The 141,545-nt window shown below is 33.5% G+C and overlaps 17 protein-coding genes across 21 annotated transcripts; 6 read left to right on the plus strand and 11 right to left on the minus strand.

Annotated features, from left to right (window-relative positions):
* Nucleotides 1-8,755: 8,755 nt before the first annotated feature.
* LOC126654895 (uncharacterized) lies at nt 8,756-11,565 on the minus strand. Its single transcript, XM_050348892.2, has 3 exons — nt 11,242-11,565; nt 10,415-10,537; nt 8,756-10,324 (listed from the first exon to the last, which is right to left on the minus strand). The coding sequence occupies exons 2-3, from the start codon at nt 10,467-10,469 to the stop codon at nt 8,892-8,894; spliced, it is 1,488 nt and encodes a 495-aa protein (XP_050204849.1). The 5' UTR covers nt 10,470-10,537; nt 11,242-11,565; the 3' UTR covers nt 8,756-8,891.
* A 1,948-nt stretch (nt 11,566-13,513) lies between these two features.
* On the plus strand, nt 13,514-20,549 carry LOC126657786 (sulfate transporter 2.1-like). 2 transcript variants are annotated; one of them, XM_050352556.2, is made up of 12 exons: nt 13,514-14,053; nt 14,477-14,525; nt 14,612-14,819; nt 15,280-15,454; nt 15,531-15,596; nt 16,338-16,568; nt 16,899-17,025; nt 17,210-17,496; nt 19,276-19,469; nt 19,586-19,674; nt 20,132-20,208; nt 20,298-20,549. In XM_050352556.2, exons 1-12 carry the CDS (start codon nt 13,718-13,720, stop codon nt 20,436-20,438), a joined length of 1,980 nt encoding a protein of 659 aa, XP_050208513.1. In that variant the 5' UTR covers nt 13,514-13,717; the 3' UTR covers nt 20,439-20,549. The 2 variants fall into 2 exon arrangements, with proteins under 2 accessions (XP_050208513.1, XP_055959816.1); XM_056103841.1 differs by lacking the exon at nt 15,531-15,596.
* Nucleotides 20,550-26,179: 5,630 nt separating this feature from the next.
* LOC126655003 (protein NEN4) lies at nt 26,180-29,993 on the minus strand. Its single transcript, XM_050349010.2, has 5 exons — nt 29,368-29,993; nt 28,336-28,382; nt 28,170-28,233; nt 27,450-27,632; nt 26,180-26,424 (listed from the first exon to the last, which is right to left on the minus strand). The coding sequence occupies exons 1-5, from the start codon at nt 29,815-29,817 to the stop codon at nt 26,329-26,331; spliced, it is 840 nt and encodes a 279-aa protein (XP_050204967.1). The 5' UTR covers nt 29,818-29,993; the 3' UTR covers nt 26,180-26,328.
* Nucleotides 29,994-31,386: 1,393 nt separating this feature from the next.
* On the minus strand, nt 31,387-35,792 carry LOC126656522 (bifunctional aspartate aminotransferase and glutamate/aspartate-prephenate aminotransferase). The gene is made up of 10 exons (XM_050351105.1): nt 35,471-35,792; nt 34,938-35,175; nt 34,714-34,807; nt 34,517-34,620; nt 33,821-34,069; nt 33,637-33,750; nt 33,445-33,528; nt 32,095-32,265; nt 31,890-32,003; nt 31,387-31,753 (listed from the first exon to the last, which is right to left on the minus strand). Exons 1-10 carry the CDS (start codon nt 35,608-35,610, stop codon nt 31,613-31,615), a joined length of 1,449 nt encoding a protein of 482 aa, XP_050207062.1. The 5' UTR covers nt 35,611-35,792; the 3' UTR covers nt 31,387-31,612.
* Nucleotides 35,793-47,022: 11,230 nt separating this feature from the next.
* LOC126655822 (uncharacterized) lies at nt 47,023-48,522 on the minus strand. Its single transcript, XM_050350132.2, has one exon. The coding sequence runs from the start codon at nt 48,450-48,452 to the stop codon at nt 47,322-47,324; it is 1,131 nt and encodes a 376-aa protein (XP_050206089.1). The 5' UTR covers nt 48,453-48,522; the 3' UTR covers nt 47,023-47,321.
* Nucleotides 48,523-53,440: 4,918 nt separating this feature from the next.
* LOC126655821 (L-ascorbate oxidase) lies at nt 53,441-55,882 on the plus strand. The gene is made up of 5 exons (XM_050350130.2): nt 53,441-53,857; nt 53,958-54,050; nt 54,168-54,380; nt 54,462-54,641; nt 54,729-55,882. The coding sequence occupies exons 1-5, from the start codon at nt 53,567-53,569 to the stop codon at nt 55,689-55,691; spliced, it is 1,740 nt and encodes a 579-aa protein (XP_050206087.1). The 5' UTR covers nt 53,441-53,566; the 3' UTR covers nt 55,692-55,882.
* Nucleotides 55,883-56,094: 212 nt separating this feature from the next.
* Nucleotides 56,095-59,642, plus strand: LOC126656753 (protein FAR1-RELATED SEQUENCE 5-like). Its single transcript, XM_050351355.2, has 8 exons — nt 56,095-56,137; nt 56,342-56,469; nt 56,523-56,590; nt 56,754-58,930; nt 59,100-59,173; nt 59,276-59,341; nt 59,428-59,523; nt 59,613-59,642. The coding sequence occupies exons 1-8, from the start codon at nt 56,095-56,097 to the stop codon at nt 59,640-59,642; spliced, it is 2,682 nt and encodes an 893-aa protein (XP_050207312.2).
* A 1,626-nt stretch (nt 59,643-61,268) lies between these two features.
* On the minus strand, nt 61,269-63,031 carry LOC126654549 (fasciclin-like arabinogalactan protein 21). Its single transcript, XM_050348453.2, has one exon. It carries the CDS (start codon nt 62,975-62,977, stop codon nt 61,565-61,567), a length of 1,413 nt encoding a protein of 470 aa, XP_050204410.1. The 5' UTR covers nt 62,978-63,031; the 3' UTR covers nt 61,269-61,564.
* A 1,020-nt stretch (nt 63,032-64,051) lies between these two features.
* On the minus strand, nt 64,052-68,801 carry LOC126655102 (agamous-like MADS-box protein AGL104). Of its 2 annotated transcripts, none has more exons than XM_050349100.2 (11): nt 68,272-68,801; nt 68,136-68,189; nt 68,034-68,052; nt 67,878-67,939; nt 67,633-67,663; nt 67,475-67,536; nt 67,005-67,104; nt 66,861-66,911; nt 66,617-66,741; nt 65,760-65,928; nt 64,052-64,323 (listed from the first exon to the last, which is right to left on the minus strand). In XM_050349100.2, exons 1-11 carry the CDS (start codon nt 68,454-68,456, stop codon nt 64,153-64,155), a joined length of 1,029 nt encoding a protein of 342 aa, XP_050205057.1. In that variant the 5' UTR covers nt 68,457-68,801; the 3' UTR covers nt 64,052-64,152. The 2 variants fall into 2 exon arrangements, with proteins under 2 accessions (XP_050205057.1, XP_050205058.1); XM_050349101.2 differs by having other exon boundaries at nt 67,633-67,660; nt 68,272-68,799.
* A 1,365-nt stretch (nt 68,802-70,166) lies between these two features.
* Nucleotides 70,167-74,260, plus strand: LOC126657693 (photosynthetic NDH subunit of lumenal location 4, chloroplastic). Of its 2 annotated transcripts, none has more exons than XM_050352431.2 (6): nt 70,167-70,622; nt 70,869-70,961; nt 72,557-72,617; nt 72,718-72,786; nt 73,001-73,123; nt 73,281-73,454. In XM_050352431.2, exons 1-5 carry the CDS (start codon nt 70,245-70,247, stop codon nt 73,084-73,086), a joined length of 687 nt encoding a protein of 228 aa, XP_050208388.1. In that variant the 5' UTR covers nt 70,167-70,244; the 3' UTR covers nt 73,087-73,123; nt 73,281-73,454. The 2 variants fall into 2 exon arrangements, with proteins under 2 accessions (XP_050208388.1, XP_050208387.1); XM_050352430.2 differs by lacking the exon at nt 73,281-73,454 and adding an exon at nt 74,022-74,260 and having other exon boundaries at nt 70,168-70,622.
* Nucleotides 74,261-76,494: 2,234 nt separating this feature from the next.
* On the minus strand, nt 76,495-77,590 carry LOC126654767 (heavy metal-associated isoprenylated plant protein 23). The gene is made up of 2 exons (XM_050348740.2): nt 77,072-77,590; nt 76,495-76,975 (listed from the first exon to the last, which is right to left on the minus strand). Exons 1-2 carry the CDS (start codon nt 77,232-77,234, stop codon nt 76,671-76,673), a joined length of 468 nt encoding a protein of 155 aa, XP_050204697.1. The 5' UTR covers nt 77,235-77,590; the 3' UTR covers nt 76,495-76,670.
* A 6,384-nt stretch (nt 77,591-83,974) lies between these two features.
* On the minus strand, nt 83,975-85,230 carry LOC126654423 (uncharacterized). 2 transcript variants are annotated; one of them, XM_050348261.2, is made up of 3 exons: nt 84,879-85,216; nt 84,492-84,679; nt 83,975-84,268 (listed from the first exon to the last, which is right to left on the minus strand). In XM_050348261.2, exons 2-3 carry the CDS (start codon nt 84,609-84,611, stop codon nt 84,068-84,070), a joined length of 321 nt encoding a protein of 106 aa, XP_050204218.1. In that variant the 5' UTR covers nt 84,612-84,679; nt 84,879-85,216; the 3' UTR covers nt 83,975-84,067. The 2 variants fall into 2 exon arrangements, with proteins under 2 accessions (XP_050204218.1, XP_055959851.1); XM_056103876.1 differs by lacking the exon at nt 84,492-84,679 and having other exon boundaries at nt 84,879-85,230.
* A 905-nt stretch (nt 85,231-86,135) lies between these two features.
* LOC126656110 (aspartic proteinase-like protein 1) lies at nt 86,136-91,469 on the minus strand. Its single transcript, XM_050350595.2, has 10 exons — nt 91,057-91,469; nt 89,741-89,879; nt 88,462-88,703; nt 88,088-88,315; nt 87,839-87,977; nt 87,692-87,762; nt 87,482-87,581; nt 86,893-86,953; nt 86,699-86,770; nt 86,136-86,605 (listed from the first exon to the last, which is right to left on the minus strand). The coding sequence occupies exons 1-10, from the start codon at nt 91,365-91,367 to the stop codon at nt 86,361-86,363; spliced, it is 1,608 nt and encodes a 535-aa protein (XP_050206552.1). The 5' UTR covers nt 91,368-91,469; the 3' UTR covers nt 86,136-86,360.
* An 893-nt stretch (nt 91,470-92,362) lies between these two features.
* Nucleotides 92,363-94,696, plus strand: LOC126656111 (uncharacterized). The gene is made up of 4 exons (XM_050350596.2): nt 92,363-93,467; nt 93,546-93,983; nt 94,075-94,415; nt 94,508-94,696. The coding sequence occupies exons 1-4, from the start codon at nt 92,363-92,365 to the stop codon at nt 94,694-94,696; spliced, it is 2,073 nt and encodes a 690-aa protein (XP_050206553.2).
* LOC126656109 (serine/threonine-protein phosphatase 7 long form homolog) lies at nt 93,670-97,457 on the plus strand. Its single transcript, XM_050350594.2, has 6 exons — nt 93,670-95,370; nt 95,451-95,538; nt 95,620-96,015; nt 96,096-96,356; nt 96,427-96,567; nt 96,643-97,457. Exons 1-6 carry the CDS (start codon nt 94,736-94,738, stop codon nt 97,351-97,353), a joined length of 2,232 nt encoding a protein of 743 aa, XP_050206551.1. The 5' UTR covers nt 93,670-94,735; the 3' UTR covers nt 97,354-97,457.
* Nucleotides 97,458-101,330: 3,873 nt separating this feature from the next.
* Nucleotides 101,331-111,352, minus strand: LOC126656005 (protein CELLULOSE SYNTHASE INTERACTIVE 1). The gene is made up of 8 exons (XM_050350437.2): nt 111,242-111,352; nt 110,838-111,034; nt 110,247-110,320; nt 106,580-109,637; nt 103,804-106,348; nt 102,737-103,191; nt 101,864-101,980; nt 101,331-101,765 (listed from the first exon to the last, which is right to left on the minus strand). Exons 2-8 carry the CDS (start codon nt 110,901-110,903, stop codon nt 101,628-101,630), a joined length of 6,453 nt encoding a protein of 2,150 aa, XP_050206394.1. The 5' UTR covers nt 110,904-111,034; nt 111,242-111,352; the 3' UTR covers nt 101,331-101,627.
* Nucleotides 111,353-130,592: 19,240 nt separating this feature from the next.
* On the minus strand, nt 130,593-134,078 carry LOC126656756 (uncharacterized). The gene is made up of 2 exons (XM_050351358.1): nt 133,150-134,078; nt 130,593-132,933 (listed from the first exon to the last, which is right to left on the minus strand). The coding sequence occupies exons 1-2, from the start codon at nt 134,076-134,078 to the stop codon at nt 130,593-130,595; spliced, it is 3,270 nt and encodes a 1,089-aa protein (XP_050207315.1).
* Between the last annotated feature and the right edge of the window lie 7,467 nt (nt 134,079-141,545).

Here is a 141,545-nt window from a genome sequence, read left to right on the forward strand (position 1 = left end):
TTAAAGCAATTGATTTAATTGAGGAGATATCTTCGGATATTGATTTTGTTTTTAACCGTGGGACTCAACTAAATTTGGAACTCTTCTGGTTGACTATAAACTTCAAAATGAATTTTGATACGTACTTTTGAAAGATGATATATTTTATAGATTGATTTTGTTACGGAGATTCGAAATCTTGTTGTAACATGTCTTGATTTTATCTTTTAAGCATGTTAGGATTATTTTGCTTAATGACATGCTTGGTTGGTTTATGGTTGTATAATTTGTAATCTTTTGGTTTTGATTTGCGTTGTATACCTCGCATGTTGGGTTGGACTATGTTGATTTTTTTTGTTTTACCTCGTCGTGCGGAGTAGCACGTGGGGTAATTTCTTTCAAGCATTCTTTTGGCCTAACCTTGATGTTTACTTTTGATTTGTGAGTCGAACCTTCGTTTAGACCCTGTATTGCTTTAGTTTCGGTTTCAGATTACGCTGGATTTGGTATGTTGTTTTGTGGATCGAGGTCTTGAGGTTTCGATATTAGTAAGATGAACAAAGTGTTTCTTTGGTGGTTTTTGATTATCCAGGACAAGGATGTTGAAAATTCTTATTGGAAGAGATAGTTCAATATATTAATAATACACTAGTGTTTTTCATCAAGATTGGATGATGCGATGCGGGAATTAGTGGTTTGTTTTGTAGAAATATATGTGATGTATTGTTTTTCTTTGAGTTAAGTTTAAGCTTAGTTGGAGTTTATTGTCACATAAGAGATTTTATAGTAGTTATCGGTTTAAATTGTTATGTTAGTATCATATGATTTGGTAGATTGCAAGTAAGGAGTTTGAGAAATGGTTTTGAGGGTATCGAGTGCACATATCACAGAGTGTAATGTCTAGCAAATGTGTTATTGAGAAATTGATTTCAAATGAAAATTTGTGAAAGTATTTGAAATGTTTTTATCACGTAATTGTGCCCAGACATATCATGAACATGCATTTTTGTATGTCACGAATAGGAAATTGCATTGAGCACTGAGTATGTTCAAAAAAAAAAAAAATTATTGGTACTTGCATAGTAGTACATGCATCACGTGCATTGAAATGGTTAGAGTTGGATGCAACTCTTTGGGGATGAGAGGTGTCATCACCCTGGCGCACAATTATGTAAAGTGGATTTTGCAATAAAGTGTTTTTGAGAAAAATATTTTGAAACGAACTCGCGAGTCACCTTGGGATAAATGTATTTATGAAGTGGATGAATTTCAATTGGTTTGAAATTTTACCGAAAGGTAGTTAGACAAATACTCTGTGATGATGGTGCTGAATTGAGGACGAATACGTTATGATTGATCGGTTCGTAGTATCATAATTTTGGGTTTCGTAGGAAGTAGTAAATTGCACTCGAATTATTGTTGTAATAAGTATGATAGGATTTGGAGGTCAGATTGGAAGGCTTACGTGCTAACTTCCGAGTTGTGATTTGAGAGTTGTTGGATTAGGGGATTTGGTTATGCTCCACGTGCGTGTATATATTGTGATTTTAAAAGAAGTTTGGTTTTTACATGTTCGATTTTGTTTAAACATTTTGGTATACTCAAATAGAATATTGTGCGAGCGAGGATATTTTCAATATAAATTTATTTTCCCATTTTGACAAAGGATAAAATTTTATCAAGTTCGAATTAAAGAGGAAAAAAAAATTGTTAGTTGAACGGTTTTATGGATTTGAAAAATTATTTGAAAGTAAGGTGTAACTGTAAATTCAAATACGAATGTTTTGAAAATTTTAATGTGTTCTCAAAACTGGAGTTTTCCCAACAGTAATAGTATTTTGTTTTTAAATAAAAAAAAAGGAGTTATAAGATATTAAATTCTTTTAAAGAGAAGTGGGAAGTTGTAACGTTTTGTGATCTGAATTATTTACCTATAAGTTTGGTTTTGAGCATAACAAATGATCCGATTACTGGTGAATGTGATTTAGGTGAACTCTTGTTAGCAAGGTTACTGTAATATTTGGTGAAACAATTTTGAGAATTTCAGTTTGGCTCGGATTTATGAGTTAGCTAAATCGAGAATCATGATGAGTAGGTTTCGACAATAAAGGTTGGTTGATCGATACTGTTGGTTGTGAATTTTTTGTTGTTGAAAATTTGATATCGTTTTGTTTGGTTGTTTAACCTTTTGTGTGCGGTAGTTTGTGAAACAAAATTGGTATGTATGTTGTATTTAATTAATTTAGGTAACTTCGGACTGTATGCTTTCTTGGTATGAGTGGAAGAATCTTTCTAAATGGGTCGGTTTGTATGTAACTTGGAGATTTCGTCATCATAGATTAAAGTGATATATTTTTGGATTGTCGGTAGGTGTGTACGTGTTTATTGATTCGTTAAGATTGATGGTCTTGTCGAGCTTAGTCCTTGTCGTGTGTACAACTCAATTTTCATGATGCGTTAAAGTTGGCTGATTTATATTGGCGAGAACCTTATCTAGTTAATTTTGGACTAGACTGTTCGTTTGATATAACGAGTTTATTTATATCTTTGATATGGGATAATAGGTGTAGAGATGTTAAGTAGGTGACGAGTATTGCATGATGTTATTAATGGGGATTTTGAGGTTTTCATTTAAAGTGTTAGATTTTGATATTGTAAGAATTGCGATTTGAGTTTCGGGCTTCTCCTTGCACCTTGTCAAGGTTGTCTAGATAGCTGTTTGAAATCGAATGAGTTTAGTAACCTTCCTTGTGAGAATGTTAATGTTTATAGTTGAATAATCTTGGAGGTTTATATTTTGTTTAATCAAGTAATAGTTGGAGTACTGAACTGTCGAAATTTTAATTTTGCTTATACGTGGTGTGAAAATTTGGGTTGTTGTTTTATGTAAGTGGTGATTTGAGTTATCATTCGAGGTACAACGTGTCGAGTTGTGGTTATGCAAGTGCGTAGGTTGATGAGTGGAGGAATGCCTATGGTTTGAGTTTTATTCGGTTATATAGTTGGGGAGTATACGTAGGGGACGAAGTCCATTATGTGCAATCGTTATCTTTCATTCCTTGAGGTACGTGGGGTTTAGCGCTGCTTCGAATGTTCGATGCTATTTTAGTACTTTGGATTTGTGTTATATGTTCTACTTTGGTTGCTTTGTGCGCGTATATTGTGTTTTGTGCTTTGTATTAAAATCGAGGACGATTTTGTTTTTAAGTTGGAGAGAATGTAACACCCCGTATTTTTTCGGCTTGTTACGATGAGTTTTTCAATGTGTTTTGGGTTAATGTTTGGTGGTTTAGTTCCTTGGAACTTTGGTTTAGGTTGCACAATAGTTATTTCGATGTTTGGGCTTGTTTTGAGTGTGGTTCGGGCCGTGTGAATCGACCTTGGGCTTAAGGCCCAGAAAATCAATAATTTTGGAAGCAGGGGGTGTATCACGGGCGTGACAGGAGCATCACGGTCGTGATACACCATCACGGGCGCGATTTAGACATCTTGGGCGCGACGCGGCACTGTAGGGTTCGCTGTTTTGCTATAAATAGCTCCTTAACTCGATTCTTTCAGCCCTTTTTCACCCTATCAGACCTAATGCGACCCTACACTCAGATAAACCCTATTTCTATCATTGCTTTATGATCCTTGGTGGTTTTTAACAATTGATTGGTGATTATATATTCGTTTTGCGATTTCTACGCGATTTGCTTGTGGTATTCTTCGTTGGTGTGATTGTGACTCTTTTTGCTTCTTGTCCAGACCCTTCCCTAGGGTTTAATACTTATTTAATCTTGTTATTCTTCATTCTAAGGTAATGATTTCAATCTCTTATGTATTGGTGAATCGTTGTCATGTGTTTTGCGTAGAATGGCATGATTTAGGGTGTTTTGGAGTTTGGAACTTATTGTTCAATGGTCTGAGATTTATGATTTGAATAATATGTTTTAAATGGATTTTAATATGATTATAATATGATGTATTATGATTGGAATTGGATTTGCATGATTTAAACAACGAATTGGCTAATTCTAGGTTTGTATGAAATTGATTCGTTTAACGATTTGTTAGTGTTGAATCTGAGTTATTTGGGATATTATGTGTTTGTGCTACAATGGCTAATGATCTAATGAATTAATATCTAGAAGTGAGAATTGGGTTTGATCTATTTTGTAAAAATCTCTACGATTTGCGAAATTGACAATTTTATGAAAGTTAAACGCTATAATTGCAAAATGGTTTTCAAATGCTATACCTACTGATATAATATATTCTAAGTGATGTTTTAAAGGTTTTAAATCAGTAATAACATACTTTGGTTTGTCGATTGTTGGTTTTGAATCGTTTGGCTAGTTTAGGCAATTTTCGGCAAAATTGCCATGTTTGATTATTTGAGTGCTTTGGCTTAATTTTGGTTTTATCAAATTGTTAATGGCTGGAAACTTTGTTTATAAAACGGTTTTGAACACATATAAAGATATTAGTTTCATCTTAGGTTGTTGGGTTAAACAATTTGGTTAAAGGCATGTAAGATGTTATATTGTGTGTATTGTTTTGGCTAAACTATTTTAGGTTCAAGATGAAACTTGAAAGGCGTTAAATCTTTTGATTCCATTATGTACTTTGGGTGTTACTTGCCAAGTGTTGGCAAGTTATTTGGCTTATTTGCTTATCATGATTTTGGCATTATTAAGTTAGGGAATGAGTTCTTATTTTAAACTTAGTTTTATTTAAGGATCAGATTTACTATGGTTTTACTTTGGCTTATGGTTGGGTCGGGTTAGACTTGTGTCGCCCGACATGTTGTGTTGAGCTATACTGCAGTTAAGGCTAACACACTACTTTGGAAAACTCTTTGGTTAAAAGAACTATTTAAGTCATGGAAAGGACTTCTGTTTTGCTTTTAAGGATAAGAACTCATCTAAGCTAACTTGCCTAAATTGTTTAAAGTGAATGATATGAATTCTTTGGTTTGTTTGGTACATGGATGTTTACCTTACTTGGGTTGTACTTTAGTTGTGTTCAAGATGCTAGTCCTATGTGGAGTTTAGTATTCTTAGAGTTAGGGATTGTTCGGATTTTGACTTATATATGTTTTAGACCCGTCCACTGCTCGTGCTTCGGAGTCTACGCAGGGTTAGCTGTTTGCCAAGTTTCACGTGGACAAGCAAGCAGTGAGTTTGTGCTTACTATTTACCGCTTTATTAAGTAAATTGTTATTTTAATATTAAATATATATATTGTACGTATATTTCGAACTGTTTTTATATTATGACTTCTAGTTGGAACATGCTACCTAATGGGCATCATTAGGACTGCGTGCGCACCGGTAATGATCTGGGAAAGGTAATTATGGTAATGTGGTAACTCGGTGTGAGCATAGCTCTCGGGACCAAGTAGAGTAACTCGGTGTAGCTCAGCTCTCGGGACTCTGGTATAAGTGTGGTCAGTGGTAACTCGGTGTAGCTCAGCTCTCGGGACCAGACCTGTTGGATTATGTTTATTATTTAGAATTGTGGATTAGGGTTCCAACTATTATTCGTAATATCGTATTTAAACGTTTTAAACGGTTTCAAAGGTTTTCCACTTAATAAATGTAGATAGTGGTATAAACTCATCTCAGTATATCTGACCCCGTTGTTTTCCCAATTTTCCCCAGGGTTATGATCTGAGAGAGTCTGGTGATCTCCGCATTTACTTTTCCTCGGAGGTTTCTTTTATTTTTAATAAAACTATAAACTGTTTTATTCTTAGACCGCAGTAGTAACTAGACGTCTTTATTATTATTATTATATTTTTGTCGTATTGGTTCGACTGATTTTATTGCTTTGGCATGTTATATTATTTACATTGGTTGATGATAAACCTATTTTAGGCTCGGAATTGAATAAGCATGTTATATTAACTGTTGAATATTATAACTGTTAGTTTTAGGCTGAAGTCTCGGTTGCCCCCGAATATTGGTTTTCTGCAGGTTTATGTGATAAATGGAAGGCTAGCTACGGGTTTCGGTACTACATTACCCATACCCTAGCGCCGGTCGCGATTCATAAAAATGGGTCGTGACAATAATGGAACGTGTATGTTAATGTCTGCCTCCATATACTTGTAGAACAAGCTTCCTATGCTTCTAGCATTTTCCTCCGTGATTTCATCTGGCGGTAATCCTAAAGCTTGGACCCAGAAGGGAGTTGAATCAAAGCCGATTCGATTCAGGGGCATGTTCCCTGGCCATTCCTTGATAATGATGAGTTGATTTTGGATGCTCCATGGTCTTTCGTCCAGGATGTAGCTGTAATCCTCTTTGTTGGTTAATTTGAGGGTAAAAACATTCTCTGGGTATTTAGCAATAGTTATCTCTCCTTTGAGCCTCCAGCTGGTCTCTATCATATTCTGGATTGCATAAGCGTTATATTTTTTGTTGCTGTTAGCCAGCACCTTTGCTGCCAGCATCAGTCTAGTTTCCCCAGCTTCCTCCTGGCTTTTCTTTTTAAGCGTTAGACAGGGTTCTGAAATCTGGATTTGCTGAGTCCTACTGATGAGATCATTTAGTGGCTCTTGAGTATCTGTATTCCCCATCAACCTCATCGTTCCCCCACCTACTTGAATTTCAGAGCGGATCCTTGTCGAGTTTGAGTAGTTTGGCAGATTTGCGATGATTTTGTGTGCTGGCGTGACACCATGATCTGCTCTGTGAGAACTCTCTCCTCTGAAGACAGGAGGTCTTCTGACCACATCTGCAAAAGATGTTTTGATCTCTTTGGCTGGCAGTTTTCCCATTGCATACATCTCTTCCGGGATGGTTGATGCGTTCATGTCTGGAATGATAGGATCTTTCTGTGTTGCTGTCATTTTTGGTTTTGGTGGGGCTCGTCCTCTAGCAGACGTGGTGGGGGGTTTTGCTGTTGTTTTCCTCGGTTGTCTTCCTTTCTTTATCTGAGGAGTAGATGTAGTAGTTGTTCCTGGGATGAATACTGGTGTTTGGGTTGGAATATTTTCCAGACATCTGTAAGGGTTGGTTGTTTCTGGGATTGGATTTGTAGTAAATAGTCCATGGTTTGTTTGATTGATCTGATTGTTGTTGTTGTTTCCTTCTGCCTGAGACACTTGATTAGCTGGATTTGTGTTTTGTGGATTTGGCTGCTGAGTGGTGTTTTTTGGAGGGGGAAAAGGTGGAGCCATGTTCTTGTTGTGTCTTGCTATAATCTGAAAGTGATTTAAAGGTAATTTGGTATACTGGTGATTTATAAGCAGGAGGGTGATGAAGAAAAGTCTATAGGCGAACTGTCTTTGTGATTTGAGTAGATTTTTTAGGATAGACTGATTTTTCCATAATTGAAGTTCTTGTTCATGCGCAAGGGTAGCCGTTTTTTGTTTAATCGATGCACCAGTCATTTTGATTTAGCTACTGCAATATTGGCTATTTCTGAGATCGATGCTGCTGATGATGATTATTCTTCTAGGAAATTGATTTGGGATACAAATCGACTAAAGCAAAAGGGATGAAGAGTCGAAACGGTTGAGATCTATGGATTACCTTGCAAGAAACCTTCACTGTCTGAGATGATTATCCTCTTTAACCTACCGCCGACCTGGTTTTGTACTGCTTTTAATTTTGGAACTTTAAACTGTAATAAATGCACGAGTTAATCTATAAAGCTGTCTGAGCTTTTAATAGATCCTTCGATGGCTATGAAGATATCAATGATCAACACTTGTTAGAGAAAATCCCTCTCCAAGTGTACCATATCTTGGATCCTGAATTGATTTCTTTCCGATCTACAAACCCTAATTTTTAGGGAGAAACTCAACTCTTTCCGGCCCAAGTGAAAATTAAATATTTGATCGCATGTATAATCTCTCAATGGAAATCTACCAAATGGCACTATAGTAAATATTTTAACATAATTTTTGTGTTGTCATTATGAGTAATTTTATCTTTGTTTTAATACTTGAGTAGGTCTTTTTCTAAGGGTAGTTTAAGTTGAGATATTTTTGTTTATAAATAGACTAATTTATGGGTTGAAATTGAATAGAAGAATGTTGTGGCAAAGTTGGGATCATTTAAAGCTTAAAAGTTTAAAACAGGTCAAAAATATCATCAATGAATGTATCCAAAACAAAATGCATCCAGACTATCCTGTATATTAAGGTGCATATGATATACAAGCTCCTTTTTTAAATTTTTTTTATTCACTTTGTACGTTAAAGCATATCAATTTTATTTTTTTATTTGACTTTACTTTTTATAGATTCTAATAATGAATAAAAACTTGAAAAGGATTCAGCATTAAAAAATGAGATTTGAAGCAGATTTCTTTAGAAGTTCAATAAGTATGACATAATAGTTCAACACATTCAACAAATCATGAAATTTAATAGTTAGAGCATACTTATGGTTAATTACTCGCTTTTAATCTTTATTTGTTATTGGTTTTCTTTTTTGCCACATAATAATAAATGTATTTTATCCTGAAATTAAGTGCAATTATATCATTTACATCACCCATTTCCAACGCGGATTATTAATATTTCCGAATAATTATAATATTACATAATATATATACATATATATGTTGATGTTATGTTGATCTTTTGTTGCCATTATATTAATTTTCCAACATTTATTTAACGTATAGTGCTTCTTTGCCAATTCTAAAATCACCAAAAACTATCTCAATACAAATTAACAAGCTCAGTCATATGTCAACCAATGATCAACAGAAAATTAATCAAAAATAAACAAAAATTCAGCCAAAAATATAATAAAGTGAGTAATTTAAATTTTAAAATCTATTTTACATCAGTTTCCAACATTTATTTCATGTACAGTGCCTCTTTCCTAGTGCTCTGATTTATATAAAATTGAATAATAGTTTTAAAGTTAAATTGAAAAGCATAAAAATTAAGAAGCATGAAATCAGGGTTCATACCTTTTGTCTGTCACTCATGAATGCCCAATTAGTGCTCTGATTTATCTCCAAGTCTTGACCCAGCAATTCAAGAAACCAGAGCCAATTTTCTTTAGTTTCTCCGTCCACAACAGCCCATGCAATTGGATAGATGCAATCATTTGCATCTATCCCAACAGCCGTAAGCAGTTGGCCCCCATATAGCCCCTTGGGCCAACAACCATCCACGGAAATGACTCTTCTACACCCATCCTTAAAGCCATCTCTTAAAGGAGCAAGACAAACATACATCCCTTTAAACACACAATTATCTTGCTTGAACATGACTGTTGAGGTAGGATGTGTTCGCAGAAGCTCCAGTCTATAGTCATAAAGCATATTAAATTGCTCAGTCTCATCACCATTTATAATGAGCATTGCTGCCTTTTTTGCTCTGTAAGCTATCATTTTTGAGATATCAGCCTTCTGGTTTTCCCTCACTGCTTGCATAATGCCTTCCAATTTCCATGTAGGGTCTGCCCTAAATTGCTCGAGGTAATGCAAAGATATCCACTTAGTATTGACATGCCTAATATTATGGTCTCTAGAGCAAGAATGAGACAAAATTCCATTTTTAATCTGAATTGTGGGGTTGTCTTTGCTAATTAAGGAACTCCAAAGATAAAAAGGACAACCTTTCTTGCATATAGCTTTGCATCTTTGCTTGTTATTAGGCTTGAAGTTTATAACATACCTATTCTTTATGCCATAGTTTCTAACCGCCTCTTTAAACTGCTTGAAACTCTTAAATATCATACCAATTTCAAACCTAGGATCACCCATATTTTCTTCCCAAAAATCTGGAAATCTAGACTTACTTGAGCCTTCATTGTCAGAGTCAGAGCACGAATGTAACTCCTCTGAACCAGCATACTCAGATGAAGGGCAATCTACTTGACCTTCATGTTCAACAGCCTCATATTCATTATCAGCTCCAGGTGGAACAACAGGCTCAGGTGGAGCAGCAGGTTCAAAATTTTCTTCATTTTCCATATCTTGTTCATTATCATGATCCTCGTCCTCATTAAAATCATAATCTGAATCATTTATATCACTATCTTCCCCAAGATAATCTGCATCTGCAACATCTGTATTGACAACACGGTCATTCAAAGCCAACCTAGCCTCAACATTGACTATTCTAGTCGGACCCACGGCTCGACTCATTGTAATTACATCCAAATCAATTTCAATCCTCCTTAAATGGCCCTCTGTGTTCTCAGGTATCCAGCAATAGAAAAAATCATCATCTTCTAACCCTAACGCTTTACCCATACTCACAATCTCAATCTTTGAAATCCTGTCTTCACAACACCAGTCAATGTACCCTAAAATCCTACGGTCATAACCATCATGACGATCTATCACATTCCTGAACATTCGAATTGAAAAAAACTCGGCATGACCCGCTGCAATGAAACACAACATCCCATTCTTAAACCTAATTTAAAAAACTAAAATAGAAATAAACAAAGCATTTGTAAATATTAGTAACTTACAGTAGTCAGGTCCTCCACTAAGCTCAAATCGTTCAATCCAATTGGGCAATGCCATGGTCAGAAATTGCTGATTGAATTTGTATGTTTTGGCTTTGTGTATAGTGTATAAAAAATAGCAAAAAACTGCACCAAAACAGCTCTTATTATTTCCCGACTGAACTTTTAAAATGGCATCCTCCAGACCACACAATATCAAAATCAAAATGAATTGGGACTAAAATTTGATACAAAAGCATCAACAGATGACATATAGATGCATGCACATATCCTACAAATTATGCAAAGACTAATAATTAAATCAGAACTTTTGGCTATCACTTAAAATGCTAAATGCATTTTCTTTTAACTATTATAAATTGATTAGAGCTTCTAAAAAAATGATTAATTTTGAATGTAATTTGTACATACTGTTGTCTTACAAAAAACAAGTGAGATTTTAGTAAATTTTCACCTGCTTAGTAACAAATTAACCAAAGGATTAAGTGGAGACTAATACATTTGCCTTTAGTGATATTTACGTATATAAGGTCATTCACAGTATCAATGTTTCTTCCTTTCCTCTATAATGCCACGCATATGATAAATTCAGAGTTATTTTCAAAATGTCTAAAGTAAAGTCAAAATTTATCATGATAACAATTAAAGAGCAGTCTGATTAAAACGTCCACACGGGTAAAAAAACAATACAATTGTATTGCAAAATAAACAACCTATGATCATGGGATGGAGGAGTATTATCATTATTTTTTTCCTCAACATCAGCACAAGAATTGAAGAATAAATCTTTTATAAAGAAAAATAGAAGAGTAAAGGAAAATAAAAAGTACCTGAAATTGGTCGCCGAAAAACTTATGCTTTGTGTTTGCTTCAATTTCAACTATTAATGAGAGAAAGAGGGATGTAATATTTTGAAATTAGGGTTCATAATAGAAATAGGGATGTTCATGAGGGAAAGAATCTAGCGCATTTTTTAAAATTAGGGTTCAATCAAAAACCCAATTTGTGAGAGATGAAACAGAACACAAAACATGTAATTTGATAACTATTTGAAACGCTGTATTTCATTAAGGAAGCTGACATGGCAAGAAATATGACATGGCACCTATGGTTGGTATCTAGGTGGAGGAGAGAGGGATAGTTAGGAGATTTTGGTGTCCATCTAAGCAAAAAATTGCCGGAATTCATTTACAGATCTGCCGGTGTAAGTTTTTAATGAGTACAGTGACTATTTTGTTACGTTTTAAAGTTCGGTAACTATTTTGTAGTGTTCTGCAAAGTACAGTGACCCCGAAAATCAATAACCCACATAACATAATATAAAGTAACAAAACAAATATTATTTCTTTCATAAAATTCAATTCCAGTTATACTGCATATAATGAGTTGAATGTTGATTTTAGGTTGATTTTAAATTGATATTAAGTTGATATCAGCTTTAATTATTCTACATAAAATAAAATTTAATACTATTTTAAAATTAAGTTTATACTCTTTAGTAGAGCTGAGAAAAAAAATCGACGACCAAATTAACTAACCGAGCTGATGAATTTCGGTATGTTCAATTTGGTCAGTCAATTTGGTTTTATTTAAAAAAAATTCGGTTATTCAGTTATTGATTTGGTTTGAATTTTAAATTATTCAAATTAACCGTGCCGACAGTAACCGAAATTTTAATTTTTTTTTAATTGTTTTGGACTTTTTTTGAATGTTTCTTCATAATTTTATTTGTTTTAACCGAACCGACCAAATTAACCGATCTATTTGGTCGGTTCAATTCTATTTTATTCGGTCGGTTTGGTTATGTGTTAAAATTTCTTATTCACCCGATTCGATTTTGGCTATTCGGCCAAGTGATTAAACAGTTAAGGGGGTGTTGGTTCGGTTTTGACCGAAACGACCGAATGGTCACCCCTAAAAAAACACATAAGAAAAAAAGACATACAAGAATTAGAATCTATATCATAAAAAGTTGTATTATTATGAAATTTGCTTCATAAAAAGGAAGCTAACTCTAGATTAATAAAAAGGAAATCAAATTTTTAATATGTATGGTAAAAAGTTGTATTATTATGAAATTTAATAGTTTAGTGACTTCAATTAAATTTTTCAATATTTAATAATTTTTTAATTTTGTGAAAAAAGACAAAAAAAATTAGTTTTTAGTTTCGAAAAGTAAATGAAATTAAGAAAAATTGTAAGAAAAGTAAAATAAATTACATTGGATATATAAGCCACTTATCTCATAAAATTACATTTATATTTACATTTGTGTGAAAAATAAGTTTGACTATTATATTGAAATTTATATTTTCAGTTAAGTTTTTTAATTAGTTTACTAACACTAAATCTAAATGAAAATAGTAAAATATAAACAAAAATAATAATAAAAAGTTATATCATTTGATTTTTAAATAAAAAAATAAATATTATTTATAATACTTTAGAGTTCCTCATAGTAATATTTACTAAATTGTATTATGAAAATGGGTATTGGAGCGTTGTGTTATTTTTTTTTAAGGTTAATTGGAAATTAAATTATGAATTTTACTCTAATTTGCAATTATAACATGAAATTTAAAACTTGGCAATATCAGTAACCAACTTTCATTTTTTGGCAAATTGGTACACCGATCTAAAAAATATTGACATGGACATTGTAATGTGCCGCCACGTATCATTGCACTTGGTCGGTGTATCAATTTACCAAAAAATAAAAATTGGTTGTCGACATTGCCAAATTTTACAGTTCGTGTTGTAATTATAAATTTAGGTAAAGTTCGTGATTTAATTTGCAATTAACCTTTTTTTATTTGCAATTGAATTATCTTGTCTTAATAGGAGAGTGATAAAAAAATTTATATCAATAATCACTTCCCTTTTCTAAAATGATTTATTTACAAAGATGGATAAATTTTTTGACCAAAAATACCAACTACCACCAAGGACCTTATTGCTAAATATAATAACATATATTAGCTTTCTTAAAATCCAAAAAAAAAAAATTACATATAACATGAAAATATGACAACTATTTCCTAGGAAGGAACATATAATATATTTTTATCATATAGTATTATAGTTCAATAATTTGTCAAGAACCAAAAAAAAAAAACCTCAGCCACTGAATTTGCTTTCTTCAGTGTATATAAAGTTTCCATTATGTTTCATTCTCTTTAGCATCAATCAATTCTCTTGCTGCTCACTGAACCATTCTTTACCCTTAATTGTTCTCTTCTTCAACCACAGAATCAGACACAGGAGAACTATTTCTAGTTCCCCCAAACACTTCAATTACAAGTTAACATGGCAGCTCCTTTAGCCACTGAGACCACTAGTGTTCCCCAAGAAATGGTTGACCTTGAGCAAAATGGTCAGGCCGAAAGGGCTCGGTGGGTTCTCAATCCTCCCGAGCCACCGAGCTTCTGGTTCGAGCTCGTCGGTTCAGTGAGGGATGCTCTATTGCCTGATGGGAGTGAGTTGCTCCGTTCTTTCAAGAATGGAGAACATGTGTTCAAACCTTTTGTTTCAGTGTTGCAGGCAATTTTTCCTATTCTTGTTTGGTCTAGAAATTATAAGGCTACTAAGTTCAAGAATGATGTTTTGGCTGGCTTAACTCTTGCTAGCCTCTGCATTCCTCAGGTGATCATCATAGATTTTTAAATCTATCTTAAAGTCACTAAACTTTTATATAAACTCAGTTTTTCCACCTAAACTTTAATTTGTTTCTTTCTTGTAATTGAACTACAATTTTTGGAAATTAAGTCACTCTTTTTTTATATAATTTGAGGGTATGGGATTTTTGGCGCTTGTACGAAAAATTGATTCTCCAATTCTAGCAGAATGCTGCCCCGCGCACATACTATTTGAACTATACTTCATTGGTTGTAAAGTCACCTTCGTACAATAGCCACTCTGGATTAGTACATAAGCAAAATTCCGTCCAAATTAACGGAGTAACTTTCCATTACGAGAAAATTTAAAATTGGGTCGCTAAAAGAATAAAATTAAAGTTTAATAACTAATACATGAAAGTTTGTAACTTCAGGAATTTCATTCATGCAGGGAATTGGATATGCAACTTTGGCAAAGCTTGATCCTCAATATGGCCTATGTAAGTGACATTAATAATTAATTCTACTTCAGGAATTTGCTGGTAAAAGTAGTTGTGGTGAATGTTTTTTGCTCCAATCCGGTCAGATACCAGTGTAATTCCGCCTCTAATTTATGCTATGATGGGAACTTCAAGGGAGATCGCAATCGGACCCGTCGCAGTTGTTTCACTACTTTTATCCTCAATGATTCAGAAAATAGAAGATCCTGTTAGCAATCCAATTGCCTACAGAAATCTAGTTCTTACCGCAACATTTTTCGCCGGAATTTTTCAGGCTACCTTTGGGATATTCAGGTAGGGTAGTCATGAGTTAAATACATTGGGGTTTACTAACATTTAATTTGTTTCAAAAAGAATCAATCTATTTTTTAATATCATCCAACTTCAATTTCTTTTTTAAAAAGGTAATTTTAGTCTAATTTTGATGATGTAGCCATCCGAATTAGAATATTTAAAAATTATTTTGCCCCATCAACCATATGTCATGAAAGTTATTATTTATTTTTAAATGAACTATATAATTCTATAATGTTTGCTGCCGTGACAGATATTCTTAAATTAGATGGCTAGCAACATAAGTAAAATGAAATTGACAAAAAAAAATATGAAAGAAAAATTGAAATTTGGCGACAATACAAAAAAAAGTTAAAATTCGGTAATTCTTTTTAAAATAATTTAAAATTTTAGTTACGCGGAAAGTATTCATCCCGGGCTGATGATGATTCCTCTTATTCTTTGTTTGGAATTTAAACAGGCTGGGATTTCTTGTGGATTTCCTATCCCATTCTGCAATTGTTGGATTCATGGCAGGAGCAGCCATTGTTATTGGTCTTCAGCAACTAAAAGGACTACTTGGCATTTCTCATTTCACAAATAAGACTGATATTATCTCTGTCCTGAAGGCTACTTGCATCTCAGCTAACCATTCTGTAATTTCACTTTCTTTAACCTTTTCCAAATGTTTTTATATCTAATTTAAATATTATTATTTTACCAATTTTACAGTGGAATCCTCTTACTTTCATACTTGGATGCTCATTTCTCACTTTTATCCTTACAGCCAGATATTTGGTAAGTCAGATTTTTTTCTGGCCCTCGATGTTTTTAAACGTTGTAAAATAGTTTTTAAAATTTTTTGAGAAGGGCATTTAAGCCCTTTTGGTTTATTTTTTGACACTGAGCCCCTCACTTTTTAGTTAATTATATGAGGATGCTTTCAAGTTCGGGGGTAATTGATTTTGGAGGTTACTGTACTTTTCAAAAATTGCAAAATGGTGACCGAACTTCAAAACGTAACATTTTAGTTACTATACTATTTGATTATTTTAAGATAGAAGAATTTTTGGTCACCGAAGAAAAATATTTCGAGTCGATTTTTTGTTGATTGTATGTATATATGAAATTTAAGGTATTATTTGTCATAAATAATCAAAATTTGATTACTACATACGTATAATTTGACCGTAAAACACTTAAAAACCTTCCAAAATCACATATTTGAAAGTTTAGTAACCATTTTATTACGTTTTGAAGTTCGATCACCATTTTGCAATTTTTGAAAAGTACAGTGACCCCTAGAATCAATTACCCCAAGTTCGGAGATTTGTTTGCATCATTTAAGAACATTAGTCAAGAAAAAATTTAAAAAGCTTATATGCTTCTTTTGAATAATTTGAAGGATTCTTTCATACCTTCTGCCCGTAAAACAATATTAATTCATTTTACTTTCTTTTAAATATTTTAATTATTTCATTAGAATTAAAAAAAAAATTATAATATCATATTAAATGACTAATTCACTCGCTTTTACAGGGCAGAAAAAACAAGAAACTCTTCTGGTTGCCAGCAATTGCTCCACTAGTTTCTGTAATTCTATCGACTCTGATAGTATACCTGACCAGAGCTGATAAACATGGTGTAAACATTATCAAACACATCAAAGGAGGATTAAATCCAAGCTCAATCCATCACTTGCAGTTCACCCATCCCCACATTGGACAAATTGCTAAAATTGCACTTATAGTTGCTGCTGTTGCACTCACGGTTCGTATTAAAATACTCATAAACTTCAGAATCCAATTATACGTGACAGGGGCTGGTATTTTTTTTTAAAAATAAAACATATAATTTGGTAACGTTTTTTTAATGTGACAAATATTCTTAAACTAAATGTCACATAAGTAAAATAAGATTGAATTTTTTTTTTATGAAGTAAAATTTAAAATTTGGTGACTTCAACAAAATAAATTGAAATTTGGTATTCTTTTTAAAATAATTTAAAAATTTACTAGTTACCTAGAAAGTATTTGATCCAATACTGAATATCATTTCTTACTATTTTTTTTTGGGGTTTAATGTCAAAAAAAAATGTAGGAGGCAATTGCAGTAGGCAGGTCTTTTGCAGCAGTAAAAGGATACCAATTAGATGGTAACAAAGAAATGGTAGCTATGGGAGTCATGAATATTTTCGGATCCATCTCTTCTTGCTATGTTGCAACTGGTGAGTTCCTAAATTGGCTCTAACCAGGGTTGTGCAAAAACCGAACTGTATCGAAAAACCGAAATTTTTTATATTATTTAAAAATAACAACATTACCAGGTTTATTAGTTTGATTTGGTTTGGTTTTTACATAGCGCTATTGATACGAGAGTTCCCATACCATATTTAACCCGATCATATGCAGGTTCATTTTCGCGGAGCGCTGTGAATATCAGCGCTGGATGTGAGACGGCAGTGTCGAATATTGTGATGGCGATTACTGTGATGATATGTTTAGAATTTATGACGAGGCTCTTATACTTCACCCCGGTTGCGATTCTTGCTTCAATTATTCTTTCTGCGCTGCCTGGACTAATTGATGTTCATGAAATCTGCAATATTTGGAAGGTTGATAAGCTTGATTTTCTTGCTTGCGTTGGAGCTTTTCTTGGTGTTTTATTTGCGTCAGTGGAGATTGGTCTGCTAGCTGCGGTAATCAACTTTAATCTTACATACATAAACTCAAAGTTCAAGTTAAAAGTCTTAAAGTTACGGAACTTTTATATTTTATTTTTGTTTGGTACTAAGACTTCAATTCCTATCAAAGTGGTACTAAAAAGTTAATTTTCATTTTAATGTCAAAATAATTCAAAATATTCAGATTAAAATAATTGACATGCCAATCGTTGGTCACGTACTTTCAAAGGGTTTAATAGTTTTAGAAAGCTAAATATTTTCGCCTATGAATCTATTTCTATCTAATAATTTTAATTTTACTTTAAATTTCTATATTTTTTTAATTAATTTAACTGTCCAGCTCTTAAGTTTCAGTTTCATTTAAACCATTTTAAAAACTACTTAATCTAACTCCTTATACAAAAGATTTGATATTTTTTGAACCGTTAGATCTTTTTAAAATATATTTCTTAAGACACCATTTCAGATGGCAACTGGGGTGATAATACTACTATCACTTCGAATACGAACTAAAATATATGAAAAAACATTGGCGAGTCTCGGGTTTTTATTTTGTAGTTCTAATTATTTTATAGTGTAAAATGAAAGCTAACAAAATTGGATTGAGACTCTCTAATTCAAATGGATTTGAGGGGTCATTTTCACGATATACATTGTTTATTATAAAATGAACGGTGTAGATTAATTTAATTACAATTGTACTTTTTTATCAGCATTGTTCATTGTAAAATGAACGGTATATATTGTAAATATGACCCACTCAAATTTATTTTGAACTTGAGGAAATCTCAATCCAAAAAAATTAATGTTAAGAAAAAACAATGGCTGATTCTGTTGCTTTATAGCTGGTAAGAAGTTGACTGAACAGTGTCACCAATAACGGCAGTTCAGCAAGCACAGCTTGAACTCCAAATAAAATCAAAGGAGTATATTCAACTCCTTAATTGTGGATAATTGACAAGTCATTATAAAGAGAAAAAAAACGTTTGAAACTGCTAATGATTTGAGATAGTCAATAATTATGAAAAACATTTTTAGCATTATAAAATTCAGTCTAGACTATGAAAAACATTCTTTTATAGATATTTTACTTTGGCTGATGAGAACTATAGTCCTGAAAATTAAAAAATAAATACTCCATATGTTCCATTTTAAATATTATATTTAACAAAATTCACATACTACAAAATTATTGAACATTTATTTAAATAATAAAAATAATCTTATATAAATATTTTAAAAATTATTATTAATAAATATCTTCTCTACTCACTAATACAACTCAAGAGCAACAACAAATTTTTTAAAAAAAAATATCATTAAAATTTGAAATGAGTAACTATTTTAAATTAAAAAATGGACTTCTAAAGATCAAGAGAGAAAATAAAAACAAATTGACTACAATTAATTAAATTGATTATTTCTTATTTCGACCTGACTTTTAAAAAGTAACATAAACGTTAAATAAGCATAGAAAAATTAATCAATGAGCTATACCTCAAATGGTATAAGCGCTAAGCAGTAACCGATGATTTAGATTTTCCAGCAAGCAATCTTCCCTTGTAATTATAAAAAAAAAAACATAGAAAAATTATGCGAGAAAAACAACCAATTAAGTTAAAATATTATGAAATGATGAATTTTTTTTATTAATCTTGTCATATTATTTATAAACATTTTTATCAGCTTTATATGTGTTAGTTAAACTATAAACATTGTGGACAAAATTTATATAAAAATTTCGTCGGAAAAATAAAAGATTGGTTAAGTGACTGGTATTACAATCTCTTACAGGTGGCAATATCATTTATGAAGATCATTATAATATCAGTTGGAGCTGGGACTGAAATAGTGGGAAGAATACCAGGAACTGAAGTGTTTGGAGATGTTGATCAATATCCTATGGCCATTAAAACTCCACCTGTCCTTATAATTCGCGTTAAATCTGGTTTTCTATGTTTTGCCAATGCTAATTTTGTTAAACAAAAGTAAACTTTCTAACACCTTTCATTTTATCCCCACTTTGTCTATACAAATATATATATATGATTATGAACCCTAATTAATAATATTCTTATTTTGTAATTTTTAATGAAATAATTAGGATTATGAAATGGGCAACTATGGAAGAAGAAGATGACACCAAAGGGAACAGGAAAAGGACTTTTCAGCTTGTAATACTTGACATGTCTAGTAAGTATCATACAAGAAAATTAAGTAAAATGTCCAGGCATTTGTTGGGACATTTTGATTTTATTTTTAAAAATTCTTCCGAAACTTTAAAATTTTACATTTATAACTTATTTTTCAAAAAGTAATTATTTTACAGTTTTCCATTTTAATTTTTTTAAATTTATTTTTTTGTTTATGTTTTCCGTTTGTTGGAACTTTAATTAATACTCTTAATTTATATAATATATAGCTCCATAGTATTTTCAACATTTTGAAAAAGTTTCCTCTAAAAAAAACATTTTGAAAAGGTAATATAGATATTTTTTTTGAAATTACGAATCAATTCCAGTTTAACTTCCGGTTGAATTTTTAACCATTAACATTTTCATCGGTTTTATGTCCGGGTCGGATTAGACGGCCACGGCTTTTCCTGATGTAATCTTCTCTCAGTTTTCATTTTTGTAATCTTTTATGGCAGATTTGACAAATATAGACATAGCAGGAATTGCTTCACTTAAAGAACTTCATAAGAATCTCATTTCAAATGGAATAGAGGTAATTACTCAAGGATGATATATATTTTATCAACTTTAATTATTGCGCAAAATGATGTTTAATTTATTTTTTTGGTTTAAAATTTTCAGCTGGCTATCATTAATCCAAAGTGGCAAGTGATTCAGAAGCTAATATTAAGCAACTTTGTGAGCAAAATTGGAGGAAAAATCTTCTTAACAGTTGGAGAAGCTGTGGATGCTTGTCTTCATCCTAAAATAACTGCAATTTAATTGATACTCCAGTCCGAATTAGTCAATGTTAATGTGGTGATCAAATATCAGATACTATTAAATTAGAGATAAATAAATTAAAAGCAGCATGGTGTATTTTGATTTCATTAATTTGTGGTCTAGAGTCCTTTGAGTGTACATTAAATAATTTGTGCTTTTGATCACCTTTTCAACCGAAAATTATGAAACATCTAACTACTAACACCTTAAACTATAGTCGCTTGCTTTCTACTCCACATATTGGACAAATTAAACTTTAAATTAAACATCAAACTTTAAATTAAACATCAAACTTTAGCATATTGATAAATGGATTTGCCACAATTGTCAAGAGGCAATTCTTTCATTTTAAATTGATTTATTATTTTATTAAATATATTTTTATTAATTAATATTAATATTTAGAAGCTATAATATTAATAATTTAATTAATATTAAATTATGGAATTTTATATATATATATATATATATATATATATATATATTAATTTTTCTATTCGATCTAATTATTGGTGCATATTATTTTAAAAATATTAATAAATGATACACCTTCCATCTTAAACTGATATACACTATTTTTTACTTTTTTCTTTCAAATTATAGACTATCATTAATTATTTGATTAATTGTCATATGTATCCTCATTAAATATAGTAAAATGTATTAAAAAATAAAAATACTAAAAGGGAAAATGTAATTATTATATTAAATAAGAATAAATATTATATTGTTTTATGTAAATAATTAAACTGTTAATATGTGTATTTATCCTGAACTGTCTATCAATTTAGGACTAATAGAATATATAATTGTATAATTATACTCTTATATAACATTAAATACATTACATCTTCTTTAAAACTTTTTTAATAATATATATTAATTAAAAAACATAATACATAAATATAAAATATATTGTTTTTAGTAATATACAATAATTTTGATACATTTATACTCATCATATTGTTTGGTTTTAAAATTAAATAGACACTTCATTCATTCGAAAAAGAAAAGAAGATAAAATAAGATTTGCATAAGGATTAATAAAATGAAATTATGTTAGTTGTATTTTGTTTACTTCTCATTATATTTTATATCAAATAAAAATAAAAATAAATCATTAAAATAATATAATTAAAAGAGATGAAATTAATAATAATATATTGATATTGTAGATAGATTATTTATATTAAAATAATTATTATTTTTTACAATGTGAATTATCCAAAATCAAAATATGCCTATTTTTATAGATGGAGCGGTAATTATTTTGTGATAAAACTACTTTAAAACTCATTATATATGTCATAATTCACAGTTTAATTTTTCTGTTTAAAAATTAAATAATATGGCCTTTTATTTTATTTCCATCAACTATTTAGTTGCTCTGTACATTTTTGGTGTTAGTCAATCAAGTCAAAAAACTTAACTAAATAACTTAAATCTCAATCTAATTTGTAAGTTTAATTTTGACACAAATATAAATATAAATCATAAATTTATAAAATTTGATGTTTAATGAATTTAATTTATTTATTGTTTACTTCGCTTACTTTTAAATTTTTCTAGTTTTAATTTTTTTAATTTTTTTACTCCATTTAGTTTTTAAAATTACAAAAATAGATTATCAAAAAATTAAAATATGAATAAATATCATAAATCGAATTGAAGTCGTTAGTTCATCAAATTTCACAATAATATACTTTTGATTTATGCATATTAAAAATATAAATTTAAGGATTATATTGAATATTTTTTTTAATTTATTTTTTTAATTCAGTTGATTAATACAAAAATAAACGAATGGTTAAACAGTTGACGGAAATAAATATAAAAGATTTATATTGTTTGATTTTTAAACAGAAAAAAATGAAACTGTGAATTATTAGATATGAGAAGGTCCCGGTCAATTTACTCTTATTTTATTGATCTCATGCCAAATACATTGTGTCTACGTTCATAGGAATAGTCTTCTAGGTAGTGCTTCTTTTTACTCAACTTTTGTTGTCTCATAATATTAAGAAATTTTTAGATAAACTCAGTTTAGCATGTCATTTGTAGACTAAATCTGTCATATTATAACACGTTATTAAAATAATGATATTATTGTAATATTGCTATATCTAAAGGTGTAGAAAAGTAATAAATAAAATTACAATAATACCATTATTTTAATGACGTATAAAAAAATGATAGATTAATCACGGATGACGTGGTGAACTGAATCAACCTAATAATCTCTCCGTAATATAGCTATCACTAAACAAGAATTTTGATTCTCAAATATAGTCGTCTGTTGTCTAATAATACTCCACTACTTTTTTTCATCTAAAACTGTCTATATTCATTGAATCTCTCAAAGGTTTGTTTGTACGTATTATGCCTTCGAGGCATTGTTTGCTTTTCGACGACTAATGGAATTAATTGATGTTGCTTTTCGACGAGTCAGTTTTCTAAATAGAGCAGCCATCCACCATTTTGGATGTAATTGTTTTTAATATTAATTAATTATTTATTATGGTATTAGATCTTTTAATAATCAAAAGATATAGTGAAATATAATTTTGTGTAATACTTATTTAATTGATTAAACATACAAGTAGAATCACAATAAAATCATTTTTATTTATACTTTAAGGCAAAATAAATAAAAAATTTGGCTTATTTTTGTATTTGTAAGACAATGTAATTTTTTTTCAGTTTTTCATTCTTCATCTCTTATTCGGGTAATGACGTTTTTTAGATGTTTGCATAATATTGTAATTACCCTTTGATTTTTTTGGGGTCTTTATCTTCTACTCTTTGTGGTTGTGCTTTATAAATCACCATTTATCCAAAAATAAAAAAAAAAGGCAAAATAAAATTTGTTGAGTTGTATGTCATTTTTAATCAATGAATGAGTGATACATCAGTATCGTGTATGAATTTGGGTAAAAATGAAAGTTAGCGTGTATTCTTATGTGAAGTTTTAAAAAGCGTAATTAAATTGAGAAAACGTGTAAAGTTGATGAATTTTTATGACATTAACTCTTTATTATTTTATTTTTGTTTAATTATGTAGTATTAATTTCCACAACAACTAGTACTAAAATTTATGTTTTCTCGACACGTATTCAATGTTAATTGAAGAAGTCACTTCACATATTAAATATTGAAAATTAAATGATTTGAATAAGAATGGAAATATAAATTTAGTAACTTTAGTGTATGAAGACGGATTTTGCCCGTGCTTCTTTAGCACAGTGGTAATAGGCACAGGCATTACGGTAAGAGATCTCGTGCTCGAGCCTCACTCCTTCCTTCCTAATCATCAATAAAAAAACAGATTTATTTTATATTTATATACTAAAAGAGGCTGTCTTCCGTTGTACGATCCATCTTTAAAGAAAATAATGCATAAAAAGTATACTTAATCTTTATAAGAAAATAGTGTATAAAAAGTATGCTTAATTCTTCTTATGTTTCTCATAGCATAGGTGTATTTTGTTACTTTACCTTCTATCAAAAACAAAATGTTGCTACTTACTTAATTATGTCTAGATACATTGTATCTCAAAGACTTATGCTTTCTCGAGCCTACTTGGAAAAAGGCAAGATTAAACATAATAATCACAAATGATATAGAAGCTTAGTGGACAAAACTCATGCACAATTGTCAACTGCTTTATATTTACAAGCACTAAGGAAACTTATGTGTAATCTTTTATTTGGTTCTTATCATAGTGCTACGTTACCAGTCTAATAAATAAAAATGCAAAACTTTACATGTTTTCGTCGATCTATATTTACTGCATAAAGAGTTAATTTTATTATTTAGATTAAAAATAATATTAAAACCGGCGCGCAATCACTTGCTCATTTAGATTTTTGACAATTTAATTGATTGGTTCTAAAATTATAGTCGTTATGTGTTAAGATAGTTTTTTTATACCGACTGACATATCTTACTCTTTATCTTTTATGCATAACAAAAAGGGAAATTATAGAACAATTGATCAAAAATCATAGCCCCTTCACTCAAGAAACTCTTGTAAACCCTAATTAGTTTCTATCACTTGTGTTCATCCGGAAAGTGACTTTTGGCTATCTTTAGCAAAAAAATCACCTTCCCATTTCCTCGAATTTAATTTTTTTTAATTATTTTTTAATTGTTTTACTTTTAGTTTGAATAAAATTCTCTTTCGATCAATTTTGATCTAGATTGAAAAATAATTCCTAGCAAGATGTCTTAGTTAGATTAAATCGGGTCTTATATAATTTGAAATAGTTTGTTTTTTCATTTTAAAAAGTGAAGATGTCGAGTTTTGCGATTCTAGCGAGATAGATCTCTACAAAAACAAAAGAACGTATATATCACAGAATAGTAATTAGGGACTAGACCGATTAACTTAGAGCTGCTAGTTGTAGCAGTTGCGCGATTAAAGATGGATCCACTCAAAAAGTCATATGTGTCGCATATGTTAGTGTGTCAGCGTCTGGAAACGCGTCAAGCGTGCCGGAAACGTATTAGGCGTCAGACGCGCCGGTGTGCTTGACGCATTCTAGACGCATCAGATCTCTAGACACGTCAATTGAGTCAGCACGCCATCTTGTCAGCGGTATTATCTCAATGCCATCGAGATGCACCTCCGATACATATCTGATACATTTTAAATACATATTAGAAACAACTCAAATATATTCATTTTAAAATATATATTAATTTAGGGTTAATGTCATAAAACTTCATCAACTTTACACGTTTTTTCAATTTAATTACGCCTTTTAAAACTTGTCATAAAGATACACCAACTTTCATTTTTTTTAAATCTATACACGGGTTGACGTGGCATTTATTTATTGGTTAAAAATGACCTCCATTTCAGCAAATTACACCAATGAATGATTGCCACCTCAGCATCGTGTATAAATTTAGAAAAATTTAAACTTGGTATATCTTTATAACAAATTTTAAAATACGTGATTAAATTGAGAAAACGTGTAAAGTTGGTAAATTTTTATGATATTACTCCATTAATTAATTAGACGTGTTTAACATGTTTCTTAGTTGTATTTGCTAGATAAATCTTTAATATATAATTTGTACATGATAAATATATCATTAATACGTATCATAGGTATATAATTTAGGCCCCCCTTTTGGAAAAATTCCAATTGTCAATTAGAATTCATTTATAAATGAATTTTATATGAAAATCATTTACAAATGAATTACACCGATTGGAATGAAAGAATATTTAGAATTGATTTGAATTTTATATATTTATTTTTGAAATGAATTCTAAAATTTGTTTCTTTATATAAATTTGTTCCCATAACCTTATAAACATTTTATTAAAAATATCTTAAAAATACAAATGGTCATTATAATTTTTTTATAATATAAACTTATTGTATACAAATATTTAAAATTCATAATATCAAAATCACTAATATTATGGTTAATATAAAAAAAATTATATTGATTTTTAAAAGTTAAAAATAAAAATATATATGAATAAAAGATGGAAATGGAAATTTAATAAAAAAAAAGAAAAAAATTAGTAATAAAAATAAAAAGTGAAAGAAAATAAAAAATTATTGTCTAACCCCAACTCAAGACAAACAGACCTGAACGGGCCGCTCGGATATCCAAGCCCACAAACACGACTAGTTGGAAGAAGGAGGAAGCAGTTATAAATCTGAATTGACAATTAACTTACCTAGCTCTGCTATTAATTCTCAGCAGATATATAGTCCCATTTCGCATATGAAGAATACATATATAACTCTGATATGTTACATTATTTTTCTGTATATAAGAATTTATTAAAGAATAAAGAATAATGAATTAGAAATCATAACGATACATCAAAGTCTCTAATAAATCAAAAGGAGTTGATGATGCATCTCATCTTAGCAGTGAATGAGAATGCTTCAGTATCTTGTTTAGGGTTTTCGTCTCTTGAGCCTTGCACAACAAACTTCTCACTCCTAATTCTGTTACCTGTTCCATTAATTATTGGTTATTCATAATCATATTATATTATATATTGGATTTAATGTTTTAAAAATACTAATTTTTTTGAAAGTTAGGTCAATTTTTAACAAACCGTTCTAAATCATTTCATTTAACTCGTTTTAAGATATGATGTTTCTTTTATAGCTATTTTAATAGCCGGTTTATTGCGTCAATGACCGTCAATAATATTTACAAAAAACCGGTTTATTTTCAAAGATGACTATGAAAAAAACATGATATCTCAAAACGAGTTAAGTTAGATGAATTTAAAAGGTTTGATTAGAATTAAGTTGACCCGTAGAAATTTGATATTTTTAAGATGGTAAGCCTATATTTTATGGGCATAATGTAAATATTATGACTAATAGATATAAAAATAAATCAAATTTTTAAATTTTCTTGTAGATCTCTCTCTAATATAAAAAAATTAAGTTTGAAAACTTAGTCCAATTTAATACATTGTTTAACCGGCATGCTATATTAAAAAGTTGTTTTTGTTTCAGTTACGTGTAAAACTAAAAAATAATTAAAAACATGTTTATATAGAAAATAGTTTAAAATTTATAAATTATTTTGTATTATGTTTTTTCTACATAAAAATTGTAAGATACATATCAAATACCTTGAAGATACATCGCTAATATATTTCCGATACATCTTTGATAACGAACAAAAATAAATATAGATGATGACTGATGAGTAAAACAATATTGAAACAAAATTTATTTTTAAAACTTGTCGATTTTTGGCTCTTTTATTATATCCCTTTAAAAAAAATTAGTCCATCACTAAATAAAAAATACTAAAAATGCATGTCCAATTGAATAGTTAATGAGATCATTAGAGTGAATTATCATTGATCTCTTAAACTGAATTAAAATTGCAAGAAATTAATATTTATTGGTTGGATTAATAAAAAGTTGAAAAGAACTAGAATTTTTTTATACGATTAGAATTAAATATTATTTAGAATGAAAAATAATTAAATGGATAGAAAATAAAAGAAGAACCTTTCCAAAACTTGGTCTTGCATAAGGAAGGGGTCTTTGGTATGCAAGGGGAGTTGCTGGAGGAGATTTGCGATTGCATGTTTCTTCTCTGCTTATCACTTTGGCGTTGCTTCTACTTCGTGTTGTAATTGTTGAACAAGAGTTTTTCCAATTTTCATTCGACAAACTTGGAATATTTGATTCCTTAATTCACCGTATAATTAAGAGTTAATATCATAAAAATTCACCGACTTTATATATTTTTTTATTTTAATCACACCGTATTGTATATTTTTATTTTATAATTTAACAATGAATTGATATGTAATTTTGATAATGTATGAGTAAAAGGCCATTTTAGTGATTCGGAGTCAAATAACATTTTTAATTAGTTAAGTACAATATTTTCTATTTTTGAGTTTAAACCAATCAAAGACAAAATTGAGTAATTATATTCTCTAAACTTGTTCAAATTAACCAATGAGCAATAGCTCAAATTGTATAAGCGCTAAGCAGTAAACGGCTAGATCGTGGGTTCAATTCCTCCCACAAGCGCTCCCCCATTCTCAAATTATCAAAAAAAATTGTTCAAATTATATAATTCTATTCTTATTTGATTTAAAATAATAATAACAGCTTTAATTGATCAAAATAGATGAGAATGAGTTAATTGATTCCAATTGCAAATTTAAAAACCGAATTGACCTTTGCTTAATTATATTTAGGCTTGAGAATTTTTACCAAAAACAAAACTGTGGCGCAGTGCTTCAAAACCTCCAAATTCATACGGACATCTTCAAGACTCCTGTTTTATGCAAGTTAAAATCCATCAAATTACTTAAACTAATGATTTTTAGCTTAGATGTACAATATATATCACATGTCTTTCATATATATGTGTGTATACCTGTGCTTTTGCTGCCCAAGTCCAAAGTAATCAGCCAAAGTTGCCATCTAAATATAAAAATACTTTCATTCATAATTAATATATTGGAATTGAAAATCATCAATAGGTAAAAAAAATTAATAATATCTAAAGTCATGGTAGAATTCACAAGTACATATTATGAACCAAAAGTTATGTATGCTTGGTCCATTATTTTGTAATTTGTGTATACTATTTTCAAGTATCATTAAAAAGATGGAAAGTCTAATTAATAAAAATAAAATATAGTTTAGTCTCCATGTTAATTTTTTATGAAAATATTAGTCCACAATTAGATAAAAATTCCAAAAAAATTGAAAAAATATCTATTCAATTATATATATATATATATATATATATATATATATATATATATATATAAAGAAACATTAATTAGTTTATCATAAAAAAAAAAAACTTAAAATACTGAAAGTTAATCCATCTTTATCAATAAAACATTGATCTTTTAATTTGTTGTTTGGATATAATTTACACAAAAGTATATTATTACTCCTACAAATTGTCATGATTATTTATTCATGGTATATTTATCAATTTGATCACACTTATTCTTGTGGACTGGATATGTTTATTCATTTTCCCAAATCATTAATAAGACATCATATAATTATGAATATGTTATTTCTAAAAAGAGAATATGAAATGCCTATCCTAAATCCTAATTTGAATTCAAAAAATTGTCTAGGCCGAGTGTTTATGCAAATATTTTCACGTACACAAATAAATTTATAACCAGAAATCCAAACGATTCAATTTTATCAAAGCCAAACTCATTCTAGGTTAATTAAATTTTATTTTTCTTACTCCTTTACAAATATTATGCATTTAGATAGTTTCTTAACTACTAATTTTATATAGATATCCTTCTTTTAAGACGCCGTCGTTTCATGCCAATTAAAACGACGGGATTTTCTGTAATTTCGTTTATAAAAGGATCATTTGATCAATGTCTCATGCATGCGTGACATAGAAACATAAATATGTATTGCATACCTTGAGATTACCAGCTCTTCGACCAAACTTCTGACCCAAAACCCCTAACGAATCGATCATACCAACAGGCACCGGTGGATCCCTACCGATCTCTGCAAATGCTTCCTTAATACGAACACAATCAAATCTTCGGATATTATGTCCTGCCCATATTCTTCCATTCAAAATCCCAAAGATTTTGTCAGCAACTTGCTCGAATTCGGGGGCATCAGCAACAGCTTTTCGAGTTATCCCGTCTGTTCGACCAGATCGTAATGCGACCACAGACAAGTCTTTAGGTCTTATAAGAGTTGTGTAGCTTTCTAGCTCGACAAGTTTTCTCGGACAAACGATGATTGCACCGAATTCTAATACCCGAAACCTTCCTCCTGAAGATTTATTGTTCGGTACTGTCGTTTCCAAGTCGAAGAATACGATCTCTGTCGAAGGAAAAAACTCAGAATTTTCCATTTTTTAGGTATTTTTTGTTGGGTTTCGGTTTGAATTTCGGATTCTGAGTTTGTTTTTTTGATTCTGCTCATCGTTGCAATGATATAAATGGCGAGGAAGGGTGAAGGGAAGGGTTAATGGAGAGAATTCTTGTGACAAGAGTTTGATTGTCTTGTAGTTCAAGTCAAGAGATTTATTAGGTTTTTGTTTAGGGCATTACTTTATAGGTTAGCTTCTTGGGATGTCTTATCAAAAGCATATCCAGCAGACAAGAATATGTTGCTGAAACAATTAATGATAAAAATAGTTAGTGTTTTAAAAACCGAACCAGTAGCCAAAGCGATCTGTGGCCACCCGTTCAAGGTTCAATAAGTTAACTAAAAATATATTTATACAATATATGTATTTAGTATTGTACATTTAAGAATAATTCTACATATTTTAAATTTAAAGGTAAATGTAATTCTAACAAGCAAATAGATTGAAAAACTAGCAAATAGAACACATTTAAATACTAAAAAGAATGTACTGTTTAACCAGTTCAATAGTTTTCGATTTTTGCGATAATTTCTAGTTCAAAGAGGTTGATCTGAAAATCTAATTGAAAACGAAATTTTACCCAAGACAAACGATGTGTGACATCAACACATCTCTCACATTTATCAATATGTGCGTCATGTTTTAGATATATGTTAATTGTTTAATTATAAAAAAAAGTAAAATTTATCAACACATGAGAGGTATATCGTAAAATGATTGCGCATGTGTCGTGTGTGATAATTACTCATTGAACGGACCGGACCGGTCGTCTCAGTTTTTAAAACACTGGCTGTTTTAAAAATCTGAAACCTGCCCAAAAAGTTTTCAACTTTCTTGGCAGATACATTATTACAAAGTAATGCATATTGAAAATGTTGGGTATTTTGAGGTCAAGCCTGCCTGGCTTCTTTCCTTTTCTTGGAAAGGAATTGATGCTCCCATTCCTCACTGTTCCTTAATCACAAACTAGGCCAATACAATTACAAGTTTTTTTCTTTTCTTTTTTCCTCATTTTCCCCATTCCAAGTTGAAGCTCATCCAACTTCTTTCTTCAACTATGTATTAAGGGATGGCAGTTGTAAAAATATTAAAAACTTAAAAACTTGAAGAGTGAATCGAGGTTATTCAATGCGGACGTATAGGCTCGTATTAATTCTATTCTCGACAATTTTAATCGCTCACGAAACTCATTCCAGGGATCCTTTTTTAGTTGAACATTTTCTAATTTGCCTCTTTATTTAGCAGGTAAATTCACACCCAAAAAGGGGTGTCACAAGCCCTTTGCCCCAGGCAATTAACCAATTCGATGGTTCATGGTCGCCCGCCCCCTCCTCTGATTTAACTCTAACAATACTAACTCTCTTTATCTGCAACAACTTTAAAATTAATAAAATTTCCATAGTTAGATAGCAATTAGTTAGAAAACACTTTTACATGAATGTTCTGAAGATGACATTTTTTGATTCTGCTGAACAAGCTTCATTCAAGTAATATGACACTGTCACTTGACGAAAGTCCTTTCCATGACTAAGAATGTGCACGACATGAAAATATTCTCAAAACAAGATCATGTTTATTTGATGATAAAATACATATTCTTAAAAGTACAAACAGAGATAACATTCTAGCTTATGATTGTTTATTTGATCTTAAAATACAGATTCTCGAAAAATTGTAGTACAAACGGAAATTACATTCTAGCTTAAGATTGTTTATTTGATGATAAAATACATTTCAAAATCACAAACGGATTACGACAATCACAGGGTGTGTTACCTTAAACAGGGACAGCAGACTTAAGTGGGGCAAGTGCTTTCTTAATTCTCTCTACAGCTGCTTGTAGGGTGCTCTGAGATGCTGCATAAGAAATCCTTATGCAGCTGTCATCTCCGAATGCACCCCCGGGGACTAGTGCTACCTGAAAATCCATTCCCATAACTCTATTATCAACACCTTTAATCAATAAAATGTAGTCTCGTCCAAATGAATAGGGCGACGTAGTTTTAAATATCACATCATTTATAAAAGGGAAAATTTCCAGAAAAAGTAGGTACCTGTGCGTTATCTAGTAAGTATCGGCACAAGGAATCCGAATCATCAATTCTACCAAAACCTTCAACCTCTACTCCATAGTAAGGGCTGACATCAATGAAGAGATAAAATGCTCCCTGAAAGAAAAAACTACCAGAATTAGAAGATGTAAATATTGAAATGGTAAACATGACATGCGCTCTCAAGTACAAGAAGAAAAGCCGGCACCTGAGGTTTTGACATCTTGATACCTTCCATTTCTCCAAAACTTTGGATCAAGAAATCTCTGCGTTCCTGGAATGCTTTCACCATCATGGCTACTGGTTCTCCACCAGCATAGCCAAGTCCTAATGCAGCAACTGCTGCTTTTTGAGCTATGCTGCTGGCACCTGAAGTGAACTGCAAAATTTATTACTTAGATCAATCACAGCTTGTCCCAAGGACATTGTTTCAATTAAAAGCATAACACAAGTTGGACTTATTGACTTGTTGATACGAACTTGATCTACTCTTATATAAAAAAAGCACTGTGGCGAAAAGGAGCACTTTGTAACTGCTTACATGGTTCTCTTCAACCCTAATGTTGGACCTGATATGTACCTATAACCTACCTCTAGAAACACATTTCAAACTATATAGTTGGGCTGGCTACTAACTCACCACTATTCAAACCCTTATAGTTCTCATCATTGCCCACTGAACCCAACCACAAGAATGCACTAAGCTTGTGTAGAGCAACAAAGTTGGTTTTGCTTTTACAACAGCCTAGCAGCACAAATGCTGTCAAATTAGAACTCCCCTTCATCAAATAGAGAAGTTAACTGTTTAAATACCCAGCTATATCCAATGCAAGTATCCCTAATCTTCGTAACAAGGATGAGCATAACATGACCATATGTGTGAGGAGGATTAATAGAAAATTATCATAAAGCTCTTTCAGAGACCTGCCGTTGATCCCAAGAAGTCCCCACATATAAGTATCTAAAATGCAAATAAAGATTTAGGAAGTACTACTCAACAAAACCGAATACTCCCTCCGTCCCAGTTATGAAGTCCCTTGGTTGTTTTTCACACATATTACCCTTATTTATTGTGCTTTGGAACTATACATATAATTAATGATCTTGTAATTGTGCTTTATTCTTAAGATAAAACAAAGCGTAAAAATGAGAAATTAAGCTAAAAAGGATAATGAGACTTCTTAAGTGGGACATAGAAAAAATGACAAAGGGGCTTCCTAAACGGGACGGAGGGAGTATGTAAACTCCGAAGTCTGAAAATCTATGTAGCTAACATTCAAATTGCTTTCTTCCTCCTTGGAGAAGGCTACTAGCTTTTCAACCAATGTATAAATACTCATTTATCCATCCTATTATTGGGGAGGTTAAAACATATATGTGAACAGAGTGAACGTCTTTGAAAACTAAATGATATAACAAGATACTGGGAAAAAAAAAGAGAGATTAAATTCTGGAACATCATCTATCCAATGTGAAATAAAAAATTAAACAAATGAATGGCGGATTATGGACAAATTTATTAGCAGAATGGAAGATGCATATATGCATGATGTGGTACCTGACTCTGTATTTTGTTGCAAGCTGCAAGAAAGTGCCTAGGGGCGGCAAGGTATCCAAGTCTCCAGCCGGTCATTGCAAAAGCCTACAAAGTTTCCATATTTGAAATATCAATCCTCAACGTACGGAAATATATCTTTAGTGATCACAAGCCATACTGTTATGTTTGGAAAATGTATTCATTTGAAGTTACCTTCGAAAAACCGTTCACAGTTAAAGTCCTTTCCCACATGCCTGGAAGTGACGCAAAACTTGTATGGGTAGCCGGTGCATAAATTATGTGCTCGTATATTTCATCAGATAAAACCTAGATGCAAACCAGAGAATTTCAGCACCACACAATACAAAGGGCTAGCATTCAGATTTAGGAAACATACCAGGAGCCTAGGATGTTTTGCCACAATCCGTGCGATCTCTTCAAGCGTTTCTTTTGGATAAACAGAGCCTGTCGGATTAGATGGGGAACAAAGAATAAGCAGTCTTGATTTGTCACTGAGTTTGGATTCAAGTAGCTTTGGATCCATGATAAAATTTTCGGATATAGATGTCGGAAGAATCACAGGTGTTGCATCAGCCAACCTTGCAATTTCTGGGTAACTAACCCAGAAGGGTGCTGGAATTATAACCTATAAGAAATTTTTGGACAACAGAGAACTTCAATTAGAGACCCAGCACTCAAACATGATGTCGAGGGAAATGTGCATAATTATAATTTTGGAAATAAAATCATTGGAGACCCGAATCAATCTCACAACTTGAAAATACGGTGAACTATGCTTGTTAATCTGCTACATTCATATTATTTTGCAGCCCAAATATCAACAAAAATGCAAATAAATGAGATATACTGTCAATTTTTGACTATAAAGACAATGATGAATTTCCATAGAATCACAAAATCAGAGTTCTAGAAACGATTAACCCGATAAAAATACAAGAGTTTACAACTAGCAAATAAATTAACTGCAAAACAATCAAATGACCAGTGAGGCAGCGACAATATTCAAGTAACACTCCACTAGGAGCAGAATAGTAAAAATGACAACGACACTACACTGATTCCAATTTCTTACCTCATCGCCTGGGGCACAAACTGCAAGCACTGCCTGAACAATACTCTGTTTGGCTCCATTACTGACTAGTATCTCATTAGGTTCATAAGAGAGACCATTCTCCTCTGCCACAAGTATACGAAATTATATAAGAACTGAAGCGCCCAAATTACTCCAAGTAATTTGCCACAAAAAATATGTTCCATAAACATACTAACCCTTCAGTTTATGACAAATTGCTGTTCGAACTTCTAGCGTACCAGCATTGGGAGTGTACCTTGTATAGCCTTCGCGGATTGCATTTATGCCAGCCTAACTTTTCCACGATCAAAAAACGTCAACTGCCCATATTAGTACTAACGTCCACTTTTAAGGTGCAGAATACAAACAGCGGAAATACGTATGAGAATTACGAAATAAAATAAGCAAATAAGTGATTCACCTCTGCAATTGGAGCTGGCGTATCGAAATCAGGTTCTCCAGCAGCCAATCGAATGACAGGAACTCCAGCTTCTAAAAGAGAAGTGGCATGGTCCATTATAGCCACAGTCTTCGAAGGTTTTAACGAATTCACTCTTGGACTCAAAGAAATGTCAAACTCCATTTCCTCAGAGGAACTTTCAGGCTTCACCACCGCACTTATTCTAAACGAGTTTACTTGCCCAGTAACCTCTAGTGGTCTACAAGTAAACTAAGATCACTCAACCAAACATGTAATCTCAAGTTCAACAATATGAAACAAACAGTAACACAATGTATCAAACATCTGTTGCACTACTAAATTATACTTAATCATTTAAAGTTCTAACTGAACCTTGAGGTCTTCTCTTAAAAATCAAACAAATGTCTTGAACAAAAATATACGAACTTTTTATGCAATTCTATAAGAACAAACAATCCCCAATACCCCACTTAAATTTAAACAAAAACCAACCAAAATAAGCATAAAATGAATTGAAAAGTAAGAGTCTTTACTTGAGAAAATTCTTGCAAGGAGTTGAAGAGAATGATAAGGAACGAGAAGGGTGAGAACCCACATCAAATCCATGATGGCCAATGGAACCCAGATGAGAAATGCTAGGATTTGGATTGTGGATACAAGAAGCAAAATCCATTAGAGAGGAACTTGTGTTGTTTGGGTATTAGGTGGATCAATTCTATATTAAATTTGCTTGTTTGGTGATAAGAACTTTACCTAAATTGTCCACTGCAACCAACAATTTTAAATTGGAAAGCTATACTATTTTTGTTGGGTTTAGGGAGTTGGTGGGAAAGTGAAGAGGAGGGTTGTTGGGACTTGGGATGTTTATCAGTTGTACACAAATTTATTCCCAGTAATTAACACATTAATTAAATTTGATGGTAAATCAATTTCGAACTTATGAGTAATTAATTTTATCTATACTATATATAAAAGCACGGATGGGGGGACAGGCACTTTTACGTTAATACCCTTAATATTATTTTAACTATTATTATAAATAATCAATAAAATTATAATTCTAATACAACTCATAAGATATTTTCTATTCCTACAAAATCTCTAATTAATCTCTTCTATTCCTACAAAATCTCTAATTAATCTCTTAATAATTTATTTTAATGTCTTTTTATTAGCTTAATTTAATTTTTTTATTAAGTTAATAATTATCTTTAATCCTAATTCTAAGCAATATAAACAGTGCACACTTTTATTAAAACCCGAATACTAACTTAGGCTTAAGTTATAATTGTACCTTATAATCCTACTTCTAATGCAATTCCTACACTTCTACCCAATTCCTATACTAACTTAGGGTTTACCTCTAGACTTAATTATAATTATAAATTCCATTATAGCATCTAATCCTATTTCTACAAAATCTAAATACTCTCATCAATTGTGTTGAAAATCTACTGTTAAAAAAATATTTAGTTCTATTTAATTAATTATTAATTTAATAAATAAATTTATTTCAATTATATCATACAATCGTATTTTGATAATTAGTATTAGATAATCATACAAAAACGAATTGAATATCACATGAAACACAATTATTAATTGGATTAATTAACATCGTCTCTTGGAATAACAAAAGACTGTTGAATTTTTTTTGTTTTTTTGCTGCTAAGGAGAAGCCAAGACCAAAAGATTAACAAGTTCTACACAATTTAGGAATAGAAACACCATCCATGATGATCCAAGAGCACTAGAGCATTATATATTAGTTATCATTAAACTAAAGATAAATTCGTGAAATTTTTTCTTGAAAAATAGCAAGCAAATCAATTTTAACCAAAAATGGCACTCCACACCTACATTATTATGTACAAATTATTAATAAATGATTAAATAAACTAATTTAATATATAAATAAAATATATTGATATAATTAATGATAAATTAAATTAATGCATACATTGACGAGTTAAATTACGAGCCACGTGCATAGCACGTAATGCGAAACTAGTTTTAGTAAATTAGCTTATAAGTTAAAAGATTAAAGGCCTAATCACTCAAAAACCCCTCACCTTTAAACTTTTTTTCAATTCCACCCCGACGTTGAAAATTTGTCAATTTTACCCACTTTTGAATTTTTCGTTTTCAATTGTACCCCAATTTTTTAATTTTTGTTAATTTTTTAACTTAAATGATGAAATCATTCAATTAATTAAGTCTAAACATGAAATTAAATTCTTTTTTATTCAAAAAAGTACAAATAAGTCCTTTATTTTTAAAAACTAACTAAAAACCATAATCAAATTAACACTAATTTAAATTCTTAATTAATTTAACTAAATTTAAATAAATTTTAAAATTATACAATTAATATATGCGAGACATGGAGAATGTTTTAAACAAATTTTCAAACGCAAAAGACGTTAATTTAATTTTTCAGGGTACAATTGAAACACAAAAATGCAAAATAGGGTAAAATTGACAAATTTTCAACGTCAGGGTATGATTGAAAAGGGGCTAAAAGGTCGGGGTTTTTTAAGACATTAGGCCAAGATTAAATTATTAATTTAGAGAACAATTAGTTTGTAAGTTGAGGGGACAAATTGCTAATTTAAAGGACAATTAATTTATAAATTGAAACGGTAAATGGTCAAAATAAAGTTAATTGTTCATAATTATTAAGTTTGAGATTGATTTACCTGCAAAATTAATTTATATGTTAATTGTTCATTGCTTATAAGGAGATAAATTATTATTTAACTTAAAACATTAAATGGTTAAATTTTAATTTTAATTTTTTAATCTAGTTTGCTAACATTTTCAAAAACAGGAAGAACAAAAATATTAATAAAAATAACATTGTTTGTTTTTCCAACAAAGAAGACAAAAGCCTAAATTGTGTTAACATGAAGGCTTGAAAAAAAATTGACCTCAAAACTAGAATAAAGGAGGCGAAAGGAAGATGAAGAATTTTAGCAAAGGAGCTCAAACCTACTACTTCTGTTAGAGTGTATTTGATTTAATTTGATAATGGTTTCAAATGAATAAGCTTAATTTTTTTTTATCAAAAGTAGAACTACTCTAAAGTTAGCTGTTAGCGGAAATTAACAAAAATTAACAAAAATTAATAACCACTTTTTAAATTATTTTAAAGCAAGCGAAACAATTTAAATTATTTTAAAATTTATCAAAATATAAGAATAATTATTCTTTTGTGAAGTGTTTGGATAGGGTGGAATTTGAGTCAAATCTTTTGTTTGAATCGTAGAATTTGTTCGATTTGGATTTCAGTCAAATCCAAATCATTTTTCACACATTTAAAATTTACAGAATTTGAAATAACTTCTATAACTTAGGAATTTCAAATTCGAACTTATCTTTTATAATTCTAAAAATTAAGCGATTCAAGTAGACCCGAATCGAAAGGGAAAAATTAAAAAATTTAATAATAACAATTTTGACCGATCCTACCAAAATTTAAACCTATAAAATTATTATTTTTGTTGAAATTTCCTCTTGATTCATAGACCTCGTGACTGGGGGGTGTTCACCGGACCAGAAGTGACGAAGTGGCATCTCTAATGGATATTAAATAACATCGGATTCAAGGCACCACCCGAGCTTTGAAGATGGAAACGTAGGAGATCGGCCAAACAAGAATCGCAAAGACGAGCTCCGAGATCCCAATGATCCACACTCACGTGTAACTGATTCTGAGACCACAGAAGATCCTCTGACAGAAGCGTAAGGACTGTTCCCTACGTCTGATACACCTAACAAATTGCGCCCAATACAGGAGATTATGCCACGTAGGCATAACTGAACACAGAGACCATAAGAAGGAGAGTCTGCCAGCTAGGCAAGGTTTGCACCAAAACCCTAACTATAAAAGAGGGTTTAAGGTACAAACCCTAGGTAATTTCTTTTTCTCTCTCCATCTGAATACTCCTTTCTTTCTCTTCTTCTTCTTTCTCCCATTGAAACTTATTAGAGCGTCGGAGCGAACGTCCGGTGACCCCCACCGGAACTTCAATCTGACCTCCATTTTTGGTATGTGCGAGTTTAGCGTATCAGATCCCATTTTTTTTTTCAGGTACAATCACCTCAAAATTTGTGGGCCATGAACATGGTATCCTTAGATTTTTGTTTCAATGTCGCACAATAGATAGCATGTTTCATCGGATCTACATCGGTATTTGAAAATCAATACACATGCCCTTTGCCACTTTGATTCTAAGATTCTAAACTCGTCGGATCTATTCGTAATTCATACATAAATTTTTTGATGCATAAAAGTAATAACATAACTCTAAATTTGACTTTATAATCATATTAGTTTTCTCGTATTCATTTTATAAATATTTTAAAACTCTTTTTACAATTTCGTCGTTCGAACCCGACGTTTCAAACTCTTTTTCCTAAACACATTACTCTAAACACGAATTTTTTATGTACCAGAATTTCAACACTCAACATTAGTGTCAGTCTTTATTACAGCCATTTCTTTAATTTTATAAACATTTGTTCGTATTCAAACGTTAACTCACATGTCGTCGATATTGTCGATTAACAAAACTTTGTGATTTTTGCGACTGATAATCCAAATAAATAATTGTTACATCAACGGTGTGTTGTCCTTTTTATACGACTGGTTCAGAAAATCTTCGAAAACGCCAAGCTCCTGAACGTTCGATTGGCTAATTTGACGGTTTCAAAAATTGTTTGTCAATTCGTCTTCTATATTGGTGTATTATATGTGTAGTTTATAAAAGTATACTTTAGCGAATCAAAAAAATAATTATGTAGAAATCTCTCCATCGATTTTTAAACTTTATATATATACCTCCTTATAATTTCAGTACCATTTTGCCCCTTTTTATTTTATTCCCTTTGTCACGCACTACACCTTATTTTTTCTTCTTGTATCTTTATTATGCGCCATCCGTCGCTTCTGATAGTCTTTTATGCTCTTTCGACTGCCGTTCGTGCTTCAAAAGTTCGACTTCTGGCCATGTGCTTCCAAGGAACTGGTTTAATTGGAAACCTTTCAAATGGGTTTTGTTAGGTTTTGGTGCAGCGGCGGTGTTTTTATTAATTGTCAATTTTTTTAAGGTGGGGAAATTTTTAGATCTTCCAAAAAGAATCTACTTCTACTATATATATATAAAGCAGGATATTTTTTCCCATGGTTTGACAAATTGACATTTGTCACATTCCCATTTGTTTGAAAAATATTACTTTAATTGCTTTAGTCATGATTCTCACAATTTAATAATACTACATTAATTGATTTGTTAACCTTTTCTCTAAATTGCTAGCTTATAAATATAAGAATAATTGTTAACATTTAATTTTTTATATTAATAATAATAAACTAATCATTTATTTGATAACCTTCATTTGTAATTATTATCATAAAAAAATCCACCAATTATTATAAGACTTTTATTTTTTATTTTTTATTTTTATATTATATAATAATATTTATCAAACATTTTCCTAAAAAAGCATACTTACTTAAAATTTAACTTTTCTATCTACTTTTACTATATATAAAAAATCTATCTAGCTATTTACTATATTCATTCTCAATAACATTAATAAATAATATAAAAAATATCTATCTATTTACTATATTTATTTTCACTTATACAGAACGTCTTTTTCCTTTGATTCATACTTTTCACACCTACATTCCTTCTCAATAGCCATTCATTCTCAGTAGTCTTTATTACATGTTAACCTAATATGGAAAGAATAAAAAAAGCATATTATAGAAACTATTAATTACTACCAATGAATTTGTTTATATGAATAACTAAATATATATAATTATTTGTTTGGCAGTATATAGTTAGATTTTGTGTATTGAAAAATTGTAAAATTTAATACTTTATTATCAATCACAATATTTATATGTTTTCAAATATTTATTAATAAAGTAAACTAATAATAGACAACTATAATAGTATTATTTAGCAAACAAAATAAGTTTAGTTAGAAAAAATCTCTAATTTTTTTATTCTTTTCAAGAATAAAAACTCTCTGGATTTATTTATATAAATAATTGTCTATAGATGTTAATTCATAAATTATTAAATTTATATAAATAATTATTTACATGTATTTCTTTGAATACAAAAGACCAAAAATGCATTTACATTATTTTAAAACTAAATAATATGTATCATTCTTAAAATCTTCTTCTTCTTTTATGTTAACATTACAATATATATTAATTATTTATAAATTTCCACCTATAAAATAAGATGTTATGATATTTTATTTTTTTGGCAAGGTTGCATTGATTGGGTTAATAATAGTAATTGATAATTTAAATCTCCAAAATATAACCTTCACATTTATTTGTATTTCATAAATAAAATTAACTTCTATAGTTATTGAGACAATTAAATTAAAATTATTGTTACAACAATGACTAATCATCTACTTCACCAAATTAGTATAAATAGGCTGGCAGCAAATAGTTTTACTCTATCATTTCTTTTTTCATTTATAAAAAATATATGGGCAACAAGTGTAAAGTGCCAACAATATTTTATTTTTTCAAGTGGATCTAAATCTTCTGATAGAAGAACATTGTATTAAAGTTAAATCATATGAGTGCAGGAAAAAAAGATGAACTTTTATTTGTAGAGATCTTCCACTCGGATTTCTTTTAGTATCAAAATTTCTTCAAATGTAATCTTTTCATTTAAGTGTATGTTTGGATAAGTTTTCAAATGTATTTTTCTATTTGTTATTGATATAACTACTTTCTCACTGTATTTTTTTTTTATTATTCTTCTCTTTATATTTTATATTTGCTTAGTGATAATTATATTCTTAAATTAAAAATAAATTTTTGCTTTCAGTGTATGTTGATTAGTATTTATTTTGAGAGGACACTAAAAAGATTAATTGTTAAAGATTGTCTAAAGCCAATTATGACAATTATAAGAGATAAAGGATTAAATGATGATTTGCAAATATGATTATGAATTTCGGAATATGTTAATAATTTGAATTTATTGGTATCGTTTGAAAATTAATTATTAATTTAAGAATCAATTATTCTACGCTTCTTATATTTATCATAATTCACAGTTTGATATCTTTTATTTGTAGATCAAACTATTTGATATCTCCTTTTCAATTCCGTCAATGATTAGGGGTTTCTGTTAGTTCTGTTACCTCACTTATGTTAACGATTTGGTACCCGGTATTTAAACAATTTGATACTTGAATTCTGTTAACGATTTAATACCTATATTTAACAAAAAGTTAGTGTTTAGAAAATTAAAATTGATGTAAATTATGACATATATAGAGTTTTTAAAGTAATTTTTTCTTAATTTGAAGATGAGATTAACTCTCCTAATGTATGCTTCTCCTTTGGCAAAAGGCTCACTTTAGCCCTTAAGATCAAAGCAAAAGAATTAATAAGACCCTAAGGTCGAAGGTTGCTCATTTTACCCCCTAACGTTGTCCAAATTGGCTCAGATCGCACCACCGTTAGTTTTTTCCGTCTAACTGATGACATGGCTGTTAGGGAAAAATTTCAAAAACATCCTTAATGTTTAAAATATTTGCCAATTTTATATTCATGATTTTTTTTAACTATTTTCACCCTCTTTTTCATTTAAATATATATAATTAAATAATATTAAAATTAAAACATTTATCAAAACAATCGAAACTCAATTAAACACTTCGAAACGTAATTAAACGCTACAAAATTCAATTCAAATCTAATTCACCCACACGCCGGATACTACCTCTATAACTTTTAGCAAAAAATATTCCGATCAAAAATCAAATAAAAAAAAAATTAATTAACAAAAAAAACGACATTTTATATTTTTTAATTCCGAAAACACAACATTCCGTCGGCCCACCGTCGGTGGTGAGCAGACCCACCGTGGTGGGTGTGCTCTTTGTGAGCAGAAGCACCACGGTGGGTCTGCTCTTTTTTTAGAGCAGACCTACGGTGGTGAGTCTGCTCAAAAAGAGCAGATCCACCACCGATGGTGGTTCTGCTCTTAAAAGAGAGCAGACCGACCACACTGTGGGTCTGCTCTCTTTTAAGAGCAGACCCACCACACCGTGGGTCTGCTCTCTTTTAAGAGCAGAACCACGGTGGTGGGTCTGCTCTTTTTAAGAGAAGACCCACAACCGATGGTGGGTCTACTCAGATGAGCAGATCCACCACCGGTAGGTTTCCGGAATTTGAAAAAAAAAATTAATTTTAAACGGTTTTTTGACGATGGATTGGTGGTCGTATCTCGGATTAAAATAATTTTGTATTCGTAAAAAATAAATTATTATTTATTTAATTTTTGGATAAATTTTCCGGCGATGGATTTGTTTAATTGGATTTTGATTTGTTTAATTAGGTTTCGACGTGTTTAATTGAGTTTCCATTTTTTAATAAACATTTTATTTTTAAATATTATTTAATTATTGATATTTAATGAAAAAGAGGGTGATAATGACTAAAAAAAGTTATAAGTATGAAATTGGTATATATTTTAAACATCAAGGATGTTTTTGAACTTTTTCTATACATGCCACATCATCATTTAACATAAAAACAGACGGAGTTAAAATTTTAGTGTGATTTGAGCCAATTTGAACAACGTCAGGGGGCAAAGTGAGCAACCTTCGACTTTAGGGTCTTATTAATTCTTTCGCTCTGACCTTAGGGGCTAAAGTGAGCCTTTTGCCTTCTCCTTTTTTTGCACATTTCAATACCACAATTATTCTTACAATGGATTTCTTTCTAATTATAGCAATATTACATTAATTATTTTGATTACTTTATTTGTAGATTAAAAATTACGCAAAGACCTTTGATTTCAACAATATTTGTTTGAATTTGGTAAAAATGGACAGTTTAAACATATGAAAATAACTTTAGTTGTCAATTATATAGTGTACAAGCATTTTTTAATAGCTAACTAAATAAATTTTTATAATAAATTTTGATGACAATTTTAAAAAATTAATAAAAATAAACAAATTAAAAAGTAATTGTGCAACGCACGGGACTAACGCTAGTTGATTATTTAAGCCGAGGGGATGATGACGAATGGAGGAGATCATGACAAATATTTGCTGTGAAAATTCATATAGGAGTTGCTTCAATGCAATTAAAATTCAGATTGATGTGTTGATATTATTGCATATATGCTTTTAAAAAAATAAGATTCATATGTAAGTTTTTTTTTTTGAGAGACATATGTAAGTTTCTTAAATGGGTGTTTTGCATGCTCAAATTCTTTTAGACTTAATGCTAATTAATAGATGTAGCACTATTACAATTTATCTATAAAACTGGAATAAGCATGGTATCGGAATAGATTTTGAATTAGTCTTTACTATGATGCGTAGGATTGATGGATAATCTTGATCTTAATTACCATGTAAAATTTTGTAAATAAAAAGTTCGTGTTTTATCAGATTTGTTTTAAAATCAACAAAACGTCAACTAATTAAATTTTCTTTTTTTTAGACAAAACAGTTCAAAATTATTATTAGCAACAAATATTAAAATAAAGTAGGAAATTCTAACAATTCGCACAATAAATGCTAAAAAATATCAAAACAACTTATGTCAATTTTAGATTTTAAAATACATTCGGTTCACATAAGGTTTATTTTCAGTTTATAAAACGTTATATTCTGAAACTAGATTAAAACAAAAAAAAAACATTCAAACTTTTTTGTACTTTTCCATTTTCTTCTTATACCCTTCCATGGCTTCAGCATCCACATTTTCCTCACCAAGTTCATATATAAATTTTCAATTTCCGCCAGAGTGGCTCTTGTTTATGGTTCAAAGGAGCAGTACACAAATTATTATACAAATTCTTTATGGATTACAGACCTAAAACAAGTGCAAATTAATTTAAACACTTCCATGTGCCCCAAAAATAAAGGAATAGATCACAGATTCACAATTTATATTTTTACATGACAACATACAGGTCACTGCCATTGCTCAGGTCTTTCATGAAATTAATTGCAGCCATAGAGTGAAAACGACACTTTTTCTTCAAATCTTACCGATTGACAAAAGTGAAGACATCATTGAAAGACCTAACTATTTGAGTAAAACAGTTCACAGCTCTTTGATTCGGAAAGTTGCCGTCATGATGTGGACAATTGCACCGGCGACGAATTTATTCGATAGTTGTCGACGATGAACGTGGAAGAGATAAGATTATTGTGCTGTTACGTTTGTAATATAGAAAGGGCAGAATTGTCCTATTATTAAACCAAATCAGCTTATATTTGAAATTGAGATATTTCTGAAAATTTCTATTTTTTTTTTGAGAGATTTCTGCATATATGTAATATGTGAGTATTAATAAAAACTAATTGACTTTTTGAAAAATTTGTGTGCTTAGCCCTTAATCAGACTTTGAAGGTCACACATATATGACCCAGCCTACTGCAATACAAAAAATCGGTAATCCTTGGCCCTCAATAACAAAACTAGCAATCACTAATCTGTAGCAGAAATTTTAAGGTACACTGAAACCGAAGATACTACTAAAATAAAGTGTAATGAAATATTCAAATTATCAATCAAACCACTTTCAATCTCAGACCAAAACTTTGCTCATCTAAAAGTTGCATGTTACAACGACAAGTTAAAGTTGCATCAATTATGTTTTTGTCAAAAATTAAATTTAGAACAAAAATTAGCCTTTTGGGTGTTTACTTTGGTCTGGGTTTAATTTGATTTTACTTTGTGCCGGTGGTATATCTCTGCAACACCATGAACAGTGTCTCTCTCTTGTGCAACTATGAAGGACACGGGCGATAGTTGAGGAAATCAGTGTTGAGGAAATCGATTGTGAGGACTGTTGGCGCGAAGGAAGTTGGTAGCATTAAGGAGGTTGCCAATGGTGAGGAGAAAGTGGTGGGAATTAAGAAGCTTGTCGGCGGTGAGGAGAAGCGACGGTCGCTGGTTAACTGTTTTAGCCCTTCAACAGTATCCAACGTGGCTTTCTTTTGTCTTTTTGCAGAGAATGTGGCTTATTAATGGAATTTTCCGTTAGTTTGACAGTGAAATCACGTGATCTAGTTCCGTTAAAAAGGGGCTTTTTAAACAAAATATAGTAAGTTTAAGGGTGGTGAAAAATAAGTACAAGGACCAGATAATTAAAAAGTGGATAGTGCAGGAGCTCCCCAGATGGGTTTGGCCATTTTTATATTAGCCATCATCAACAACTATTCACAAAAGAATAAGCTTGATTCAGTTTACTTTTAACAGACCAACATGCATAGTAACAATCTAGAATGTACAATTGAAATTCCAAACAACTCAAGTATTGAATAAATTCATTAAGGCTTAGCAACAAATTTCCTGCATCCCATTTCCAGGTCCTTTAAATTGTATTTAAAGTAAGAGCTATGACTATTTCACATTTCCGCCTCAAAAAGAACTTCAGGTACATAACTTTACTCAGCTAGACATAAGCATAACATATAACAACATATAGGATAATTAGCAAGTAAATTCCGCAATTATATTAAATACATTATATAGTGAAAATGTTCAATAACGCAAGCCCAAAGGAAAAACCAAAATATACAGAAAATGCATGTGTCAATTGTAATACTTATAACATGGAAAAAACATTTCAAAGTCAGAAATCCACAATACATTCCGGGGGGGTTCGACCTATATGACCTGACCTACTGGCTGTATAAAGAATCAGTAATCCATGTCCCCCAATAATAAACATGGTAATCAGTAATCTGTAGCAGAAATTTTAAGGTGGCCTGAAACAGAAGACCATAAGCACCTAGTACTACTTTGGTATGTAATTCATACTACTTTGGTATGCATATTCATACCTAATGTAATGAAATATTCAGATTAGCAATCAATCAAACAACGTTCGATCATAGACTCGAGACAACTGCTTGTCTAAAAGTTGCATGACACAATGGCATATATTCCAGTTGAAATAGCAGCATTTTTTTATTAGCAATTATATACATGCCATCATCAGCAACTTTTCACAAATGAATAAGCTTGATTCAGTAATAAGTAACAGACAAACATGCATTAAAATAAATCCAGAATGTATTATTGAAATCCCAATCAACTAAAATAACCTAATAAGTATTGAATATCAAGGCTGAGCAACAAAATTTCCTACATAAGAGCTGGGATTGTTTTACATTTCAGCTTCAAAAAGAACTTCAACTACAACAACTCACCTACAAGACACGAGCTTAACATATAACACCATCTAGGATAACTAATAAGTAAAATCGGCAATAATATTAAATGCATTATAGTCAATTTACAGTGAAAACAATCAACAACACAATCTCAAAGACAAAATCGAAACTGAAAATACCTCAAATCCTGGTACAAGATGAATCAAAATCATCAGGAGCAACGCGAGAAATCCAGTTACTGAGCGTCCGCTTAATATCAGAGTGATTAACATAAGCCAATTCATACATACTACACAAATTCACAACAAGCGTCTCGTTCAAAGCTACAGTCGGCACTCTTTCGAGAGAATTCTCCAAAACCTTAATTGAATCCGACAAATCCCTCAAATGCATCAAACACAACGCCTTATTATTAATCGCAACAACATCCATCCCATCCCTCTCGATACACTCCTCGTATTCTCTAACCGCGGAAACATAATCTTTCCCAACTAAATACACCAATGCCTTATTCCTGCTAATCAAATTCCTAAACTCAGTCTCACTCAACAGTTCATTCGGTTCCTTAAATAGTTTCTCGACTTTATCAAACGACGATTTTGCCCCTTCTAAATCACCAATTTGCATCTGAATATGACCTAATTTTGATAACAAAACAGGATCTAAAAGTTCTGATGATTTAATTAAATCATTAATTAAATCTAAACAAACACTAAATTCTTTACTCTTTAAATGCTCAGTAATAATCCCATTCATAACAAAAATTTCTCTATTACGCCAAATTTTAACCGCGGTTAAATTTTCATTTACATTTCCCTGATCTTTCTTAACTTTTAATTTTTCACGAACAAATTCAAGTAATAAATAAAACCGATCCAGACCTTCTTGACGGTTGCCTAAATTCAACGGAAGAAGCGCGTGGAGCCAACGCAGAGAGAATGGAACCATGGAACCGAACCGGTTCGGGTAAATTTTGGGGTAAGTTTCGTAGCGGTAATGGTGAGAATCGAAATCGTCGAGGGAATCGAGTTCGGTTAAAGCGTCTTTGAAACGGCGTAGTTTGGAGAGAGCGAGGACGTTGTACGCGAGGTACGTGAGGTGGTTGTGAGGCGTGGTGAGGAGAGCGTGAGAGCGAGCGCGTGCGGCTTTGTCGAGGATTGATAACCAGCTGCCGCGGTTGGCTAGGTCTTGAAGAGATGCGAGCTCGTGAGCTAGGTCGTTGAGCGTGGTGTACTGGTTTGATAAGGGATCGGCGGCGAGTGGGACGGGTTCGGGTTGGGGTTGTGGGTCATCGGGTGTAGTTGGATCCATTGATGGATGGATTGGTTTGGTGGTGGAGAAGATGGTGAATGAATTGTTTTTGTTTTGAGAATTAATTAAAAGTGGTGGTGATTTGGAACTGGAAGTGTTTGTGTTGCAGGGCTGTTCGGTAGTGGGCCGGACCGTAGCTGTACCAGCTTGGGATTTTTGGAAAATATTAAGAAAAGAATGACTTTACCCCTGAATCTGGCAAAAAGTATCAAAAATGTCCAAATTAAAAAAAATGAATCACTTTTATCCTGAAATCGGCAAAATTGGTACAAAAACCACCTCCTCACTCTCATTCAAAAGAGTGAGATGCACTCTCCAGTTTTAAGTTTAAATTTTATATAATAAATTAATCTTAAAAAAATTATATACATAACAAATTAACCTCCAAAAAATAAATTGTTTTACACAACAATAAAAAAATTTCGGTCACCATTTTTTCCGGATCTGAAAAACCGACCGTCTGTTCTTCACAGATCCGTGAAGAGCAGATATGTTCTTCACGGATCGTGAAGAACTAGACCTGTTCTTCATCAAGAACAGGTTCTTGACGAAGAACAGTTTTTCGTCAAGAACATAGAGAAAAGTTGCTCAAAGGAGCCGCTGCTCCTTGCCTCAGAGAAGAAGCATCTCCTCTTTTCTAGCAAGAAGCTCCTCGCCGGAAAATTTTAACAAAATTGATTTTTTTTTGAAAAAAGTTAAAAAAGGCCTCTGATTAATTAAAGTATAATTGTGATTAATTAGTGTTTAATTAATTAGAGTAAATTATGAATAATTAGAAATTTACTCTCCAATTAAGGTGCCATGTTAGCATAGGGGTGTTTTTGAGCCGATTTTTCCAAGTTCAGGGTAAAAGTGATTCGATTTTACTAATGTGGACGTTTTTGATATTTTATGCCAACTTCAGGGGATAAAGTGATCCTTCGTTCAAAAACATCTAAAAAATTTCTATTCATTGATTAGAATTATCGCTAAATATGGTTTCACTAAAAATTTCACAAAATTTATTTTCTATTTATAAAAATACAGTTTAAGTTTACTAACAGTTAACAATCGGTTGACTAAATATCTATTTTACTGTAAGTTTACTATACTAGTGGTTTACCATTAGTTTATTTAAGGGTTAATTGCAAATGCATATACGAATTTTACACTAATTTGCGATTACAACATAAACTTTGAAATTTGGCAATGTCAATAACTAACTTTTATTTTCTGGCAAATTGATACACCGACCAATCACGCAACGACACATGACGGTATATTACAATGTCCACGTTAGTGTTTTTCGTGTTTGGTGTATCGATTTGCCAAAAGTGTAAATTTAGTTACTAACATTGCCAAATTTCAAAGTTTATGTTGTAATTTCAAATTTGGGTAAAGTTCGTGTATGAATTTGCAATTAATCCTTTATTTAAAAGATCAATTTTCATCGGTGATTCTTTATTTGTTTCGTACTCTTGATTGTTTGTATTATAAATTAAAGTATTAGATTAATTATAAGAATATTAAATAAAATATGCTAAGAAATGCCATAAAATGGAATAAAGAAAAGAAAAGAAAATAGCAGAGAGAAAAGAAGAAGAAAGAAAGAAAGAGAATAAGGTATACAATTGTTTACAAAAATAAAAATAAAAAGGGCTAATCTCATATAAAATCACCATATTTATACCTTTTTTTTATTTCAATCTCGTTCTTTAAAAATGTCAAATAAAATCAGCACTTTTCATTTTTTTGCAAATCTATCACGAATGTGAAAATTCGATGTATTTTTGTTGATTCGACAACCAGAATCAACAAGAAAAATGTAAGAGAAAAGCATTTTTTGTGTTAATTAGAATAATAGTTAAATTAGGACATGTATTTAGGAGGAAAAAGACACCAAATTTTCTCATCGGCGATAAATTTGCAAAAAAATGAAAAATGGTGATTTTATTTGACAGTTTTTAAAGGACGCGATTAAAATGAAAAACAAGTGAAGGTGGTGATTTTATAATAAAATTAATCCAAATAAAAATGCTAATAAGCTAAATTTAATTGACAGTACAATTAAAAACACTAGAAAAATAAATTTTAAAAAGTGAAGTATCCAACACTAATAGGTTAGAAAATGAAATCTTTTTGCAAATTCCTTTTAAAAAAATTAGACGACGGTTAGAAAGTTAAGTCAAAAGGCTAAACAATTTTATGCAGAAACAATTCAACGGTAACGGTTTTCTGTATTTTTAGACGGTTCAACACTATTTCCGGTTTTAAGAAATAATTGGACTAGATTGATCTCCGATTTTCAGTTAAACCAGCTGGTTCGGTCGGATTTTTAGAACCAAAGTATTAAGTAAGTCATCAGCAATATTTACCAAGAAATTGCTAGTTGGAAAAATATATCCAAATCAATTTTTGGTTATTTGTTAAGTTTATGGATTTTAAAATGTCAACTCATTTAAACTTTATATAAACATAAACGTCAAAGACAACAAAACAAAAACACTTCTATCATTGTTACCGTCAGAAACAAATTACTTGTAATACCGGTCATATAATATAATAAATTTATAGTAATAATTTTTGACATTTCATGGATTATTATGTTTCCTTCATAAAATATTATGTATCCTCCGTAAGATCTAATCTTAAAGATGTTTTTCCTTGCAATTGCACAAATTTGAAAGTTCAACACGGTTTTAGTCTATTCAAACTTATGCTTTGTCTTCTTATTGTCATGTAATTTACTTTTTGTCTATTCAAATGTTCTTAGAATAATTATACAATATAACGGTTGCGCCACATCATTCGTGCAACAAACCAATGACGCGTTAACTATGTGTAAATGTTTAATGATAAAAAAATGAATAAAAAATAAATAAAAAATAAAAAATTTATATTGCAAATGATTATTAGGTTGTTGTAAAAATGACGTGACATATCCGTTGTGTGGGATAAACACTCATGTAATTAACATACATATTCAAAAGCTCTTGTTGATATGTTGTAATTATCTTCTGTTAATAGTGCTACTCAGATGCTATTGTATGGTTTAATTTTGACTAAAATCCATTTATTAAAGTGTTGATTATTTATATTTTTTACGGATATAAATTAAAATTATATACTTATATGTTTAAAATCATTAGATGATCAACCAAAGTTGATGTTTAGAAACTGCCTTTAAAATTAAAAAGATAGCAACAAGTGTTCTATATTAAAAAGTGCATAATGAGACTTAGGTGTATTTCATACAAAAATAAATTAAGGGGCAAATCAGAATTTAGGAGTAAACATTCGGGACATAAACAAACATGAAGTTTAGGTGTACCGGTCATGTTATTAATGAGTCATTCACGTAGAAAAGAGATGAGAAAATATTTAAATTATTTAACTCCGTCAAAATAATGGCACATGTAGGACAATCAACGTTAGGGGTGTATTTCAGCGAAGAACAAATTTAGAGGCAAATTCGGAAATAAGTTTTGCTCAGAAATAAGTTTAGGGCCGAGTTCCCATGCGGTATGAACAACGACCTTTTCATGAGAATATGAGCTAATAATTTGTTGAAAGTTAACAGCTAACTTCCTTTTCACAACTATTTACCTAATTATACACTCTTACATAGTCCATGTTTAGTTTTTTTGGGCAATAGTGTCAAAATTTTGAATTTTAGCATCAAACTTCTAAATTATCTCGATTTTATGTTTTCATTTGCAATTTTATTCAACTTTCCAAAATTAATTTTATTTTATCCATATGATAATATATATCGTTCTGAAATTTAATATAAAATAATAATTTTATCCTATTACGTGGCATCCAAGTCAACAGTTTAATAATGCGAAAAATTCAAACGTTTTATAAATTTATTAAAACTTTTAAAATTTACAAATCTATTTCAATTTTATTGTATTCAATTTGTTTCAATCAAATTTCAAATTTTATTATGTCAATGTTCCACCTCATTACAATACATATTTGTCTTATTTGGCTTTTCTGATTATTTTTAGATTCAAACTTTTTTTTTTGCTTCAAACATTAAAAATTAGAAAATTAAAAATTAAATTTTAATAATGTTTTTGATTTTTTTATATCAGAAGTTAAATTTTAAATTCTGAAAAATAAATTTTGCTAATTATAAAGTTAGTATATAAATTCAACTGAATTTTGAGACAATAAATTTAATTAATTTTTTTAGAGTTGCAACAAAATTAGTAGGTAGAGTTAAATTTATAAAATATCAAAAATGTTTGACTATTTGGCACCATTAAGTCACACAATTAGATAAAATCATCATTTTATTAAATTCCATCGTGGTATGCTATGTGGGTACAATTAAAACGATTTTTCCTAAATTCCTTTTAATTTTTTTCAGTTTCAACACGAGTTCGGACTGAACCATATCCTACCCATAAATTAGTTGGTCGTCTATGACCCTAGAAAATGACGTAATGGATGTTTGGTCCAGTTTTTTGGTGCAGATTTTACTTTTTATTTTTTCAAAAAAACTCAAATTTTTCTAAAAATTATTTTTAGAGTTTTTTGAATCTCTGATAGTTGTTGTTGAAAAAAAACTCTATTTTGTATATTTTTACCAACAATTAAAAACTGTTTTAATATTCTTAATTATTTAAACAAAACTATCTTTATTAAACTATCCTGTTTTCATAATATTATAAATAATTAAAGGTTATTTTACATATATACAAAAACAGCCAGCTAATAAAATTTCACTAAACGCATATATTTTATCAGCTATTAACTAACAGTTAACAGTTAACGAACATTATCAGCTATAAGAAACAATTAGAACAAATAAGCTCTTTTTTTTTTAATAAAGAGTAGTTTTTCGAGGTTGATGTAATAAAAGTCAATCACAAAAAAAAAAGGAAAAAGATATTTTCTGTGAATCTTCTTGATAATTAGGATTGGGTCAAATTGTTGACCTAGACTTCAATGAACAACTGTAATATATATATGTCAATAACAACTCTCTATGCAAACAAACCATCACTGAAGTGTTAGTCAAGTTACCTAAAACTGCTACCAAGTTTTTTTCTTCTTCATATTTTTTCTTAACACAGCAATTCTCTCAATAGCTGTGAGACTTGGAGCTGAAGTTTCAAGCTGCCATGGCGTTTTCATACAGCAGAGGAACTGCTATAACGTTCTTGGTTCTCATCTTCACTTCGATTTCTTGTATAATTAACATACCAACTGCAGAAGCTCGAATTCGCCGCTATAAATGGGAAGCGAAATATGAATATAAATCTCCGGATTGCTATAAGAAGTTGGTTATAACTATTAATGGCAGAACTCCAGGACCAACAATCTTGGCTCAGCAGAATGATACAGTTATAGTTGAAGTTAAAAATAGTTTGATGACTGAAAATCTTGCAATTCATTGGCATGGGATTAGACAGGTTTTTCATTTTTCAAGTCAAAATTATTTAATTTTGGTTTAGTTTATTTTCATGGTCTTCTTCTAATTCTTATAAGTGTATGTGGATTTGATATTTACAGATTGGAAGTCCTTGGTTTGATGGGACCGAAGGAGTTACTCAATGCCCTATTGTTCCTGGAGATACCTTCATATATCAGTTTGTTGTTGACAGGGTAATTCTTTACCTCTAAGTTGCACGGAAACTTTTCGTTTCTGTTTCCGAAGACGCTTCTGAAATCACGAAAATCTACATTTATAACAAGTCTCATGTTTCCGTATTTTGATTGCAGCCCGGAACATATTTGTATCATGCCCACTACGGAATGCAAAGAGAAGCAGGGCTATACGGATCCATCCGAGTATCTTTACCAGACGGACAATCGGAGCCATTCGCCTACGATTATGATAGGAGCATCATCCTGAATGACTGGTATCACAAAAGTGTATATGAACAAGCCACTGGATTGGCTTCTGTTCCCTTTTCTTGGGTTAATGAACCTCAGGTACTAAACATCATTTGTTCTGTTCTGTGTTGCAACCCATAATTATAATCTAATGTCTCTTTAATACGAATTGTTTTTCAGTCACTTCTGATACAAGGAAAAGGTCTATTCAACTGCTCTACACCAGGAATTCAAGCTGGACTTTGCAATTCTACAACTCCTGAATGCTTTCCTTATGTTATGACTGTAGTGCCTGCAAAAACGTACCGCCTCAGGATTTCTAGCTTGACTGCCTTATCAGCTCTCAGTTTCCAAATTCAGGTAATTTTCAAAATTATTTTTAGAATTGTAATCTCAGAGAAGTTTTTTTGCAAGATTTATTGCTAATATACTTATTCTTCTATACAGGGACACAATATGACTGTTGTAGAAGCAGATGGGCACTATGTTAAACCATTTGTAGTCAAAAATCTGTTCATCTACTCTGGAGAAACATACTCAGTTCTAATAAAAACAGACCAAAATCCATCAACAAATTACTGGATGACTACAGATGTTGTCAGCAGAAAACCCGGAACTTCACAAGGTCTAGCCATTCTCAACTACTACCCAAACCATCCTCGACGACCACCACCAACACCCCCACCATCAGGCCCACTATGGAACCTCACCGAGCCACGGCTCGCTCAAAGTCTAGCCATTAAGGCTCACCCTGATCACATCCATCCACCTCCTTTGACTGCTCACCGAACCATCATAATGCTCAATACACAGAATAGAGTCAATGATCATGTAAGATGGTCAATCAACAATGTCTCATTCAATCTGCCACACACGCCTTATCTCATATCATTGAAGCATAATTTATCAGGTGTGCATACCCGAATTCCGCCTCCTACGGGTTATAACTTGAAGAACTATGATATTTACAGTGTTCAAGACAACAAGAATGCTACTATTAGTGATCATTCTGTTTATAAGCTGGAGTTTAATACAACAGTCGATGTGATTCTACAAAACGCGAACTCTATGAGTAATAATACGAGTGAAACGCATCCGTGGCATCTTCACGGGCATGATTTTTGGGTTCTTGGATATGGTAAAGGTAAATTTGAGATGGAAAATGATACGAGAACGTATAATTTGGTGGATCCTATAATGAAGAACACGGTACCGGTGCATCCTTATGGATGGACAGCATTGAGATTTAAGAGTGATAATCCAGGAGTTTGGCTATTTCATTGTCATATTGAGTCTCATTTCTTTATGGGAATGGGAGTTGTGTTTGAAGAAGGGATTGATAGGATTGGGAAATTGCCTTCTTCTATTATGGGTTGTGGTGAAACTAAAGATATTATTCACAAGCCTTAGTTTTTATCAAATTATGCCATATTTAGTGTCTGTTTGTTTATAATATAGATAATTCTTTTGTAGAATGTTCAATTGGGGCAATTCTTTTCAGCTGTACTAAATTTATTGTGGATGAAATTCATAATTTAAGAATGTAAGAATGTTTGTAACAGTGGAAATTCTCATTTGTGCAAAAACAATTATCATTTGTATATTCCATCTCTCTATTATGTTGGTCTTGGTCTCCAAAATTTAATACTCACTAACATTAAATTCTAGTAGTGAAGTAGTATTATTTTTCTTTCATCAACTAGAATTGTGGAAAGTCAAAGTTAATGTAGTTTTTGGCCCCTGCAATTAAAATACGCAGACTATACTTTTCCAAGTCAATGAACTGGTCCTATTTGTAACGTTGTGAAATTAAATGGAAAATCACCCATGTTGGGAGAAATTCTTGGGTGAACTGGGTTCGCCACGTCATTTTATGGACTTTCCATTAAAATACTAACATGTGTCAAAGTCATTTAAAAGTAATTACTTTTACTTTAAGAGAGAGAATACACCTAACTATAGTTAACTCTCTACATTTAATGATTAAGAGAATTTTCAAAAGTAAAAAAATTATTAACACTGCAAATAAATAAATATTTTATTTAATCAAAGAATTTAAGGAACACCAAAAGACTTTAATGATAAAATTCAATCACCTGCAAATTCTCTAATTCTTTATCATTGCACTTCACTACGGCAAAATTCACTCTCATATAAAGGTATTGACAATTTCTTGCATTATCTATTAGTAATTTGCTACAATTTAATATTAAATTATACTTACTATTTGATGAATTGTAGGTAATTAGAAGATTACAATTCAAGAACAAATTTTGTCCCAGCACTACAACTTCAATTATTATGCTCAGGTAATAACATTTTATCTCCACTTCTTTAACAATTTGTTTAATTCACCTCAAATTTATTCAAATTAAAAAAAAATGTAAGTCATGATACTGTAATTGTTTAATTGTCTTTCCTAGTTAATTCTATGATATAAATGTAGATATGGATTTTTTTTGAATTTGACAGTGATGAAGTTACATGTTCAGAAAATGGTGAAGATATTTTTAATGATGGGAATGTTCCTAATGTGATAGAAATCGATAAAAATTATGAAACTCTAAAAGATGATACATTATTGGGTCAAATTGTGAGCAGCGAAACAGAGGCCTACGAGTTGTATTGTGATTATGGGTTTTGTAAAGGATTTAGCATTAGAAAGGGAAAACAAGCATATTATGCGGGCACTAAAAAAATTAGAACAAAAGAGTATTATTGTTCAAAGCATGGATACAAGAATGATGAGGTATCAGGTGAGGTATCTTTCAATAGGTTAGATGGTAGAACGGGATGCAAAGCGATGATTCGTTTTGTTGTTGATGAACAAGAACAATGGAAGGTAATATGTTTTGTTGATGAACATAATCATTCTTTTGCAACACCAGAAGAAAGACATTTACTCCGAAGTGTGCGAACAGTTACTGGTTCAAAAGGCAAGGTTCTTAAGTCTATGATGAATGTGGGAATTAGAGCAATTGATGCATTCTCGTATATGGCTGAAGAAAGTGGTGGTCCTGAAAATTTAGGATTCACAAAGAAAGATTGTTATAATTTTGTTAATGCGGAAAGATTGAAGTTAATAGAGGTTGGAGATTCTCAGAGTTTGGTTAATCTTTTTAAGACTAGAAGTCATGAAGAAGGAGGTATGTATTACTGGGATGTGCAACTTGATACTAATGGAAGGATGACTAATTTCTTTTGGAGGGATGGCAGATCAAAAATTGACTATGATTGCTTTGGAGATGTGGTTATTTTTGATACTACTTATCGCACGAATAGATATAATCTAATATGTGCACCATTTGTGGGGGTAAATCATCATTGGCAAAATATCATGTTTGGATGTGCATTTCTTTCAGATGAAACTACCAAGTCCTTTGAATGGCTCTTTAGTACGTTTTTAGAGTCAATGGGAGGCCAACAACCAAAAACTATAATCACTGATCAAGATAAAGCGATGGGAAATGCAATTGCATCTATTTTTCCCGACTCGCGTCATCGTTTATGTATGTGGCACATTTGTAAGAATGCAACCTCATATTTAGGCAGTTTGAATTCTAACAAAGTGTTTCAAAATTTGTTTCATAAATGTATGCATGAGTGTGATTCAGAAGTAGAATTTGAAGAAGTTTGGGCTAAAATGGTTTCAGATTATACTAATGGTGAGCACAGCTGGCTCAATAATTTGTATAAAATTCGGAAAAAGTGGTCCACGGCTCTTAACAAGGATGTATTTGATGGTGGAATTAAGGCTTCTCAAAGGAGTGAGAGTACCAATAATGTGTTGAATGGAATGACTAAGAAAACTACTTCTCTCACAGAGTTCGTGGTTGAATTTCAAAAGTTGGTTATAAGGTGGCGTAAAAATGAAGCTGTGGAGGATTACAACTGCCATCAAAAAACACCAACTTGTGTGGTCAAGCATAGTAAGCTTTTGAAGCACGCTGCTGAAGTTTACACTCATAAGATATATAAACTATTTGAGAAGGAATATCTAGATGGATGTGGTTCCTCTAATTTTGAAGAATTTACTTGTGGTGGGGATTTATTTAGATTTGACTTAATGATGCAAGGAAGAGAATCAAAGATAATACAAGTTCAACTTGATGTCTCAACAATGGAGGTTCAATGTTCTTGTAATAAATTTAACACTCTTGGAATCTTATGTGCTCATGCATTGGTGGTTCTCAATTTTAAAAATGTATCTAAAATTCCGGATCGATATATTTTGACAAGATGGTCCAAAGATGCAAAAAAGAGAATTCATACATTTAATCAAAATGTCACTTCATTGGGAGTTTCCAGTGAGCCTAATAGTTCTTACCGTAGTCGAACCATGCAATATGCATATGATCTCATAATAATGAGTCAAGGACATCAAGAGGGGAGACAAATTCTTTGGCAACATTTGGATAATGCATATAATGCACTTAGGGAATTTTCGAAGAATTCAAGTACATGTGAGGGTGGAAGCGGACGGAACGATAATGACACAATTAATAAGGATGTTATAGAGGAAAATAATGATTATATTTTGGATCCTCCTCAAATTAAGCCTAAAGGAGTTTCTAATTCTAGGCTCAAAGGGCATCTAGAAAATACACAAAGAAGAAAATCAAATGAAAAAAGAAAAGAGACTGCAAAAAGTAAGTAACAATTTTAAATTATTTTTATTTGGAATCAGGTGCATATTTCCATTGCCATGCACAATTTATATTTATATCTACAATATATGTACATGTTAACAGTATGTATATGTGTGTGTTTATTTATTAGTGAAGTGTTCAATTAAGTTTTTATTTTTATTATATACAGGACAAAAACAACAACTATCTAGTCAAATTACAAGCCAAACTCCTGCACACATTTCAAATTCTTCTGGAGTATTTGTAAGTTATACATGGCTATGGTTTGTATAATTCAATACAACAGTGATTTTTCATAGAATAAATTTTTTTAGTTGATGTTGATGAATATATATTGATGTATAGGCCAATTCGGGTCTAGAATGCAGACCATCGTTTCATCCGATATATACCTCTTCGGCACCATTTCAGGTATTTCTTAATACTTTGTTTTAAATTTAATTTTTTTTACTAAATTTAAAATTATTTATAGAGAATAATTCTTTTAATTATTACAGATTTCAACGTCAACGTCCTACTGTAATATTGATTTTTCAAATGTACCATTTACCGCTATGTTGCAAGATTTTGATATGATGAAAGATCAACATGAGGTATTTATTAATCTACTTAATTGAATTTTTTTTAATTTAATTAATTGTGATTTTGATAGCTAATCAACATGAAATTGTATTTTTGGCAGGGTTCAAACAATTCAAGACATCAGCCATAAATAGTTTTTGAATGAATAATTTATGATTTTTATTTGATAGAAAAAGAATTATTAAACATTTGATTTATACAATTTTATTTAGATATCTGATACTATATCTTATTTTTGTTGGAATGCTATTTAATTGAGCATTATTTAATTTTTGCTAGAGTTACATTTTTAGACTTCATGTTTGTAGATTATTCTTTAAAAGACACAATTATTCTTGACTTAGATTATTATTTTTCACCTCTATGCCATTTTGTTTTATTCAACTGCATAAAAATAATCTATTTAATTTATTGTCACTTTTTTGTTCTTAAAAAAATTGATTCTAACCTAAAAACAATTATTTAATATATTTGTGTATATAATTTAACATTTATTTATAATATAGGAATTTAAAAATGGCAATTTATAAAAGTAAGTATTCTGTCCCAAAACATTACATAAATTTTATATTAATGTTTAAGTAATATAATATATGTCAAAAGAAAAAAATAATTACTTTTAATTTTATACGTGGTTACAATTGTTATTTTATAAAGAATTCAAAAAATTGCAGGTGATTGAGTTACATCATTAAAGTCTTTTTCTTAATCATTAAATGTAGAGAGTTAACTATAGTTAGGTGTATTCTCTCTCTTAAAGTAAAAGTAATTACTTTTAAATAACTTTGACACATGTTAGTATTTTAATGGAAAGTCCATAAAATGATGTGGCGAACCCAGTTCACCCAAGAATTTCTCCCATGTTGGCCTATAAATGATAGTATTGGAAGCGTTGGTTGGTTTTGACTTGAGAATTGGACGAAGGGTAAACAAGACATTGGCAACATAATTTGTGATTTTTAAAATCTATCACTAGCTTGAGGTGTGGTTTTGCAAGAAAGGTGTTGATCAATTTGTGGCACTACATTAATAAGCACTAATTGAAGATGATTTTAAATTTTATGATCTCTCAATAAACTAACTGAACAAACTGCGCTATTGACAATCAAATTGATAGTTTAACTATGTTGCAAGTGAGATGAACTCTGATATACATTTACATGACAATATTTGAATTTGAGGCCTAAAACCTCAGTTAGTTAGCAATTTATGCTAGTGTTTCACCTGCTGAATAGTGAATACATATATAGCTAAACATTTAATAGCATTAACCAACACCAGCTAAATGAGTGGGACTAGAACAATTGGAAACACTTTCCTTCATCTATGATAATGAATTGAAATGGACAGACAGGCCCATCAAGCTCCCTAGAATTTCGTTCAGGCCAGCTTTATCACTTGGCCCTGGAAATGCAATCTAAAAGGGCCTCTTGAGTTTGCCAGTATGGATTACGAATTCATCCTTTTTCTCTTTACTATTCCAAAGTTTTTAGATAATTAATTCAGGTTAATCACGGGCTAGCATCGTATTAGATGAAAATGTTGATTCAGTCCAGTAAACTTTAAAAGAAAACTGGTTTAAACATGATAAAACAACCAAAATGAGAAATATACACCCAATACCAAAGGATATTTCATTTTGCTAAAGAACCTATGCAGATGATAGTATCGTTAAACTGCATGCCATATTAGTGAATTATAAAGCAGGAAATTAAGCAATCATAACAGTACCAAGTAAATATACTTAAGAACAGAATTAAGAAACAAGTTCCACTGCAATTTTTGAATCAAAAAACAACAGCACTGCTCGCTACCAAAATTCATAACAGATTGCAAAAGAACCTAACACAGCATTGCATTACTGAATCATATTTACAACAGTACTAGCAACCAACTACTCAACTTTGACTCAAATCAAACTAATTAACCAACATTTTGATCTCACAACAGAAATCAAAACTTAAGAAAATGCAAAAACAAAATCAAAGGACACGTCATCATCACTCAATCATCAGCAAAAAAGGAAGTTAGTGAACCGTCAGTATACCTAGCTCAGAGGCCATGATATTCATCAAGATCCACAGTAGTCTTAAACTGCTGATCAAAAGAAGGAATAGGAGCACCAGTAGTGCAGTTTCCATTCTCATCCATGTTAACAGCAGCACAAGATCCCGATCCCACAGGCACAGCTGTCGCCGCTGCTTGATCAACTGTTCCTCCACCGTCAGATTGCATCCCCAGCATTCCATCAAAAGCAGCAGCCACAGGATCAATCCTCGGAAAAGGCAAGTAAACACTGTGCACAACAATCTTCAAATTCCGAATCAAATCAGGCACCTTAACTCTCACATAGTTAATCCTCATCGGAAAAGCAACCACCGCCGGAGTAAAACTTCCGATACCGGAGCTAGTAACCACAAGAGACTGTCCTCGTTCAAGTGTATGCAAGGTAGTCCCTATAGGAAGCTTCTCCAGCTCAGCAAAAGTCAAATACATGTTAGGCACAATATGGAAGCGTATACTGCTGATATACGAGTGAGATCCAGAAAATATCGACGCATCGTCAAGAGCAAACATCGTCATGTTAGTTAACGTCACCAGCTCAGCGTATTTCACGCGCATAGCGAGTGATAAAACGCTGAATCCATTGTTACGGAGCCTTAGCATAGCGTCGCGTATCATCAAGCGCATTATAGCCGGCTGAGGTAACAGCGGCTGGTTAAGGTTACGAGGGAAATGATCTGTCTGCATTTGCTGCGGCGGCGGCTGGTTGTTGTTGTTGTTGTTGCTGTGAAACGGAAATGTTAACGAGTTTAACCGTTCAACGTCGCAAGAGAACGGCGAGAGTGGAGCAACATAGCCTTGGATGCCGTGAATAACGATCAAGCCGTTGTTGAAGAGATCTGGATGAGTGATCTCTACGCCGCCGATGAAGACTTTAACGACGGAGGATGTGTTACTGCTGTTACCGGTTTGGAACGAAGTTGAGGTGACGGTGAGGCAACGGCCGGGGCTTAGCGTTTCGATTTTAGTACCGAAAACGAGTTTGCGGAGGTAGTTGATGGTGTAGAGGCCGGGAACGATGTGTTCACGGAGGAGATTTTGAACGGAGCAAGACGCGCAGGTGTGGAGAGATGAATCGGAGGCGGCGAAGAGTGTGGAAGGACCTGACCAGGAGGAAGTGGAGGAAATGTCGACGGAGAGCGACGGCGCTGCGGTAGCCAGCTCGTTGTAACCGAGATGAGAGAGGATCGGACCGAGAAGCGCTGCGTGTGAGAAGAACGCGTTCTCGTGAAGGTCTTGTGAGGTTGATGAGAGTGGGGATTGCGATGAGGTGAGCGGTGGTTGTGAGAGCGGTGAGAGTGTTGATGCGGTGGCGGTTACGGTTGTTTTGAGAGCGGCGGTTGCGTGAAAAAGAGAGAAGATAGCTATGAGAGCTGAGAAACAGAGAAATGAAGTCGCCATTGGAGCGAGAATCAGAGGAATGAAATAAACTGTGTACAGAGTGAAATGGGGATTTGAGGTACGGAGAGATATTTATAAGCTGACTGTAGTCAGTGACAGCTGGCTTTGCGGTGTAGCGAGTGCAAAATAACGCGCGTGAGCATGGGGAAATGGGAAATTGACGGTTACACGAGTATGTTATGTGAAGGGAGAGGAGAATGTTGTTTCTGTTTCTGTTATTGGCTTTGGCGGGAAAATGAATTAGTTGAGCTATCGTTTACTTTCAAGGGCTACGATTTAATCAGGGGAGAGTGATCTGAATGGTTTTTCTGGATATATCAGATCAACGGTGATTGTGATTTAGTGCACTTTGATGAACATTGCTGCACCTTATATTATTCTAGCTCTTCATTTTATGCAATATCCACTATTAGAATATGTTTTTAGTAGTTTCTAATTAGTATAATAATGTCAGGCACTATTCTTAAAAATAAGTACAATTACATTCATTTATTATAATTATATGTCAAATTTATTCTTAGCAGACTTGTAAATTTCATAATTTTATATAATTTATTTGTACATTCAATTACTTACTTTATTTTTAATTTTATAAAATTAGTATGGTTTAAAAAATTTGATGGACCATATGTCTTTTTAACCCTAATTTTGATATATACACTATTAATTTGCATTTTTATTGTTTAACCTTTCTTGATTTAACGTGTGAAAAATAATTGTTTTGGAAAAATTGTACAATGAACAATTGATTGTAATCGTGAACAATCTCGTTCATTTTATTCCTCAAGGTCAAGTCAAAATAAAGTCAAAGTACAATAAAAACAAGAGTGAACGATCACATAGACAATTGTTTAGGCGCAATATCACACCATTATGTTTTTAAGACAATCTACTGAGCGAACAAGTGAACGATTGTTCAAGGCAAAATAAACGGCCGTTCACTTTTCTAAATGATCATTTGTTTGTCAATATTTTATATTCAAGTCAGTTTTATTTAATGAATTTATTTCCTTTAGAAAAATATCAACACAAAGTAACACGGAAGTTTCGTACTAATTATTAAATAAATTTAATAGAAAAAATCATAAGCTTATAAAATTCAGGAAATGACACATATTGTATTTGGGTAGAAAAAGTAATAAAATATATTAGAGTAGTAGACTATATATTAAGTTTCAACAATCATTATGGAAGTGTGATTCAACATTAAACTGTGAGAGCTTATTTCCTTCATAACTCTCATAGTTTGAATCTTCACCGCTAGAAATCATTTGTTGTGGGCATTCTGTTTGCTGCTGCTGCTGTTGCTGCAACATTGATGTAAAACTTGGACCTTCAATATCATTCTGCCAACACAGAAATATTTAATTACATACAAAATTTCTAATTATTGTAAAATCTTTTGCATCCATGGAAAATATTTCTGACCAAACAGTAAAAAACAATATTATTAATTTTATAATAATTCATGTATTTGTTTTTAATTTAAATTTATATGCTTACGTATTCTTGAATACAACGTATATGTACAAAAATTAACTCTAAAAGTATTAGATTTTCTAAATTTGGATAATTATTTTAGGACATCTATAAATAAAATAGCGAATGAGTTTTTTCAAGATGGAACGTATCAATACAAATATATAGTCTAAAAAGAGAATAAAAAAATATCGTATATTGAATAATAATTTTTTATTTTAAAAATTAGTTCTTGAGAAACTTTATATTGAAAAAAAATTATAGAAAACAAATTTATAAATTTTAAATAGATAAATTTTATAAATATTTTGAAAAAAAATTGTTGAAAATGCATAGATAAATAGCTCAAATGATATAAATGATAAGTTGTTAGATTGTGAGTTTAATTTTTTCTACAAACGTTCTTCATTTTTAGTGATTAATAAAAAAAAGAGTAACATAAATCTTTTAGAAATTTTTTTTTTCATATTTAATTTTTGTTTTATTTCCAAGTAAGATTGGGATTGGAGAAAGCAAAAAAATCATCATCTATATTTTTTAAGATTGTAAATTGATGCGACTTGGTTGAAATTTAAGGAAAAAAATTAATTTTTAGCATGATATTCGAGCATTATGAATATTATTTTCATTTTTCTCTTCATAATTTTCTTTTATTCAAGAAAATGTTAAAAAGATAGTTTCACTTTTAATTGACAAGTGAATTCGAGGAAAAAAATTATCAAATCAAAGTAAATCAAATTTGCTGGTTTGTTATCTATTTGGTTTGATTTTAATAAAATTTGTTAAACCATCTTGGACTGAAATATTAGAGTTAAATCAGTTAAACTAACACATGCACATACCTTAATAATTAATTCATCAACGTATTTATTTCCACTAGTTTCACATTACGTGATGCACATGTGATTCATAACATGATTCGCAATTGCTTTAAAAATCATGATGTTTAGCATGTTTTGCAATTTTAACACAATTTTTTATTTAAATGAACTATTTTATTTTTGCAATTTGAAACACCGAACAATTTTCTATTACAAAAATGATGATGCGGATACTAGAATATACATTGTTCCGGCATCTAAATCAGCAATTTTTTAACAGAAAATTACTTTGTATTTTTAATTGCAAAAATTCAAAAGTTAATGTCCAACTTTGTCAAAATTAAAAGTTCGTGTTAAAATTACGAAACACGCTAAATTTTGCAATTTTCACGACGCATTTATTTCTATTATTCTGACTGCGTATTTGTTATAATTGCTTTAATAAGTTAAGGATTATGCATATATAAGGAATTAGAAAGAACCTTCATTAGAGGAAATGAATTGGGAGGCATGAAGGCAGCAAGAAGTTCAGTTGAAGAGAATGAAGAGAAAGCTTGATTCCAAGATGCTATGTTTTCATTATTTTGGTTGTTGCTGCAACCTTCCACATTTACATTTCCCCCGTTATACATTGTTGTTGATGATTGATTACTGTTTCAATTTACCCATACAATAATTAAATTCATAACACATCGCAAATCCGGCTGCCACGTAGGACAATTCGGGTGAATTTCTAATTTAAATATATTACAATGTTAGTAGTAAAAAATAAAAAACATTTAGTCGTCAAAGTGTATCGAAATACTTTTACTAACTTCAGGCGTGGTGGTGAGAAAAAATGCTGATATTGTTGATATTCAGTTATCAATTTGGTTTGAATTTGGCTTCAAATTAACTACACCGACCAAATAAGCTGAAAATTATAATTTTTTTTATTTCTCTTTGAATTTTTATCGGTTTTAACCGAACAGACCGAATACCGACCTTTTGGGCATCCTTTCGGCCGGTTCAGTTTGACTCTTCGATCGATTGCTTAATTCGGTTTATAGATTGTCAGTTCAATTTTGACTATTCAATCGATCAGTTAATTTAATTCGGTTCGGTTTGATTTTCACCAAACCGGCCGAATACTCACCTCCACCCTATATTCATTACTTGCACATATTTTCAGCTCAAAAACTACATTATGCTCAATCCATCTAAAGTAATTCATATCCGAATAAAAGTTTTCCATTTAAATTATGCGCGCGCAACTTGATATATCTAAATAAATATAATTCAAGTGTTATTTTTTATATTTTAGATTTATCTATAAATACGTTTATATTTGCATTTGTACCTTATAGGAATACAAGAAGATTCAGATTTTAGGCCTACAGAATTTGAATTTTGTCCATTTTCTGGCAACCAATTTGCCATCTCATTTTGGAAATTGGGCATCCCTTCTTGTGTATCCAAGTATATCTGCAATGTATGATAATTTCAATTTAAGTACTTCCTTTTTTTACTTTTTTCAAATTAAGAATTTTCTGATTTTTATTCTTCAAGAGAAGAAATAGTAGATTAAATTGTTAATTAATGACCTGTACAGTTGATGGATCATAGGTAGATGCATGATTAGTCAAAAGATATTTCTGCAATAAATTTAACAAATTAAATAAATTAGCGTTAAAAAAAATAAAATAATTGAAAATGCAGTATTAATAACTTTAGTTTTTATTTAATACCTTTCTATCTTCTAAACGTGCCATTACATCCAAAAGGTTCTTCTCACATGACTCAAGTTCTCCCATTGATGTCAAACCTAGAGGGTCAGGCTCATATATCCTTCAATTTTATTATCAAATTTAAATAAGAGGAAAAAAAATAATGTATTAGAGGAATTGGCTATAATCCAAATTAAAAGACGTCATATATACGTTAAGCCGTTTCCGGTCACCGATGTGCTAAAAGACAAAATATATAACTCCCCTTTTACTTAAATATATACGTAAAGAAAAAAGATAATTGTATGCGCAGTGATACACTTATTGTATATCAAACCATTTAAGAAAATTTAGATATTGATTTTGACCTTATTAGGGTTCCGGTGATCAGAAGCGGCTAAAAATGCTTCTTTATTTTTTAAAGTTGACATACTAATATGAATGAAATAAAATTGCTTTGAGAAATAGTATTAAAATATGATTGTTCTAACCTTAATTGATCCTCAGCCATCTGAACCTGATGTTGTAAATTACAAACTTCTTGCTGAAGTTCCTACATAAACATGCATAATATAGTAACAAAATATTTCAAGAAAAATTCCCAGAATCAAAAATTTATAATTTAGAAAATACCAAATTATGTCTCTACCTCCACATTTGATTTTGCAGCATCAGGACTGCTAATAACAAGAGAAAAAAAAACAATTAATTTCTTAACACATAAAGGAAATTTTTTAAATAATAACCAATGAGTTATGACTCAAATGATATAAACGCTGGACAGTAAATTGTCAAAATTACAGGTTCGAATTCTCCCACAAGCTCTTCCCCTCCCCAATTATCAAAAAAAAAAAACAAATTTAAAGAAATATGGAATGATGGATATGTATATACTTGGCAGCTTGAAGGGCCATGTCAGTTTCAGTCTTGAGTTTCTTAAGGGTGTTGAACAAATACTGCAATTATTCATATGGAAACAAATTAAAACATCAAATTGTTTAATTAATCTATTAAAATAGAAATATATAATTAAACACAATTAAGATGTACCTCTCGATTTTGAACATCGCTGCAAAAACATTCACAAGTAATTCTTTAGATAAACATCATTAAAATGCATAATTTGGTTAAGCAAAAATAAATAAGACATACCATCCTCGATCATGTTCTGCCAAATTTATGTATCTGGCAATTACATCTTCGATCCTATATATAATGAAAATACTTAAATTAGATTCAAAGATCATAATTATTTAAGAAAAATAAATACAAGGAGAATTATATTGACCTTCTCTTGCCGGAAAAATGACTGAGACGACCAGAAGGAGAGAACATGATAAGGGCAATATCAATATCACAAAGAACAGCGAGCTCATACGCCTTTTTAATGAGTCCATTTCTTCGTTTTGAAAATGTAACTTGTCGATTTGTGTTATTTTCTATTCTTTTTATTGGAAGTTTTACACGACCCATTTATCTATTTATTTTTGAAGAACTTTTTGAAATATACAAAATGAACCTTTAATCTTTACAAGCAATGGAAAAAAGAAACAATAGAAAACTCAACACAATGTAGTAAATTAGAGAGAATTAGAGATTTGCACAAGTAGAGAAAAGAAGTAATATGAATAACATAATTTTTTTATTTAATTCGACATCATTGTAAATATTTTTTTTCCGATAAATCTACGATAGATCGGAATTAGATAAGAATTGTTCATGAATTACTTGTTCTAAATGAGTGATAATCATATTGACTGGAATAATTTACTGGTAGGGAAGAAGAAAAGGTCATATATTTAGGCTTGAGGAGTGGAATAGTTTGTTTTGGAAATGGTATAAATTAATGGATCATATTCACTCTCTTCTTCCACCTTACAACTCTTCATTTTGACTCCCCCACAAATTAAACTTATTGAGTTAATATAGTTGTAATAATAAATTACATTTAATTTTTTTATTATTTTATCTTTTACTGTAATTATTATTTAAAGTATCTAATTTTACTAATTGTATTGACGCACATTATTATATTAATGACCTTATTTGATTATTGTATAGTATTAAATAGAAATTTAATTATTTAATGATATGTTTTAGAAAGAAACTAGACTATAAGTTGAGACATATAAAAACAAAAGTGAGTCTAATTTATGGAAGGGAACTACCTTGATCTTAAAATTGATTAGAAAAAATTAAATAGAATTACAACAAAAAATGAAAATAGAAACAGTGTTATAAAAATTTAAAAAATTGGTTTAAATTATAAATAAATATGTTGGTCTGCAAAATGTTTAGTAAGATTTCTCTGTAGTAAAATAGGAAAATGCTTTATAACCCAACACTTTATACCAACTCTTTTAACCCACCTTACATGGCAAAGTTTCATTCGTTTAATCCCTACCCAAAATTGTATATCTCAAAAAACAGAATTTAATAAATTCACTATTTAATTGCCACGTCAGGCGGTACAAAAAGATGGGTTAAAAGTGTTGGGTTATATAGCATTACTCAGTAAAATATATTGAGTAACAGACACTAAAAATATTCAAACTATTTTATTTTGGTGACTCAACTTTAATTTTTTCCATATTGATTATTAAATTTGAAAATAATTTCAACAAAAGTTTTTATATTAAAATGATGACGTGACATCATGATTCTAACACTCGGCAATCATTTTTTTTTTTTTGTATTTTCATAAAACTTTATCACTTTTGCATAATATCAATTTAATAAGGAATTATTTTGATTAAATTATGCAAAAAAAAAAAAAAGTAAAACTCGGATGCAATTAAAGTTTGGTAACCCAAGTGAACATATAATAAAAGCTTGATAACCAAATTAAAAAGAAATTAACATTTATTAACCAAAATTAATTAAGAAAACAAAATTTAATCTCCAAAATGATAGTACTATATTTTAATAGTTTGGATAATCTGAGTCTGAGCGTCTATTACCCAAAATATTCACAAACATGTAAGGGTTTAAATGTGCTAAAATTGTCAAGTTGCGGGCTTGGTTTATAAAAAATCATTGAGTTTGATGTTTTTGATATTCTGGGGTAAGTAGAGGGGGTAAACTGATACTTCATCCAATAATTTATAATCTAAAATTGTCTGCTATCCAAATCCAACGACCCAAAATTCACAGCATGAGAGTCCTTCCATTTCATGAATTTCAATCCCATCATCATCATCATCATCATCATCTTCCTCATAATTTAACCACTTTTCAAAACCACCCACTCTCTACACTTCAATGGCGCCCTCTGTTTTATCCATTACACCTTCACCTAAAACTCTCTTCACCATTAACAAACCAGTTCTCCCATCAAAACCCACTGCTTCTTCATCACCATTTTCTTGTTTTTCTTGTTTATCGCACCACAATAAAGATGCAAAGCTCTCGTCCGAACCAGTTTCCACTGCAAAGAAACGGTTATTCGACGTGGGTATTGGTCTTTTAGCTGCTTCAGTCCTTGCTTTTACACCCATGGATGCTAATGCTACTCGAATTGAGTATTATGCTACCGTTGGAGACCCTTTATGTGACTTCAATTTTGTTCGCTCTGGACTTGGGTTTTGTGATATTTCTGTTGGTTCTGGTGTGGACGCTCCTTATGGTGAGCTTATTAATGTGAGTTCATCATTTTAGCAATTGCATTTCATTAATTTTGATTATATTGAGCTTACTAATTATTCTATATATAATGGTTAATGCGGCTTTTAAACTTGTGTTTTGGCATCAAATAAGTGAATTTTAACTTTTTAAATTGATTAGACTTAAAATTTGTATTTTCAGAGTCAAATAAGGATGGCATCGATTTAATTAAATTTTATTAACTTAACATTGAGTTTTTATTTCCTTTTCTTTCCTGTATAGGTTCATTATACTGCAAGGTTTGAAGATGGGATAGTCTTTGACAGCAGCTATAAACGCGGCAGACCTCTCACCATGCGCATTGGCGTCGGCAAGGTACATAACTTCTTTATTTACACTTGTGCATTTCTATTATTTCCTGAATCATATTTATGTACTAATTTAGCCACTAAAACCGCTTGCTAGAGATCTCTGATATCTCTAATGCTTTGATATCAATAGAGTTGTGTGCACGGAAATCTCATTCTCCACCGGTCTTATTTTGTAGTTTGCTTGACATGATATTGTTCCGGTGCATACCAAATTGCACATGTTGCTATATCAAATGTCAAATGAAGCCTATGTTAGTTCGAAGAAATGCTTAGCTTATCGTATCTTCAATGTTAGAATAGATACAATTGATAGAATTAGCCTTTGTTAAAATGAGAAACAAAACACCGGTAGCAACCAACATATATCTAAAAAATTAATTTGAGTGATGACTCCATCTCTACGTTGTGTTACGATTTTGGAATTTGAGGATATGAAGAAAAGTTGACCTCTTCCTTGTTTTCATTTCCCCATCCTGTTATTAGCTAATGAATTCCTCAAGTATGCAACTCTCTAGCAATCTTCTTGCGCCTTGGGGAAAATTGGTTCTAGATTCAATAAATTAGGATTGCTAATTTATTTTCATTATTGATTTTGATGAAAGATACGGGGTCAAGTTTTGACCAGAACTATCACTTCTACTTCCAAAATGCAATATGAGCCAATAAGAGTCCTGAGTGCAAAAGGCCAGGCACATACATAGGAATGTGGAGACTCAACTTTTAGGCGTCATGATCAAGTTTCCTTCTCAGTGGTAGTTGGCTAGTTGGCTTCTTGGTGAGTTGCAATTAATATGAGAGCTGATTTCAACAATGGTTGCTGGGGTTAGAAGTAATAAATTGTGCATACACAATCAATTATAGGGTAAAATTCTAGTTAGCCGTCCAGGTTCTTTTACCAAGAACCTAGAACTTAAGTTTTTTGAATATGGTTAGGCTAACTTCATTTTTGTAGCTTGTAGACCATGTGGGCTCTCTCTTATCCAGATTATTGCGCCTAGAGTCCTAGAGCCTGAATGCATCGAGTATGGCTCTTACATTTACAGTGGCGCTCGCTTAATTGTGCTGTTGCTGCTCCTCAATGACAATTAAATTCAATCTTTGATAGAGAAACTAATACATGTGGAACCCAATTGCCAACCTAGGTAGCATGAAAACAGAAATGTTGAAACAAAAATTGATGATACAGGAAACTAATTTTTTTATAAAATATCCCAATTGCCAACCTAGGTAGCATGAAAACAGAAATGTTGAAACAAAAATTGATTATACAGGAAACTAAATTTTTTATAAAAAAATTATGAATATAGAGTTTTAGAAGTGTTCTCGGAAATATAAATGAAATTCCGGAACGTAAAAGTGTAGAAGTTTCGGTACAAGATAGTTTAACTCAAAATGATGGTACTGGTGATGTTATTATGACAAAACGGGATTGAAGGTGAGAAGAGTTCAGCATATAAAGAACAGTGAATGAAATTACAGTGAAAATATAACTTTTATTCTTCAAGCAGAACAAACATGGAGAATTAATACTGTGTATTCTGTTCTTTCACTCTAACTTATATTGATGAAACATCTTTTACATAATTGATATTGATTTAGGTCCTTCCTGGATTAGACCAAGGAATTTTTGGGGGTGAAGGAGTGCCACCAATGCAAGTAGGTATGTTTCTGAAGACACCAGATGTAGTGTTGTTTCTCGCAATCTAGTACTGTGCAACGATATGTGAAGGCAAGGTCACCCTGCTGGTTTTCTTTTATAGGTGGAAAGCGTAAGCTTAAGATTCCTCCACATTTAGCCTATGGACCAGAACCTGCAGGATGCTTTTCAGGTGAGATTCTAAATTGATTTCTATTCTAAACTATGATTTTCAAAAATATAAGATTGAAATCTTGGTCTATCAAATATTTGCAATATGCACATAATCAAATCCCATACATAGTAATAGAATTACTTAACAATTTAAATTTATAAAGTGAGTAGTTGCCTACGATACTTTCTGTATAGGTCCGTCGATGCTGACACCCATGCTATTTATAATTTAGGTGATTGCAATATTCCTGGAAATGCAACTCTTGTGTATGATATCAACTTCGTTGGCATCTACTCCGGAAATAGGAAGTTAAACTAACGCTCATATGATGACAGATATAAAAATGTCCAATGTGGTAAGTCTCCTGATGCTTGAAATTGATATTTATTTTGTCTGATAAATTTTTCTTGTTAACTAGGAATTCAGAAGGCAGATATAAAACCATCTAAAAAATACCTTCTTCTATTTTGTTAACTTGGTCACTGTGAATTTTATGGTTTTCCCATTCCCAGTTGCTGTCACTATTAGTAGGAGCTTATGTTAGCTAAACACACTCATTATGCCTGTGTGATGCTCTTACTTTAATTTAACAACTAGAGAGCAAGGCAATTATTGATAGGGTTGTATAAATCGGTTTTTTCGGTCGGTTCAGAAGCTAATATATTAACTTGCATCCTTTTTTTGTTCTTTTTTTGTCGAAGACAATATAAATTGAATTAAATTAGAAAAGTAAAGTTTGGTTTGGTTTTATTAAAATACAAGAGCAATTCATCTATTTTTAAAGAAAATTAAAAAAAGCTAAGAGACAAAAAAATTTAGTAATCAAATGATATCATATTCTTTAACCAATTGAACACATAACATTTTTTTAGAAAATGTATACTGTATATATACTAGTTAGGTTTTAATAGTTTTTCAAAATTAAAAACCAAACCGAACTGAATTTTTAAAAAAATGTGTAATAAATGAATTGAACCAATTATTTTATATTTGATTTTTCCGGTTGGTTCGATTTGGTGGAGACCCCTAAATATGGATGATGCGTACTTGAAAGATTATTTCTCATGATAATTGTTCTTATTTTGGTCATTTTAGGATGTGTTTACCATTATTGTTGTAGTTATGTTGGAAAAGAAGAACCATTTTATTTGTATTGAATGAAACTTGTTACTAATTATGTGCAATTACTTTGAAATTCTTTTCCTTAAATTTTAAATCTGTGGATCAAGCTGAAAATGGGTGTTTTTTTATAGTTTTTTGAGCAAAAGTGAAAAGAAATCCAGATTAAGATGATACCCTACTGCTTATTGCTTGCTTGGAGCTGGGAATTTCAAAATTTGCTGTCTTTATTGTCAAATTATTTAGCACACAGCAGTACACATAAATTTTGTAGCTAATGTGCTAAAACAGGATTGTGTATTCTGTATATAATTCAAGTCAATTCAAAAAAATAAAAAATAAATAAGTAGGTATAGATATGATATTTTGGAAATTATAGTGTTAGGAGTCAATGTTTTTACGCTTCCTCTACATCAAATAAAATTTAGATTCCCTTCTCACGTTTGGTTATTGTCCGGGTAAAACCAAAGAAAGGAGAGGTATGATAGCTTTTTTTCTTTCCTCTTCAACGGCTATATTGTAATATGAATTTTTTTTTCTTTTCAAAAATTTGAAATCCAATTGCAAAAAAATCGTGCTGATTGTGAAAGAAGCGAACCATAAGAATGATAACAAAATTGGAACCGTTTATAAAAAGAGAATATGATAAAAGTAATTAAAGAGTCGAGCGAGGCTTTTTTGGGAATAGAGTGATTTTGAAATCGCTTATCTCTAAAAAGTTTCATTTAGAATTACGCCTTTTAAAAATGAAAGCTAAAATTTATTATTTTCCATATCCATAATTGATTGTTTTAAAAATTATTTACTGTAAAAATATTGTTTATTGAGTGTTTTTATCATTTGGGTAGATAGATTTTTTATACTTGTGAAAATAATTTATCCCATGACCTTAGCTAAATGTCCCCTAGTATAAATATTATTTTAGCTATAACTTAGTGGTGATAAATTCAGTGATTTCATATTCTATAGATTTAATAGAATATATAGATTTATGAATTTCACATGCTATAAATTTAAAAATGAATAAATTACGCTGAGATTTTGAGATATACCATAATTAACAGTTTGATACCGCTTGTTTAAAAGTCTATTTAATAATTCTTCAGTTTTAATTTCGTTAACTGAGAGACTATTCTGTTAATTTGGGGAACCAAATCGTTTAACAGAACTGAAATTGAGGTACCAAATCGTTTAAAAGTGCGGTACCAAATCGTTTAACTAAATTAAAATTGAGGGATCAAATCGTTCACGAAATTAAATATGGAATACCAAATCGTTTTAAAGTAAGTATCAAAATTAACGTATGAGCCTAATTGCAACGTAATTAAAATTGAGAGACCATTAAATAGACTTTTAAAACAAAAAGTATCATATTGTTAATTATAATATATATTAGAGATCTCAGCATAATTTGCTCTTTAAAAATTATGAATTTTAAAAACTTCCAATTTAGACAATTTCATAGTATAATTCATATCCTATTTCAGACCAAATTCATTATTTATTATTATCTAGTAGAGTCGTGGTGTTCATGAATATAACCTACCTAAAGAGTATTGATTCCAAAGATAGCCCTTGTGATGTATTTTCTTGTTTTACTCTGCCTGTAAAAAGGGCATTGCTAGACATGTCATATCCTCAATAATTTGATCATCTATTTTTCTGAATGGCAAGCTAAACTACTAATACCCAAAAACATTGTGTCACCTAATGCTGTTTATAGCATACACTTTAAGCAAAAAGACATGGCTAAATCTAACAACAATAATAATTCAAATGCTGAATTAACATAGTCGAAAAAGTTCAAGCACCGCTAATATAATTATTTCAATGAGTTAATGTGTAGGTTCCTCATAACAGCAACCCACAATATTTATATTTCTTACTGTTCAAGTAAACAAACTTAATTAATTAATTTCTCTATCAAACATAAACCCATTTACAAGTCTTTTTTTGTTTAACATTGTTCGGAGAAATGATTATGTGAAGAATTAATCATGATTAGTTTAAAATAGATTCCATTTTAATTATCAGTATCCATCAATCTCTTATAAATACAATAGTAAAAAAGTCAAGGTTTTCATTTCTTTCAAATTAAATCAAAATTCTTAATTTAAATAATATTTGTCTAATTAAAAAAATTAATAGTAAAAAATCGGAAAAATAATTAATTTACAATTTTCGTTCATTTGCAAAATATATCATGATTTTTTTATTTTGTCAATTTGGTTCACCGTCTTTTCGATTTTTATCAAATGTATCCACAACTCGGTTGGATTTGACCTGACACAGTGTTGTATGGTAATGTGTAAAAAATTTAGCCTACTTGACGCATACAACATTGCATCACATCGATTTCAAATAAGTTGCGGATATATAAATTTAGCGAAACTTGAAAAGATGATGGACCCAACATAAAAATTAAAAATCATAACATATTTAGCAAATAAGCAAATGTCATTGATATACAAATTTCTTTTGCCAAACAAAATTCAAAAAGTCAAAAGAATTTGAATCTATTACCTAAAAAATATAACAAAACAGAAAAATAGAAAAGAGAGTAGGCCATTAATTTAATACTAATAATTAAAAAAAAGAACAAAATAATAGAGCTGAACCAGAAAACTATTCATCATCTCACCCATCTTCAAACACTTAACAAAACTCCAAATAGAAAAACAAAAACCCTAAGAATGTCTTGTCATGAGAAGGACAGGCATAGAATTATGAAATTAAAATGGTTACTAATATTCTATACTAATTAATTACTAAATGATTACTAATTACATAATAGAACAAGCATTAGGATTGTCATCACTGAACATGGAGACATAAGGCTCCTCATAACTGCTAACTGTACCAGTACTTGTAGCATTGTAATTCTCCACCTTCCTCACATAACCAGGAGGGGCTTTCTTGTCATAAGCTTGAGCCATGTAGGGTTGTGCCACTAAATTGTAGGGCACATATGGCCATATTTCAGCCTTTTTCCCTGTTGATTTTGCCTTCTTTAACACCTTATTTGATTCCACATATCCTGTTACACTCACCTTCTGCTGTTTTCTGTTTATCTCCACCTTTTTAACTCCTACAAAAACAAGAATAACATATAAATAAGTACAATTTTACCCTCATAATGTATGCAAGTAAATCATAACTTCAGGCATGTTATGTATATAATTACCAGTCATGGAGGAAAGGGTATTCTTGACTTTAAGCTCACAGCCATCACAGTCCATCCTAACCTTGAGATCTACTGTCTGTAATTGCTTCTTCTTTTTGCTGTGTTTATGGCCTCCACTTCCCATTAAATCAGATAAATACTCTAAAGTACCTCCAACTCCCATCTTATAAATTGGTTTAAATCAAAATTTTCAAAAATGCATGCGAGTTTCTTGAATATTTCAAAGAAAGTTGGAAAAATATCAAGAAAATATAGCAAAGAGACAACAGAAAAGATGAATATCTAGTGTATTTTAAGGCAAAAACAAAAAATTTGAGTGACTTGTGACCCACTCAAGAAGGTACAAAGGAACTTCACTTCAAAGTTCAAAGCAATAATGGATTCTTTTCTTGGCTTGTGACACAACAAAAGAGATGAAAAAAGGGTTTTTTTTAAGGCTGCAATGTTTCTTTTGCAAAGGTCTGCTCTTCTTATATAGGCCTTTATCATCTGTTTTAAAACAGGGAAAAGGTGATGATAGTTCAGTAAAAAACAAAACCATTGCTACACATATGATTTTTTTGGCTCCTTTAAATTGCCCTTTATAATTTTATATTGTGTCTCTGTCTCCTGTTTTTTAATTATAAACTTGTATTCTTAGGGTGCAAGTAAGAAAATTACATTTATATATTTGTTTTGAAGGAATAACCCTAAGCCTGTTGGGCAATAAAAGATATAGCAATCATCAAACGGTGATTAATACTAATGGATATAATAATGAATATTTTTTGAAGAAAATAAAATAATTATGGAGTAGAAAATATCTTGTTTGTTACATATTTTAATTACTCATCATTTCATTTCATATAATAAAAGGATAAATAGTTATTTTATCCTTACAAAAAATTTGTTTAGATTTATTTGAACTCGCAAGTCTCAACATGAGTCTCATAGTTGAACTCAACCAAACTCAAATAGTCCGCGATCAAATTTTACTCAAATTTTTCCAGTCATCTCGAGTAATCACAGAGTAGTCAGGGCAGAACTACCCTATCGTTTGGTAGGCTCCAGCTCCGGCTAGGATGATTTTCTTTTTTAAAATTAGAGATATGAAAAATATTGGTAAATTTACTGTAAATTTAGGATTAAAATGAAAGTTAAGGTTGGACTGATAAAAAAAATAGATGAATTAAAATTAAATTTAAGCTGAAATTTTTTTCTAATTCAGCTATTGTAGTTGTCCAACTCATTTATTTCCATATTTCTCATAAAAATTATACTTTTTCTGTCTCAATTTTATTAATGAAAAAAATACTTTTTTATATTAAAATTTACTTAAATAAAATAAAACAGGAATAAATAAATGCATGGGTTGAGCGACGACGTGAATATAATAATACAGCAAAAAAAAAAAGAGTAAAGAAGGTAGCACGTATTTGAACGAAGATCACACCGCACGTATTCCCCACAAAAATGACGACCTAAAATCCGGACGCGTGGCATAATTTCAACAGTAAAGATGGCCAGCTGGCTTCCTCTTAAGTCTTACCTGTAAATTAGGTGGGGCCCGCCTGTTTGTTTGTTGGATGTTTATTCGTCAGAAGGCGCGTATAAACTCAACTGCCACATTCTTTTTCCAAACGCTCTTGTAATGCTGGTGAGGTCACTCGCTCACTCACTACATTTCCATTTTCAAATACTTTGACAATGACAATTTCCTTTGATTTTTAATTTAATTTCAGAATATATGCTTAAATTGTTTTATTTTGATTTATATTAATGTCATTCATATTAAAATTTAAAATTTTAAACCAAATAAACGCAAAATATAAATTAGTTTATTTAAAATAAGAAAAAAGTTGACGCTGAATATGTAAACAATAAACTTGTGCTTTTTTAGACAAATCGAAAACAATTACTATTATAGTGACAATTTTGTAAATAATTCTAACATTCGATTTTATCGGTTTCGGCATTTCAAAACTTAATTCAATGATTAAATGAGCTAACGATAAAAACTCATAAACTCTATTTTTGACTGTGTTGTTGTTTGATGAAACTCTATAATTATTGTTATAAGCACATATGACGTTGTTTTGTTGTTACAACTATCACCGTGTTGTTATAGAAATTGGTTTCCAAAATGAAAAAAGGTCAAATAAATCCTTAACGTTTAAACTATGGGTCAAATAGGCCCTCAACGTCCGAAAAGGGTCAAATAGACCCCTAAAATTTTAAAATTGTATCATTTAAACCCTCTTTAGGGGTCGTCGAGGACCCTAACGTTTGTTAAATCGTATTAACGAGGACCCTTAATGAGCGTTTAGATACAATTCGTTGCACCTTTTTACAAGTTGAGGGCCTACTTGATTCACAGATTAAATGTTAGGGGCTTATTTAACCCTTTTTACCTTTAGAAAATCCAAAATCAAAAACAACACTGTATTATGCATTCATTTGTTGCCTTGGCCTTGGCCTTGCCTATATCCATCTGTTTTCTTCTCATTGTATCCCTTTACTTTTACTGTTCCAACTGTAATCTTCTAATGCTAAAACCTTCGTTCCATTGCAAACCAGATATTGTAAGATGGGTTAAAATTAACGATTTCAAAAATTTGGATTATAAACAAAAAAGCAAAAAAATAATATATTTTAAAATCATTTAAATCTTTTTAATAGATAAATTTGCCTCAATTAATATCCGTCTCTTGTCTTCTGCTATTTTTAAGCAAGTTTATGTTATTTCTAAAATATATGGAGTATTTTATTTATTTTAGTTAAAGATGTATGACTATAGATTAAAATTTATTTTATAATCTATTAGAAATTATAAGTTTCCTATATGTTTTACAATTAATATTTTAAGAGGGGTGAATCATTTTTCACTATCACAAGTAATGAATTTAAGTATTTTCTTAGTTCAAAAACATTGTGGATGGTATATTCCAAAAGCTTACGAAGTGGGTGATTAGAATTAGAGAGCTTCGTTTTTAAGAAAAAACTAAAGTTTAAAGGTTCCAAAGATTTGGTGGTGGCCGGCGGAAAGTAGAACCCTGATTTATATTGGCTGCATTTTCTTTATAATTTTATGACTATAAAAAGTACATTTATTCTCTTGTTTTTTCTCAACATGAAAAAAAAAAAAGATAGATTCTCCTATTAAAAAAAAACTTTTTTCCAATTTCAAATATTAAAGACATACTCATATCAGTTTGTACCTAAATCCTAATTAAAATGTTAAAAATTTGTGTTTGTGTACTTCTACCTGGTTCGAATCTAAATTAAAAATAATGCTACTTAATCCATCAATTTTAAAACACATTATTGTACCATTTTGTATTTTAACATCGAAAAAAATAATCAACAAGGATGGGAGGAAGGCAACCAATTGTAAACCATAAAGCCAGCCAACCAACCAGCTCATTAAAACAAAGCATTTCTGGCGGACTTCCAGCATTTTAGACCATTCCCAACTTAATTTTCAAAAAATAATAATAGCACATTTATCCCTATTTAAAAAAAAACACAAGTATAAAGTTTAATGGTAAGTTAAATTTAAATATTTACAGATTATTGTAATTTTATTTAAAAAGTTTAATTTTTATTATAAGTCTATTTCAATATTTTATTATAATTTTAGTCAATTTTTTAAACAATTATATTTTCTTAATTTTTCACCTCAATACAATATTTATTAGTTTTGTTTGATTTTTCCGGTCAATTTTAGCTTTAATTTTTTTTTACTTCAATTATCAAAAAAGTTAGATAATTTATAATTAGTTTTTTAACGTTACTTTTAAAAATTTTAATATTAGAAGTTAAATATTGAAATCTTGAAAAACAGATTTTGCTAATTATAGAGTTTATTTGAATAGTTAAATTGATTGGAAAAAATTGGCTTAACTTGCAAAGAAATGTTAAAATTAGGCTAATATTATAAAAATTAAATTTTTTGAATATTTACTACAACCTATAAAAATTTGAGTTTATTTTACTATAGACTTAATATAATAATTTTACATCTTTCAGTATATTCTATCATAATTTATAAAATATTAAAATAATAATTAAGTATTTATAATTAAAAATAAAAAATGTTTTAAATAATACCTATCAATTTAGATGAGATTTAGTCTCTACGTTGGGTACCAATTTTATACTAAAGATAACATTTTTTTTTGTTAGATTGAAGATGCCTCCAGCTCACGATAATAATTTATTTTTGTTAGATCGGAGATGCCTCCAGTTCTAGTCATTCTATCAAATACACACAAATATAATTTAATTGTTAATTCAGGTTTTGACCAACCCTGAGCAATACTTTTTTTTTAAATTAAAATGAAAAGACCACTTATGGAAAAAATTGAGTTTACAATTTTGACAGTTTATTATCCGACGCTTATACTATTTAAAATATTTTGGTTAATTTTTTTTATTTATTAATATATTTATATTTTAGGGTTAATGTCATAATAATTCACCAAATTTACACGTTTTCTCATTTTAATCATGCAGTTTAAATTTTCTCATTTTCATGCACGAACTACCACTTTTTCTCAAATTCACACACGGTGTTGAGGTGTCACGGCTCCATTGGTGTAATTCATTGAGGTGGAGGTCATGTTACACTAATGAATAAGTGTCACCTCGTCACCGTGCATGAATTTGAGAAAAAGTAATAGTTCGTGCACAAAAATGAAAAAATTTAAACTGTGTGATTAAAATAAAAAAATATGTTAAGTTCGTAATTTTTTTTAACATAAACCCTATATTTTTTAAATAATTAAAAAATATAATATATTCTTATATTGCCAAGAGTAATCATATTATAGCAAATAAAGTTATAAAAGGAATATGTTTATAATGAAACAATTTAAAAAAAAAAGCAAAAGCAAAATGGGACGAGGCTAAAAAAAGAGAAAAATTGACAATTGTACAACTTAACCATAAATAATTAGAGAAATACGCCTATGATTTTCCATTTAGATAATTATCTTTCCCTTCTTTTTTCTTGCAAAATTAACTTTCATAAATTAGAGATATACGATTAACATTTGATTAAGGTAACAAACATCTCTGATCAAAGATTCCCCTAAAATTGCTCTCAATTTTTAATTCACACAAATCTTTCCTAATTAGAAAAATATTTGATCCCATGAAATCTGTTGATATTCAGAAGTGAAAGCGTCGCCGTTCTTCCCATCAACGACGTCATCTTCTCCATCTCGTCGTCGTTCCTCAGAAGTGAAAGCGTCGCCGTTCTTCCCGCCATCAATAGTGACACCACTAGTGGAGACGGCAATTGTTCTGCTTTAATGATCCTCTTGTTTTAGAGAAATCAGTGAATCAAAGTCACACAAATCTCCCAAAGATAATCAAATCGGAATCAGGTAATATTTTTGCTCTTAATTGTGTTTTGAAATTCAATTTTGGAAAAACAGATTTGATCTTTAATGTTTATAGCTGCAATTGGATTATGTTTTTGGAATGGTGAACACTGGTTCAATGATAAACACTGTTAAATAACCTAGTTTATTTTCAGTTTTAACAAATTATATTGTTTTAATTTAAATTTTTGTTCAAACAATTCCGTTTAATCTTATTAACTGATTTTAATTGTAGGAATGACAACATTGAAAATACTTACTACAATGGAGTATGAGATGAGAGTTTCAGGTACTCGAATTATAAAATCAAGATAGTGTTTGTCAAAGAGGATACAAATTTTGAACAGTTAAGCAGGATGATATCTAGTATACGGAAAGATACTAGTTGGAATACTAAATTAGAAATCAGATATCAATTTGAGACCTAATCAGTAGCCGTTGGATGTCGAGGATAATGAAAGTGTGCAACGCAGCCGATGTGGACAGCAAAGACATAATAAAAAGACTTGTCGCGGTCTACCAAAATAGTTATAGATATGATATAATTCAATTTTTTGGTCCGAGTAGTATGCTATTAGTTGTTGCTTGGTATACCGTTATAACCATTGCTTAATTGTTTAGCGGTTGTTTTATTCAATCATTTTTTGACATATAAAAATAATAAAAGAAAAATTTAGCAAAACTTTATGTTTGTTTTTAATTAAAAATATATGCGGGGTGTTTATAATTTTTTAACCAATTTGTTAATTAGTTACCCAGTTATCAACCAAACCATTACCATGTATATACTAACTAACAACTTAACCAGTATGTAATAGGTTAAAAAAAATCAAGTATAGTCTAATTCTGGTAAAAAAAAAGTGATATATATTGTTTGAATCACAATGCAATACAAATTATAAACTAGATTGTATAACAATAAAAAAAATTACAATAACAAAACACAAAATATTAGAATAACCAAATAGGAACCAACTGTGTATCAAATGTTATCCAAAATAGAAACCAAATATGTACCAAAAACTGGAGTGTACCAACTAGTACCAAAATGTGTTCCACAAACTATCCAAGTGTGTTTGAAACACAAACAAAAATTTCAAAAACATCTAAAGTAACAACTATATTACAATCTATTCAAAGTTTTTCTTCAATCTACCAGTCTTCAATTTTGGTTTTGGTTCAAGCTCCTCGTCGCTGTCAATGTTTATATCAATCTTCATCTGTCCATAATTATTACAAGTTAACCAACGGTTTACCCAATATTAACCATTGGTTAACCAACACCTAAAACATTACATACATAACCGTTTTATTCTCATAAGCATTTCTTCAAACACCAAGAGTGCAGGCTGTGCGGACTAAAAAATCAAACCAGCAGTTGCAAATCAATTTCCACCATAGTCACTGCAAATCAATTTCCATGTTAATTAACAAAATCAAAGAGCGAGAAAAAAATGAAAGGGATCGAGAGAGATTGAATCACCAAAAATCAACAGACATTATCATAAGCATTTTTATTCTCATAAACACACATTAACGTTCTATTCTCATAAACATTTCTATTCTCATAAGCATTTTTTCATCTTGTTATTGGTTAACCAACTGAAAACCTGATCATAACAATTACAAATCAAAAACTTCCTTCATCACCAAACAATTTGAATTTGTGACTCACTAACAGCTGCAACGGTAAACAAAGATCCTCCTTTGGTGTACCAGATTCAAAAACATCTTTAGGTGTCTCCACAGCATCATGGTCTCCGTCATCAGATTTCTTGGATAGCATACTTTGGGTAGCTTCTGAGGATGAAACATCTCCAGCAACATCCTCCTAAAAAAATATAACATGAATTAAAAACAAATAACAAAATAATATTGTACCTATGGTTAACCAGATAGTAACCAATTGATAACCAATAAAATTTGAATAATAGTTAACCAAATAGTTACTAAAGGTTAACCAGACAGTAACTAACATTAACAAAACTTTAACTAAAATTTAATTAACACATATCAAAAATAACTAGTAGAGTAGTTGTGATTCAGAGGTTTACCGTCATATGATCGTGATGATCATTCACACACACAACACTCTTCAAATCAGACAATACACTTAAAACTTCAAAAAACTGCTTCTCAACGTAGGTCTTGAATAACAAAAACTCGCTATACATCTTGGTTTGATCAGATGGGTAACCTTAATAGGAAAATGGTCCGAAGGTTGTATGAAATGATCCCAATCCTACATAAAAATCATTTAAATAGCAAAATAGTAAATACACACAGTCAAATATATTAACTAAAAGAAACAATAAACAACAGCAAAAATTCTTTGCAATTATTACTGAAAACAACACCAAACACCTACTAAACCGAAACAAACACAAACAACAAACTCTATTATAAACTATATAACTGAACCTATCAAAAAATTTAAATACCTTTTTAGGCAAACCCGCATATGAAACAGGCCTATCCATCTTCACGCACAGCCTTTCGACGATTCTTCATTGTCGCCAGAATTGCATTAAACTCAATTTTTCTTTTGCTAGAACTCGGACTAGATGTTGATTTCTTCATTTTTTGAGGGGGTGAATTTTTGGAAGCTGACCTAGTTGACACCATTCCGAATTCAAAATATGAAAAACAACTGAAAATGGGAAGTTTGAAATAAATGGAAACAGATGACTGAATGGCGAAACGGATTGCGCGAATCTCGCAAGAATCTGCACATGCAATATCTCTGATTTTTGGAACCGTAATCTTCAACTTTTGAAAGTATAAAAATTATAATGAAATAGGTTAGAATTCTAATTTGGAGAGAAGAAATAACAAATCTCAATTTTCATACTTAGAGCCGTAAATCTCTAATTATTATGGGCTAAGCCCGTAAATCATCTAAAAAAGTCCTAAAAAAATGACCCTTATGTCGCCATCCAGGCTTTTATATAGCCCCTGCATGTTTTTTAAAGCTTAATTATTAAAATTTGCATCCATATCATATTAACATCTTATTTTAAATAATAAACTCACATTCAATATTTTAATCCCTGCTTTTGAATGTCATTCAAATCCTTATAATTAGCTTTTTTGATTTTTCCATTATTTATTTATTTCAATTAAATTTATCTTCATTGGATCATATATTTATTTATCTATTTTAATTTTTTCAATTGAAAAAATAATTTTAATCAATAAATTATAGCTCAAATGTTCAACAGCAATCTGCTAAATAAAAAATAAATTCTAATTTGCATACTTTCTTTTGGCAGTTTTCTCAAGTCATGGATAGGCTTGTTCTAGGGCCAATACTGAGCATCTGTTGGATATAATATAACATGTCATTGGGGATTGTTACATGTAGCCTCGTAAGTTGTATAGCAATTTTGATACGAGCAAGCATACAAACAGATGGGCAGAGTTAGAGTAGGGTGTGCATTCATTTCAAACCAAACTGAAATTTATTTAATCTTTCCAATCGAACGAACTAAACTTTTAAGAAATTAAAATTTGTCAAACCGAACTACTCGGTCAGTTGAAAACATAACGAAAAACAATTTACCTCCAGACTAAACCAAACTAAAAAGAAAAAGGAAAAAAAGTTATAAAACCAACCGAAACAGATTTGCCAGTTTAGTTGTTTAGTTCGGTTTGATTTTTGCACAACCTATTCCGAGTGTATCACTAAAGAGAAAAAGGAGGAAAAATAGAAAGAAATATTAATTAAACACAAGGAACTGCAGTGTATCCCTACAAGTCCCAACCAACCATATGCCTATAAAGAGGCCAAAAAAACTGATGGCATTGGATATTGGGACATATCTATATATACTTTGTAATACATACACAGGATAGACTTAATTTACATATAGGAACTATATAAAGATTATGACAACTTAATATAAGTAGAAATCAGACAGTATTTACTCACACAGGCAAACTAGTTGATGAAGAAGAAGTAGCAATAGCAACATCTTCAACAAACAAAACCAAGACGGAACTAATGGGACTGAGGCAGCTGATGGTTTAGATGGAGCTCTTCCAGCAACCGCAGGTGAAACTGCGTGTCCTCCCGGAGCGCTCTGTTGCTCATTTGTTGGTAATGGGTTGATTGGTGCCCCATTAGGAGATGTAAGAGGCATCGTCTTGTCGTCACTTTGGTCTTCACCTGCATATGCAGAGGAATCTAATTGACAATCGATTTCTAACTTGAGAAAGTCAAGCTTTCGTTACACTTGTCATTCGATTATATGTTACTCACAATTAGAACGTGACCAGCCCAACTTCAAATTTTCCCTATCAAAAACCACTCGATATCCTGTCATGAAATTCTCTGCATAACATTTTTGTGTTTAGCATCAGAAACTCTTAAAGGGAGAAAGGTTATAGGGAGAGATAACAAACACTAACAAAAAGAAGTATTTTTTTTATAAAGGGATGTCATAGAATACTTACGTCCAATGGTTCCAATATCTTCCTCGGTCGGCTGAATGGCTAAACAAAATCCAATAGTTCCCTGCACCACCAAGGTTGCCACATTTAGATTTCACCCTTTTGGAGGCTGAGCAATAAGCATACGTTATAAAGCATATAATAAGTTTGCCTAAAGAATCAGAATACGCAACAAGGAAGCAATACACATCAAGTGCCACAGTATATATATTTTGTGTGCACACTTTGTGTGCTGTAGGATGCACCCTTTGTGGAGGCATTTGGGGGTTGTGGGGAGGAGAAAATATATGGGGTTATGTCGGTTACTAAAATTCAATGTGCTATATATCTTTCTATTCAAAAAGAGACCATAAAGTTGGTAAACTGTCAAAAATCCAGTTATCTCATTTTTAAGATGTAGATGTCGAAGCATTAAATCTACTTCCAAGATACTCCATTGGTTTTAAAATAACATTAAGGTTTGCCTCACCCAAAATTCAGAAGGCCCATATACACTATCTCTGTTCCTGATGATTTGCATTGGTCCATTTTTCATAATTGTAAAGAAAACAATAAGTTTCGGTCAACCGGTCAATATCAACATGAGTCTCACCTGAATGCCATAAATCATAAAAACAGGATTATGGATCACGAAGCTATTGTTCAGAGGGAAAATGAGCTTCACAGAGGGAATCTTGGCAGAGTCACGTGAACTGTTTAGAGAAACCCATTCAAATATTAGTCATGCAACTTATGCATTATAATAAGTACACTGAATGAAACAAGCAGAACTAAATTTTTTTAAAAGATATTGTATACTCACCTAGATTTGTAGCAATACTTCCATGGATATCCTTCAAAGCTGGAAATTTTAATATTCACTTGCCTATTAAACTATCAAAGTAAGACAGAAATATTAGAGAGTTTATTAAATCACTTCATAAAATGGAGTTCATCATTGAATAAGTACCTCATCAGTAATTTTTTCATATACTCCATTTGGAAGAAACGTAAACGATGTGCCAGTATCAACTAACGCTTTAATACTTGTTTGCTTAAGACAAGAACTTCCCACACAAAAGGCATCAACTCCAACAACATAAGTTGTACTGGACAATTCAGGGGTTCAAAATCATTAACATGGAAAACTTTAGCATATAAGAAAGAACGGTTGAAAAGGGGAAATGAAACAGCAGCTGCAAACATAAAGACAACATACTAGTTCCCATTTAAGGTCAAAAATGGTGTAGATTGCTGGGTACTCGGGCCTTGATCACCAAAAAATATTCTCCCAGAATCATCCTCATCAAAGCACATTGAGAAAGAGTTCCGGATCAATCCTGCTTTAGCAAGAAAACTAGGAACTGACAGTTCAGTAAATCCTAAACCCATCAGACCATCAGGTGCGACCCCATCCAAGTAACCACCAGTTTGCTTCATGCCACATCTGTATTCAAGAGAATAAAATAGTAAGAAATGAACAAACTACAAAGAGAAACAGCAAATATGTAGGGCTTTCTAATAGTACAAATAAAATCACAAAACACGTTAAGCTTGAGAAAATTAAACAGGAAATGATAGATAAAAACCCACCCAATGATCACTGGAGCCTGCACAGAATGATTTAACGGATCATCACCATTAGAAGCAAGATGCAGTATGTCCTCGACCAGCAATCCTGAAGTTGATGTGTTTTCAGTGTAGTAATTAATAGTGTAAGGGCATGGCTGCTTTGGGCTTTTGCAGTTCGGACCCAATTCACACATCTCATGGCTACAAGATAAATGCTTGCTGGAACTGGAGTGTGATGGACTATATTCATTCAGATCTCTATCCTGCATAATAGATGCCCCAAATACGAGGGAGCACCTGCCAATCAATTATTGAAAATAAGTGCTAAACCTGTTACCATATCTTAGCAGAAGATAAATCCAATGATACACCTTTTTTTAACTAAGATAGAAAAACAATTTATCAAAAGGCAGATCTAGCCGTGATCATTAGAAGATAACAAAAAACTAATATTTCTTTCTCTTCCGCTTTAATTTGCCAACAGTTTAGTGGCTATAGCATTTAAAACAGATAAGAAACTGTAAAACCTCCTTTATCCAGTAGCTCGGGTGCACAAGCAATCACAAAGACCAAATTTACAAATAGGTACAGTGCATGTAATATCTAAGATCAACAATTGACACATGAAACTGCTTGAATAAACAAAAAAGTCATAAAGGATTCTCCATGAGTTCTTAAGTTAAGAGAAACAATCATGAGGTCAAATAAATCATTTAGAGAAATTAAAAACTATCAAATCACAAACCAAGAGAAAAAGCAAAACAAAAAGAAATTAGCATGGACGTGAACTTGATTCAACAAGCTCAAAAAACATTTTTCATATAGCATGAAGAAGTAGCATAATTGAAAAACCTTTACCAGCAGATTAGTTTATGGTAATAGTTACAGAAAACCAATGACCACCCTCACTGGCTCTCCAAAAACGCTTCTACAGTTCATCATTCTCATTCCTCTTTTCCCCATCATTCATGTGAAATATAGAAGCTACTTAAAATTGGGGAGAAAAACACAGAGAATTATTATTGAGCATTGCAAAAGAAAATAAGAAACAGACAACTATTATTTATGCACTAGATAAAGAGAATGACTTAAGCTATGATAATGAACTAAACTACAAAACCTCTCAAGTTACAACTTACAATCACCAATTCATGCACATATCGTTTTACTTGCATAGGCCAAAATATTGGAAAATGTAAAGCATAGAAGCACAATTAAAGTACAACGAGGAGCATAAATATACAGATGGAGACGATGAACTGCTATAAGAAACAACATGTAGACATAAAAAAATGCGTACCAGAGTATTATAGTAACTTGCTGATAGAGGGGCACACTGCAGGCAATTACAAGGCACCCAAAGTAGATCACTCCCAGCATCCAGTGCAACAAGAAATGAAACATGAGGTGTTCCTATATCAATCCAGGTATAATGCAACCTAGGAATTCAAAAAATAAAAGAAAATGAGATAACAAAATGCAAAAGAATTATAGAACCACAATAATAGATAGACTGAGAATTTAGTTAACACAATTTAATAACATAGTATGTCATGCAAGCTTCATAGTAATAAAAAGTGGAGGCAGAGATAGCAATATAGCAAAAATAGATGTTACCAGTATACAGCCTCAGTCAGCCTCAGTCATACCCTGCTCACTTATATAACTAATGTCATATTCCTTTTTTTTTATTGGCAAAAATAGGGTTGAGCAAAGACCGAAGCAAACCATTAATCCGAAGCTGACCACTTAGTTCGGTTAAAATGGTTAAAAAGGATTGGTTTCAATATGAATGAATAGCCAGTTTAGTTTCTAAATTTAGTTTTGATTTTTACTATTTATTAGCCAAACCGACCATAAATTAAACTTATAATAATATTATTTTAGTTAATTTATACATGTATATATTTATACGTCTATCATGTGTATATATACACAACCTAAATCAAAGTGATAGTGATCTGGAATTTAATATACACATTTAGTCTGATTTATACTTCATCCCTTATACTTATAGAAGGGTCAAGTTATAGATTTTATGAAACCGAGCCATACTCTCACTGGCAAAGCCACATGAAGAATATGGTGGTCAATTGACCACCTTCTAAAATTCTTTTACATTAAAATCTTATACCAATTAGTCGAAATCACAATGTTTGACTCATTTTTAATATATTGACCGTCTTATTCTTTTAAACTAAATTATAAAACTTTTACCCTTTCAAATAGTTCCTGGCTTCCCCCCTGTACTACTACTACTCACCCTTGGGCAAAAACATGTAATTAACCATTTTTTATTTTCCTTTAGTAAATTTTAACAGATAACACGAGTATCATGAGCCATAATCACAAAGGCAGAGTCTTTCTATTGCAGAACAGTTTTATCATGAATTCACAATGAATAGTGTCTAAATTAAAGATTGACCTAACATAATACTAGTCAAACTATAGAATAAAAGGGGGCAATATAGATAGCAAAAATCAATAAAACAAAGTCAACATCAGAATCTAATCTAGTCTAATCTAATTTAATAATAACAAAAAACAAACAGAAATATTAATAATAATGCAAAAAAGAAAAAAAAGGAAAGAAATCAAAAAATTGATTAAAAGTACCATCCAAAGTCATTGCCTAACGACATCGTTCTACTGCCTTGAGAAGGGAAAAGGAAGTTATAATGAGGTCCAAGTCGCAATTTCTGTCTCTGAAAATCACTGTTAAACAGCATCTCGTAATACTCCAAGCTTTTCTTCACCGGCCAGCTCACATTTTTTGAAGAAGAAACCCTAATTGCTCTCACTTCGTCGGAGAATCGGTGAATCAGACGGGAAGAGAACGTAATCTCTGCTTCTTGTAGGCTCTCCTGAGCAAAATGAGAGAGAAGAAGAGTCGCCATTACTAAAATATAACGAGACGGAGCCGCCATGGCGAGTGGAAAGATCTAGGGTTTGAGTTGCAGGGAATGATTAGGGTTGGTGTGGTGAGGAGTAGAGTGGGGGAGTGTTAATGGGGTTTTTGACAAAAAAGTTCCCCCTTGATAGGGGAAATTCGAATTTTGTGCCCCAGAACACAAAAATTATATTTTTGTGTCTGGGGCCCACGCTGCCCGCAAACAGCCATTGCGGGCAGCAATATTGCCCGCAATGGCTGTTTGCGGGCCAGTAAATCACCCTGATTAAGGGTGATTAACTGGCCCGCAAACAGCCATTGCGGGCCAGTAATGAAATTCCCTGCCACATGGCAGGGAATTTAATGTCGCCCGCAATGGCTGTTTGCGGGCGACATCCCCTATATAAAGGGGTGTGTGGTGAATTATTTCACCACACTTACACTACAAACATAATAAAAATAAATGGCTTTAGATTAGTTTCGGCGGATTTGGAGTAATTTGGCGGATTTGGAGTAATTTGGCGGTTAATTTTTGGAGCTTAATCGGATTATTTTGGAGCTTAATATTTTATTATTATTATTTTGCGAGGACTACAAGAGGTAAGTCCGTATTACTTTTTACTTTTTATAGCTAATTTTTTTAATAAATAATAAATGTGTATTGTTAGATTTAGAATAATAAATGTGTATTGTTAGATTTAGAATTTAGTTAATATTAGATTTAAAATTTATATTATTAAATTTAGAATTAGAATATTAAAACGATTTGTATGAATATAAAACACAAAAATATTATAGAATGAACATTACTCATAAATATTTGATATAATATATAATAGTTTGGTTAAAATGTGGACGATTTGCTAAATAGTTAAATAAAGTAATTTAAATTTTTAAATAAACTGTTTATAAATTGTTAAAAATATTACTTTATAAATATATATGTAGAAATTACTTTAATATTAATTAAGCCTAGAAATGTACATTTGTAGAAATTACTTTAATATTAATTTATTACGCATGTTTGTAGTAATGGCGTCAAACAATATATTATTTGTGATATGGTGTGATGGTAGCATCATAAACTCCCCTCGTGGAGTTCAATATTTGGGGGGTAGATATGTTCATGTGCCGATTAATGGAAGAATAAATTTTGGGGAGTTGGCCGAAATCTGTAGAACGGCAGTATCTACTAGTGTAAGCCCTCCGGAGGTGACGAAAATTTATTTTCGGCTACCTCATGTTGAAAGGTACGAGATATGTTCATACTCGTTGTTCGAAGTGCAAGATGACCAACACGTATTTGCGATTCTGAACCAGACAGCTCGGATGCCGACGTTGAACGTGTTAGAGTTCTACGTGGAGTATCATATTTTGGCTTCTAATGAAACTTCGATGCAACTAGATTTATGTTCTAGTGAGTCTGAGAGAGGCAGTGTGGAAGAGGAAGAAGATGAGCACTATGATAGTGAGGAAGAGGATATGGAGGATATTTTAATCGCTGAACAACCAAGTAATATTACACATTACCAGTCTCGACTTCCGCAACACATACGATGTGTCGATCTCAGTGACTTTGATGTGGACGAGACATGGGAAGCGCCGAACATTGAATGGCAGCGGGGGATGGAATTTCAAACCGGGATGATTTTCTCGAGTCGATTGGCTGTGCGAACATGTGCCATTACTTATTCGGTTGATAATGGACGAGAGTTTAAGAGTCGCCGGACAACAAAAACAACACTGGTCCTAGTTTGCAAGCATCGAGAAATGTGCGATTGGTGGCTGCGGGCCACCCTGCTTCAGAAAACCAACACATGGACGTTGACGAAATATATAGGGCCACACAAATGCGATATGCTAGCGTCAACTCGTAACCACAGAAATTTTGGAATTATTCAAATTGCCGATTTTATTAAGACTCAAGTGTTGGGGCAGCGTGATATTCGGATTAAGACGCTTATGGCAGGGATTTTAGAATCCTTAGGACTGGACCTTCCATATAAGCGGGTATGGTATGCAAAAGAGAGAGCAATTAGCAGCGTCTATGGGGACTGGGAATATAACTACACGCAAATCACGAAATTCATGGATAATGTGGTCGAAGTGAATCCTGGATCCTTTTGGCATGGTGAAGGTATGAAAATAAATCACTTTTGTAATTTAATATGTAATTAAATTTACATTATATCCTAACTATATCCATTTTAAACAGGCCGACTAACTGATTGCGGTGGGGTGCAATGTAGAATTTTCAAGCGAATGTTTTGGACCTTCTTTCCGATGGTTGACGGATTTCCATTTTGCAAACCAGTTTTATTCATCGACGGGACGCACCTATATGGTAAATACAAATTGCATATGTTGATAGCGTCGGCGGTAGATGGCAACAACCACATAATGCCAGTGGCGTTTGCAATAGTTGAGTCCGAATCTAGTGAGAGTTTTGAATATTTTTTGAATCATCTTGGAGATCAAGTCATTCGCGACCGAAAGGTGGCCATTGTATCAGATCGTGCTCCCGGATTAATATCGGTTTTGAAGCGTCCGGAATGGGAAGGGATTGATCATTTTTTCTGTATTCGGCATTTAATGGCTAATTTCCACACTCATATCAGAAATAATGATATGAAGTTGCTGGCTGAGAAAGCAGGTATTTTGCTGTCACTCGTCAACATTTCTGGTTATTGAACCAAAAAAGAGTATAATTTTTGCATTAACAAATACCTCAAATTAACGTGTAGGTCGTACTTTTCAAGAGAAAAAGTACAAGCGATACATGGCCACTATGGCAATAAGATCTCCGGCGGGGTATGCTTATTTGACCGATGAGAGATATCTTAAGAAAGAACAGTGGGCTTTGTGTTGGGACATTAAGGCGCAAAGGAACGGTGTAATGACGACGAACTACGCCGAGTCCATTAATGCAACTCTAAAGAATGTAAGGGGGCTTCCAATCACAGCGATGATAGAGGCTATCTTTGACAGACTCAGCGATATGTTCGTCAAGCGTTGGGAAATGTATAAAGGGATAATCGCCAAAGGCGTCATGTTCACTCCGATCTGCAACACGCATCTGAAAAATGCAACATTAAAGGCCCGCACACATAAACTCAAGAAATATAACCCGGACACCCTGACTTATCGAGTGATTACCAAGAAAGACAATTTTCGAAGAAAGGGAGGAAATATTCAGAAGGTCAACCTTCAAATGATGAAGTGCACGTGCGGGAAGTTCCAACACCGCCAGATCCCTTGCTCCCATGCCATGGCAGTCATTCAACAAGAAAAGTTAAACCCTCACAACTACGTAGGGTGGCGGTACCAAACCAAGAATGCCATACAAGCATGGAATACTCAATTTAATCAATTACCTACCGACGAGCACTGGGACCATTCATTACTATGCGGCAATACACCGTAGACATGACTCTGGTGACTGCATTAGTTGAGCGGTGGAGGCCGGAGACCCACACTTTTATGTTTCCTGAGGGGGAGTGCACAATAACCCTTCAGGACATAGCGATCTTGACGGGACTCCCCATAAATGGGGCTGCTGTTACCGGACCGACTATCAGAGGTTGGAGCAGTGTTACTCGCCGACTGCTTGGGAGAGATATGGTAGGGAGTAGAAATTGTCAGGGATCCTTTGTTACCACTAGTTGGCTAGTCGATGAGTTTGATAGCTTCACACGGATACCTGATGCGGCTTCAGATGAGCAGATCGACTGGGCAGTTCGGGCGTACTTGTTGTTCCATCTACACGCCTGGTGTTTTTCCGACACGAACAGCGGGCAGATCGGACTGAGGATTCTTCCACATCTGGAGGACTTGACGGCATTAGGGAGCATTAGTTGGGGTTCAGCGGCGCTCGCACACCTTTACCGCGAGATGTGCTTGTGTACTATGGTTTCGCAGAATAGGCGAAACATCGGGGGGCCGCTTTGGATTCTTCAGCTATGGGCATTCGAGCGCCTTAGACCATTCAGACCGAGGTTGAGATACCCGGCCATCACACCGCACTTACCGTTGGGTGACAGGTACATCATTTTATTAATACTTACATGAACAATTATTAGTAATTTTTATTTTTTTTATTAAAAATGTTGTACTTGCGCAGATGGGCGGGTCCGCTAGATTTTCGACGGGTTCTTCATCGCAATCTGGATGCCATGAGATTAGCACTAGATGTATTACGTTACTCGGATGTGAGTTATTTTGGAAACCTTTATTTTATAGTTATCAATTTGCACAACAACATTGCTAAAGTCTTTATTTTATAAATGCAGATCGATTGGCAACCATACACCGAGGATGTTATCAGCCAGCTACATCCTTATTTTTTGGATGGTGCTCAGTTCTGGCGTGCTCGCGTGCCACTGATTTACTATCATATTATCGAGTGGCACCAGCCGGATAGGGTGATGGCGCAGTTTGGTTTGCTTCAGCCTATACCTGAACCACCTTCCCAGCTCCACATCCACCACACTGTCCAGTTTCGGGGGAGCTCAAGCTTCCAAAACACTTTTAGAGAGTATGTCGCGATTTGGGACTCCAGGGAACTGTATGTGGTCCAAGGCCCGTTGCTGGACCATCCGCCCCACTTCCATTCAGAGTACATGGAGTGGTACAGACGCATCAGTAGGAGATGGATTACCCATCACGGAGCAGAGACTGGATCAGCTGTATGTAATCTACATAATTCTAATTTAAATTTTCTTTTATTCAATATGCTAACTGACTTTCTATTTTAATTTTTTTTCAGCGTGATGCCATGGAGAGGATTCGCTTACAGTCAGAGGCAGGGTCAAGTATTGGTACTTACGCTCGTAGTCACCAGTTAGGCACCATGGAGGACCGGAGGGACACACAGTGGCCACCCCCAGAGCCTGCTGTTCTGCCACAGCCCTTGCCTCATATAGATCCCCCGACGGTCGACGTACAGCGTATACGAGGTCGTCGTCGGGATAGAGCCAGACCTCACGAGGCGACGCGCGAGATGGCAGAGAACCCTATGCCACCCCCAGTACGTTTTAATCTAAAATTTTTTTATTGAATATTAAATCAATAATTCTAATAAACAATTTGTTTTTTAGGTCGACTTTCACGGGGATACTGAGGATTTCGTCCGACAGTATTACGGGTCTACGACGTATTATGGGAGTACCTCAGCGCAGACACAGTGCCCACCAGCTGCATCATTTTCGGTACCACCTACGGACCCTCTCCCGGCACAGGTACGTTTCAATCTCAATTTAAATATTTTCCAAATTAATATCAATTATAATAATTATTAATTTCTTTTCTTTCAGCATGATTTCTTTGGGGATACCGAGCACTTCATTCGCCGCTATCCAGCTTCGTCTTTTACGGTACCGCCTGCGTCTGTACCCTATGTAGGCCCGTCATTTGGGGAGGCAGAGTACATCACGCCGCTGGCCACTCCTCCTCCACAGTTCTCACAGCATCCGGCTTCTGCTTTTACCCCGTTCCAGGCGACTCAGACGGCGCAGACACCTCCTCCTCAGACACCTACGTATTTGCCGACCGTTCCTGTATTTGACGATTCTTGGAACTTTAGCTCCCTGACCACTCCTCCCTCACAGCGGTCCCGACTTATGGAGGGGGGCTACATTCCGATGCTGCCAGGTCAAGATCCGGGCTCCTCTTCTCGCCCGACTCAGAGTCCCTCCCAGATGCATTTTTCTCTGGATGATCCTTGGATCAACAATTTGGTTCAGGACCCACAGCCGTTTTGTGACTTCCAAGGAATGCAGGCTCCTTCTTTTTCTCTGGGATTAGGGTTAGACCCCTCCTCACAGGCTCCTGCTCCTGATGTGGATGATGATGACGAGATTGAGGATGTGGCCAGTCCAGTCGCCGATAGTGGAGAGAGAAGCTCCGGACCAGATGGAAGACGTTACCGCCGTTTGACTGATAGTCAGACGAGTCGACGTGTTAACAGGGGTTACGACATGAGGACACGCTTACGGAGTCCTGATAGATCAGACTTTACTGAGTAGTTTTGTTATTTTTGTACAATTTTTTATTTTTGCATTATTAATTTATTTACGGTTACTTTTAATTGTGTTGTATGGTTTTTATATATTTATGTATAATTTCTTTATTAATTTATTTTTATCGCTTAAATATTACTCGGAAAAACGCTCGATTCCTTTTAAATATCGAAATTGTAGATAATTTTTATTTATAATATTTCAATTTTTAGTTGTGAATTTTTTTTTTAAAAATTAAAAATAAAATAATTTGTTTTTTTTTTAAATTCTGCTGCCAATGATTGGGGAGAGAATCTCCCCAATCATTGGCTGCTTAAGAAGCCCGCAATTAGCCATTGCGGGCTGCTTAAGCACTTAATCCAGCTGTTAATCAGCTGGATTAAGTGGCCCGCAAACAGCCATTGCGGGCCAGTTTTCTGCCCGCAATGGCTGTTTGCGGGCAGCGTGGGCCCCAGGCACAAAAATGTAATTTTTGTGTTCTGGGGCACAAAACCAGATATATTAATTTGGGAGGGGCACTTTTTTGTCAAAAACCCGTGTTAATGGAAGTCGACTGAGGAGAGCTATCGGCGGATGTTTCTACTTTCCACGTGTCATTGCCCGTTTTCTTTGTCTTCTCGGTATAGTCAATTTAAGTCTATACTTTTTAAGCAAGTTACTCTAACTCCCCTCACATTTGTCATAATTTACAATTTGTTATCCTTATTTATAAATTAAACAATTTGATATTTCAGTTTTTATTTTATAAACTATAAGGCTATTATTTTCGTTTCGTTAATAATTTAAAATTTACTTTCAACCGATTTGCTACCTCAATTTCAATTATATACACAATTTGGTTCTGTCACGACCCAAATTATTAAGTTGAGACCGGCAGTAGGGAATGTGTCTCTGAAACCTGTAGAAAGCCTAAAACCACTATAAGCTTTCCGTGATCTAAACAGATAAACAATCATATAAAACATTTTCAGAAAAACTTTTCAAAAGATATGATTTCAAACATCTGTTAACATTCTGAAAATTATAAATAAAAACTAGGGTCTTATAATGCAATACCACATCAAGCATTGTCATGTTTCGCACATCAAAAACAAACGGTTTAAGAGCAGATAAACCATACTAGTTTACAAAATATCAGAGTATAGGTACTACATAAAATCGTTTGACCATATAGACATCTACGACTAGACTACTGCAGCGCTAACGATCGAAACCTTCTTTGTACGTACTTCTAAACACAGACTTCTGAAGCAAGGATAGAAGTCTGTCACGTTAAAAGAATATTTACCTGAAAGTGGTTAAAACAATAGGGTCAGCCAAAACTGAGTAAGTTCATAGTTTACAAGTGAGTATTTTATAAAACAAAACAATGATAATGCTATAATTCATTCATTTATATGCATCCGAATATAACTTTTGATTGAAACTCTAATCATCGATTCATTGAATCTTCTTTGTAATCAAAACGGTTAACTTAATATTGATAGTAGGTTATGAGGTAGTTCAACCAAGTCAACCAATACCATATAGTATAGTCCCGGGATAGTTCAACCAAGGTGACTAGTACCATCACTCAAATCCCACGATCGATATGAGTCCCGGGATAGTTCAACCCAGGTGACTCATTAGATACAGGTCGCGGAATAGTTCCACCAAAATGACATTGTATCTAAACACACAAAAAATGTCTCTGACATCAAACGAAGAAGCATATAGCTTGAACTTAACTAGTGATCACGTAGTTTCTATTGCCGTCCAATAGGAAAGCATGTTTCATCCGATCTATACTAGTTTCAAGATAATAATGCGTGCATTTCATATAAAGCATTTTTGATAATAAATCATGCTATTCACATACTCAGAATCAACATTGTAAGCGTACTGTTCGACCAATATTATGAAGGCTAATGTTAGAATTTTAAAATCAATTGCTCAATTCATATAAAAACACTTTGCAGTTTAGAAAGCAATGCACTTTTAATGCATCAAATGTAAACACATATAAACTCACTGCTTGTTATTCCAAAAACTTTGATCACACGACACCCGTCAAGTTTCACGAACTCTTTATCCGGTAGCTGGTTGCCTCGCCTGATCTAGGAAACAAACAAACATAACTCGAGTAAGAATCTAACTCTATATATAGTCTAGACTCGAGATATAACATATACATAACTCGTCGAGCTCTAATCGTGTCTAATCTCATTACATTCCATCTTTGTTTATCGATCATTGATACTAACTCTATACGGCTTTAGGTTTACGACTTAAACCTTAAACCTAAACGTCTAACTTCGTATATCAAAACTCTAATCATACTCTTCATGTTCTATGTCCAAATTCCATTTAATTGAAGTATGTTAACTTCAACAACTCAAAACACTAAGCATTGAACTTCGGAACATTAAAACGGCACAAATGATCGAAAAATGGCTCGGAATTGGTCCTGGCACGACGTGAGAGTCTTCCTCACGTCGTGAGGATTGCCTCACATCGTGAGGATGTCCCTCACGTCGTGAGGGCACACTCTCACGTCATGAGAGGTGTTCTCACTTCTTGAAAAGCGAATTAATAAATTATTGTCTTTCTCTTATTTATAGATTTTTTAAATAAATTATTGTAAATCTATGATTTTTTTGTTAAAAAAATTGTTCTATTACTCATATAATTGTTTTGTCTTTCTCTTATTAATAAATTTGTTTATTTATTTATTGCTACTGATTTTGTAAAGAACGAACTGATTTATGGCGTATTTGGAGTGATTTTATAATGTATTTACATTATAATGTGTTTTTGGTGTATTTATAGTGTATTTATGATGTTTTTCAGTATATTCATATTTTTTGGTGTATTTCTTCCGTTTTTTAGTATATCTATAGTGTATTTGTAATGTTTTTATGGTATGCATCATAAAAACACTACAAAAATACCATAAATATACTATGTATACACTATAAAAACACCATAATTTTACTAAAAAAATACACAATAGATACACTATAATATACCATAATTACACTAAAAAACAATAAAAAAAATAAAAAAAATACCAAAAAAATTATAAAAAGGAGAATAAATTATTAAAAAGTGAAATAAAATTGTAAAATTAAAAAAAAAAGTATTTTTTGTAAAAATAAAAATAGAAAAGTAAAGACAAAAAAAATAATGTAAAGTTGTATTAAATCAGAAAATAGTGTAGTGTAGGAAATTAGCACAACTATATATTAAGCGTTTTTTTTAATGAGATGAGCTGTCAGAATTTAACTGATAGGGTGCAAATGTAAATATTTCATATTTTACGGCACACGCGTAAGAAATAGGTTTGATTAGCATTTGCGTAAAGTAGGCAATATTTTTAAATACTTTTCTAGATGTTCCTAGAAATTAAGAAGGAAACTCACCAAACACTTTGTTAAAACTTTTTGAAAAACAAAATTTAAAAGTTTTATCAAAAAGCTGAACCAAACACCTCCTAAATATACTCACTTGCATTTTTACATGAATATTTATTTAGGATTACAATCCGCGAAAACATGAAAAGTTAAATTAGATTTATTTATATCAACCATTACAAAGGAAAGATATTGGATTATTAGATTTTCAATCAAAAAAAAGAAAGATATTAGATGAACCGAACTTGACCTCTCATATACGGATTGAGATTCTCTCAAGTCTCAAGTTTATTTTTAACTTTAGGGGTCATGTTCACGATCTACAACGTCCATTACAAAATAAACGGTGTAGATAAAGAAATACAATAATTAATCTACACCATTCATTTTACTTACAATGAACGGTGTAAATCGTGAATATGACCCTTTCAAATTTAAATGAATTTAAGAGAATTTCAATCTCTCATATCAAGTGAACTTGAAAAGATCGTAACCAATTTATTAACCCTAAACACCAAAATTTCTTCTACAGGATAAAAATATATCAATTCACCCACAGGTTAGATTTTTAAAACACAGGGCAGAGAGATGTTAGAATCCACAAACAACACAATTATTTAGCTTTCGAATTGACAACCACACAAGTATTTCGGTACAAAAATTACAAAGATTTGATTTGTCTGTCCATATGGTACAAATTACACTTTTTATGACTTCAAGTTACAACAATCAAAACCTTTTGCAAACTATTTACACCTAAATGATCAATAAACTCAATTTGTAAATAAATTTTTTATGTAAAAAAAAAAACACTATACTGGCACAAACTTTTCTCTCTAAAGATTCAATTAAATGGCCGGAGTAATTCTTACTTTATGAAGAATGTCACTAGTTAGACCACTGGAATTCAATTTCCAAATTTCTTGATGGTCCTGATTTGCTTTCTGGTAATAGAGTATACTCCCCAGCAACTGTTCCTAGCATTACAACTCGATCAATCTGGATCGTTACTTTTCCGAAAGAGCTCTGTTGTTGGATCAAAAAAGGCAAGGTTAAGCGGCAATTGTCAAAGAAAAATCTCATGCAGAATGGGAACATATATAAAGTTTGATTGGTTAATTTACCTTCCCCATCTTGCTCTTATTTTTGCAAGATATATGAAGCTTCTGGCCTTTTGGAGGACTCTCAAAGGACCATGCAAAGCTCTCATCCCATTCTGGATTAGGTCCGGTTGATAAAACCTGAAAACAAAATGCATTTATGATGTTAACTTTCTTCTTTTATTGAAAAATTAAAATAACTATAACATGAGGCTCATCAGTCATCACAGGTTCAATTTAACGTTGTGAACACATTATCTAATCAGTTCCCATGCAACAGCCAGTTGCTTCCAAAGGTCTCGGAAAGAAACTGACTTTCTACGTAATATATGTAAAGATTAATCCTTCAGATAAATATAAGAGAAAAAAAAATGTAGATATGTTGTGGATTTGATCACGGTTATCATTGAGGGCCTATAAAGCCTAACCACCTTCAACAATCACTAAAAGTGAACTCATAACCGATGAGAAAAACGTGGAAATACAATTTACATGATTATTCAATGCATGATGGCGACCCTCGAATATGATAGGGTACTATATTCTCAATCAACTGAACTTAAGTTTAAAACAAAACAAGCTGGAATCACAGCTGCATGGAACCCTTTTCGTCCACGTTTGGAAAGAAGTAGAGGTATTAATTTAAATCCTATTTTACTACTTCCTTCAATATCAGTATGCTCAACTTTCTGCTTACATATTGTAGTCTGGTAAACAGAATCTATAACGGGCTATAGTTCAGATCATTGGTTGATGGAAATGTTTGTCATGTTGTGTTTGCTTTCAGTCCGTAATCAAGTTCATCTTTTCTTTTTCCAAACACATAAATGATGAAACAAGAACCCCTCTTACTAGAAATAAATTCAATTTGAGAGCAAATTCATAGAAGCATCTTACCTTTGTTTGTTTAGGGGGAGTATTGCTAAGTGTAAGTTTGCAATATACACTTGGATTTCCTACCGACTGCTTCATGTTGTTTCCACGTTTGATGATAACCACCAGTGTTCCAGGTAAACACTGTAATAGAAATTCAGCCTTCTCCTGGAATCGGGGTGGGCCAGTCTGAATCAGGTATTGCAACAAAGGAATAGCATCGGCTGCAGCAATGGATTGAGCTCTTGAAACTTCAGCTGGACATGCTGACCAAGCCTGCCTGAGAAGAAAAAGTGCATCTAAGGCAGCTTCTTGAGTTGCTTCTGAGCCGGTCTTGAGTGCTGTTACCAAATGTGGTATACTGAGTGTCGCAGGCTCAGTGGCTCTAAGGCGTGGGAAGTTGCTGAAGAGAGAATTAAGAGCTTTTAGATATTCCTCATGCACAGTACCAGTGGCCCATAACTCCTTTTCAATAGCAGCTGCAAGCCCAAAGCAGAAATTTACCGGACAATTGAAGATAGCCTCCCAACAAAGGGAGATATAAGGCATTATGCAAAATGCACGGAAGTAAAGCTGGATGTTGAACTAACATCAATCAAATCACTGGCTAACCAAGCTACATATCTCAGCTATTCAGATGGTTATATCCTTCAATAATCTTCAATACCTTATACAACTTAAATTAAGAAAAGGGTAAACACATATGATACTGCATGCATATAGGTAAAGGAAAATGTTGCACTACAAAATTATTTTAATAAAAGAGAAAACCTACCATTCATCTTCATGTCTTTAAGAATAAATGGGACACTTTGGCTTGTTAATTTTATTATCTTAATAGTATTTAAATAGATGCGTAGATTTGTCATATTTAGCATTATAGGTTTATGCTAAAGAGATGTTATCTTATCAATTAATTAAATATACGTTCATTTTTATTTCTGGAATAAAACAAAATAAACAGGTAAATCTGGTTTGGTTTTTCTAGTTTTAAGTTCAATCTGTTTTCAGTTTTAACAAACTATAAAATTCAGAAATTTTGCATATTCTAAAGGAGTTGGCTACTTGAGCGTGAATATGGAAAAACTTACCAGTAATAGCTCTGACTGTTTCACTGGAAGCATACTCCTGAATGGTGTGATTGGAGAAGAGAAGTTTAATAAACATTGCAGCCTGAACAGATGTCTCTAAATCGCCTGAACCAATCAGATCTAATACAACCTGAACACCACCAGCCTCAGCAACTGCTCTTTTGTTAGATCGGCTGCACATAACAAGGTTCTGCAAAGCACATACCGCCACGACTTTCATTTCTTCTGTAGGCTGCTCTTCAAGCACATTGACTAGTGCACGACAAGCTGAAACTGCATCCGCACTTCGAGCCAAGCTCTCATTCTGAAATAGATCTCCAAGAGCCAAAGTTGCCAGTAGCCTTGCCTGTTGTGCTTGAGTTTGTGGATCCAAGAGGTACTGGGATAAGGGCAAGATTGCAGCTTTAGTAACTTTCGAATCTCTGATTTTCACGTTGTTGAGTAAGACTTCCAGCAGCCTTGCAGCTGTTTCCTCACACTGATGACATCTGAGAAGTTCCAAAAGAGCTTCTATAGCACCACTTTCAGCCATTGCTTCAGCACTAGTTCCATCATCACTTTCTAACACCAAAAGGGCATTCAGAGCACCAACCACAGTGCTTTCTGAGCCAGAACGGAGCAACTTTACCAACACAGCAACAGGCACTTCCAAATAAAACTGAGAACTAAACTGCAAAATGCTAGCTAATACAGAAGCAGCTGACTCCCACAAGACATGGGGAAGAGATGAATCAGCTTGTAATACCACCTTGGATAGCTCAGTGACACCTCCTTCCTTTGCGATCTCATTGGGCCATGTTAGTGCAATGCTAACAAGGGCCTTGACAGCTCTCTGCTGCAAGATGTGTGTGCCAGAACCAAGAGCTCGTACGAGGGGACCAATAACCTGCTCTGTCACTGGATCCTTCTGAAGATGTTCTACCAGGAGCAGATGAGATAGAAGCTCAGCAGCTAACTGCTGGACTGCTGGGGCTGCGGAATCAAGCAAGGGAATGAGTGGATCAATCACCTGGCGAGAGCTTAGGGTGTAGTCAGAACGACATTGTGGATGCTCCAGAATGTTAACTAGAACTTGTAAGGCACTATGCAACCCATCAGGCCCAAATTCTGGTCTTGTTAGCAGCAAGAAAAGGGGTTCAACAACTTTTGCAGCAGACGGTCCCTTAGCAATGCTAGCGTTATTGGTCAATATTCTAAGCAACTCTGCAAATGAAGCACAGAGAAAATCTGGCGCTTCATGCAGAATATCAAGTATGCTTTCAATTACTCCAGCTTTTACCATTTCCATTTTACAAGCAGGTCTGTCTTTCCCCAACTTCACTAGTGCTCTGGAAATAGCCTCATGAAGCATGTAATTCCTACCATAGAGAAGGCCAACAAGAGGAATAACTGCACCATGTGCAGCAACTAATTCTGCCAGTTGTTCATCATCAACAAGTTTGTCAAGTGCGCGAACAACTGAATGCTGAGCAGGACTGAACTCGGTAACAAGGAGAGAAACCAGAGGCTCAACACAGCGTGCTGCAGCCATTGTGGACCTGATTCGTGTATTTCCAAAAAGGACACCGCATAACTCTGCAGCATCGCCTTTCAGCTCTACTGAACAATTAGAGGAGAGGATCCGGCAAAGCACATCAACTGCATTCATCTCAACGTCTGCAACTGCCAGAGCTCTTGATGGGTTTTCGCTCAATAACCTGACCAATGCAGCAATTGCAGCATGCTGTTCTTTCTCCATACCAGTATTAAGGATCTCCACCAAGGGTTGGACAGCTTGCCTGGAAGACTCCGCATTTCTGATGTGGTCAGCAGAAAATAGGCTTTCCAATGCTTTAGCAGCACTGTACCTTGCACCTCTTCCACCTAAACGTAAGACTGCTACAAGTTGACTGACAGCACCAAATGCAGATTCATGCCTCCTAATTTCAGCACTGCTAAAGAGAATCCCTAATAGATCAGTTGCAGCTTCCTCAGTTGCATCTTGGGGACCAAGTGAAAGATACTTAGTCAGCGCTTCCAAAGCACCTGATTCCACCATTACAATCTTATTTGATGGACAGTCTTTTGCAAGCTGAGTCAGAAGACCTAGAGCTAGAAAAGGTGCCCCAGGGCGATCCGGAATTGGTTTGAGCAGATCTACAAGGGCAGGTACGGCTTTTCGAGAAGTAGCTCCAATCCTTATGTCCTCAACTCTGAACAATCTCTCAAGAGCAACTTGGTCTGGATAATGCACCAAAGCAAACTCCTCTGATAATTCCAGGAGGTCAGCTATATCAACATCAGCACAGCCAAGTAAAGAGATAAGACCACCTGCTGCCCCTGAATTGGCAACAGACAAAAGAGTACCCCTACTACCATTACACACAAGACTTGTAATTGCTTGAGCAGCAAAATATCTGTTAGCAGACTCCTCTGACTTCAACATATTTGCAAGAACTGGTATAGACTTCATGGTTGCATTTGCACGTATGATGTCTCTATCTTGAAACAGTATCGCTAGCAATAAAGCACAAATCCATATGCTGTTATCCTCAATAAATTCATTCTGCACATAATACATGATTGGATTAACACAATAAAGAGTGTAGACAGAATCTCACTGCAGCAAAATTGTTATATGTAACAAGAGATAACTGTTAGTGTTAGAGCCTTCTTATGTTTGCACGACCAGATCATACAAAGATGATCCACATCGAGTTGTTTTCAGAAAAATGATGCCTAACAAGAACATGGAGTTATTTCACTTCGATAAATAAATACGAGATGAAGTTGATACCTGACTATATTGCATATAACAATGTGAGATTCTCTCTGTGAGAACCTCAACAGCTCCAGCATCCATTATCACGGTTTTGCTTTTTTCATCATGACAGGCAAGGACAGCGAGTAGCCATATGGCTAAGTTACAACCGTAAACAACTTCCGTTCCTGCATTAGAGTCACCATTTCCAGATTCTTCCCTAACATGCCTTGAGATACTTATAGCCTCCTTTACATCATCACCCTGAGTACCCAAAGAAGTCTCAGCAAAATTAAGCATTCCAACAAGTGACTGAATTATATGGGCACATGTATTTGATTGATTAAGATCTTCCACCACTCTCTGGTGGCTAACTTTCGCAGCACAAATAAGAAGCGCAGCTCCCCCAATTTTGACCCTTGGGTTTGTGGAACTGATTACCCTTCTAGCAACTGAATGTATACATCCAGAGGCATTAGCAACTGCATCGCCCAAGACAACAGGCTGATCTCGGCAAAGTCGAGACAAAATTTCAATAGCCTTATCCTGCAACAAAGGTGACGCATCTGCAATAGACAAAACTATTGGGTTTATACTTTTTGGGAATTCCGCTAGAACTGCCCATGCAGGTTTAACATGCTCACTGGCCCCTTCAGACCTTGACAAAATAGAAAGAGCATCTAGTGCCTCTGATGTGGCAATAGATATGCCATTACCAGATTCTAAAAATGAAACTAATGAAAGGACTGTTCCAGCTCCATTAACACAATCAGTTACAGCAATATCAATTTTTCGGGAACGAAGCAGACGAGCAATTGCTGCTGCCGCATGAGTTTTTCCAGAAACTGTCCCCTCACGCAAAACCCTGGTTGCAGGCAGTATAATTTCTTGAGGAATTGCTCTCTCTGAAGCTTCACTATCTAACATGAGATTTGCCAGAGCGCATATTGCTTGCTCTGAAACTTCCAGAGCTGAAGATCTAGCAAGCATCACTAAAGGAGACAATGCATCTCGAGCAACAGCCGCCACATCTCGGTTCTCTTTAATTGAAAGAAAAATGGAAGCAAGGCAGCGAGATGATTCTACCAAGATTTTTTCAGATTCAACGTTCAGCAACTTCATCACTGACCAAAGAGTTTTAACAGCAATACTACTTTCACGCATGTCCTTCCTGACTTCAAAAATACCAGCCAAAGCTGAGGCAGACTTGGCTTGTGTCTCTTCTTTAGTAGAGCTCAATATCTTAATCATTATCTCGATTGCATCATTTGAAGCACTGCCTTCCCGTAATATATCGCTCAAGGGAACCACAGAAAGCATACTTCTTAATGCATCCAAAACATACACTTTGGATTCAGGCAGATCACTGGTCAACAATGCAGTGAGCTGGCTGATAGTTGCCGTATCAGATTTATGGATTAAATGATTTAAAGTCTTGGCTGCAATTTCTTTCCCATTTGCACTTCCATTTTTAAGTAGCCATAATAATGCAGGAACGGCATCAGCACTTTCAACGCATGCACGTATATCTTCACTGTGGTTGCATAGGTTTCTAAGGATTGTGGCAGAATCTTCTTTGGCTTTGGCAGAACCAGTTTCGAGAATTTGAACCAGTGGAGGAATACCACCAGCAGCGGTGATGGCCCATTTACTTTCATCATTTTCGTTAGATAGAAGGCAAAGCAATGCAACTGCACATTCTTGCTGTTGTTCTGATGAAAGCCCGAGAAGAGATATTAACAATTGAACTCCTTCACGACCTTGGAGTGCACGCCACAAGCTACCTTCATTGTTGCAAAGTGTAAGAAGAGCTCTTACAAGCTCATCCTGAACTTCATTAGTGGCCATTGTGATCAAACCAACAAGCAACCGTTTTGCATCTGAGTTCACTAATTTAACTGAAAGTACGGCATTCCCATATAAACTGGCTAATGCTTCAATAGTACGCTCCTGCACAAGAAATGGTAAGCGAGGCTTGAACTGCTGAACCAAAGTCTGCTCAATAGACACAGGTTCTGATGCCCTAGTGAATTCAGCTTTGCTATCATAGATCATCAGCGCTGAAGCTAAAGCCCCTAAAGTATCAGCAGTCTGGACAGGTGAAGAGCACGATTCAAGGCTTTGACCAAGGCTAGAGATTACGTATGATAAACCACCAGAAATGTTTGCGAGAGCACACATGGCATTCTCCTGTAATGCTTGGGCATACTCACCCTGCATGAACTCTTTTGAGGGAGCTATTGTAGCATTTATTAAAACAGGAATGCCATTATGATTTGCTATCTCTCGTCTTGCTTCTTTACACTGTGCAGAAAGAGACTTAAGAGCACCTGCTGCTTCTGCTCTTACGGGGGCTTCATTACCAGATCCTATTAGCTTGAGCAGTTGTTTGGTAGCTTCAGCAGCCAGTACTTTAGAGCAAATAGATGCATCTTCCATCATCATACATGCAAGAAGAAAGCAGACATTAGCTTGAGTGTCGGACTGTCCCGTTGTGAGCAGCTTAACAAGTATATCCACCCCTCCAGCTTGTATCGTTGAAGACCAAAATCCCTCAGTGCTACTAGAGAGGTTTTTTAGTGCTCCAGTTAATAAGTTATCAACCAAATTGCCACTCTTGAGCCCATTTCGGAGCAACTCCCAGAGAACTGGCACAACTTCTTCAGTGGAAAATATTTTTGACCCAACATGATCTCTAGCTCCTCCTTGAGAGACAGCAAATATTGTCTTTGCCGCTGCAATTTGACCATCTGCAGAGTTAGATTTTAGGAGTCCAAGTAAAGGTGGAATGCATCCTCCAAGCAAGACTTTTACTCTCAGCTCATTCTCCTTACAGAGAGAGCCTAAAACAGTAGCAGCCTGTATCTTCACCCCAAGAGATCCCGATCGAAGAAGAGAAACAAGCACTGGAACAGCTTGAGAGTGAGATCCAACAGCACTGAAGGCATTTTCCCTCGTTTCAATAAGATCTAGCAACTGCCTTAAGGAATACTCTTTCTCTTGTACGGATGAGGAACTCTGCCGCAGCTGTTCAATGCATTGTGCAACACTTGCTAATGTCCCATCTGGATCCTCCATGCTACTACTACGATCTCTGTTTCATCATTCAAAAGCATAAGAAAACTACATGAGAACTGCCATTTATTTCATTTCTTACAAGACATTTCCTCCTAGTTTGTCTTGTGATGAGGAAAATAGCAACAAAGAACAAACAAACTCCAAAAAGAAAAGTTTAAAGACATCTTCTCTCTTTGAAAAGAGTAAAGAAACATAAACAATGAAAAGAAAATAGTTCAATAGTACATTTATTCTTCAACAGAGATGCACTGTAATTGTAAGCAAACCTCTGGAAATGTTACTTTACAGCCATATTATTACTTTGCGAATTTCTATGATATTCTTTGGGTATAACAATTTATGCAATCAAAATCATTCTAGATTCAGACGCTAAAGATAATTCAGAAACAGATAAAATCCTAGAATTTCAAATAAAACTAATAGTTATAAGACTAGAAAGAAAAGAAAAAAAAATGAACGACATGGAAGCAGTTCATGAGAAAAAAATGCATCAGTTATTGATAAACCCGCCTTAAGCACAGGTACCGGATAAAATAACATGTGCTGATAGCATCAGTATAATAAGCAGCCTGTAATTGCTAAAGTAATAGGATTTTGACGTTGCATCAGTAACATCCAAACTCACCTCAAACCCATCTTTATAGCTGAATGTGGTGTTGGGGGCTCCAAATCTTGAAATTTTGCATCCCCATTTTTTTCCTGCAATAATAACAGAAGAGAACGTCAAGCGTAGAAATTAAAACATCATACTGTCAATGTAACAGTTTCAGAAGATCTGCCAGCATTTTTGAAAAAGTTCACTAATTTGAACATGAAGTTACTTAAGAAGTCCATTGACAAGGATAAGAAACTTCCTCACTCATCGTACCCTTTAGAGAGAGCACAAAGAAGCATGAAGATAGGAGATTTCTTTAAACCATATCGTAAATCCTCAGGAATGAAGATGCAACACTAAGTCAGAATCAGAAGCACCACAGATTCGAGCGAACTTTGTTTGAAAGAACTGAATTCTTCAAATTACATCATTTGTTTTTTCAAGTTGAAAAGAAGCAAAGTGTAGCCAATATGAATTAAATTGTTTGGTTGTTGGAGTAATTAAAAGCAGTCATTAGTAGGAAAGAATGAGGACAATGGATCTAACATCTTCTACACATAATTCTATAAAACAAATCATCAAAATGAACACATAATAAATTAGATAATTCAGAAGAATTACCATGTCAGTAGTAGCAAGAGTACTGCCATTAGTGCCAGCATATCTCCAAGCTAGTGTAGCTGCCATCTTTTTTTAACTTCACTTCAAGATTCACAATTAAGTTGAAGATTGAGAATGAATTAAAATGAAAAATTTGACACTCCCCCTCCCTCTCCACTCCAGATCTACCTTGCACACTGTCAAAACATCAAATTCCCCTGCAAAATCTCACGCCAGATCAGATTAGCAGTCACTTCAAAGCAAGAACAGCTGCAATTCAATGCTAGCTCACATTTGCAAAAACGGTGTCGTTTTATGAGTAATTAAACTTTACTAGAATGAATCTAACAAATGAAAAAACAATTTTGAAAAGAAGAAATCAGTGATGAAATGCGAAAAAAGAAACAGAGAGGGTGTTTGGTTACCTGGAAAAAGAAGAATGAGAATGGGAAAGGGGAGAGAGAAGTTAGAGAGAGAAAGTAATCGAGAGAAGAGAAGCTAGATTACAGACATTCATAGATATATTACACACATCTAATTTATTGTCTGTTTTTTTTTACTGAGTAACGTAATTTTGTGATTCTATAACTAGATCAAATTATTACAAATATCTTAAACATCATTTTCAATTATTATTTATTTAAATATAAACTAGCTCATTATAAAAGTAATTTAAAACATTAAATATTTTATTTTATCAATTAGACTATTCTTTTGATATAGTTTCTTAATCTATAAAATTTACGGATTCAATTAAAAATTACTATCGAATAAAAAATTCTTATTGAACTCATAAATATTACTTTAAAATTTAAATATGTTTAGTTTGATGGAAGCAGTTTCCGTCACTGCTGAGCTAGGAAGCAGGGACACGAACACAGAAAAGTTGGACACTTGAATATGAATACGGTAAAACGGTGTTATTTTATGATATTTTATGTAAAGTTAAACGTTAATTGTTTGAAACGTTTTCCAAATGGAGCATGTTGATTGAACAAAGTATTTGTGTATCTGCCCGTTGAGTGTTAAGTGATTTTTTTTTTATTGTACAACCAAATAATAATAATAATAACAATAATAACAATAACAATAATCTAGCCAGCATGGAAGGACAAAGTGTATCCACCGACAGCCTCCCAAGCCTAAAGATCTAATCCGGCGCAGCATTTAATTTTAATTTTAATTATACTAAAGCAAAGGCAGAATCCATAACGGGATTCCTCAACGTTTTTGGTTTTGTAATTTAGTCCTCAAACTTTTACTTTCGTTAATTGCAACCCTAAACTTCTAATTTTGTCATGTCTGAATCCGTGACGAACAAAAGTTAGGAGCATGCATTACAAATATTTAACTAGGCTACTATCACAACTTAGATCCATCCACTTTAGTTTTTATTCAATTGACTTCCTTAACTTTAATTTTCATACTTCCTCGTCTTAAAATTATAATTTCACTTGCCATTTCATCCGTCCCACATAATTGCGACTTCCTTGACTTTAACTTTACGACTTTATTATTAATCTCGGTTTCATACCAAAAAAAAACTTTACGACTTTATTATTATAAGAAATACACAACATAAATTATTTTGTGAAATTTTACTAATGGAAATTAAAAGAGTGCATTACATACATATAACTCTGTTAAATTATAAAATTAAATTATTATTGCTGTTATAAGTAAATTCTTGAGTTTTAGTTATTCAATTGCTTCATTTTTATAATTTATTATGTATTTGACAAAATTTTAAATGCAAATTACCCTACTAAATAATTAAAAATTAATTATAAAAATATGTAGTTTGCTTAAATTTAGTAATCCATAATTTAACCACATAAAATAAATCTAAATCGCTTAATATAACATCACTTAATGAGTCATCTATTTAAGGAAATGATTAAAATTTATTATATTACCTAATATTTTAAACATGCCAAACATTGTTGGGTGGGTCAGTTCTAGTCAAATATTTTAAATATATCAATTTTAGAAATTTTTTAATAAGTACATTTCAATATTTAACCAATCACTCACTCTTTTTTAAAAAATATCAAAATTAGGACATTATTTCAATTTTTAATAAGTACATTTCATATTTATTTAATTCTAATAATCTAACTTTTTTTATTTGAGTATCAAAATTAGGACATAATTCATGAAATGCTCATAACTAAAACAAATTAAAAAATGATAATTTTTTGAAAAAAAACATAAGTAATTAACTAAAATTGAAATGTACTCGTTGAAAATTGGTTAAAATCGGTGTTTTTGAAAGATTTGGTAAGAATTAACCTCACCAAAAAGGTTTCGTATATTTAAGACATCAAGCCTATTATTAAATGTTGCTTTTTAAATAGGCTTAATTGCATAAAAAATTATCAACTTTCGCGTATTTTTAGTATTTAACATAATTTGTTTCTTGGCATAAAAAATCACCTATTTTAATTTTTCGCATATTTGTCCACGGGATGTGAAATGGCGCCGTTTTGAACGTAAAATGGCGCCGTTTTGCGCTTAATTTTTCAAAGGAAACGGTTATGTGGACGGATATGTCAAAAAATGAAAGTTGATGATTATTTATGCCAAAAAAAAAATTATGTTAAGTACCAAAAACACGCGAAAGTTTGTGATTTTTGGTGCAATTAAACCTTTTAAATATGATATTATTCAATGACATGGTAAAATTTAATTGAATTTGTTGATGAATGACAGAATAAATAAAATTTATCTATTTTTTTAGAACCCGTTTATTAAATTCAAAATTATAGTCATGTTTTTTTTATTCATTTAAGCCTTATAACCTTTTACTAATTAGTGTAAAATAATAAAAATATAAGTAAAATTAATTTTGACAGCTCTACCAATATAGATTTTTCTTTTAAATTCAAACCTTCTTATCTGATGCAACTGTATTAAAAAAAAAAAAAAAACCAACCTGATTCTAGCCGAGTAAACTAGAAAACAATAGAAACAAATTAAATTATAACACCAATCTATCTCAATCTTAGTTGGCAGAGACATTCACTTGTTTTTTTTTGTTAAAAAAATTTAGCAGCATAGTGGGCCAGAAAGATACACCTAAATAAGGGTGAATTTGTAATTCGATTTCTAATAATCTCTATTTCTTTATTATACAATAATCTGTTATACTAACTAAAACAACGGACAAAGGTCCAAATTCCCACCTAAATTTTATATAAAAGATTAAAAGATATAAAACTTGCTGATTATTTATAAAAAGAGTTAAATTTGTTATTTATGGATTATAAAAGAATAATTTGCAAAAAAAAAACTCAATATTTTAACTTATTGGTTATGAATATCACTTTTGAAAATTTATTTCTCTATCCTTTTTAGTTGTTGTAGACATCTATTTTTCGGACAGATAAAAAGTGATCATTACTAGAAAACAGTCAATTAGCGATAGATTTCCGTCGCAAAAAGTATTATTTTTATCAAAAAAAATATTAATTAAAAAAAATATTAATTAAAAAAATTATTTATTAAAAGTAATTATTTATTAAAAATAATTATTTATTATTATTTATTAAAAAATTATTATATTAGAATGCGGGAGTAAAGTGTAAAAGTAATAATTTGTTGTTTTTATTTACAATAATTATTAAAAAAATTATTAAATATTTCTTTAAAAATAATTAGTATGAAAAATAATTATTTTATAATACGGAGGTAAATTATGGGAGTAACTTTTTGTTACTTTCAGTTATATTTAAATATAATTTGAATAGATATATAATAAAAAAATTAGTTGGTTAAAATGGAGTTACGCGCGGGATAACTACAGGGTTAAAGAGCATTTGGTGGGAGCAATGAAAGGATGGGTGACCTACTGGAAAGTTACAAATTTGCGAAAATTGTGGGTGAGTGACACTGTGTGGTGTATAGCGGGCGGATGGGTGACGGTGGGTGGCCAATTAAATAATATTTTATTTTACAATTTTAATTAAAAATTAAATTATTTTTTTATATTGTTATTTTTCAAAATTAATCCGTCGCTAAAATTTATCACTAATTTTTTTTAAATCTATCGGGAATTTTTATATATTGTCACTATAAAATTTTGCGACCAGAAATTTAGCGACGGACAATATCGCTAAGCTTGTTTAGCGACAGAATTTACCATCGCTAAATGGCTGTTTTCTAGTAGTAGATAAAGGACTGAAGCGCACAATGATGATTTCCAGAGAAACTCAACCGGGTGATGAGCTATCGATTCGTTTGTTTGAATTCAAGCATGTGTGATCAGTGTATAGCTGTGAACTTAAGGGGTTAAAATATAATTACCCATAAATAGCCTTTAAAATCCAAAGAAATTGTAGGCTAAGTAGAAATTGGACTAATTATAATATGCTATAAGTTTATGGGCCAATTTTCATGTTTGACGGACTAAATTAATTGATCATACCCAAACCCTTAGAGTCCCATAAGGTTTTTAACACTTTCAGATACCAAACAACACATTTGGACATAATTATCACCTGATAATTAATTAATACGAATTAAACATGTAAAATATTAAAGTAAATGTAAAAAGTAATTAAATTTATTGCCTAACACTCTTTCACACTCCTAATTCTACCCCTCCACCTACTTGTAGATATCTGACATAACTAAACCTCTGAAAAATCCTAGATCACCCGCAACCTCTATAAATACACTATTAACTCAGCCTAGCATGAGGAGGGAGCGGACGAGAATTAAACACCAGAAACACGTAATCAAACCCTAGAAATAGACAGTTTATAGCCGAATTATTGCACGCACACACAAAAATAGTTAATTCCAATTTAGAAAATAAGATTGGACGCTTTTATTACTCAAGGACAAGCTACTATACACTGATCCAAAGCTGGATTCCACATCCGGATCACCAGAAAACAAAGCCAATGACTAAGAACGGTACTTTTGAGGACCTAAAATCGCCTCTTATCACTTTTTATGTCATCTTAATCATGCTTTGTTGTATTAGCATGCATATTAGTCTATTTTACCGTTTTTTTCCATAATAGCTCTTTTTGAAGTTTTTCCTATAATTACCATGAAAAACTGATTAGGAGCATGTTTATGGCTGTTTTATTATGTTTTATGCCATATATTCAAAATCCATTCAATTCTGGTGATTAGGATGCATGTCAGAGTTAAATTGTCATATTATGAATTCTTGATGTTTTTGCCCTCTTACCTTCAAAATTGCCTTAGAAAAGCATGATTTAGGATGATTAATGCATGCTTAATCATTATATTTCAATTCCATTATATTTAGGAATATTTTTATGCGTTTTGATGTTTTTTTTTTGGAGCTATTTTTGCATGTTCTTAAAATCCAAAAAAAGCTCCCTAGATACAGTAAGAACCGGCGGCGCTTCCACTGTGGAGTGACTCCGCCTCCACTCACAATGGCGTCAAGATCATTGCTTCCCCCTGTAATATCCCATAAGTGCAAATTATATAAGTGGTCCACGTGTCCAGTTTTGAGTCGCCGGAGTGGCAATATCGGAAAATTTTCCAAGAAATTAAGATAAATAAAATTTTAGAAGGTCGGTTTTGGAAAGATTATAGCGAGAAATTTAATATTATATTTCAGTTCTAAATTTGGAATTGGAATTAAAAGGAAAAATGTTAAGAAAAGTCGTAAAATAAAGTTCAAATATTAAATTGGTAATTTAGCTAATTAACTCTCGAGAATCAAATTATAAGTTTTAACAGGAAAATATAAATTCTTTCATCATATTATTTATTAGATATAAATAATACGTATACGAATTGGTTAAAGGGTTAATTGATTTAGTTATGGACTAAATTGAACAAAAAAAAAGTTTAAAGGATAATTTGTAACAAATAAAGAAAACAAGGACCTAAGTGGTACTTTATCCAAACTATATAAGGAATGGGTTATGAAATGAGAATCAGGAGAAGACTCCGGAGACATCATTTCATCGTTCTCACTGTCGTTACTTCGCGGTTTCTCCGTTTGACGTCCGTTTCGAGTGATTTTCGCGTCGATCTCTCCGGAATTGGAAGCTCTACCCATCCTAAGCTTCAAACCGAGGTAAAGTTTCGAAAATTGGTGTTAAAATGGGACTATATGGGCTGTTTTAGTGAGGATAATGTATTGATATCGAATTTGACGTTTTTGAGGTCGTTTTAGCGTTTTAGCAAGAACGAAGATGCGGGTTTTATGCGAAATGGTGTTTTTGGTGGATCGAGAGTGTCGGATCGCGGAGAGGTGCCCGGAAACAGCGTTTCCGGGGCTGTGCGTGGCGAGCCGCGCTGTGCGGACGCACACTGCCCTTGTGTGCCCGCACAGTGCTCTTGTGCGCCCGCACAGTGCTCTTGTGCGCCCGCACAGTGCTCTTGTGCGCCCGCACAGTGCTCTTGTGCGCCCGCACAGTGCTCTTGTGCGCCCGCACAATGGGTCCAAGGGGACCAAAATGGGCCTCTTGCCCTATTTGACCAAGATTCCGACTCTTACAGATATTAGAATCTAAAGATGAATTAAGGACCCCGATAATTTGAAGTTTCGAGATTAAGCTCAATGTTTTCGATAATTAATGATAACGGAAAATGATAAGAAAAATATATGATTCTTGAAATACAAAAAGCGGTGTTCGATAAGTCGTGAGTATGACTAAGGATCATCGAATTCACGAGCACGCTAGACAGAGTTTAATCAACCCAAAACCTAGAACTTTAAAGTATTACACATATAAACATGAAATTCACGTCTAATTATAAAACGTTAATTAATATGTGACAGACGCATCAGAACGGTGAGGCCAGTAGACGTGGACCTAGCTAGAGGTCGTTTTTGGAATCCGGAAGTCAGCAGTACATGTATAGTTCTTGACTTCTGTAGTGCTGCAGTAGCGGTCCTGTGTCGACAGAGTAGTTGCCTTTACAGCAGTGTATTTTGGTTTTATGTTTTACCTGCTGTTTATATTTATATCTTTTTGTAGGCTGCGTATGTTATGTTCTGGTCACGGCACCAGATGCCGGTGACATGTTTATGATACACTAGTATGTATATAATCCCGTGAGGCCAGTTTGTACGTGGTACAGAAACTAGAGCCCACGTGGATATCAGAAAGTGTAGCGTGAACACGTGTGTGTGTGTGTGTGTGTGTGTGTGTGTGTGTGTGTGTATATATATATATATATATATATATATATATATATATATATATATATATATATATATATATATTCGCTTTCGTTTGTGTATGTATTATACTATTTGCGAAATATTTTTAGTAAATTTAGGCTTGCTGCGGGTTTCGGAGCTACCACTCTCATTCCCTAGCGTCGGTTGCGGCTCAATAGTTTGGGTCATGACACCCCCTCCCCCAGATTTGATTTCATATCCTTATGGACCCGATTCGACCTTATTTTTGTGTTTTCAGGCTCGTTTGAGCTCGAAATTAGCCCCATTTGAGCCCACGTCCATTGTTTTAGTTATAGAATCACAACCTATATTGTAAAGGGCCTGGACCTATTTACTTCGGGCATTGAATCCCAAACTTGTAAACCGTTAAGCTAACTGGGCACTGAAGCCCATGATCGACGAAACCAGAAACTTCTAGAAGGGATCATGAGTTCGTTTGAACTTAGAATTGATTGCGGTTTGAACCAGTGGGTCCGTATTCATGAGGCAAAGAACTTTCATGTTTTTCTCGAAACCTAGTTCCGACCTCACTAACTGTAAAACCATATCAAGTTCCAGACATTCTGGTCGACGATGTTAAAAGGTATTTCTAACCATGCATGTTTACCACCTGCCCATGGGTATGTTGAAAATGTTTAATCGTTTTCCAAAAGCATGTCAAATTCAAACATTAACAGACTAAAGGAATAACTACGTTAATTTAGCAATCAAATCTGAAAAATCACCTAAACATCTTAGGACTGCCATGTAAAATGTAATTAGTGGTTGTATTGGTCATTCAAGATGACTTAAAATAAAATCAAGCTCACTTAGACATCTAATTTTAGGCTTTATGCATGTAAATTGATCCATATTAATCATTATTTGATTACTTGATAGACACTGCTAGGTTTAGATGTATGCCTTGGGGAAGATTTGCTTCAAATACCAAGACTTTAGCTCACTTGGGAGGGGGGTAATGATGGAAACCGAATTCCAACATAACTATAATGGAACTGAGTCGCATAGGATATACCATCCGGGAGAATCCTAGTTTTCGCCCGAAAGACGAGAACCAGATAATATAAGTGCCCGAGTCCATGAGATTCGTCGAACCTGAAGATCAAAAGGAAATTTGTTTGAATTCTCAGAAGGACTGGTATTCCCGAGGATTCGGAGAAAACGCGTCACCAAAAGGATTCGCAGAAAGCCAAATATACGGGAAATGTTATCACTGAAGACCGAATATATGGAATATCTTTCTATTCGGATACAAATTCTAATTAAGGAAGATAAGTTTATTTAAAAAGATATTCATGAATAAGATTTTTTTAAAATAAGAAATCTTTTTTCTATTCAAAATCAATTTCTACTAAATAGGAATCAATTTCCTATTTGACATCTACTAGTATTCTCTAAACTACTATATAAAGAGTTTGAGCTATGTCTAAAAACATAATTATATTCGTATACATAAAACGTTGCTCAAAACTAAACTAACTTTAGCATCGGGGAGTTAATCTAACAACCACCGTCCGATTAGTTTTTACCATGTTTTGCACGATTACTCTCCGGATCAGAAGGCATACTCCATCAGTTATTAACCACTTAAAATATTTAACTTCTTCGACATAAATTTCAAAAATCATATTTGTGTCATATTAATATGGAATGCATCTACTATGGGTTGGCTCAATTGGTCACAAGTGTGGACCATAAGCATGGGATATAAAAGAACCAAGGTTCGAATCCCATATCCCACAAATGGGACTTATTGGAAGCATTTATGGATGAGTTGTTAAAACCCCATATTAAATGGAAGGTCCAGGCGGTGGGATGCCGAGACTAACCTCCCCGAAGATTTACCCAGGTGGTCGGGCTCCGCCAGTGGTTCCCTCGTAAAAAAAAATGGAATGCAACATTATACTCATATATTAGCCCATCAAATAAAATATCTCAATATAATGTAGTAATGCTTTATATATATTTTTATTGTACATTGCACACTATTTATTTTTTATATATCTATTTTAAAAAGAAAAAGAAAAATGTTGAATAGTAATACTATCAAACCAAAATTATAGCTTTCGTATAATTGAAAAATAATATTTATTAAATTTAACTGTTGAGAAAATATTATAATATTTATAGTAAATTAGAGGCCAAATAATTAAAAAAAGTCCAAATTTTTAATAAAAATTTATAAAAATTCAAACCTTTCAATTTTATTTAATTCATACTGAAAAGCAGGTTTTCATTTTAATAATGTTCAGCTACGTTATTTTGCTGATGTGGTACCTACATGACGCTGATATGGTAATGCCACACATTAGTGTTGAAGTGGGAAATCCCACATTGGTTGTATGTGTGAATGGACATGTGTTTAAATATTAGTTGGGCACCTCCACTTGATACCAACTGGTTTTAAGATGGAATCTAACATGGTATCAGAGTCTTGTCCATTCACACAATTTGAATTTGACCCGGCCGACGTGAGTTGCGCGTGAGGGGGGATTGGTTACTCGGCCCGGACACGCTACGCGTGAGGGGTAGTGTTGAAGTGGGAAATCCCATATTGGTTGTGTGTGTGAATGGACATGTGTTTAAATATTAGTTGGGCACCTCCACTTGATACCAATTGGTTTTAAGATGGAATCTAACAATTAGCAGGACACATTAGCGCTACATAAGAATTATTGTGCAGTTGGACATAATTAAAACGAGATTCTGTATATCTATACTATATATAAAAGCACGGATGGGGGGGACATGCAAATTTACTAAATAATTCTTTTCAGTTTACTATTAAATAAAGGTTTTATAGTCATTAACTAATTAGTTATTTAATTAATCAATATTGTAATTAAAGTCCTAATTAGAATAGGTAGCTAAATTATCTCCAATTTAGTTTTTAATATGTAAAAAATAACTAAATTGTCTCCAAATTAGTAGGAATACCTATCTTTTAGTTTGATTGAACTACAAAATTAAAATATTGTATTTGATCAATATATTATTATTTAAATTTCTATCTTATTATTTTTAAAGATAGAAATTAATAAAATTAAGTTAATTAAATTAATTATTTAATTATGGTTAAACCGAAAAAAGAATAAATTCAGTATGGAAAATAAATTTATAACCGAATATATTATATTTACTTTTACAAAAATTCTTAACTAACTTAATATTAATTATAAATAAAAAATTGATACAATAATGATAAATTTACTAATATGTTCATTAACGAGTTACGTTACGAGTCACGTGCATAGCACGTAATGCGAAACTAGTCAAGATAAATGGGACAAAGTTTAAATAATTAAATTTTTATAAAAATTGACATTTTTTAGTCGTTTGGTCTAAATTATATGTATACTTTCTTATCATGAAAGATGGGTAATTGATTTTGGAGGTCACTGTACTTTTCAAAAATTGCAAAATGATGACCAAACTTTAAAACGTAACATTTTAGTTACTATACTATTTGGTTATGTTAAGATAGAAGGATTTTTGGTCACCAAAGAAAATTATATCGAGTCGATTTTTTGTTGATTGTGTGTATATATGAAATATAAGATATTATTTGTTATAAATAATCAAAATTTGATTACTACATATGTATAGTTTGACCGTAAAACACTTAAAAATCTTACAAAATCTCATATTTGAAAGTTTAGTAACCATTTTGTTACGTTTTGAAGTTCGGTCACCATTTTGCAATTCTTGAAAAGTACAGTGACCCATAGAATCAATTACCCCATGAAAGATGCTAAACGGAGCTCCTGAAAATTTTGAAAGAAAAGGATAGTGGCAGAACCGAAGAAGAATTAAAATTGCAACTAATTTGAGGCTATGCATATTAGTGTCATTTTCAATTAATTATTTGGTTCCTTGACTATACAAGATTGAGACTAAATACCAGCAATTAAAACCTTCATTTGTTGCTAACTTGATGATTAGAGCTATAGTTAGTTGAACTGTAGTTTCACCATCTATATTTTGTTAGTAATTGGGTTCCATATATATATTATAATTTTCTTTCAAAGATGGCTTCATTATATAGAAGTTGATATCTTACCGCTTTATGATAGAGTCTACAGAGATCATTCCCAAAAAGAGAAGTGTGAAGAATAAATTCTTTTATTTTATGGGGTGATTTTGAAAAATCACATCAAAATATTTTAGGCTAATCCCAATAAAATACTAAAGTTTTTTTTTATTTTGTTAGTTATATCTAAATTTTTAAAATCGGCTAATTTAACCAATTTCACGATATTTAAATTTTATTTAGCAATTTGTGAATCGAACCGAAAAAAATTGCCACCTCACCCGCCACATCGCTGTGAACTCAGCAGAAGTTATTGAATGAAGCTCAGTTGGCAGCACCTACAAATGCAAACTAGTACTACTATAGAATGAACAAAGGATCAATTAACCCCCTCAACTTGGCACGAAATATCGAATAGACCCAAGGTCACAAAACCGGATCAATTCAGCCCACTACTATATCAAACCGGATCAAATACACCCTCCCCCACTCTCACCTCCGCGAGTGAATCGCACTCTCCCTAATTAAATGGAAAAAGGTTCACAATAATCCCTAACTTTTATTATATTCTTTAAATTGATACTTAATGAATTTTCAATATAAATACAATACTAATATTTTAAAACTTCAAAAATTACATTGATTTTAAAATAAAAATTAAAGGATTATTTTACACCTTTTTCATCTTTTAAATCAAATTTTCCTAACCCTATTCTTCTTCTACATCTATCGCCGCCGCCCACCTCACCTCGCCAGCAAATCATCACTTAACCCAATCACATCCGCCTCTCCAAATCACCGTTGCCACTTGCCACCACCATTCATCACAATAGCCATACCAGAAAGCTCCACCATGTTTTTTTTCATTTATGTTCGTCGGCGCGGAAGCAATTATTCATCGCCGGAAAAGACGAGAGGACACCTGCTGCTGCTGAAGAACGGTCGGCTGATGCTACTGGAGGATGACTAGATTGTTGGTTAGGGTTGGGGACGGTGAATGGCGGCTATCAATTCTTGAAGATGGCGGCCGACAACTTGAATGGATGAAGAAAAAGAAAACGGAGAAGAAGTATAGGGATGAGTGGCTGGCAGTTAGCTGATGGTGGTGGCACTGCATTAGGTTAGGTTAATTGGGTTAGGTTAGATTAATTTGATTAGTTAATTACATTTAATTAGATTAATTAAGTTAATTAAAAATAAAAATAAAAATCCATTTAAAATTATAATAAGAGGTTTAATTAGGGTTAAGTATAATTAATTAGGGCGAATTAGGTCAAATTATCAATCTCACTCTCTTTTTTGGCCAAAAGGGTGTTTTTGACTGATTTTCGCAACTATTGGTGTTTTTTGACCCTAAATCGCGAACTTGGACCTTTTTGATACTTCGTGCCAAGTTGAAGGGGTTTTTTGATCCTTTGTTCACTATAGAATAATGCATGCATTTTTATTAGGCTTAAATGCACAAAAAATCACCAACTTTCGCGTGTTTTTGATATTTGACACGAACTTTTAATTTTGACATATAAATACACGAACTATCAATTTTTTGCATGTATGACCAAGTTTCCATTTTAGGTGAAAAACTGTGCCGTTTTAGGTCATCATTTTAGGTCAAAAACGGTGCCCGTGTTATATATGCAAAAAATTGATAGTTCGTGTATTTATACGCAAAAATAAAAAGTTCGTGTCAAATACCAAAAACACGCGAAAGTTGGTGATTTTTTGAGCAATTAAGCCTTTTCATTATTCTTCATGCGTTTTAAAGCGTTTGAAAACACGCTCTTTTGTCACGCTGGATAAAAAAGGTCGGATCGGCAAAAAAGTTGAAATTGAGGGGCTAAATAGAACAAAAAAATAGTTTAAACGTGCAATGTAACACGAAATTAGTTTAAAAGTCGCAGGAGATTAAGTGGTATAGTTTAGGGGTTAAGAGATATATTAAACTATTTTAATAATAAAATAGAGTGATCGAGTACAATTTAAAAAATCCAGTTATAAATATTAGAGTATAGTTCTGATGATCTGACATAAAACGAAATGTTTGAGTAAGAAACACGCAATATTATGTGTATATTTCCTAATAAATTAAAATTACATAAGTGCTTAGCTATAGTGATACTATAAACTTCTTATTTTCATCATAAATTTCCATTAAAAAACACAATAAAAATGACTATCACAAAAATTGATCGCATTTCTAACCAAATATTCCAGTCTTGTTTTTAGTCTCTCAATATAATCTGCAATATTAAAACTTAAAAAATTTAACTTTCGCATATTTTTTGTTAGTTAACATAAATTTTTAAAAGTTTGCAATTAAAAACACCGACACCGTTTTAGATATAAAATGACACTCTTTTTTAGAGGAAACACACACGTGATCTTAATTGCAAAATATTGAAAAATTCATGTTAAATATGCCAAAATTAAAAAAGTACGTTAAATATCAAAAACACGAAAAAGTTGGTGATTTTTGGTGCATTTAAATCATATTAAAATTCGTACTAAAAAGATGAAGTTATTTCAATTTTTATTCAGTTAAAAAATAACAATAAAAAATCTAAATAAAAATAGAGAATAAAATTAATATGGTCAAATAATCAAAAAGTCAAACCTTATATAAAAGTTTCACAAAAGTCCAAACCTTTTAATTTTATGCAATTTATTCTGAAATGCATGATTTCGTTTCAATAATGTCCAACTGTGTAATTTTGCTCATGTGGCACCTACGTGGCGCTGATGTATCATGCCACATGTCAGTGCCACATAAGCAAAATTGTGTAATTGGACATAATTGAAACGAAATCATGCGTTTCAGGACAAATTGGATAAAATTAGGGTTAATGTCATAAAAATTCACGAACTTTACACGTTTTCTCATTTTAATTACACAGTTTCAATTTTCTCATTTTCACTCACGAACTACCACTTTTTCTCAAATTCGTACACAGTGCTGAGTTGTCACGGTTCCATTGGTGTAATTTGCTGAGGTGGATGTCACTTTACATCAATGAATGAGTGCCACCTCAGCACCGTGTATGAATTTGAGAAAAAGTGGTAGTTCGAGTATAAAAATGAGAAAATTTAAACTACGTGATTAAAATGAGAAAACGTGTAAAGTTCGTGATTTTTTTTGACATTAACTCATAAAATTAAAAGATTTGAACTTTTGTGAAACTTTTAAAAAAGTTTGACCTTTTTTAATAATTTGGCCAATTAATATTAGGTATTTTAAGTTTAAAATGTTAAAAATATTAGGTCATTTTAAATTTTTAGTCATCAAAAACCACATAAGATAAAAAGAATTCCATCAAAATCGTAAAGTGTGTCTCACTCTCTTAGGTGAGATTGGATTGGAAAGGGATGTTTTTGATCCGATTTTGCCAAGTTCTAAATAAAAGTATTTTTTTTTTAATTTTGATGTTTTTGATACTTCGTACCAAATTAAGGGGGTAAAGTGATTATTTGTTTATAATTGTTTTAAATTTTATTAAGTAAAGAAAATGAATCAATCAATTTGAAGTTGAGGATTCGACCCTCAACACTCACAGGCAACGTGCCTATTTAAAAATGTCTAACATTAACTCCCGCTAATCCTCGCTGACAATTAAAATAGGCTATCTTTGACAAAAAAAAATAATTATGAACAAGTACAGTTATATATAAATTAATATTCAAATTTTATAATTGAAATAGACTTGTCTGTTTCTTTATCAATCAATGTAAGCATTTAGTAATTAAAAGATTTTATTTATTTATTTACTTTGTTTACATTTTATATATTATAATGAATAGTGCATAGCCCTTGTGAATTTTTTATTTTTTTTTAGACATCAAATGTTACATTTTTTGTATATGATTGAATCATTGATTCCTAAACTGCACATGTCATCAACAACAAGAGAAAAAAAAAAGAATGGCAAACATTTCACATGTCAGAACCTGGAAGCACATGGACCTGGTGGATTGACCGGATGTTAAGATTTGTTTCTTATAAGTAAAATCAATAATTCCCTCATTTTTAAAATAAAATATTTGTTCGCCTGGAAATATTCCGGACTCGAATCTTTGAATTTATAATCGGGATCGGTTTGAGGTTTGATACTTTAACGAACCTATGCAGATATTCACAGGGCTTGTTTGGTTAAAAACACTTAACCACGTGATCTAAGAAGTAATAATCTGGGAGTCACGGACTCAGGCGAGATTAATACCGAAAACTACTCCTAAATTAAAACAATCCGGAGATTGTGAGATAAAAAGCACTGGGCTTGGTTTTTGATTGATTGATTAGTTGATACAAAAATACTAAAGCTCTGAACTATTTATAGCTCCTTACAATTAAGACTCCTAATTTGACTAGGACTAAGACTCTGAAAGAAAATCACTCCTAATGAGTTACAAACTCCTAATAAAATAGAAAAAACAATAATAAACAAGCTTTCCGCTGGGCCGTGATCCCTGATAAGCCCATATGAAGTTCTATCCGGTATTTATTTGGGCCGGTGTAAACAATGCCCCCAACAAGTCTGAAATGTTTATCTTTTTGGGCTTGTTCTCCCTTTTCAACATCTCGAAGCCCATTACTGAGGCCCAAGTCATTTGAAAAATTTTTAAAGGGGTGCGCATCTATAACCCTTTCGGTACCCCTTTTGGCCACGTCATCTCCAGCTGTTCTCCATGATGCCACGCTTTGAACCCACGACCTTTCGGCTCCCTCTGATTTTGTCTTTTAAGAAAAACACCATCTCATTTTATCACTTACCTACTCTCTCTCTGCATTTAACAAGATTTCTCTCTCTAGACAAATCTCAAGTGCTCTCTGTATTACTGCTTGGTAAGTAACTATCCTCGCCCCTCATACATTTGAATCGCCCTTCTAAATTATCGTCTAACCGAGGTACTTCATTCTGCAGTTATCATGGCTGCCCCTAATGACGCTATCGCCGCTCAAGTGACCGATAAGATGAACGAAATTCACGCTGCTGCTCCAAATACCGATCTTCAGGTAATAGTAAAAACCAACGACGACAAAGAATGTGTTGGTCCAATACTTGTCTCGCCCAGTCATCTCTGCGAGATAGCAACTCCATTTCATGAAGAAGTCCCACCACGCTTTTCATTACCTCATCAGTCCTCCGTTTGGGTCAACACCATGTTCAGAAACTGGCCGACCGAACACAAAGGGTACCAAGATTGGGTAAATAGATTGAAACCCTATTTCGGCCAATTATGGAAGGACGTCGGCATCTATGACCTGATTGGTCTCTGCAAGGCGAGTAGGCCTATCGCCAAACACTATATCATGGGCTCCTCACTTTTCTGGTCTACGGCCGTCCACTGCTTCTGCTTTAAGTTCGACATGATGACAATTACTCTGCTTGATATGGCGGTCATGCTAAATATCCCCATCACTGGCGAACGTGTTTCGCCCAACCTGGACGCCGAAGTTCCCCAGTTCAAACTAACGAAGGCTCAGAGAAGCTATGGTCCCTTCGTCAAGCTTTTTATGGGCGAAGAACATTACAAGCCGGATACCCGAGAACACATCGCCTTCTTGGCGTTCTTCATAGCAAAATTCGTCCTTTGCACCTCTTCCTTCAGAGTTACCACAGACTGTTTCACCTTGGCTTCCGCCCTTGCTGAAGGCCGAAAATGCAATCTTGGAGAATTCATGCTCGCCCATCTATACAGGGGTTTGAATGAAATCGCCCCTCACGGAGACAAGCGGATCTTCCAATGCCCAAGTGGTCCATTATGGGTGTTACAATTATGGCTGGCTCTTTACTTCCCGGAACTCTTTGAAGTCGGCCCACAGATAAAAGCCGAATTATGCGGTTACCAATTGATTGCTGCCGGTACTCGCCTCCCCCACGTACTAGACGTACTGGAAGTTTTCACCAACTCAGTCAGAACTGCCGAATTGTTCTGCCCCATTCTATCCCTTCAATATCCCCCTACTTGGTTGTATCTCCCTTGGGATGGCGCCGATTCTGAAGAAGCAATGACCGACCCTCGGTTAAAACTCGGTGGTCAAAACTGGGGTAGCGCCTTAAAATCACGAAACCTAATCGCCGGGCTGGAATACAACCGCAGTAGCATTGAAGCATACTGCCCGAATTATGTCGCCCATCAATTCGGCTATAGTCAAGGGATTCCCTGTCCTTTATTGATCTCCGTCAATAATCGCGGGACCTATAAACCCTCTTTAGAAAATTACCCAGACCTCCAGTTTATCTGTCGCCTAAACCGAGCCTATCTTCCCCCCATTTCCGAAATCTCTCGCCCTTCTTTGTCAATTATTCGGACACTTGAGTATGAAAGCTGGTGGGCTTCAATCGTAGAGTCTTATTTCGACCTCTCCCCCAAAGAAATCCTCAGTCTTCATAATTTTTCATTACCCCCTTTATCACGAAACCCTACTCATGCCGATCTGTTTCTTTTGCAGGCACCAAAACGTCCGAAATATGAAGGTAATCTTTTTCATCTTTTCGAAATAGCTAAGTTTGAGCGTTTCTATAAGTTCAAATATGACCCATTAGATCGCCCTGGTATGAACCTTAGGATGCAAAAACATAGACGAATGGCTAGGGTAAAATATGATGAAAAAATGAAGAAAGTGTGGAAAGAACATTACGAACCAAAATACTCTTATGAATTTTATCTTGCTCATATTCGCCCTAAATTTAAATATAAGAGCCCACCAGTACCCAAAGTTAACATGTCCACCGTCGATCCAATAAAACTTCCCAAGAAAAAACTAAAAAGGCGAAAACCTGAAATAACGAGCGAAGGCGTAACATATACCGGCATCAGATGCCCTTCTGATGTCGAGGCGATAGCCGAACTTATTCGAGTTGGCTATACTAGGATACCAGGTAACTTGCCTAGTTTTCCATTTATTCTTATTGAATTCGCCCTCTAATTTTGTTTCTTTTCTCAGTTGGCGTTCCTAGGTGGGGTAAGGGAGATGTATTCGACACCGACGGCGAGGAGCGCTCCGAATCTAAGAGGGCGAAACAAAAACGTCCTGCCAAGAAACCCTCTAAGAAGGAGCCTAAAGCGAAGAGGGCGAAAAAAGACACATCGGGGTCCAGGATGTTCGACCCTGCGCCTGTTGAGACCCCTCTCACCAGACCTTCAAGCGCGCAATCTTCTTCTCGGGGCGATACTGAAACGGCCGAGGAGCTTACTGGAGACGAAGGCCGATCAGTGGAGCCGGTGGTTTCTCAGAAATCCAACTCCACGGTGACACCTACTGTGTCCCAGATGCTGGCGTTTTCGCCCATGCCGAAGCTGCTGTCTCCATTGAGTTCGTCTCTTGCCAATCTGCCGGCAAAGCTTGCTTCCAACACTAAGGTACCTCATATCCGCTTTACTTTGCTTCAATAGTAACGTTATCAGCTTATCTTTTATTATGGTCAAACCTGGCAGATCCCTGACGACACCGCTGGCTGTGATGACGTTGCGGCAAAAGCTGCTGCTTTCCTGGACTCTGACAGCGATATAGATGATTCGCCTGTCCAAGGAACTGAAGTGCCAAAAGAAGCCAAAGGCTCTGAAAGCTGGGGCGATCATTTAGATGCTGTTTCTGTTTTGAAGTCCCAAGGCGTTTCCCTTTTTAAGTCGCCTAAAGATGTTGAGCAACTACAGAAATCGGCGACTGCTTTGGCCGACGCTCCTCCAGAAGTCTTAAGTGAGAAGGCTCGCAGCGCTATGGTCAAGCTGTCGGCCTCGATCCCCGCTTTCAAGGCTATCTATGACGAGTCCACGGCGATACAATCCGAGCATGACAAACTCTTAGCCCAAGAGAATGCTGTCAAGGAAAAACTGGATGGGCTGAAGCTAAATGTAAAATCGGCCGTGTCGACTCTCACGTCTCGTCGGAATCACGCCAAGGAGCTCCAGGAGAAGATCGCTGCGATGAAGTCTGAGTTGGAGGCGGAAGAACAATCAATCGGCGATCTTGAAGTGGCAATGGATAAGGACTTGCTTGAGGGTATCGCCGTCAAGAAAGATCGAAACGCCCTGAAGCAAAGTCTTGCGAAGATGAAGTCAAAGGTGGCAGACGCCCGCTCCCAATTCAGCACTCTCCGTAGTGAGATAGGCGACATGTTTAGTCATTTTTAACATTTTAAGTCCAGAACAATTCTATAATTTTGTATTTTCATGTTAATTCTGAATATTAAAACCCTTTGATCGGCCTGGGGGCCGTATCTCTATGATTTTTGTATGTTTCGGGTCGGCCTTTGGGCCGTACCTTTCTGGTGATTTTAATGTTCATTCGGCTAGAGAGCCGAAAGTTTTACCATCATTTACTTTGCCATTTTTGATTGCTCTCATATTATCGGTCCGCGTTTGGTCCGACACAACATGATATTATTTATTAAAAAAAACAGTTACAAAATGTTGAGAAAAACGGAGGACCCGTTGAAAAAACTCAACTGATGTGGACTACCGAAACATACATGGTACCACCAAATGATCGGCGTTTACATAGTGTGGCCGAACACCCCATGAATTTTCCCACTCCGGGATGTTCGGCGGGGGTTTATAACCGATACTATTCTTCGGTGGCTCCAAACAACCGACGGTCTACGCCCTCCCAACAGCTAGGGACGTATTTTTTCAGGAATTGGCCGTTGATCGCCCTGTCGTGTTCTTCTCCATCGATGTTTGCCAGCAAGTAAGCACCGCCTTCTAACTTGTTGACCACAATAAAGGGGCCTTCCCAGTTCGGGCTCCATTTGCCAAGCCGAGTGTCTTTATGGCCGATAGGCAAGACTGCTTTCCATACTATGTCGCCCACCGTAAAAACTTTTCGTTTTACCCGTTTGTTGTAAGCTCTCTCGACCCTTCTTTTCTGAGCTTCTAGGTGATCTAACGCCGTTAAACGTTCTTCGTCAAGGTCCAGAGAATCTATCACCATCTTGTCGAAGTAATCTTCTTTGGACAATTCGCATTGGTATCTGCGGCGAGTAGACGTGACGGTTAGCTCCATTGGCAACATCGCATCGTAACCGTATACCAGTCTAAAAGGCGAGGTCCCAGTAGCCGACTTTTGACTGGTTCTATTCGCCCAAACAGCTTCTGATAAAAACACATGCCATAGCCTTGGGTTTTCTTCAATCATCTTTTGAACTATGAGCTTGACGGCTTTGTTCGTGGCTTCGGCCTGTCCGTTGGCCTGGGCGTAGTACGGCGTTGAGTGCAACATCTTTATCTTCATTTGGGAGGCCCACCAACTTATATCGCTTCCTGTGAACATCGTCCCTTGATCTGTGGTTATAGACTCGGGCAAGCCGTGTCGGTGGACGATGTATTCTTTGAAGAACTTGATCACCGCTTCTTGTGTCGGCGACTTCAAAGGTTTAGCTTCGACCCACTTGGTGAAGTAGCAAGTGGCGATAATCACAAAAGTATGACCATCAGACGAGCTGGGGTATATTTTCCCTATCAGGTCGACCGCCCATCCTCTGAATGGCCAAGGCTTGATGATGGAGTGCAGGTCTTCGGCCGGGACATGTTGTATTGGACCGAATTTCTGACAGGCTTCGCAACCTTTAGCATATCTTATGCAGTCTTGTTCCATTTTCGGCCAATAAAAGCCGTATTTATGGATGAGCCACCTCATTCTGGGACCCGCCTGGTGGGCGTCTGCTATACCTTCGTGTACCTCGGCCATAGCAAGCATCGCCTCTTTCGGACCGATGCATCTGAAGAGTAGTCCTTCAAAGCCCTTCTTATATAATTCGCCGGCTAAGACCACATAATTAAGGGCTAAAGTCCTCAACCTCCTATTCGTGGCGTCTGGTTTTTCGAACCACTTTAGGAGCTCGTCCCTCCAATCTTGGGTGACGTCCAGCTGGTACACCGAGAACTGTCTTTCGTCGATCGTGATGCCCCCAGTGTGGAGATTTGGTGTTTCCCTCTCTATGGCGTCGAATTCTCGGTTTACCTTGTAACCGCTCCCGTGCTGAGCTAGGTCGTTTGCAACGCCGTTATCGGCCCTCTCCGTGTATTCTATTTTCGTGTCTTGGAAGCCTTCGATCAGGTGTTTCGCCTTGTTGCAATACCTCACCAACAGCTCGGACTCGCATTTAAATTCTCCTGTCACTTGTTTAATGACCAGCAAAGAATCTCCTTTTACACTGATCGCCCTCGCCCCTAGCTCGGCTAAAATCTCAAAACCGAATATGAGGGCCTCATATTCTGCTTGATTGTTGGTGCATTCGAACTGGAGTCTGAATGATATCTGGTAGGATGCCCCCAAGGGTGTGACGATATGTACTCCCGCGCCTGCCCCCTGGCTTGTCCTGGATCCGTCGAACCACATCTTCCATACGTCGATGTCGAAGAACGTGATGTCTACCCGATCAGGTGTCTCTTCCTTGAGAGTAATACCAGGGTGATCGGCCAAGAAATCTGCCAACACTTGTCCTTTCACTGCCCTTTGGGGGACGTATACCAATGTGAATTCGGACATTGCAATCGCCCATTTTCCGATCCGATTCCTCAGGTATGGCTTCGATAAGATATACTTGATGATGTCGGTCTGGGATAATACATACACTACGACCGGCAACATATAGTATCGCAGCTTACAACATGTGAAGTACAGGCATAGACACATTTTTTCTATGTCGGTATAGCGAATCTCTGTGTCCGTCAACCCTCGGCTTAAGTAGTAGACTGCTCTCTCGACTCCATCGTCCTCTTGGGCGAGCATACATCCTAGGGATTCGTGTGCAGCCGACAGGTATAGCAACAACGGCTTATTCGGCTTTGGAGGGGTCATGACCGGAGGTTTCGCCAAGTAACCTTTCAAATCGTCAAACACCCTCTGTTGCTTGTCCGTCCATATCCACTCATCGGTCTCTCTTCCCCTCAGCAAAACACTCCAGCTGCGAAGTCGGCCTGCTGTGTTTGCTATGAATCTTCTTAAAAAATTGATTTGACCGATGAGCCTCTGGAGCTGCTTCTTGGTTTTGGGTGGTTCAGCATTGATAATCGCCTTGGCTTTGTTCTTATCTATTTCTACTCCCCGCTGGTGAACCAAGAATCCCAAGAAGTTTCCAGCCGAAACGCCGAACGCGCATTTTAGAGGATTCATTTTTAACCCATTACGTCGTATACGCTCGAAACCTTTCCGGAGATCGGCCAAATGAACTTCGCCGGTGTTTGATTTGATTACGACGTCGTCGATGTAGACCTCAAGGCATTCAAGGCCTCTGAACATCTTGTTCATCGCCCTCTGATATGTTGCCCCTGCGTTTTTCAAGCCAAAGGGCATCACGACCCATTCGTACGCTCCGATCGGTCTGGGGCATCTAAAAGCCGTTTTGGAGATGTCCTCCTTGCTGATTGGAACTTGGTTGTACCCAGAGTGAGCATCGAGGAAACTGAGTATCGTGTGTCCAGCTGCCCTGTCAATCAGCATATCGGCCACGGGCATTGGGTATTCGTCCTTGGGCGTGGCCAGGTTTAGGTTCCGAAAATCAACGCATACTCGTAGCTTCCCGTTTTTCTTCATTACTGGTACGATGTTAGAGAGCCATTCGGTGTATTGGGCCTCCCGAATAAACTTGGCATCTTCCAGCCGCTTAATCTCATCTTGTATGAGAGTATCCACTTCCCTGGACATTCGCCGGGGAGGTTGCCGAAATGGCCGAAATCCACTCTTTAATGGAAGCTTATGTTCGGCGATATCAGGATCAAGGCCCGGCATCTCCTCGTACGACCAGGCAAAACAGTCGCGGAACTCAATGAGTAGGGCGATCAGTTGCTCTCTGAATCCTTCGTCCAGTCCTGCGTTGATGTATATGGGTTTAGGCGATTCACCTGTCCCCAGATTGATTTCGAGGAGATCGTCCTGTACTTGGGCGGGATCATCTTCTAACTTCCCGGTTGCCAATCGTATGTCCCCAATCCGCAGCGATCCTGTTGGGTCTTGCTCCTGGTCCTCATAGATGCATTCGGCCGAATCAATATCGTACAGTGAGGCTAACTGTCCAATTTTCTCCCTCAATTCTTTATGTCGTGCTATCATTTTGAATCTTTGAGGATGGTGGATCGGCCTTTGCCCCCGAGGGTCACTGATACCGGCCGATCCGAGTTAACAAGCAAGCGAGGAACGCTCGTTTCTCCTTTCGAACTAAGGGATTGTATGTTGCGCACCTCTTCATCGTACAAACGTGCTTCGAGTACGTTATGGTCCTTGCCGAAGGGGTTGGGGTCACCCTGTACAACTTCGGCCTCGCCGTCATTTCGCCATATGAAGAGCATCTGATGCATAGTTGAGGGTATACACATGTTGGAGTGTATCCAATCGCGGCCGAGCAAAATGTTGTAGTTGCTCCGGGCGTTGACCACGAAAAACCCTTCTTCGGTTTCTACTCGCCCTACCTTAATTCTGAGGGTAATGTACCCCTCAGCCGGCGTCTCGCCCCCTGCGAAGTCAGTCATGTAAACGTCGATCGGGTCAAGCTGATCCCGCGTTATGCCCAATTTTTTGAGCATTTTCGCCGGTAGTATGTTGACGCCAGCCCCGTTGTCGATGAGGACTCTGTTGATCGACACCCCGTTTAGATCGGCCTTGATGTATAGCGGCCGAATATGCCTGGTCATCCTCGTTGGGGGTTTACTGAGGGATACTACCGCGGTATCATCGGCGCTATTTCCTTCTGGTACGATTACATCGCCTTCCAACGTTGCCTTCTGCCCTGGTTTGCTTCTATATGAGTTGGGAAGCGTAACCACTTTCACTCCGTATTCGTCCCTTACCACCGGGACCCAGGCTTTCAACATGCCTTTCTTGTGTGAAACAACGACCTCGCGGTCTTTGGGCAATCTTGCTTTAAGCTGGCCATCGTGGTGCGATACCAGTACGTCCTTGTAGGACGATCGGCCGCTGGAATCTTCATCATCCTTGTGAACTACTGCCGCAGCAGACACATCGGCCACTTGTTTTTCGATCTTCGGCATCCATACCTTCCTTACCTTGGCATTTCGCCTATCAGGTGATTTGGTGTCCGCGTCGGCCTGGTTCCTTGCCCCCAGTCTCTCGGTTATTGGCCTACTTCCGTGCTGCTCTCTGGGAGCCGAATCTGCCCCGTGATTCGCCCGCGACTCTTGTCGCAGCCTTTGCATTCGCCTCTTCTGGGTTTTCGTCATACGAGGGGTCTCCTCCGTTGGCCGAAATATCCTCTTGAATACATTAGTGGCAGGCCTCCGTTGTGGCTCATGCCTCTGCCACTGTTCTGTGGGCGATTTCGGTTTAAAGGTCTTGGGATGCTTCCTCGTGTTATCGCTTCCCTTGACTTTAAAACACGTACTGCATGATGGGCACGTCATATCTGCAGTAGGCGAGTTATACCGCTTCCTCTTCTGCTGTTGAGGTTGCCTCTTTTCTCCTCGCCACTTAGAACCGTCGGTCTCTACCCTCGGCTTGGGTCTTCTTGGATTCCACTTACTCCGTATTTGCCCTTGCTCTAGGTAGCTATCGAAGTGAGGCCGAACGGTGTTAATGGACACGCATTTTACATCGGCCTCTTTCTTCGTTGGGAAGAGAAGTTTCCCTTCGTTAATTGCCTTCTGGATCACGTTTCTGAAATTTACGCAATTGTTCGTACTGTGCCTCCAGGAATTGTGGTACTTGCAGTAATCTTTACCGACCAGCTCCTCCGTCGGTGGAATCGTATGACCTTCGCTTAGGGCGATCTGCCCATCCTTCAACAGGGCATCGAATATGTCGTCGGCCTTAGTCAGGTCGAATGAATACTCTTTTTGTACCACCGCGGTCTTATTCCTTTTGATAAAGCCAGGCTTTCGCAAGGCCGAACATTCCAGGGGTTTCGTTCCCAAAAATTCGGCCATGTTGACTTCATCCTCGGAACCACTATCCTCGCTATCGGACACCACGGCCACGTCAAGCTGGTCCTTGTAATAGGTCCCTTTAGATGCGCCTCTCCTCTGTTCTTTCTCCTGGAGGAGTCTTTCATAGCTCGTCACCCTGTTTGTTAGCTCGAACAAGTCCCGAAACCTGTGGCCCTCGAAATGCTCCCTCATGGCGAAACTCATTCCTCTTACCACCATCGGTACGCAATCGGCCTCTGACATTTTGGTGGAGCACCTAGTCCTGAGATTTCTAAATCGGCCGATATACTTTTCTGCCGACTCACTCGGTAGCTGTGAGATTCGGGCGAGGTCGGCCAGGGTGACATCAGGTGGTGCCCTGTAAAATTCTTCATGGAAGAGGATTTCGAGGTCCTTCCATGTGTCCACCGAATTGGGCGACAATCTAGAATACCATGTAAACGCCATCTTTGTCAAAGAGCTGGCGAAAAGCCGGAGCTTCCAGAAATCATGAGCGGCTGCTTCGCCGCACTGGGCCGAAAACCGGGCGACATGTTCAACCGTCGACTGGCCCTTCTCCTCGCCCGAAAACAAACTGAACTCTGGCACTTTATACCCCCTTGGGAAAGGATATAACTTGTCGATCCAGTCTGGATACGGTTTCATGTACGATGGGCGAGGCATAGGTCGCAGATCCACCCCGAGCCTTTCTAGCATGTCCACGAGTTGCCCTTGATTGTATATACTTGGATCGCCTCCCTCGGAATACGATCGTTCGCCCGTGTTGGGCTCCTGGGTGTTGGCTCCAGTAGCTCCCCCTTGTGGTCTAGCCTCGCCTTGTGGGTTGGACGAGCTTGCTCCCGGGTGATCGGCCCTTCCTGAGAACTCGGCCTCATTCCTCGTTAAGAGCTTGACGGAACCATATGTATACCCCATCTTGTTGGGTTGTTGTTCGGCCGAACCACCTGGTTGACCAAAACGGCTCGGTGTTTGGTTCTGTTCGGCCTTTCTGTACCCTTGATCGGCCGCGGATTGCCCAGAAAATAATCGCCCTAGGTTTTCCATTGCCTTGTTGAGGCCATCTAGGTTCCCTTGGATCTGCCTCTGGACCGACGTTTGGTCGGCCATGATGTTCCTCATCACTTCGGACATCTGATGCATAGCACCGTCGAACATTTGCTTGTTCTCTTGCGCTATTTCGCCCCTCATGGCCGAGAAGTCGGCCTGTGATAAAGAAGGGCGAGAGGGAGGAAGCTGGCGCGAGTAGTCTATCATGTCATCGGGCGCGTCGTCGACCTTGTCCTTAGGTAGGCTCCCCTCGGTGTCCGTTGTATTCGGCGCCTTGCTTGATTGGTTCACCTGTTTGTCCTTGGCCATGGTTTCTGATCTATCCGAATCTGATTCGTCTACTACGTCACCTTCCTTCCGTTGTTGTCGGCGTATGGACCGAGCGTGCCTGGAATCGTCCTTAAAGTCCGTTTTTGTGCTAACCATAAACTAGTCCCCAGTGGAGTCGCCAAAAGATGTTCGCCTGGAAATATTCCGGACTCGAATCTTTGAATTTATAATCGGGATCGGTTTGAGGTTTGATACTTTAACGAACCTATGCAGATATTCACAGGGCTTGTTTGGTTAAAAACACTTAACCACGTGATCTAAGAAGTAATAATCTGGGAGTCACGGACTCAGGCGAGATTAATACCGAAAACTACTCCTAAATTAAAACAATCCGGAGATTGTGAGATAAAAAGCACTGGGCTTGGTTTTTGATTGATTGATTAGTTGATACAAAAATACTAAAGCTCTGAACTATTTATAGCTCCTTACAATTAAGACTCCTAATTTGACTAGGACTAAGACTCTGAAAGAAAATCACTCCTAATGAGCTACAAACTCCTAATAAAATAGAAAAAACAATAATAAACAAGCTTTCCGCTGGGCCGTGATCCCTGATAAGCCCATATGAAGTTCTATCCGGTATTTATTTGGGCCGGTGTAAACAATATTATAATAAAATAGCTTTTTTATATATAAAAAATATTTTATGGATGAAACTAATTGACTACAATTTCAATTCGAATTATGATATTTGGACTAAAATTTTATAACAAATTCTATAAGAAAACAACAATTTTAGTTACTGAACCACCCAACAAACAAACTGATAAATTACTGCCGCCTAATCGGTCAAATGAATTTGAAAAGTTAAGAAAAAAGCACAGAATGTTAGCCGAAATATCGGTGGGGGACACCGGCAAATCGCTCCGACGGTCTAATCAGTGTTTGTGCAAAGAAAAAGAAAAAGAGAAGAGAAAAGAGAGTGTAGAGTAAAAAAAAGAATTACCTCAGAGTTTGTACTTAAGGTGTTTTATATAAGTTCACCAAATACAAACCTATCTCAGTGGATTATTTCTCTCCCTTGGTCCCCACTGAATCGGTTAGCTGAGGTGGCAGCATCTCATTGAATCTCGTTTATCGGATAAGATATGTGATGCGGGGAATTTTTTGTTTGTCAGATTCTGTTAGTAATTTCAGAGAGTTTGTTGGTAGATAGTCCAGCTCAGCCTGGAAAAGGTACCGAGCTGGGTAGGTGACTTCGGTCCACCGCATCGGTCGTATTTCGTACCGAGATACCATTATTTTTTATCAGTTTGCTTGTATAATTCGTAGTCCGGTGGGTGAGTTAGCGAAGGTATCTCGGTCTGGGTCCCCTAGTTTGCTTGACCTGGTGAGGTCTTATGTAGATAAGGCTGTTTTACCGTCTTTATGTTACTAGCTACGTTATTACAAACTAACACATAAAATTCAAAAAAACTATAAACTATATCTAATTAAATGAAAATAATAAATCATACATTCAAATAATTACAACAACTAAAGAACGATAAATCTATAACTAATCTTAAAATAAGAATGGTTTAATCACAAAAAAAAATCCCACCTTTTAGCCCGTTTTTAAATGCACCCCGACGTTACAATTTTATCAGCTGCACCCTAATTCGCATCTTTGATTTTCAATTCCTCTCTTAAGTACTAAATTGATCTCTTCTCCATTTGGATAAAGTTAAAATAAGTCATCCATTTTTAATTTTTTGTGTGGAAACGAGTTCAAACGAGTACTTTATAAGGGTGTTTATGAGTTTTTCCCGAGTGAAAAAGAGTCCAATTTAATTTTGAGGGTGGAGTTGAAACCCAAATGTGCGGATTATGGTGCAGCTGACAAAATTACAACGTCAGGGTGCAAATGAAAAGGGACTAAAAGGTTAAGTTTTTTTTATGATTAAGCCAATAAGAATCAAGTTGTAGAAATTTAATTTTTTATATTAATCTTTTAAATAAAATATGCAAGAAAACACCCAAGATTTGAAGAGATATATGTCAGGGTGATTTTTAGACGAAAATCATCCAGTGATATTAAATTTTGAATTATAAAATCTCATGGCTATTAATCAGTTATAGCATTCCAATTTAGAATCCCCTATTACCAAACTTCCTGTACTTTTAAATTGACCGTTAAACCCCCTAAACTTACCTAATGGTCAACTAAACTCTTTTTACCAAACCGTCCCAAAAAACCGCCCCAAACCCTTTATTTTCTCAAAAATACCCAAAATACCCCTAAGGTCAATAATAAAAACCAAACCAACCTAATCTAACCAAATCTAAAATGACCCATCAAATCAAACATAAACCATCCAAATCATACCTAAATCACGAATTAACTTAATTAAATCGAACCACTCAACCGGAAATTTCCACCCGCCGCCGCCAGTTTTTTCCGGCCACTACCGTCCATCGTCGCAAAAAAATTATCCAAATAATAAATATAAATAATTTAATTTTAAAAATTTAATAGAAAATTATTTTTAATTTAAATAAAGAAATAAAAAAAAAAAAATTTTAAAAAATAGATTTAGACCCACCGTGGTGGGTCTGCTCACCAGAGAGGGTGGGTCTGCTCTTTCAAGTAGACCCACCGGCGTGGATTTGCTCTTTGTAGCAGACCCACGCCAGCAATGGGTCTGTTTTCCGGTGACCAGACCTACCACAGTGGGCCTGTTCACCGGATTGATTTTTAAAAAAATTTATTTTTTTATTTTTTTATTTTAAATTAAAAATAATTATTTATTTAATTTTTGAATAAATTTAGGTTTGTTTAGATTTGTTTGATTTGATTTGATTGGGTGGATTTTAGGTGTGGTTAGATTGAAGTTGTCTGGTTTGTTTGTATTTATTTATAGATTTGAAGAGTATTTTGGTCAATTTATGTTAAAAGGGTTTAGTTGATCATTAGGTAAAATTAAAGGAATTTAACGGCCGATTTTAAAATTCAGAGAGATTTAGTGATAGGAACCCTAAGTTAGAGTGCCATAGCTGATTAATAGCCAAATCTCATAATAGCTTTGCATTTGAGGACAAATAAAACCATACAGGAAAAATAAATTCAAATAAGAGGTAAGAAAATAACAGTAAAACTAAAAGTATAAGATAAAATTAATTACTATTTAATTTAAATTTTAAAAAGTTTGGTGGTGGAGATGTGATTTTTGGCTAAAATAGTGCAGCACTTTAGAATTGCGAAATAAAAAGTTTTGAAGAGAAAGGATTGATAGGGAGAAATACCCCCAGCAAAAAACATAGTGTTAAGGACTATACTATAATGTTCAAATTATTATTTTTACAGAAAATATTAAATATTTTAAATTATAGAAAATAATATTTTAAATTTTACACTAAATTGACTTATTTAAAAATTTATGTTAAATTTACCAAACAAATATATAAAAATTTATGATTTATTTTGTAGATAATCCTTAAAATATAGAGGAAATTTCCTAAAATATTTTTTTATGAAATATAATTACCTTAACACCTTATTTTTTAACTTTTTTTTTTTTTGATAATTGGGGAGGGGGAAGTGCTAGTGGGAGGAATTGAACCCACGACCTTGACAGTTTGCTGTCCAGCGCTTATACCATTTGAACTACAGCTCGTTGGTCCTTATTTTTTAACTTATTTACATGTTATATCTTTTTTTATCTGAGATACCTGTTTTATAGTTTTAATTTCAAAAATATATTTTTAAATTTTTTTACGTTTCATATCTTTCTTTTAATTTTTTTTTTATTTTTTTGCACTTTCTGATGGTGTTTTTATGGTGTTTTCTATGATGTTTTTATAGTGTTTTTTATAAAGTATTTTCAATGTATTTGTATGATTTTTTTAGTGTAAATACACCATAAAACATTATAAAAATATAAATCAATTCGTTGTACTAAATCAGTAGTAAAAATACCATAAAAACACCACAGATACGCCATAAAAACACTAGTATAACACCGTATATGCATCCAAAATACATAAAAACATAGATACACCATAAAAATACTGCAAATACACCATAAATTAATTCGTTGTATACAGAATCAGCAACATCAAAATAAAAGAACAAATCTATGAATAAGAGAAAGATAAAATAATTATATAACAATTGAAGAATTTTATAAATAAAAAATAATAGATCTACAAAAATCAATTTGCAAAAATAAAATCTAAATTATCACAAAAAGACCTAAAATAAATCTAAAACAAAATCTGAAAACGACGTTGAGGAATCCCTCAGAAGAAACGCGGCGACAAAAAAAACAGCTGAAAAAAACGC

This window comes from Mercurialis annua, linkage group LG7 (assembly GCF_937616625.2).
Source record: "Mercurialis annua linkage group LG7, ddMerAnnu1.2, whole genome shotgun sequence".
NCBI lineage: Eukaryota > Viridiplantae > Streptophyta > Magnoliopsida > Malpighiales > Euphorbiaceae > Mercurialis > Mercurialis annua.

Excerpts from the sequence above, each read along its gene's own strand:
- LOC126656522 (XM_050351105.1), bottom strand. The coding sequence starts at position 35,610 with ATGGATTTTGCTTCTTGTATCCACAATCCAAATCCTAGCATTTCTCAT. Across the intron at positions 34,808-34,937 it reads CGCCAGCTCCAATTGCAGAG|GCTGGCATAAATGCAATCCG; the intron begins GTGAATCACTTA and ends TGGAAAAGTTAG. Across the intron at positions 31,754-31,889 it reads ACTTACTAGATAACGCACAG|GTAGCACTAGTCCCCGGGGG; the intron begins GTACCTACTTTT and ends ATGGATTTTCAG.
- LOC126656753 (XM_050351355.2), top strand. The coding sequence starts at position 56,095 with ATGGAAAATCACCCATGTTGGGAGAAATTCTTGGGTGAACTGG. Across the intron at positions 59,342-59,427 it reads CCTCTTCGGCACCATTTCAG|ATTTCAACGTCAACGTCCTA; the intron begins GTATTTCTTAAT and ends TAATTATTACAG. Across the intron at positions 59,524-59,612 it reads TGATGAAAGATCAACATGAG|GGTTCAAACAATTCAAGACA; the intron begins GTATTTATTAAT and ends TATTTTTGGCAG.
- LOC126656109 (XM_050350594.2), top strand. The coding sequence starts at position 94,736 with ATGCGGCAATACACCGTAGACATGACTCTGGTGACTGCATTAGTTGAG. Across the intron at positions 95,371-95,450 it reads CACTTACCGTTGGGTGACAG|ATGGGCGGGTCCGCTAGATT; the intron begins GTACATCATTTT and ends GTACTTGCGCAG. Across the intron at positions 96,016-96,095 it reads GAGCAGAGACTGGATCAGCT|CGTGATGCCATGGAGAGGAT; the intron begins GTATGTAATCTA and ends ATTTTTTTTCAG.
- LOC126655102 (XM_050349100.2), bottom strand. The coding sequence starts at position 68,456 with ATGGGTCGTGTAAAACTTCCAATAAAAAGAATAGAAAATAACACAAAT. Across the intron at positions 67,537-67,632 it reads CTGCAAAATCAAATGTGGAG|GAACTTCAGCAAGAAGTTTG; the intron begins GTAGAGACATAA and ends ATGTTTATGTAG. Across the intron at positions 66,912-67,004 it reads CACGTTTAGAAGATAGAAAG|AAATATCTTTTGACTAATCA; the intron begins GTATTAAATAAA and ends AATTTATTGCAG.
- LOC126655822 (XM_050350132.2), bottom strand. The coding sequence starts at position 48,452 with ATGGATCCAACTACACCCGATGACCCACAACCCCAACCCGAACCCGTC.
- LOC126657693 (XM_050352431.2), top strand. The coding sequence starts at position 70,245 with ATGGCGCCCTCTGTTTTATCCATTACACCTTCACCTAAAACTCTCTTC. Across the intron at positions 70,623-70,868 it reads CTTATGGTGAGCTTATTAAT|GTTCATTATACTGCAAGGTT; the intron begins GTGAGTTCATCA and ends TTTCCTGTATAG. Across the intron at positions 72,618-72,717 it reads AGTGCCACCAATGCAAGTAG|GTGGAAAGCGTAAGCTTAAG; the intron begins GTATGTTTCTGA and ends TTTCTTTTATAG.
- LOC126654767 (XM_050348740.2), bottom strand. The coding sequence starts at position 77,234 with ATGGGAGTTGGAGGTACTTTAGAGTATTTATCTGATTTAATGGGAAGT. Across the intron at positions 76,976-77,071 it reads TACCCTTTCCTCCATGACTG|GAGTTAAAAAGGTGGAGATA; the intron begins GTAATTATATAC and ends TTGTTTTTGTAG.
- LOC126654895 (XM_050348892.2), bottom strand. The coding sequence starts at position 10,469 with ATGGCATTGCCCAATTGGATTGAACGATTTGAGCTTAGTGGAGGACCT. Across the intron at positions 10,325-10,414 it reads TAGTGGAGGACCTGACTACT|CGGGTCATGCCGAGTTTTTT; the intron begins GTAAGTTACTAA and ends GTTTCATTGCAG.
- LOC126655821 (XM_050350130.2), top strand. The coding sequence starts at position 53,567 with ATGGCGTTTTCATACAGCAGAGGAACTGCTATAACGTTCTTGGTTCTC. Across the intron at positions 53,858-53,957 it reads ATTGGCATGGGATTAGACAG|ATTGGAAGTCCTTGGTTTGA; the intron begins GTTTTTCATTTT and ends TGATATTTACAG. Across the intron at positions 54,642-54,728 it reads CTCTCAGTTTCCAAATTCAG|GGACACAATATGACTGTTGT; the intron begins GTAATTTTCAAA and ends TCTTCTATACAG.
- LOC126654549 (XM_050348453.2), bottom strand. The coding sequence starts at position 62,977 with ATGGCGACTTCATTTCTCTGTTTCTCAGCTCTCATAGCTATCTTCTCT.
- LOC126654423 (XM_050348261.2), bottom strand. The coding sequence starts at position 84,611 with ATGTATAGCGAGTTTTTGTTATTCAAGACCTACGTTGAGAAGCAGTTT. Across the intron at positions 84,269-84,491 it reads ATCATCACGATCATATGACG|GAGGATGTTGCTGGAGATGT; the intron begins GTAAACCTCTGA and ends ATATTTTTTTAG.
- LOC126657786 (XM_050352556.2), top strand. The coding sequence starts at position 13,718 with ATGGCAGCTCCTTTAGCCACTGAGACCACTAGTGTTCCCCAAGAAATG. Across the intron at positions 14,526-14,611 it reads TGATCCTCAATATGGCCTAT|ATACCAGTGTAATTCCGCCT; the intron begins GTAAGTGACATT and ends CAATCCGGTCAG. Across the intron at positions 16,569-16,898 it reads TTGCTGCTGTTGCACTCACG|GAGGCAATTGCAGTAGGCAG; the intron begins GTTCGTATTAAA and ends AAAAAAATGTAG.
- LOC126656110 (XM_050350595.2), bottom strand. The coding sequence starts at position 91,367 with ATGGCGGCTCCGTCTCGTTATATTTTAGTAATGGCGACTCTTCTTCTC. Across the intron at positions 89,880-91,056 it reads TTAGGCAATGACTTTGGATG|GTTGCATTATACCTGGATTG; the intron begins GTACTTTTAATC and ends TTGAATTCCTAG. Across the intron at positions 87,582-87,691 it reads AAGTATTGCTACAAATCTAG|TTCACGTGACTCTGCCAAGA; the intron begins GTGAGTATACAA and ends TTCTCTAAACAG.
- LOC126656005 (XM_050350437.2), bottom strand. The coding sequence starts at position 110,903 with ATGGCAGCTACACTAGCTTGGAGATATGCTGGCACTAATGGCAGTACT. Across the intron at positions 109,638-110,246 it reads GCTATAAAGATGGGTTTGAG|AGATCGTAGTAGTAGCATGG; the intron begins GTGAGTTTGGAT and ends ATGATGAAACAG. Across the intron at positions 103,192-103,803 it reads AACAGTCAGAGCTATTACTG|CTGCTATTGAAAAGGAGTTA; the intron begins GTAAGTTTTTCC and ends TTGGGCTTGCAG.
- LOC126656756 (XM_050351358.1), bottom strand. The coding sequence starts at position 134,078 with ATGATAGCACGACATAAAGAATTGAGGGAGAAAATTGGACAGTTAGCC. Across the intron at positions 132,934-133,149 it reads GAGCGTATACGACGTAATGG|CTGGAGTGTTTTGCTGAGGG; the intron begins GTTAAAAATGAA and ends CCGACTTCGCAG.
- LOC126655003 (XM_050349010.2), bottom strand. The coding sequence starts at position 29,817 with ATGGAAAATTCTGAGTTTTTTCCTTCGACAGAGATCGTATTCTTCGAC. Across the intron at positions 27,633-28,169 it reads GCGCCACAGTTTTGTTTTTG|GAATCAAATATTCCAAGTTT; the intron begins GTAAAAATTCTC and ends CGGTGAATTAAG. Across the intron at positions 26,425-27,449 it reads CAAGACCAAGTTTTGGAAAG|GTAACAGAATTAGGAGTGAG; the intron begins GTTCTTCTTTTA and ends TTAATGGAACAG.
- LOC126656111 (XM_050350596.2), top strand. The coding sequence starts at position 92,363 with ATGGCGTCAAACAATATATTATTTGTGATATGGTGTGATGGTAGCATC. Across the intron at positions 93,468-93,545 it reads ATCCTTTTGGCATGGTGAAG|GCCGACTAACTGATTGCGGT; the intron begins GTATGAAAATAA and ends CATTTTAAACAG. Across the intron at positions 93,984-94,074 it reads GTTGCTGGCTGAGAAAGCAG|GTCGTACTTTTCAAGAGAAA; the intron begins GTATTTTGCTGT and ends ATTAACGTGTAG.